Genomic DNA, 144,179 nt, shown 5'->3' with positions numbered 1-144,179 from the left:
TTCTTAGTATGCTCAGTAGGTTCTTACCTAGATTATAGTAGGCTCTAACTCTAGTTATCAGCCTAGCAGCCAGGAGAAGTGGGGGTGTCTCCCACTTGTTGCCTCATGGGAAAGAAGACTGCAGTATCTTGGAACAGAATGGAAGAACTAGATCTTACTGGGAAAGCATGGGTTCTGCCAATTCAGGGGCATTTGTAGAGTCCTCATCTATATGGACATCCTTCTAGATATCCCCAATCCATGTTTCAGGGCCCCAGAAAAAGTCTTGTCTTTGATCTTAGAACAATCGATTGACCTTAAAGGAATTTTCAGATGTCTTGGGAGTTTTGCAACTATAATTATCAAATCTTCAATTTGCTGCTGTATCTGGTCTTCTACTCTAGGAGATAAGGGTCTCCTTTTAAGTTACCAAAGAGACCCTCTGAAGCTCATATTTAGCCATTAACTGCTTGTTTACATCCCTCAGCTTCTCATTATCCCTCTGCAGGGCATCAATATAATGTAGAAGCCTATTGCCTTTTTATCATTGATGCTTCCCTTTATCCTCAAATTTTTTTAAATGGCTGAATCATTGCACTTAAAAAAGCATTTCCTTCCACAGGGACATAGTTCCAGTGGTGAAATCATTAGCAATTAGCCTACTCTCTTGTAATATACTCTCCATATCTCACCTACCACTTAGGATAGCATTTTTTTTTTCACTAGTGAGGCAGTGATTGATCCTGTCTCCAATACCAATCTTGCCACATGTGTGGTTCCCCCCCCCCTTTGGACCACTCTCAGTAAAATTTATGTTAGTTCAGATCCTCAGAGAAAAGATGCTAAGATGGGATTATTTGTGCAAGACATTTATCAGGGAAACACATGTAAAGGAAAAAAGGAAGGCGTCAGAGAAGGCATGATGAAGATCCGACTCCTGGGAGGGAGAGTAGGAAAGAAGTGGCACAGTGTAGGAACAGTTTCAGACTGCAGCACATCTCAAAGGAAGATGTGGCCACACCAACAGAAAGTCCATGAACCAAAGTCATTTGTCATAGAAATCGTAGATTTTGCAGGAATGAATCAACCATCATACCCATGCCAGGAGCAGCCCATGAGAAGCATGGCCTTATAATTTGCATTGTAGTAAAAATAGCAGAGCCACTCATCAGTGCTTCTTGTAGCAGGAGATCTCTATGGTATATTGTCACAGCTGCCATAGAAAGTATGAAAATTTATGCTGTGTTTTCAGAAGCTGTATTAGATGAAAGGTAGGATGAAAAACTGTTAAAGAGAAGGGCTAATATTTGCAATACATGGATGTGTGAAGCTGGGTATTAACTTGGAAAATACAAGTACAGCAAGTATTATTGGAAAGTAACTTTTGATGGGGGTGGAAAGTAGAGGAGAATAAGCCAGAGGCTTAGCTAGAGGCCAAATCATCACAGAGAATGGGAATACAATATGAAATAAGCACTTGAGTAAAACCTGTACCCAAAACTTGCTCCTGGAGAAAAATCTTTGTGCAAGTTGTCTTGTCACATTCATCAAGAAATTATCTTTAAACTGTCACAGGTGCTTAAATCATCAGGCTTCCAACATTTGTATAGCTTTTAAACTGAGCATATTTGTCTAGCTGAGACAGAAAAACTGAAATTTAGTCCACACCCTGCTGTCCATGGCACTGGGTTATATTAATTTGGAAGGAGGGGTGCACAAAAATACCATCCATTTACCAAAGCACCATGCTTACTCAGAGAGTGTGATGTTTTTTCCTCACTGGAAGCAAAACATTAGGCTAATTATGGATTGTTATATCCCTTATTAAAGTTATTTCCATAGAAAATTAACTCGTTTAGAACTCTTTATTTCTTTTTTCTTCTTTTTTATCTTAATTCTAAGACTTTCAAGTATTTGTAATGTATAGATGATTGACCAGAATGACTTCAGATAGATTCCTACAGGATATAAAAGTTTTTAAGTAAAAAAAAAAAAATAAAAGTAATGGGGGAGTGTATCATCTAGTGCTACCAGTTTAGGTGTCAAATCAACGCTCCTGGGGTTCGGCTCAGAAGATAAGTAACAATGATGTATAGTTTAGTTTTTTCAATGTCAAAATAAGATTTTCAAGACTTCCTGATGCTAATACATCTATACAGAGCACTTTTTTCCACCTTTACAAATATAACTGTTACTATGGTATTTTATTTTATAAAAATATACTTTTTTAGCAATAGTCAGTGGATTTGCTAAGATGGCACATGGTACTGATTACAAAGTCAAGCATTTTTTTTTTTTTTTGTCTTCTACACTAGCATCATCACCAGCATCAAAACTTCTCTGTTCATCACTGATATTTAAATGCTCAGGACTGTTAGAAACTAAGATTGACTATAAAATAGCACATGGCGTTATGATTTTTAATTTCTAACGTTTACCACCAAGCTAGAAATAAATATTATGCATCAAATAGTGTAGTTTCCTTTCCCCTGATTCTCTTCTCTGTGGGAAGGTTATATATCCCCACCCTGCCGAAGTCAGTCTTGGCTATCAGGCTTGGTGTGTGCCGGTTCCAAGCAGAATATTTTTAAATGCCAGATTTTCGTTTGAAATATCTCTGTCCTGTGAAACATTGATTGGCAATATTCCAGGTGTAAACTGCTTCATTAGACTGAGTCCCAGAGTACAAATGTTGTGAAACAGGTTCTCAATTAGCATATGGCATGAGAAAAAAATATGTAGAGAGAGGATTTATCTCATACTTTTTAAAAATTACCTATTTTCAGCATGGGTATAATCACCGAAAGAAATGCCCTAACTTTTTTTGTGAAAAATGACCAAAAAGTGTTGATCAAGATTCCATTTTGATGGAACTGGACCCAACCAATGAAAGTATATCTTGACTATAAAGGATTTTACCTCAAAATAATGGGAAGTGCTTCTAAATCCAATTCACACTTCAGATTCTAAAATAATAGTTCTGTTTCAGTTATTTGCAACACATAGGTAGCTGACAAGTATTGGTTTTGACAAAGGATTTACATTTACTCCAGCAGCATTTAAAGAATTTGAGAGCACAAAACCTATCAGAACTGTCACAGTTATACCTATCACCTTCCAGCAAAACGCTAGCCCAAAAGGATGGTGCTGACTACTAAGGATACCCTGAAGGTGATGGTTGGAGAAGATTGCTAACAAGGTTTCTTGTTGCCGAACATGTTATCTCATATTCAAAAGCATGAGTGGATTATATTGACTAATTAATGAGTTGATGTCTCAAAAAGTGTCAGAATGACCTTCACGAGACTTAAGGGAAAAGGAGTGTTTATTTGTATATTGATTTTTCTCTATCAACACTGTTGGTTCGTATTTCTTTGGTCTTGAGAAGAAATCCTAGAGTGAAAGAAAGCAGGTTCAGAAACACTAAATTAATAATCTTGATCCAGAGTGTTAATAGGCTGGAGTTGCCTTCCCATGCTGCTCACCCATCAGTTCTGACAGAGAAATACAAATACTCATATGTAGAGTAGAAGATAAACTGCATAAGCAACATTTCCCCATAGGTAAAGAAATTCATAAAATCATTCTTATTGTGAGAACCTAGAATATCTGTTGGCAAAATAAATGCTTAACAAGTGGTTTTCAAATAAGGAAAAGGAATTAATATTTTGGAGGAATAATTTTACTTCTTTCTTGAGATGGACATCCTTTTCCACTGCATGCAGGCTATTAAGTAATGAGAAAGACACTTCTTCAAGCAAGAAAGGCCTACAGACCAACCTGGCAATCACTGGAAGTACTGATATGAAAACAGATTGCTTCTGGTTAAGATGAATTATAGGTCTGAGAGCCCTACACTACAGAGTCTGGCTAGAAGTCAACTGTAAGTTTCAGGTAAAGATGGTATATTAGGGTATAAGTTAAGGTGCTGTATAAAAGGACCCCTAAATACAATGGCTTAAATAAAATAGAAGTTTATTTCCCTTTCAAAAAGAGAGAAAAAAAAAAAGAAAATAGATAGCTTTGCATTTCAATTATAAAGATATTTTAGCCCTGTTTAATTTTTCCCTCAACATAAAGTCCATTAACAGTTTCTCCTTTAATACCATCTTCTGATTATTCACATTACCTTCTGCATTCTCTTCAGTACCATAAATTGAAGAGTGCAGTAACATTTCCCAGGCCACTGTAATTGTCAAAGTATAATCAGCTATATTTTCTCACCTAAATATTTGAAACAGAGACGAAGTCACCCAGGTGAATTCACTTATTAATTAAAATATTCCTGAAAGTGTATTTGTGTGATCCTTTCTGAGAGTCACTGTTCAGTACTGGTGATTTGGATCTCTCAGTTTCCTTTAATTGCATGTGAGATTTTAATAAAAGGAAGGTAGTTTAGTTTTGAAAGCCAAATGTTACCTTTCAGTAGAACCTTGCTTTTCCTTGTATGTGTTCTAAAAATTTATTTATATACTCATTTTTCTTCTATCGCGACTTAAAATATGGACTGTACTCACCTTTACTATATGAAAGGGAGAGCTTAGAATTAGTGGCCTTTGGATGCAATTTTAAGTGACCTCTGTCTTTTCTAATACTGAACTCTCACATGAGATCTTTCTATAAATGAATGACAAGTTAAGCTTACCAATTTAGTCGTAAATTCAGACAAAGTAATTCTTCCATAAATTTCATTATGCTGTGGCACCAAACCAATAAATACAGCCCATACAAGACATTTTAAGTCACTTTCTAAAAACTAGACTTTTCAACTCTATGGCTTTAAAATTGATGGACTCAATTCTCCACTTGCCTTGTAACCCTGATGGAGCTGATACAAGCATGATGCTCCTTGAAAGTAGAAGTGCTATGCTTAAATTAAGCCCCGTGATGGTGCAGAACAAGTCATATATTTAGGCGAAACTGTTTCTCGGGTGAATAAGATATCTTGACATGTCAATGGAATATGAAACTCAATTTCACAAGATTTTTCTAGTGCCAAAAGAGATTTAAGTAGAGCTATCATTTTTAGTCTTAACAGAAGGGATAAGTCTTCCTCTATAGACCTCTACATTCCTTGCCTCTAAAATTTAATTTTATCAATTCTTCATAAAGCTATCATTCTTTAAGCCTTCATGAAACTAAAATTACATTTCATCGTTGGCCCATTTTCTGTTTTCACTTTTAGAAACTTCCTCGCATTTCCAATTATTCCATTGTTCTTCCTTCCACCCCACTTAAGAATCTCTGTATGAACCAGACAGTTTTCACAGAAATGTTTATTAGAATAGGGGCTTAAAACTTTTTTAAAACTCTAAACTATAAAATCGAATAGGGAAAAATAGGGACTTAAAACTTTCTTTAAACTATAGTAAGAGAGATAATAAATAATTACACAATCAGTGAAATTGAAATATATGAGCACACCCAGACAAGTTAAAATTAAGACCATTTTCCTCCAAAGCAGCATCAAAACCCAAAAGGGTTCTAAAAACCAAGAGGGAGAGAGAGAGAGAGAGAGAGAGAGGGAAAAAAACCAAAACAAAACAACAAAACAAAACAATAACAACCAAAAAGTAGCTAAAAAAAAAGTCCTAAGTTGGAAAGCTAAGAGTTATTCAGAAATAAGAATTTTAAAATGAATTATATTTATTGTAATTATTATGGAATCATTGTTTTATTCTAGAATCATTAGTTATTTCCTAAATGTGTTTTCATGAGGTTTCAGATGGTATTTCACATTTTTAAGTAACTTTTTCCCCTAATCTTCTGCAACAACTCTGAAGTATCTTTAGCTAAATCTCATCCTTCCACTCATTACACCCAGACATTGGCTCAGTTCCCCAAGCCAAACCTCAGATGTTCTCTACATATTTTTAATCAGAACAGGAATCAAACATACCTTCCCCAAAAGTGCTCACTAATGAACTTGCTGGTAATCAAATAAACATGTATGCCAGCTATTCGATATTCCTTAAGTAGGAACAAACTAACTAAATGTTACTTGAAGGAAGTCCTTTTAAAAGTCTGCAATCAACAGAAAAGGTAGATACCCACTAAAAAAGAGTAGAACTAACATATTATTTTAAGAAAAAACAGGAGTCCATTCATAAATCAGCAGAGACTAAAGAACTTCACATCACTTTAGAACACTGACATTTTGGGCAAGCAAGTTATGGGATAATTTCAAGTCACTGTGCATCAATGCATTTCGTTTTCTTTTGCATTCCTTTGGAAAATACGTTCCTACAGATTCACAACATTTTAATTATGGGTTGTGAATACTGATAATGTGATAATGAGAAAGAATCATAAAGGTTCCAGGGAAATGAAGGCAAGAAAACTTGATGGAGGTGATCCCAGTGGTGGTGTAGCAAAGCATCAAGTAGAGGAGGTCGTACCCCTTCCTAGAGTTCAACTAAAGTTTGCTCTCTCATTGTTTTAGATTGCTGTTGCCCCTTCTAGTGTGTTTATGCAGGGAATCTTTTGAGAGAGAAGAACACATTGAATACTATTCCTCTGGAACCCTATGACTTTTCATTGCCTGCTTTTGCGTTGTATCACCAAAGCCAGCACTACCTTTAGATCAGATTGCCAGGATACCCTCCAGCAGATGACATCTGGTGTTCAGTTCGATATTCAAATTTCACTACTATTTGGGACACATGTTGAGAAAGTAGAGGCATACGGAAGAAACTCAGGTTGACTGCACTACTTATTTATACCCTAGTTTTCTGATAACATGTTCTTTCACAGCAGATCTGAGGTCTACTGCACCCCTTTCAGCCTAGGGAGCCCTTGATGTGCTGCATTTAGTTGCATGTCATTGCTAATAGTGTAGACTGAGGAACGTGCTCTGAGAATGTATCTTCTGTGAGCACAACACCATGTGATTTTGTTGTGCAGCATTCCTTACTACTGTAGGATTTCGACAGGATAATTGTAAAGCCTTGTTTCCCTGCTTTAACATTTTAAACTCCCAGCACAGTTGAGTTCCATTCTGTTGGAAGGCTCAGCACACAGAAAGAGAAAACAGATTTCACGATGACAGTGAATACTGTCTTTATGATGAGAAATGATATAATCAAATTACTACTATCAATTTACTGCTCATAGGGACTATGAACCCTTAAGTTACCCTCCAATTGTCTATTCCATTTATATGCTTTCCTTTTTATATCATTCCTCAATAGATTATTGTGTCATAAGGCTTAGCCACATTTTATGGATTATCTTTATAGCATCGAAAATGCTCAGCTTCCAAGGATAATGTCATATATCTCACAATGTGCATTTGTAAAAGTACAATGCTAAAGGCATATGCTAACATATTGGCAACTATGCATGCTCCCACAAACTGCTGGGACTAGCTTTCACTTCCCCCTTGTACTCTGTCCTGTCTCAGTTATTTATGGCTAGTTCAGCACATCTTTAGTTCTACCATCTGCTTAGTATCCCAGTTACAGAGCTCAGATTATTTTAATTAGACTTCTTATAGGTGATTCACTAGTCGCTTCAACAGTCAAAAAGTAACGCCAGAGCGAGACTGTAACAGATTTTGCCAAATGACCCTCCACAACTGTTGCTTATTTTTTTTCTGCTGCTTTTTAAAATAGAACATGTTTCTCCATTAAAGATAAATATGATCCCACTTCCATTCCTGTCAATATAGTATTCTGTCCTTTGGGTTGGATTATAATCATTATGTTATAAATATGCAAAATGACTAATGCTAAATAGTTACTCCCTGCCAATGATTTAAAGCCGTGGATATGCTGAATACAAACTGAAGCTTGCAGGTTTTTCCACAAAAAATATGCAAACTCAACATGAACTGCATTCAAATGTAAACCACAGGAGAGTTGTAATCTTCATTTTAAATTTATGTGCACTACTTCTTATTTCAAATCAATTAATTAACATGGCCATACTTTAAAACAAAAGCAGATATTTATGTTGGATAGATCTCTGAATTGCTAATTATAGTATTAGTGGAATTAATACGGACCAGGAAGATAAAAGCGGTGAGGGTACAAGCAAAAATTAGAGGACTTAAACTAGATCATGCCACCAGTTGCAACAGGGGGTCTGTAAGATAGGAACATTTCAACCCGTGGTATTTTTTTTTCCTTTCTTTTCTTTTTAATTAAGGTAAAATCCACAGAACATAAAATTAATCCCTTTAAAGTATACAATTCAGTGGCATTTAGTACATTCACAATGTTGCACCATCTTCTCCATCTAGCTCTAAAACATTTTAGTATCCACAAAGGAATGCCCATACCCTTGAAGCAAGGTATCGTGCTTCTTCCAACAGCCCCTGTCTATCATGAATCCGTTTTCTTCCTCTTTGGATTCACCTATTCTCAATATTTCATACAAATTGAATCATAGCATATGTAATCTTTGGTGTCTGGCTTTTTTGATTTAGCATGACACTTTCAAGGTCATCTTTATCCACATTGTAATATGCATCAGTATTTTATTCCATTTTTACAGCTGAATAATATTCCACTGTACAGATAGGCTTCGATTTGTTTACCTGTTCTCTGTAAAGGGACATTTGTTCTACTTTTGGCTATGAATACGTGTTGCTATGAATATATGTGCATAAGCTTGTTTGAATACCTGTTTTCAGTTCGTTTGTGTATATTTTTAGGACAGGAATTGTGTTGTATGAAAATTCTACGTTTAACCTTTTGAGGAATCAGAGCACTTCATTTTTTAAAATTCATTTATAAAACTCACATTATAATCACAAGTCATGTTCACATATTTTATCTCTCTCATCATAAAGATCAAAAGGCAAATATAGTTATCCACAACTTATAGAAACTAAGTCTCAAGTCCTAAATAATTTAAGTAACATACGTGGCATTGTTCAAAAGTTTCAGCATGATTATTTTCAATGTTGACTCTATAATTCTGTTATTTAAAAATTTTAGGTGATCCACAAGATATGTCTGGTATATCTCCTTTTAAATGTACACAGTAGCATCTCTAAATTGTCTAGTCATAGCTCCATCAGCCCATCTCTTATTGCTGTTTCCTATAATTTGGAAAAGAGGAAAAAGGGCACCTTATGTCTTCAGTAACCGATCTCTCTGGCTCACCCTTGGAGACCTTTCCACTTTGTGAGTTCTACTGACTCTTGCCATGCTTTTTAACATTTGTTTAATCTCAATCATAAATTATAAGTTATGTATGATTAAATCAGATGATGGGACAAAAGAAGGAGGTGGGCAGGGTTAGATTATCCAAACGATAAGAACTGGAAATGGATTGAATCAATGGAAAACTAAAATTTTTAAACTTCTGTTTTAAGACAAGGTTTGTGGCAAGTTACGTTTAGGCATGTGAGAATTCAAAAGGGTGAGGATATAAAATGTGTGGCACAAAACATGACTGAATGGAAAGTGTGAAGGGACACAGGTCAGATAATTTCTATAGCTGGCATGGTTTCTGCGTTTCTTTGTTTTTAACTCAAGTCATTTTCTGCTTTAACTGAATTGTTGGTCCATCTCCCTGCTAAACACTTCACATTTCAGTTCCCCTCTGAGCCTTTAGGGGAGATTGAAAGTAGCAGTTAAAGTTGGTTATGCCCAACAGTCAAGGCAAATTTTGTTTACAAGATGCTCCCTGTTACAGTGTTTGCATTGTCTAAATAACAGGTAATAAAATCTATCAGCTGGAAACCTCCCCTTGTTGTAAATGAACAGACTATTTTAATCAGAACCTACTGCTGAACAGCCTTTCAAGGGCAATCCAGTTTTAATATTAAGAAAGCTATCCAAAACCTTCAGATATAACCCATCTGTGAGTATTTACTGAATTGATGGTCATGCACTCAGGACTCTGATAGGCTGTATAATGGATAAAAAAAATTTAAAGTCCATGTTTCTGGGAAATTAAAATCTATTTGTGAGGACAAGCTAATCAAATTTTTTAGATGGGGAAATATTATTTTATGGTTTTGGGTATAAACGTAATAAGAGATCAAAGGTAGAGGAAGCCATTTGGGCCTAGATACTCAAATACAGTTTCAATGAATAGTCAGACCTTGAATTGAGCCTCTAAACGTTTTGGAAATGTGAAATTATTGAGAAGCTGGTAAAGACAATGTGGATAACAGAGAAAGAGATGGCTGAGATTCATGTGAGTTAACAACTGGAAATAAAAATGTTAGGGAATGTAGGAAACAAGTTTGAAGAAGGCTGTTCAAGCTATACAGAGTAGTCAGACTCACTGAGCAAGTCACTGTAGCTCAACGAACAGAATAAAATGAGATTGATTTTGCATATGTTAGTGATGAACACAGTTACAAAATTGTTCAGAGAGATAACCAGGAAGCACGGAGATTATACCTTGCTGTAATCTAAGGGTAAAGAGATGAGAATCTAAATGAGGCAGTGGGAATGAAATGGAATACAAAGGGAAAGAAAGATGGTTGACATTTAATATGAGTGATATTCTCCTTAGTTCTTTTCTATTCTTGACCTCATTAACTGGTTTGTATGAGGATACATATTTCCATAGTAGAAATGAGGAAATTGAGAGGTTTTACGCTTTGCAGACGTAGGAGGTAGAACCGAGATTTTTACCTTGATCTATTTTACTCCAAGTCACACACTATTTCCTTCTGGGAGACTGAAAGTAGCTTTTCTTTCTACAGCTTATAGGAAGGACAAAAACTAAAATGAGGCTTTCACACTGATGATTCCAGTGTTTGTCCTTATAAATTGTAACCTCCTATCTAACCCAGGGAGGTCACATCTGTCATGTGTGGTGTGTATCACAAACAACAGCCATAATTCAATTAACACAATTATATGTGACTTTGAAGTTGATAATGGCACTCCAAGTAATTCTACTTTCTCTCTTTACATGGAGCAATGTCCCTAACCTCCTATCATTGCCATCTTGCTTTTGTTGCCTTACAGATAGCGGCCCCATTTTTTCATCAAGTGGAATATATATCATTGCTCACAGCACCCTCGGCCGTTCTCCTGAGTTCTATGGTCCTACAGTGATCAACTTTTAAATGTGTTCAGTTAGTTCTCAAAATTCAAAGATAATATGCTAAATCTTCCTCAGTTTTGACATAACAAGAGTTTTTTATTTCTTTGGTATCATCGTCTTCTTTCTCCCCTGTACCAAACCTTTCCTTTTTTTTTGTTGCATTTGTGCATCATAAAAATGCACAAGAATACTTTCATATTTTTAGTGTTCAATAATTTATCAATTGCATATAATACCCAGTGCTCATCATATCACGTGCCCTCCTTAATGCCCACTACCCAAGTACCCTGTTCCCCACCCACCTCCCCTACAGCAACCCACAGGTTTTTTTTCCTACCGTTAAGAGTCTCTTATGGTTTTTCTCCCTCTCTGATGAGTTCCCATTTAGTTTTCCCTCCCTTCCCCAATGGCCCTCTGCCCTGTTTCTTATATTCCACATATGAGTGTAACTATATAATTGTCTCTCTGATTGACTTATTTCGCTCAGCATAATACCCTCCAGTTCGATCCATGTCAATGTAAATGTAAGTATTCATCCAAATCTTTCATTTCTATCCAGAGTCACCTCTCCTTCATTTCAGTATTTCTTCTTCCCATTCAGTCTTCTAAAAATATTTTCTCCAAGTCAGCCTGACTCCCAGTGCATATTATTGTCCTATATAACAGTGTTAGTGATTTTTTTAAGGCCTCTGTTCTTAGAATACCCATATACACTTGCTTTTTTCTTGTAAAAACTTAAAATATCTCTTTGAGGGAAAGACAGTACGCAAATGTCAAATGCTTTATGTAGTAATTTGAGATTAAATGAGGAAAAAAAAGCCTCTAGCAGTATTGAACATCATTTAAAAAAAAACAACACATGTTTAACTAGCTCAAGCAATTTCAGTTTTAATTTTTTTTCTTCGAGATCTTTTCTCCTCATTTTAAACTATTCTGATAGACTCCAGCAATGAGAAGAAAAGAAAGATGTTAAGTGCTATAGCCAATAGGATCTCCCCATTGTGGAAATGATTTTTGCTTTCAAGAATCAATACTAAAAATGTTCTTGTGAAAACCCTATGTTTTAGCTGTCACAAAGATGGTTTTCTCCATTTTGCATTCTGTTCAGATTTTTTCAATGCTGTTCTAGTTGAAAGCTTGATAGTCTAATAGAGTTGCTTGTCATATAAAATTTGAGTGTAGAGCTAGAGAAAAACTAATTTTGTAGAAAAGCATCCTGAAAAGGTATACATTACTTAAATGAATATAGAAACTCTGTAAGAAATTATGCCTATTTATCGGATATTTAAATCATATCCTACATATTTTAAAGTTCAGAGGTCATTATCTAAAGTATTACCACTACTTTCTTTCAGATTATAATATCATTGGAATAAATTATAGTCACAGAATCTCAAGATCCAGAAACCCATTAAAAGTGTGATATGGAAGAATTTTTTTCAGAATTGAATTTCAGTGCTATCTTGTGAGACACCGTTAGAGTGATGCCATTTGAGATCCTTATTAGCTTCACAAAAATTAACAGAAAAAAAAAAAGGATCATGCCAAATAGAAGTGAATACAAGATTTACATACATTATTTTGGGTGCTATTGTTGTTTTTAGGACTTAAGAGCATTCTTAGTCATTTTTCTCCCTTGTACAGCCCCACCTATTGCCTTCCAGCCAAAAAGCTTCATACACACTATTTCTTCTGCAAGAAATGCTTTTAGTTTGACTTTTAATATTGTTTCAGGTATTTGCTACTTCCTCCTTAGAGATGCGCTCACTCATTCTCCAGATTAATTATTATTTGTCAATAGTTTTGTGCTCTGCTAAGCTATTAAACCAGTGAGGACCAAGAGACTAAAAGTCCACTGTTAGTGCCATACCCAACACACAGTACATTTTCAATAACTACTTGTTGAGTGAATTTAGCGTATACCCAGCTTCTCACTGCCATCACCGCCATCATCACTAGTAGCAGCAGCATTATTGGGCTTCGTCTTGTCCCTCTAATTATTCATGAATGGAAGCCCGTGGCTATCAATGCCCCATTCTTAATTTACATTAAGAATAGAGATCTTTCTGTATTTGGCATGAAGTGGGTCANTCATCACTAGTAGCAGCAGCATTATTGGGCTTCGTCTTGTCCCTCTAATTATTCATGAATGGAAGCCCGTGGCTATCAATGCCCCATTCTTAATTTACATTAAGAATAGAGATCTTTCTGTATTTGGCATCAAAGGAGGTGTCTTCATAGGTACCTTTCCCATGACCATCTTACCATTCTTAACTTTTACAAGCACAATAAAATGTGTTATGTCTTTAAAGATAGTGCAAGCATTGAATGTTGAATCTTGTAAGGGACACTGTTTCTAGATTGTCTGATCGATTTAATTTGTTTTATTACATTTTCCTATACAACAACCCTGCATTTTTCCCTTCCCAGTATATATCTTTCTCATCAGAATATGAGTCCAATGGGGTGCCTGGCTGGCTCAGTCAGTAGTGCATGAAACTCCTGATATCAGGGTCCTGAGTTCAAGGCTCCATGCTGGGCATTGAGCTTATTTAAAAAAAAAAAAGAAGGAAGGAAGGAAGGAAGGAAGGAAGGAAGGAAGGAAGGAAGGGAGGGGAAAAGGAAAGGAAAGGAAGGGAGAGAGAGAGAGGAAAGGAAGGGAGAAGAAGAAAGAAAGAAAGAAAGAAAGAAAGAAAGAAAGAAAGAAAGAAAGAAAGAAAATATGAGATGGTGAGATTTTCAACCCATGTTGGTCATTCTTATCAGGGCCTACCATGAGCCTTGAGAAAAGCAGGGACTAGATAACTGCTGAAACAATGAATAGGTTTTCTTTCATGCCAAACAGAGGGAATTGGGTCAAAAAGATCTGCTGGGAAAAATTTTTAAATATGCAGAGGATGCAATTTAGATCAGTCATCAGACATTTCTGCAAGAGGAAAGGCCAAGGACATATTGAAGCGATTATATCATGGAAGAAACAGCATTAGGTTGAAAGAGTTTGGGACCTGAGAGTCCAGGACCCCTTCTTAGCACAGGTTCAGTGTAGAGGAGATTATTCCTTCGTTCTATCATTCAGCAACTCTTTACTGACCATCTGTCATTAGTCAGGTGTGGTTCTATTTGTGGCATACAACTAATCATTACTGCTATAATGATATAGGTTGATCAAATATTCAATGCACAAAGCCACTAAATACTACAAATTATAGTCACGAGCAACCCACTCACCTTCCAAAAAATGTACTGATGCTGTTCTGGCTTGAATTCCTCATTTGGCCCACCCTACATGTTCTATTGAAGATGACATGGAAGCTACACCTTGAGGGTCAGGGGCTTCCCCTTATATAGCTTTCTTTTCTCAGAGCTGAACACAAAGCATGGTCCACCAAGGGAGCTCAGGAAATGGAACACCATAAGAAATGAATTTTTTAGCCCAGTTCAGTTAGTTTCTGTGTGGTCTTGGAGAAATCACATCACTTGGAGAAATCACATCACTCAGTTTCTCCATCTAGCAGGTAGGAGTATACCTATTTCATAGTGTATAGTGTATAGTATACTATACTATTTCATAGTGTTTTGTTTTGTTTTGTTTTTTTTCCTTTTGAGGAATAAATAAATAAATAAATAAATAAATAAAGGAAATCACTTAGTACAATTCTTGGAGGACACTAAGCACACAGAAAATTAACTACTATTTTATTAGAAATAATTTTATTGCTACTTTCCTAATTATTAATAGTTCTTATGTCAAAGGATGACTTCAAAGATTAAACTGTGAAAGTGATTCTTTTTTAACTCTAAATAATGATTGATTAAGAGGCAGGTTGACTCATGAATCACTGTTTAAGAACCTTTGTTTTGAAACATGTTCTTGGTACTTTAAAGGATATCATTCAATTGAATTCTTCCCATGGAATTTAAAACATCACTAGTAGTAAGTGAGGCCACTGAGCAGGCTCATTAATTCTGTCAGATGACTAAGGAACCATCTGATGCCTGCCACCTATAATTGACATGGCAGCAAATATAATCCACCTTGATAATGGCCTCACAGTTTGATATATATTGTCTAATTTTAACTTGTATAGTAAAAAAAAAAAATAATCTCACCTTTTATCAATAGGTTTTTACAACTGTGGAAAAAAAAGATGGACCAGATATAACAGATGGCACCTTTTATCATCTGTAAAGAGAGGAGAAATAATGTTGGCTATGTTCTGTTTATAATTACTTGTAGACCCTTTATGTAAATTTTGTCAGGATGGAAGCTGAGTCAATAAAAATTTCATAAAATGTACAAAAATAGTAGTAACTAAATTTTATATACTACTTAATGTGTGCCAGGCACACTATAAATCATTTAAACTATATTATATTGTTTAACTGTTTAGGCAACATTAGTCACCACAAATTATCATCTATATTTCACAGATAAACTTAGAACTGGAAGTTTGGGAAGGGGACTCCTCAAGGTCAAACACATGGTTAGTAAATGGTGGATAAGATATCAGAAAAGTCAGGTATCACAATAGCCAAATCATGGAAGGAGCCGAGATGCCCTTCAACAGATGACTGGATTAAGAAGCTGTGGTCCATATATACAATGGAATATTACTCAGCTATCAGAAAGAACGAATTCTCAACATTTGCTGCAACATGGACGGCACTGGAGGAGATAATGCTAAGTGAAATAAGTCAAGCAGAGAAAGACAATTATCATATGATTTCTCTCATCTATGGAACATAAGAACTAGGATGATCGGTAGGGGAAGAAAGGGATAAAGAAAAGGGGGGTAATCAGAAGGGGGAATGAAACATGAGAGACTATGGACTATGAGAAACAAACTGAAGACTTCAGAGGGGAGGGGGTGGGGGAATGGGATAGACTGGTGATGGGTAGTAAGGAGGGCACGTATTGCATGGTGCACTGGGTGTTATACGCAACTAATGAAGCATCAAACTTTACATCGGAATCTGGGGATGTACTGTATGGTGATTAACATAATATAATTAAAAAAAAAGTCAGGTATCAGTGATGTTCAAATCTCAGATCTTAATTATGTCCCTGCATTAGCTCAAAATAGTAACTATACCTAAATATATGTTATTAAAAGACTACTTATAAGTAATCATTGAATTTTTTTTCTTTTTAAGAAACAACATTCCTAAAAATCTTGAGATATATTAACCTGCTTAATGGCTATTTAATCAACATATACGCTCTTTAATTTGTGACTTCACTGATTTGTCAGATTTATCTGGTTTTCAACATATTTCAGTCTTTTATTGTCAAACTTTCTAACAAGATCAAACTCGTGAAAACAACACGACAGTTCTGACAGGCATATGTTTACTTCTCAGTTTGATTCCTAGTTCTGATTCACTGGTCTGAAGAATTCTGGATTTAAGTAGCAAAGAGGGCAAATGTGAACAGCACACTAAAGTCTCCATCTTATTATAACTCTTAACATTACGTACCGTAAGTGGCAATTTCTGGATGTAAATTAAATTATTCCAGAATCATTATCTTTTAAGACTCATAATGGGGGAGGATGATTGTTACTGCATGTTGAATACACCCAAGGGTAGATGAGCAATCAATGAGTTATCATCAGTGCACAATACTATCTCATTCATTAGTCCAATGAAACAGAAACAAAACAAAACATAGATAGCGATAGAGAAAAGAGAGCAATGTCAATTATGAAAACTTATGTAAGAGTCAAAATACTGACTTTTATCAATTTTTCAGAAGCATCTGAAAAATAAGTTCATATTTTCTACCATCACTATTTTTTCACATATTCCCAACACAGTGATACACTTTGCTTAAAACAATAAAAATAATTGGATTTAATGTTAAATCATTTTCATTCAACTTTTAAGAAGAAAACGGCATCAATATTGACTGGTACCATGGACTCTTATATAAAGAATGTTGGTGAGATGTTCCAGAATTAGATCCCATCCACCATCACCTGCATTTCATATAACTAAGTGGGTTCTATATCATGAAAGCTGATGCTTAGAAAGAGTAAGACTAAATTTATTTTGCTCTACTATATTTATGGAAATTAAAAGCTAGATAAGTCCTTGGAAATTCTCCTTCTACGTACAGATCAGGAAACCAAGGCTCCCTAAGGTAAGATGACTTGCTTAAGTTAATAGAGGCAATACCTCTTCTTAAATTCAGGTATTCCACTTCCTATGCTACCATTTCCCAAAGGGTGACCCACAAAAAATTACCACAGCAAGGGCTCTGAGAAGAAATGGTTCTAAGGAAATATAAATAACTTCATGACTCACATTTGAAATTACCATGCACTATATATATTAACTACATATTTATTGACTATATAGATTATCAATTTTTAATAGGTAAAATGATTCCATAGTGTATCAAAAATATATAAAATCATATAATCATAAACATTTCTCTTTTATTCTTAACTCCATATTCTTAGTTACTGACTTTTCCCTCTATGTCCACCCATAAGTAGTAATACTGTTAGCTTCTTATATATTCTCTCAGAATTCCTTTATATAAAAACAAATATGGACAAATACTTTTATTACAACCTTTTACACAATTGGTGGCACACAATTCAGATATTCTGTACTTTTCCATTTTTTACTAAACAATACGTGTGACAGATTATTCTATATCAGTGTACAAAGAGATTTCTCATTCTTTTGTATAGCTATGTTACTTTTTCTATCATGGAAGCACTGGGTAATTATGCTATTTCCAATCTTTTGCTAGTACATACAATTTACCATAAATAACTTTATACACATCATCATTTGGTACGTGTGTATGCCTACAATGAACATCTAGAAGTATTATCTGGATTAAATGTATATGCATTTGTGATTCTTATTATCCACAGAGGTTGTACTAATAATGTGTAAGTATCTGTCTTTACACAGGTACAGAATTGACACAATTTAGAAACTTATAATCATGTCATTTTTTAAAATAAGATTTTTTTCATTTTTTTGAGAGAAAGAGAGAAAGAGGCAGAGATAACGATAGGGCGCATGAGCTGGGAGGAGAGCTAGAAGCAGGCTACATGCTGAGCAGGCAGGCCGATGTGGGGNGATTATCTGGATTAAATGTATATGCATTTGTGATTCTTATTATCCACAGAGGTTGTACTAATAATGTGTGAAAGTATCTGTCTTTACACAGGTACAGAATTGACACAATTTAGAAACTTATAATCATGTCATTTTTTAAAAAAAGATTTTTTTCATTTTTTTGAGAGAAAGAGAGAAAGAGGCAGAGATAACGATAGGGCGCATGAGCTGGGAGGAGAGCTAGAAGCAGGCTACATGCTGAGCAGGCAGGCCGATGTGGGGCTCAATCCCAGGACCCCAGGATCCCAGGATCTTGACTGGAGCCAAAGGCAGATGCCTAACTGACTGAGGTACCCAGGTGCCCATAATCATGTCATTTTTAAAAAGAGTAGTTGAGCATTATTCCAATACGCTTTTCTCTTATTAGAGTTAAGTTTAAGCAACTTGCCATATGTTTAAGAGTCCTTTTCCTTTCCTTTTCTGTAGTCACATGTTACACTATTTCCAATTATTTTGTTATATATTTGTAGTAGCTCTTTACATGTTAGAGAGAATGGTACTTTGTATTTGATAGTAAATGAAATACTTTTCGTAGTTTGTTATGTTTCGAATTTGTTTATACATTTTTGTTATATGAACTTTTAAACTGTGGTCATACTTAACATTTTTTAAATGGATGTGGGATTTAGAAACATAGCAAGAACTTCCTTATTAGACTAAATCCTTGATCCATTTGTAATTTGCCTTGGCCTATAGTGTGAACCATATATTTATCTTTGTTATTTTTTTTGTCCAGATGTCTATTCTCATTTTTTTTTGGTCCAGATTTCTATCCTCAATTTCTTTCATTGATCTTTCGTATAAATTTCTAATAATTAAATCAGTGTAGTACTAACACATAGGCTTACAGAGGTCAATGAAACAAAATAAAAACCATGAATAAACCCAGTCACATAAGATAATTTTGCATATGAATAACATGGCATCTCAGATCAGTAGGAAAAAATGGCCTATTTATTATATTGTGCTGTATTTGTCTGTATTTGTCAGCATATAATAAAGAGGCCATTTTTTGGTACAATCCCATTTGTCTGTTTTACTTCTGATACTCAACATCATTAATCATCAGGAAAATGTAAATCAAAACAACGAGCTATCACCTCACATCTGTTAGAATCAAAAAGATAAGAAATAACAAGTGTTGGTGAGGATGTATCGCAAAGGGAAACTTTGTACACTGTTAGGAATGTAAATTGGCCCATCCATTATGGATACAGTATGGAGAATACTCAAAAAATTAAAAATAGAACTACTATATGATCCAGCAATCCCACTTCTGGGTATATATCCAAAAGAAGTAAAATCACCTCTTCAAAGATGTATCTGTACCCCCATGTTCATCACAGCATTATTCACAATAGCCAAGATATGAAATCAACCTAATTGTCCATTGACAAATGAATGGATAAAGAACATATGGTATATATATGCAATGGAATATGTTCAGCCATGAAAAAGAAAGAGGACCGGTCATTTGTGACAACAGCAATGAACCTGGAGGACATTATGCCAAGTGGAATGAGCCAAACACACAAAATCAAATGCTGCATGATCTCACATGTATGTAGAATCTCAAAAAGTCAAACTCGTAGAAGCAGAGAGTGGAATGGTGACTGCCAGGGGCTGGGAGTGGGGGAAATGAGAAGATGTTGGTCAAAGAATACAGACTTTCAGTTATACAGGTTGAATACATTTTGGAGTGGTAAAGTGTACCATGGTAATTATAGTTAATAACACTGTATTATATAACTGAAACTTGTTAAGAGAGTACATTTTAATTATTCTCACCACACACACAAAAATGAGAACCATGTGAGATGATAGATATGTTAATTAGCTTGACTGCAGTAACCATTTTACAACGTATACATATATCACAACATCAGGCTGCACACTCTGAATATGTGTAACTTTTACTTGTCAATTATACCTCAACAAAGGTATATACCTCAGGGGCGCCTGGGTGGCACAGTCGTTAAGCGTCTGCCTTCNTTTACTTGTCAATTATACCTCAACAAAGGTATATACCTCAGAAAAAGTAAAAAAAAAAAAAAAGAGAGAAACTTAGGTTTTATTACCTGAAAAAGTGAGATTGTACACATTGTTTTTCTTTTCTTTTTTTTTTCTCTTAATTTTTTAAGGATGTCCCTAATTATTCTTTAGTTGTTTTTCCATATAAAGCTTAGAATTAGTTTGGTTAGTAAAAAAATAAATAGCTTATTGGTGTCTGGTAATTTCATTGGTACCGTATTACTTTAAGAATGAACTTAAAATAATTATATTTATTTTAATGTGTCTTCCTATTGAAGAATATATTTTCTCCTTTTTTGCAAGACTTGTTTTGTGTTGGCAATGATTGTTTAAAAGTTTGATTCCTATAAGTGCTAGAAACATTTGTTGATATTTCACATTCCTAGAAACATCATGTTGATATTTTGAATTGGATAATTCCTTCCAGTATATTGTATATGAAAATTATAAATTTACATAGGTTGTTTTTATACATCTATGACCTATAATATTCCTTTATAATTGTATTAGGTTTTTAGTTAATTATCTTTGGTTATCCAAGTATACAATTGTGTCACCTTTACCTTTGATAGATTTATCAACTAGTTTACTTTTTTCTAAGTTTTTTTTATTGTGTTGATGAATACCTAAATAAAATATTTAATAATAGCAATGAGAGTGGGCACTTGTCATTCTTTTTTTTTTTTTTTTACAGCAATAGACATGCCTCCAAATGATTCCCCACCAAGCATGATCGTGGCTTTGGGGATAGGATTTATGTACTTTATAAAGTGAAAGAAGTATCTGTAGAACCGTAGTTTGCTCATTGTTTTTATCTGAAATGTTGTTAAATTTTCAGTTACTTTAGAAATGATCTGTAATTTTTCTTATAAATATTAGTATTTAAAATTATACTAATATTGAAATATTCTTCAATTCTTGGAAAAAGTAACACCTATTCATGAAAACTACATTCTTAACAAGCTGTCAGTTTCTGTATACTATTACATTAAGAATTTTCACATAACTAACTATAAATAAAATCGCTCTATAATTTTCTTCTTCATACAGTTATCATCAGGTGTTTGTATTCAGGTTATACTCATTTTTACAGGATTTAGAAATATTTCTTCTCTGTGATAGTTTAACTGTTTTGAGTAAGCTTTCAGTTGATACAGAAACTCAATTTGCTAAAATACTGTCTTTTTTGTTTTCTAATTAATAGGTGTTTACTGTAACTTAATTGGCAATCAGAATGCTTGAGCTTTTCAAACAAAGTTCAAACCTATTTTGAAAGCACAGAATTTATCTTTCTAAGTGGTATTATGAGAATATTCATGAGAACTCATTCCCTTTTACACATACCATAAATTAATTACTAAAGAAGGGGGTGGGAGAAAAATATGTATTCACGTACTATTCATCATGATAGATAGTAAAGGAAGAGGAGGTTTAATAATTGAATGATAACATAAAAGAAAATAGCTCTGAACTTCATCTTTGAAAACACTGAGTAGATGTTTTTATCAAGTTGTCCAATCAGTGTGTTGAAAGTAAACTTATCATTTTTAAAAAAAGGTGTTTTTCCTTCAAGTTTTAACCAATCAGAGCATATATGTTATATATGTCCCCTGCAGTTTGGNCGAGTAGATGTTTTTATCAAGTTGTCCAATCAGTGTGTTGAAAGTAAACTTATCATTTTTAAAAAAAAGGTGTTTTTCCTTCAAGTTTTAACCAATCAGAGCATATATGTTATATATGTCCCCTGCAGTTTGGAGATACAGTGAATTACTGACTTCTCATGAGAAATCTATACGGTTTGTCACAGACTGGCTAGCTGCTTTCACAGAACATTTGGATCAGCCTTCCCTCTATGGTTTGGCCAAAGATTATGTTTCCTATAACACATTTAAGAAAGAGCTGGTATGGAATTTTCTTAAGAATAGAACAAGATGAGAGAAGCAGCAAACCATACTCCATTTCTCTATCTTCAGTCTTTCTGTATATGAGGGAAATGTGTGTCCTCAATTTCAAATATGTCCAGAGATTTGAGTAATAACTTACTATGTAGAAATTTTAATTTCTGGGTTGACACTCTGTTTTACCCGAGAATGATCAAAAATTTGGAAGCTTCACAAATTTTAATCCAGAAAGAGGGAAGTACTAGTTTCAATTAGCAAATTTAGAGGGCAAATGAGCTTTATGATTCTAAAAGAGACAGTGAATTATATAATTATACCCATGGATACCAATTGTTTAATTTCCTGCCTACAGTGTTTGACATCTTGCACAATTTTGTCCGTTTATCAGAAGCTGGACATTCAGAAAGAAAATAAACAAATAAACAAAGTCACCGTGTTTCATATATATGTTTTTTTTTTTTTTAACGTCACTGTTGGGAATTTATTCTCCCATTAAGGAAGGCCATCGCACTCTGAATTGTCTATTGACAAACGAACACAAAACTTTAATATAAATATATGTAAGTTTGACTTTTGGGTATTACAGGTAGTCCTTCTATAAGCAATTGACTAATATTTCCCTAAACACTAATCTCAAATTGCTCAAGTACTGGAAAACGCTACTGAATAGTGTGTTCTTTCCCTGGAATTAGATTAATTTCCTGAACATGGTGTGGCAAATACTAATTTTGGGGCTACAAGAGATTATTGGTACTCTATACAGATTTAACTTTCTTCAAATACAATCTTTATCAAGAAAGGGATGAAAAAAACTACATATTTTATAGGCTATAATGCTTATAAATCAGAATATACCTTAGCTATATCTATATAAAGCATGCTTTGGTAATGATGAATGAAAATCTCTGTTCTGTGTTATTTTATGGAGGTGCTTCTGGCCATGTAAGTATCCAAGAAGGAGAAAACACATCTAACTCACCAGGTCTTTTGGCAAGGAAGACTGACCATTTTGCAGGGGTGGGGAATAAGATAACTAGCCTAGTATAGACACAATGATCGAACACTTAGATTTTAGCAGGCAACTGATACCAGTAAAAATACTATCGTTACAATGCACAGCAAACACCTATATTGCAAATTTTGTTGGTGGGGATTTAGATGGAGCTGTTTCCCAACTTATTTCATTTTAAAAAAATCAATAGTTTTGTTTTTTTTTTTTTTAAAGATTTTATTTATTTATTTGACAGAGATAGAGGTAGCCAGCGAGAGAGGGAACACAAGCAGGGGGTGGGGAATAAGATAACTAGCCTAGTATAGACACAATGATTGAACACTTAGATTTTAGCAGGCAACTGATACCAGTAAAAATACACCTATATTGCAAATTTTGTTGGTGGGGATTTAGATGGAGCTGTTTCCCAACTTATTTCATTTTAAAAAAAATCAATAGTTTTGTTAAATCTAACACTGGATAGAGCAGGATTTATAATCCCATCTATAATCATAGATGAGATTTTTGAATATTTCAAAACAATGAAGCAAGGAACACTCTTACACATGTTGTCATAGGGCAACCCATTCCACATATTTGTAAGGCACTCTTGATATTACCAATCATCATTTCAATGGACATACTATCTGAGTCAGAAAATGTACTTAGAATATATACTGTAGGTGCAACCGCACATATTCATGAAAAAGTAAGTTTAAGAGTATCAACGCCAGCATTTTTATAAGAACAAAACATTAGAAAACCCTAGATGTCATTTAGTAAAGCTGAATAAATTATGGTAATTGATAGAAGAGAATACTAACATGTAGCCACGGTGGGGGGGAGGGAGACAGCTCGCTATGCAGTGTTACAGGATAAACTTTAAGATGTTTCATTAAACCAAAATAAGGAGGAGAAAACTGAATTTAATACAGCACCATTTGTATGAAAATGACATGGGATTGATACAGACCTATCCCTATATAAATATAAGATAGCCTCTCTCTGCAAGGAATCCCAAAGAGGTGTACTCCGGTGGGAGTAACTCAGAGACTGGGAAAGTAACCAGGAAGAAAGGGAGGGACAGGAAGCAAGAACATGAATGGAACACATTTTGGAGGGAACTTCCATTCTGGTAAGAACAGAGATGGTGGCCCTCTGGGTAAACACCCAGAGAAGAGAGTCTTCAGTCAAGCGTCTAGTTTTTGTTTAAAAAATAGACACACATTACATACAGCCTTAAATAGACATACATTCAGACTGATTACCTTCTCTTTTCAGCAGGATTAAAGTATAAATGTGAACTTCTTTTGTATTAAGAAGAAAAAGGAAAACTGTCCAGTTTTTCTTCAACAGTGTTCTTTATGTTCACTGCAATCTTGTCTTTTCTCAATCTGACAGAACACACATGTGGTTCCTGGTGTGGTGCTTATTCACCAACAGAAGTTCAGAAGAGAACTGGTTTATGGTTGGCACTGACACTGCACCCATCCTGAGGGCTCAACATGGCAATTAAAGTTAATATTCTCTGATTATTCTTTCGTCTCCTGAAAGTTGACCAGATTGATATTTAAAGAAAATCAGTTTCTCAAGGGTGATGCATTAACCATCAGGATGCTGATGACAAATGCAATTTTCTAACGTCACTGAATTTGTCACTAGAGTGAGGAGGTGGTTCTCACCCATGTTATGTGTGTGTAGTGAGAGAGCTAGTGAGGAATGAGTGAGTGTGTTGTGAGTGGGGGGTGGGGCTTGGTTCGTTGTTCTTAACTTCCCCCCTCTCCCCCGCCCCTCCCTGACATGGCTTCAGTGGCTGCTCCCTGGGCCATATGAAATGAGTGACAACAATGACATGGAGGTGGGCAGCTACGAAGTGCAACCAAGGTTTCAATCTGCAGCTGACAAACAGGCTCATCATAATGCACTGGAACGAAAACGTAGGGACTACATCAAAGACAGCTTTCCCAGTTTGTGGGACCTTGTTCCATCACTCCAAAGGACAGCAGGCACCCTGGGCCCAAATCCTAGACAAAGCCACAGACTATATCCAGTATATGTAAAGGAAAAACTACACACACCAGCAAGATATTGATGACCTCAAGCGGCAGAATGCTCTTCTGGAGCAGCAAGTCCGTGCACTGGAAAGGGCAGGATCAAGTGTCCAACTACCCCTCCTTGAACAGTAGCCTCTGCACCAACGCCAAGGGCAGCCCCATCTCTGCCTTTAAGGGAGGCTTGGACTGCAGTTTGGAGTCAGAGCCCAAAGAGCCCCAAAGAAGCAAGAAGCTCCAGATGGGGGATGCCAGCAATACAAACTGTCTGTCTCCTCAATCTTCGTACCCTACTTTTAGTTCATGCTCAGAATCCTCAGAAACATTTAAAGGGTTCTTTTTTTTTCCTCTCTCTCCCTTTTTATTTTTAATTTTATTTTCACATCAAAGCTCCTGGCCAATAGCTCTCATTTTCCTTCCCCATTTCCACCATTTTTTTAAAAAATGTTTGCCCTCAGGGATTCCCTGTTACTGCCAGGAATTTTTAAACCCAAACACCCCAAATTGCCAGCTTTCTCTGTGGAGGACAGACAACTGGCTAGACCTCTGAGCACACTGTCCTGGCCACCCGCTAGCTCCTCCAGCCATGCTGGAACAAGCCCGAGGACTCCTGCCCCTTCTGCCTTTCCTCCCAGGCCACCCTCACCTCCGTCTGATAGACTTTGTAAATCTGTGGGCTGATCGACTTTAAGAAGATGACCAGTTTGAAGTAATCAGAATCAATCCCCCTTCTTTTTAACGATTTTTTTTTTCCTGAAAAGCTATTTATCAGTCCTATTGAAGGACCAGATCCTTGAAAAAGTTTGTGGCATAAAAACAAGTGGGGACAGATTTGCAGAACAGAGACTTTGGCCTGTTTCACTTGTGCTTCTCTCAGTCAGCCTTGGGAAGGGCTGCATGACACGTGTGGTATGTGTGGGGGCCAGCGGGCAGCAGTAAAGTGGTAGCTGCCAGGTGTGGGGTGGTGAGGTGGTAGTGGGTGGGATAATAAGGAAGGATCAAGTCAGGCAGAGGTTCTGTGTTGTGAGCCAGTGAGGATGCTTTGATGTTTATTTCCTGCTACTGAATCAGAGTGAACTATCCCTTTTACTGATGACGTTGGTATTGCAAAGCCACAGATTCATAAAGTAGTGATCAAATCTTAAAAAAATTGTCACTAGGCATTGGATCCTCTGATAAGATCCAATATTGGAAAGCCCCTCTTTTTCAAAAGTTGTTTCCTTGCCACGTAAAACTGATTGCATGACTGACATAAACCTGAAGTGGTATTTGCTTCCATTTAGAGGTGGATGGATAGCTTGGATTCTTAGTGTATCACTCCTCAACATGTTCTTTATTTTCTCCATGGATAGAAGGTGAATCTTTTCATTGGCCAGTTTTCTTTTTTTTTCTAAATCTTGGGAACGGCTAAATGTAATGCCTGTTGGATTAGATGGACTGAATTTACCACCCCCATTCAGGGTAAGATGGTTTAGCACACATGGCCTGGCCTATTTTTGTGGGTTTGAGTTCTAATGACAGTTCAACTTTCAGGGTATTCCACACTGTTATTTTGGTCCCCTAGGTTTATGTGGAACTGCTGATGTTCCGCCTATTCATAGTAGGATGGAGAAAGGATTTCCCCAGTTGTAGCCACTTGGTATATCTTGGTAGTCTCTGGTTTTCATGGATAAAGAAACTTCCCTGGCTGGATGCTTATTATGGTAGGACCACTCCTGTCTTTTGGAAATGGAAACTGGTCCGCAGACTCCTTGTTGTGTTGTGTTGTGTTGTGTTGTGTTGTGATGTGATCTTCGTACAGGTTCACCCACCCATACTACCCCTTCCCCATCAGCCTCCCTGGTGTCCCTAGACCAGGTAAAGAAGTTTCAGGTCCAGGGCCAGATCAATCTCCCCTGCTGGTTCAACCAGGTCTAACTGGGTGCTTTAGGCACAGCTCCCATTCAGTCCAGGAGAGGAATGGGCCAACTAGGAATGCCTTCTGTTCCTGATTTGGGTGTTGGGAAATGCCTGGTCTTTGTCACCTTCTTTTCTTGACAAGAGGTTGTAAAACACCTTGGTACTCTGTCCCTCTCATCCCAGGATCCCAAACCAGGCTGTTGTCTTCCTAACAACTTTCAGAGCTCTCCTTTGGTTGTCCCTTTCACTATTTCCAGGATTTTTAGTTGGATTTAGCAGTGAGGATCAGGGAGAAATGGGCATCTGCCACATTGTGCCGCAACTGAGGTTTCAGAAAGTGTGAAGCCACGTATAAGTTTCATGGTTTCTTTCTACAGATGCTCCTGAGAGTCCTCCCTTGAAATGTAATTGCATGGAGCATTAAAAATAAACTTCCAAAGATATTGGATATTACAGTATTATTGACGTTCCTTGTCTATAAAAGACCATATTCTAGGAAAGTCTAGAAAATTCAAGGTGATAGCCTGGTAAAGGTGAACAGAGATGTGTGGAGCACCTCTCTGATGACTATCCAGAGAATGGCTATTGGGTTTCTTAACTCTCATAAATTAAAATATACCTGTTTATCCTGAACCCCTGAGACAGTTTCCTGATCAGGTGAATAGTACTGGCTTGAATATTTACATCACTGTACTAATGACAGATACAGCATATTTATCTTTTATCTTTTAATCCTTCAAAAATCATAACTTACTTCTTACTATTTAACTCAAGTTCTCAATCCCTTAATGAAAGGATAGTTCTCCTATCCCGACATTTTTTCAATCAAGTAGAACAATCAACTAGGTAGTCAATTAATTAACAAAACTGTTAATTTTATCATGAGCCCTGTTCACAGATCTCAAAGGAAATTATCCAGTATAAAAAATAAGTGAAAGGTATGCTTTGTTTCAAAAGGTTTATCTTTGAGGCAGCTGAAAATATTTTGCTATTTTACAAATAAGCCAGGATTCTTATTTTTTTTCTTTTCATAGTCAGCTTTTCATCCTGTCATTTTTACCTCCTTTGAGCAGAAGGTGCTAGTATTGCTTTACATAACACACCAGAAAGTTTAATATAAATGTGATAGAGAGATGCAGAGAAGGCTGACATAGATAGTTTCCAAAAGAAGAAACTATAAAGAGACTGGCTTCCGTGTGGAGTTACTGAAATAATGAAAGATACTAGGTGTGATAATAAAAAATACTGCAAACGTGTCAAGAAAATTTTAGTACTTTGTTTTTTTACACCTGAAACTAGACAATTATAAAATTGAATTTAGGAAACACCAATATTTAAAAAGAATTTTAAAGTAGCCCTGTAAAATGGCCTAAATCAAAATTGGCAAATTTCACCTTATTCTCTTCATAATTAAATAACTGAATGCCTACCTAGTCTTTTTCCTTTAACTTCCCTATTTCTAGATAGCCTTACCCTGGCATGTTCCATCATCATGACTAATTCTGTTGAAATGTTGAGTTCACAAGACTCCAGAAAAGGGGAAGTGAATTCATATTTAATGATCATCTACTATGTACCAGGGATTGAACTAACCACTTTATATCTCCTCCTCCTTTATTATTATTGTTCACATTTTACAGATGACAACAATGAGTCTCAGAGAGGTTAAATACTCTTTGACCTCACAACTCAAAATAAAGAATTTCAGATGAAAATCTAGTTCTCTTTCGAAGACCATGCTTTTTCCATTACACCATTCTACTTTCTATTATATCTGATCCTCAAATAACATCATTTACTTTCTTGGTCTTCAAAATTATTTTCTGGCCCTATTAACTGTTAAGTAATAAGCAATTTAATATTTGTGGAATTCCCTCATTTATAAGCATTGTATAGTCATGATAAAGTCTAAGATTAGTACATAGTTGTTTATTTCCATTTACTTATTCACTTAACGAACATTTATCAAACACCTTTTAAACCACAACATCATGCTGGGGAAATTATAGGAAATCATATTAGCTCTATCCTACCATATTTCATTATGTACTTTCAAAGGTAAATTTATCAACAAATAATGATATTATTGAAGAAAAGCTCTAATTAAGAGATATAAGAAATATTGAGCACCACAAAAAGAAAAAAATAATTATTAATTTTCAGTATATAGATAAAAGGTCATGGAGAAGGTCACATGGGTTGAACTTTGAAAGATGAATATGCATGGAATATAGAGAAAGGGTGATCCAGGCAGATGGGGAAACACAAGCAAAGTCACCAGAAACTAAATTACATGATGTATTCCAGATACAGCAAGTGACTTTTTGCTCCTAGGGCTGGAAAATCATGAGAGAATGTGAAAGGGAAGAGACTGGTGAGATAAATCATGAACAGATTATAAAGGGCGTCCTGTATCTGATGAATTATGAAAACTTTAGACGAAGATTTTGAAGGATTTTAAGCAGAAGAATTTTATAATCATATGCATAGCTCCTTACTCTTATACATAGTAGCTCACAACCTAAATGTTATGCTATTTGGATCATCACATTCCATGTTTTTATGCTTACAGTGAGTCAGCAAATGTTTTCCTTTACAAAATAAATCAGCGACGTGGTAAGGTTATCCCTTTAGGTCTTTCTCTCTCATTCACACACTCAGATATGCTTTCTTTTTTTAAAAAAAAGATTTTATTTATTTGAGAGAGAGAGAGAGGGAGAGAGAGATAGCAACAGAGATAGTGAGAGAGAGCACAAGTGGGGAGGAGAGGGAGAAGCAGGCTCCCGCTGAGCACGGAGCCCAGTGTGGGGTTGATCCCAGGGCCCTGTGATCATGACCTGAGCTGAAAGCAGATGCTTTACCAATTGAGGCACCCAGGTGCCCCTCAGATATTCTTTCTTATGTAGGAGAAAAAGAGATTAGAGTTAGCTAGGTGTTGCACATGACTAGCAGTGTATTTGATCAAATACACATTACAATTTGGAATCCTGAACAATGTGTCTCATATGTACATAACCAAAACATTACTGCAGAGAAAAAAAAAAAAGAACCATTCCAGTAGAATAGTAAAGACAGGAAACAGTGAATCAGAGGGGACCAACGATTTTCATTAATAAATATGATTTCCTGTTCTCTATGTTTATATGTACCCTACTTTTGAAGTCCTTCTCCCTCTCCAAGGCAACAAGTGGATCCAGTTCTTCAGAGCTGGAGCAGGAAACAAAGTTGCCAAGTCCTTGGTTATTGCTACAGGCCTAGCAAGTACCATTTGACGCTAGTGTCATGGAGCAACTTGGCAGTCACTCAAGCTCACAGATTGTCCTGGCTCCATGTGTAGCTTTACCTTGAATATCCTACATTGCCTATGTCCAGAATATGTATAAATTGCCCTTCCCATTAATTCATTGTAAGACAATCCTCTCTACTGTCAGTGGACAGCCATATGGATCTGAGACATTGCTCAGTTCCCCCATTTAACCACTTCAGACGAACTGTGTGCCCCCATCTTCTCTGCCTCCATTTTGGAATAACGATAGAATCTTGGACTCCTATCAATGAACTTGTGATGTGAGAAGTGTCAGTTGGACCTGTGGACTCCTATCAATGAACTTGTGATGTGAGAAGTGCAGTTGGACCTGACTGAGGTGATGCAAGCAAAATAAATTCAAAATCTGAGACGAGACAAAGTGAAACACCCCCTTATCACCCTTCCTCCCAAACTGTACAACTATTTAAAATTACTGTTTATACAACCGGGAGGTCCTTCTTGCCTCTGAGCTTTCAAGTCCATAGCATGCATAATACAACTGTTCTGACTGTCATGGCCTGGATCCATTTTACAGTAGAGAGAATGAACCATGGTAGTACTTAAAGGGGTATTTTACTCCATTTTTAAATCCATGTATATTTTAGTAGCATTTTTACAAGTAAATAGATAGTAATTAGCACATAAAACTTCAGAGAGAAACCACAAGGGCCATTGGATATATTACAGAAATCAATTTCTGATATAGCAAGTGATTGGCTGGTTATGGCACATTGATCTCCAGAAAGTTTCTCAAAAAAATGTGAACGTTATTTACATTAGTGCTGTTTTAATGATGCTGTGAAAATAAAGGCATTCATTTGGAGCAAAGAGGTGGAATTAACTTTTAAAGGGTAAACCCTTTTGTACCTTGATAAATAGAACTACATCGTGGATGATTAGAGTTGACCATTAGAGGAACCATGGTGATCACATGGGGCAGGCTTTCAGCTCATAGGAGTGGCCAGTGAGGTAGAGAGGATAGCAAAATGCTGAGGAGCATGAACTATGAAACCAGACAATCGGACTATTTTGATTTTATTCCAAACTAAATATCTGTATAGCATGGAACAAGTGATTTCACCTCAATTTCTTTTCTTTATAATGGGGATTATTAATAATGGTGCATAATTATTAAAGCAATTTTAGGGTTGCCAGATAAACTATAGATACCAAATTACATTTGAATTCAGATAAACAACAAATAACTCAAGAATATCTCCAATATTGCATGGGGTATACCTATAATGAAAAAAAGTTTATCTGAAATTCAGATATAATGGGCCTCCAATATTTTTATTTGCTAAACCTGACAACCTGTGAGAATTTTGTGAAATAATGCATATAAAGTCCTTAAGGAAAAGTGCTAAGAATGCAACAATAGTGAATTCAAATAATGCTATTTTCTTTCTTATCCATCTGTTAAGATGAAGAATACATTATGGTCTGGATTCATTGCTTTCCATAAGGCCATACTGCTATTCTATTAAATTTTTAATAAATTATCTCCCACTTAGATTAAAATAGAGACAAATTCCTATACAGCCAGCAACTTTGCTTGAACAGTGATCTGTACGAACCTAGGAAATATAGAGACATCTTCATATCAAACAGATTGGAACAGAGTAATTAGATAAAGTGATATAAACCAACACACCCATAAAAATTAAGTGTTTCAAATCCTGGGCATGACCATTGGTTTATTCACTTTTCAAAGTTATTATCTGAGATTATTCATGCCATAGTATTCACTTATTAGTGTGGGTAAATAAAACTTGATTACGTGAAATGGACTCCAGAAGCATTTATGTCCTATTTCCTGATTTTAGAAGATTATTCTCAATTCTCACGGTTCAGTCCTTCCAGCACCATTTCATCTAGTAGATTAATTATACAGAACTAGTACTATGTTGTAATAATAGTATTTCCTGTTTGGGCTTTAAAGGGCAATTTAGCATGTAATCTTATGTAGCAAAAATTATGAGTGATCAGGATAACATATGCAAAATACCTAGGATTGGAGATATAAATACAGATTACTAGGATAAGAAAAATGTGAGTAGAAAAGATGGTAAAAAAGACACTGTTAAGAGATGTGGAGAGAGAAAGAGGTGTGGGATCTACGCTCCACTCTCCCCAAACTTGCCTAAAAAATGGCCTGTGCAAGTCAAAAGGAAGAAGACTGACTGCTCTGTTTGGTCTCCTTGTGGCATCAACTGACGTTCTGGGAAATCTTGTCTGGGGAAAGACATGGGATTCCTGGCTAATGTGTCAATGTCATGAGATGTTGTTGGGGGAGAGGAAGAAGCTGTGCCATTTTAACTTGAGAGCTTCAGTTACCCAGGGTACTTTAAATTAGGGGAAAAAGTACTAACTTTTATGCAGAAGCTGGACTAAAAGAAGTAGTCATTATACTTTAAGTCCCTTTCCTTTTCCTTTATTTTACATTATGAAGAGGAAACAGGGAAAACACTGTCCTATTAAATTAAATTTTTATGATATTTCATCTAATATTTATTAAACATGAGTCATATTCTACACTCTTGGCTGTGTTTTTGTAGATATTATTTCTCGTAACCAAAAAATCCTTCTTACAGATACTGTTTCTCCTCTTTCCAGATGAGAAAATGAAGAATTGGCAGTATAACTAACCAGGTCACTATTACTCACCTGGTAAAGAACTGGCAAAGGCGATTCAAACTCAGGACTGCCCCACTTCCAAGTCCATTCTTTTCCACTCTACCACCCAGTACTATCTTTATTTTGGCAAAGTGTTTTTAGCTTTTAAAAATTGCTTTAGCAAACTAATATGTGACCCAGAGAGAAGGATGATTTTAATAAACTAGTAAAAGGCAAAAACCATAACCCATGGATTTCCAGTTCCACGAACATACTACTTCCCATGTGATGTGGGATGGCTTACTATGTGGGTTGGCCTCACAGAGGCCATTGCAATAACTTATTATATAGAATTAAGCACCTAAGTTACATGTTAAAATAAGCAATATATACATACCACAAATTTCATACTGACTCATTATGTATTTCTAAATAAAATCTAGCTACAAATACAAAAATAGGAAGAAAAAAGCAAGTGTTTTTATTGGACCATCTATTTGAAGTCCTGGAATTTACACGTAAAAATTGCTAGTAATTTTTTTGCCCTTTTATAGGTTTAATGATTCAAAAACTAGTGATTGTGTTATAATACAAAATATGTGGGTGTTTATTTTAGCAACACTGATAATCGAATTTAATTTAAATTCATCAACTTAAATTTCTGCATTCATCATTATCATTCATACAATGAATATAAAAATTTAATTAGAACTCAAAATATTTAAAAGATAATGCCATCAAGTAAATTTAAGTGTACAGATAGACATATATGAGACTATTTCTGTAGAAACTACTGACATACTCTTTAGAGTTGAATAATAATACCAAATGGCTAGTTTTACTGATAATTTCTTTTCTATAAAATTAACTGTTTTATTGTCCTCAAATAATGGCATAAGTGTTATGGTGCAGGTATAATCTTATCTCACTCAGCTCTAAAATTGCAGAGAATAAGGATAATAAAAGATTTGTTATGAGCTAGGAGATACTAATGTGATTTGATTAATTTACTGTTATTAATTTACTTATTTAAGTCTCATATTTAAGGAGAGTAATGCTGATATAATATTTGTTCTACTTTTACACTGAAAGTGTTTTTCAAATTACAACTTGGTTTCACCAAATAAAAATGATCATATCCTGGTCCTTGAAAGGTTTTACTGAATGAAATTTTCTGCAACACCAATTGGATGGTTAAGTATTTTAAGAGGACCTGGGCATTTCCCGCTATACCAATGAACTTAGTCCTTCCATCACTGTCGCAACTACCTTATTCCTTCAAATCTGTGAGTGTCAAATCTGACTGTCTCTTCTGGGGGAAATTTTTCCACTGAAAGCTGCATCACTTTAAAAGAAGGCATGGGAGTAATCTTCCATAGGGGTTATCTTTATACTTTCAAAACTAGAAAGAGAGACTTCACGGTGGAAATGTTAACAAGCAAAACGAAGAGGTTATAAATATGATCACAAATCAATAACCCCTCACAATAAAAGGAACAAGCGTGGAACATCAAATACAGATGCAAGTTATAAAGTATTTTATTTAAAGATGAAAGATACACCAATCTTAATATGTTCATAAGATTTCTGTCCACTACACGGAATAGAGCATGCAGGCCTTTAGGTGGCTGTCCCCATCCAACTGAGCTGGTACATGCAGTAGGAGAGCACTTCATTCGTTTCTCCACACTATTTAACCTACCATGAGCTTTCCTGATTTAGTTTCCCTATAGCTTTAAGTAATTTTAACTTTAAGGGAGTTGTAGGAAATGATTTAGGGGATGGCACAGAATATGTCTGTCCTTCATTTCATTGTTAATATTATATTTGGCATATGTCAATGAGAAAAAAGAGCTAAGAGCCTATTTAGCCGTGAATAATTCCACTACTGAGGTATTAAAATTGTCTGACTCCTTCCCTTCCCTTCTCTTTTCATCCTCTAAACCTTTGGTATTTTTGGAAAATTTCTTTCAAGAATGAAATTACCCAAAGAAGATTAAAGCTGGGAACAACTTAAGGTATAAAATATTCTTTATGACTTGATGTCATCTTATTATTTCTTCCAAAAACTAAACAATATTAATGCTATTCCCTTTTGTGTAGCAATTCAATGATAAAATGAGATAACACTGTATAAATAAGTATAAGGGAGAACATATTATTTGTATATTTTTTAAATTTATTTATTATGAGAGAGAGAGAGCACGAGTGGGGTTAGGGGCAGAAGAAGAAGCAAACTCCCCGCTGAGCAGAGAGCTGGATGCAGGGTTCGATCCTGGGACTCAGGAATCATGATCTGAGCTGAAAGCAGACGCTTAACTAACTGAGCCACCCAGGCACCCCTATTATCTATACTTTTATTAAACACTTTTTAAAACGTTCATTCTGGGGATGCCTGGCTAGCTCAGTCAGAGGAGCATGCGACTCATGATCTAGGGGTCATGGGTTTAGCCCACATTGGGTGTAGAGATCATTTAAATAAATAAACTTAAAACAAATAAATAAACCCTTTATTTTGCTTTTAATTGTCAAATAAAATCTAATAAGATTTGCATGTAAAATAATGCAAGTGGTTTGGGCACGTTTATTTTGTGAACTCAATGTAGCCTAATGGTGCCCTGCTCTATCACCAGAGCTACAGATTTAAACATCCTTCCATGACTGTAAGAGGTTACTGGAGATTAGTGAGCCTCCATACTTCCTGTCATCACCAGCCTCCACTCACCTCCATCAACACTTAAGAGATCTCTTATCTTTACCCTTTTCCTTTCTAAGGTACTTCTGTGTCCTGTCACCATAGAAATAGAAAAGGAGTGGGTGTTAATAGTGCTGTTTCTATAGAGACAGGAGGTACTGAATAGACTCCCTGGCTTTGTCCCTTGTCTCATGTTGTGAATTATTGGAAAGCCAAATGGATGTGCCTTCCACTGAGTGTTCTTTTATATAAAATTTTATAAAATGCTTTATACTTTTAATTCTAAAAGCATTGTTATATATATTTTTTGCTTTTGTTTTTATTAGAGATCACCTGTCAAATTCAATGTTCTCCGGTGCGTTCTGCACTAATTTCAAAGAAGACGTATTTCTCTGAATGTATAATGAAATTATGAAAACGTGGCGAACTAATAATAAAATGTGTGTAAATGACAATGGTTTCCATACCAGCAAATCCCCTTATTCAGTTGCCACTTGCAACTACTTGCTGCCCTATAACTTGTCCAAATAAGCTAACATCTGGGTTTTGCTTTTCTAGAAGTTGTGTTTTAGCTGCAAGCAGCACATTTAACCCTGGTCAGTGACTGGGTTCAAAGATTTCACTCAGGTTTCAAAGCACAATTTGATCTACACTTGGAGGAATAACTTCAAGCTACAGATGTATCGATTAATAAGCAAGAAGGAAAGTGATGATAGCCACACCCATATAAGTGCTGTTTATACGCAGGGTTGTATTACATCTTCCTTCCTTCCCTCCCTCCCTCCATCCCTTCCTTTCCTTCTTCCTTTCTCATTCCTTCCTTTAATCTCTCTCTCTCTTTCTCTCTCTCTCTCTCTCTATATATATATGCAGTTGACCCTTGAATAAAATAGGCTTGAACTGCATGGATTCAATTATATGTGGATTTTTTTAGTACAGTACAGTACTGTAAATCTATTTTCTCTTCTTTATGATTTTCTTTTCCTTAGAAATTAACACATATTTTGTATGTGATAATTGACTGTTCATGTTACCAGTAAGGCTCCAGTCAACAGCAGGCTGTTAGTAGTTAAGTTTTTAGGGAGTCAAAAGGTGGGCAGACTTTTGACTGTGTGGGGGGTTGGCACCCCTAACCTCCATGTTGTTCAAGGGTCAACTGTATAATATAAATACGTACATTAAAAAAAATTAAACCCTATGGAGTAAGAATTCTTTTTTTTTTTTAAATATTTTATTTATTTATTTGACAGAGAGAGAGAGACAGCCAGCAAGAGAGGGGACACAAGCAGGGGCAGAGGGAGAGGAAGAAGCAGGACCCTGGGATCACACCTTGAGCCGAAGGCAGACACTTAACGACTGAGACACCCAGGTGCCCCTGGAGTGGGAATTATTGAGCTGATTTACACATAATTAAGACTCAAGGGGATTAAGCATATCCAACAAACACACAGTTAGTGATAGTGCTAACAGGTGTTCATTTATTTATTAATTATTCAATATTTATTTAGCATTTATTATGTGTCACTCCACTTCACATTTCGAAAGTATCAATGAACAAAAGAGACAAGATGTCCTCAAGGAGCATAAATTCTCACAGAGGGACACAGTAACAAGCAAAAAACATAATAAATAAGTTACAAAGTATATTAGAAGAAGATAAATACAAAGAAAGAACAGAGTAAAAGGGGCTTGGGTCCAAGGATGTAGGAGAGCAAGGAGCAGAATGAAATGGAAAGTCAAGGTAGTAGCCATAGAGAAACTGAGATCTGAGCCCACTTGAAAGAGACCTAGCTGGTTCCAGACCCACCTGCTTTCTTTCATTACAGCCACTTCCCTAATGGGCATTGGTTGTTTCCAAAGTTTGATATTCTTCATCTGAGGTCAGATTGATAATAATAGATAATGAAACAATTTAGAATCATAGACTGGTTAATACTTTTCTAATGAAATGTTTAAAAACTATTGGGGGGCACCTGAGTGGTTCAGTCAGTGAAGCATCTCCCTTCGGCTCAGGTCATGATCCCAGGGTCCTGGGATCAAGCCCCACATCAGTCTCCCTGCTCAGTGGGGAGTCTGCTTCTCCCTCTGCCTGCCGCTCACCCTGCTTATGCTCTTTCTCTCTATATATAAAATAAATAAATAAAATCTTTAAAAAATCAAAATAAAAAATAGAAACTATTGGAGGACAAAAACTTATCTGTAAACTTTATAGACACATGGCAGGATTTTCTAAATTTTCTCAAATTCTGACATCAAAATTGAGTGTGACAACATAATCTTGAAAAATTAGTTTCTCCTTGGGAATTTTGGTAAGAATCCATTTTTCCCCAAGGCATTATGTAGCCTGGTCTCCAAAAACTCACTGCTTTTACCTTCCTGCTGCGTTTTGGTATTTCTTTGCACAGACAATGGTGGCAAACTTTCAATTCCAACTTAGGGATTCTCGCTGTCCTCCCCACCTCCTGAGGTTGAATACTATTCTGTATTCCAGTATCACTGTGTGTGTTTTATTTTTTCTTGGCACTAGGTGTGTCGTGACTGAAATTGTGTATACTTGTCTCTCTTCTACTTGTCTCAGATTGTCAGCTACTTAAAATTAAGGCCCATGCCCAAATATTTATGATGTATAATGTATCTATGCCAGTACTTGTATACAGTAAAGGCTCAGTAAAACTTAATTATGAAAACATAAGATAAAATTTAAAAAGGAGCAAGTGAGAATTATCCAAAGTGTAACATTTGACCTAAATTTTGATATTATTCACATCGATTCTTTTATCCTGATACCCCTAGCCTTATTCAGACATTCTTTTCATGTTTGGTTAATCTCAGAGTCAAGATTTCATTATGACTTCCCTAAGGTTGTAATTTTATAACTCATATGTATACAATTGCATAATATTGATTTGTCCATATCTACTGAAGGAAATAGCACTTAAGTAAAGGTTAAAATATAATTGAAATAACATTAATGACAAAATCACTTCCACATACTTCTGAATATATTGTGTATGAAAGCCAAGCGTTCAGATTTTTGAATCACACTGTAGAGGAGTAAACCAATTTCTTATAGTACTGCAATTATGGAAATACTGTTTGTTTTGTTTTGTTTTGTTTTAGCTTCTCTAATTTTTAAATATACATATAGTTTTGTATTATTGAGAAAGAACAGGTCTTAAAATTTTTAAATTAAGCACAATACCCATTTTCAGAACAAAACTTCATACAGTAATCATAGATTTAAACTAACTGATACTTTTATAATTTGTACTTTAACAGAAGTCATCTAATCCAATGTGATTGGAACTTGTGTAGTTGCTTGGGTAATTAAAAAAGAACAACAAACAACAAACCACCAAAACAAGCATCAGTTAAAACAAGAAACATTTTTTTTAAATACACAATACTATGTATTAAATAAGGAATATAAAAGAACACTTATTAACTATTTTTTTAGAAAGGATAGAGGCACAGAGGCTTACTGGAAAGCATCTACTAGAAGCCAGTATTTCAGGCAGAATAGATGGATCTGCCAATATGTTTTTAAATAAGAGAGAGATTTCTATGACACGTCAGTAAATCTTGGAACAGAGAGCAGATACTGTATTATGTTAATGACTAACTACATTTTAAAAGTAGGTAATTTTGAATTTTTAACTGTATTATTTCTGGTATGAAATGTTTCAACTTTAAAACCCTGACATGCTAGAGCCAAGGAACTTACTGGCACGACATGTCTTCTTCATTGGTTTTGCCCAATGGATGGTACATTTTTGGCTCAGACTTCTTCTGAGATGTACTTTGCCCGCAATTTTCCTGATAATTACAGCAGGAAGAGAGTGTGCAGGAGGACGAAATAAAACCTGCTCAGTGCTTTACAATACCCAGAGATAGCAAAATTCTGTAGCAGATATTGTTGACTGTATTGGACACAGAGGATTTATACAACTTCTGGGAAATTAAGAATAGAAACAGAAAAACAAAACAATAGATTTTTTTTTTTTACTTGAAGTGTGAACTTTTTGCAAACATGAACCTACTTCTCTGCAAAGCAAAAACCTACCTCCAGATAAAACATAGCAGGCCCAAAACGGCATGCAACACAGAAAATAGTAAACAAAACCTACATCAGGAAAAGAGGAATTTAGATGGAACAAGAACAAAAACAATTTCCTTAAAATAAAAACAATCAACTAGCTACATATTTCTCCACTCCCTGGGAATAGGAAAGTTACTTAGTAGAACAATGAAAGGTTAACAGCGGAACCCTATTGCACTATATTTGTAGCTTCCCAACACACATTTTTATGTTTAAGTTTATGGCTTGTGAACTCTATGTAATTCTCATTATTTAAAATGTGCTTGGTTACTTTCAATTAATCCCCTTGTAGCTTTACAAAGCCTTAAGCTAGAGCAGTTTTCACTGATCACAAATGAGGTTCTTGTCAGCACCCCAACATCCAGAATGGGGCCCAGAGGGGCTTGAAGGTTACAGAAAGGTTTTGGGAAACAAGCATTCCAAAAAGCTTATCAAAATATGGGTGGGACACACATATTTTTAATGACTTCTATTTATTTTCTTCTAAGATATCTCATATAGAGTCAAGCTTTACCAATAAATAAACTTTAGTTTCCTTCTCCATAACATGGGTACAGTAATAGATACTCCAATACATGACTGAGGGGCCTATCCTCTATAGCCTTTTTTTCTGAACAAAACTGTCCTAATTTGGATAATAAATTATATGGTAACTCCGTAATTACAAGGGGAAAAAAACTTGCAAATGGCTTTAGTGTTTAAATATCTTCTCTCCATGGGAATTAAATAAATATGTATTGGTTATTTCCCTTTTCTACACTGAAATACTGCTAAGATCCAAACACAAATAACATTTCCTTATATATGTGTTCCCTAAGTAGTGTTTAAATGTTTAATAGGACCTAATATGTGTACAAGGTGAACTATTATATAACCTATCCACAAGAACCTCTGTACCCTAATAGGTAGTTTGCTATTTGTCACTGTCATTTGGTAGGCAAGGTTTCCACAACTAGGAAGAGAAACAACACTTAGACAACTGGTCTGTTCTATTCAAACTGTACTACAAACACTTTTGACTATATTCACAACAGCAATAATAGATAGAGTTATATAGCACTTGTCTTGAGGATAAATTGCTTCAATTATTTTATTCTCAGAAACAATAAGAGTCACTCTGATGATATTAGGCAGTTATGAAAAACAACATCATTTTCACTCTTCAGATTATTTCACCAATCATAGAGGACTTCTCACAATGCAATTTTACAAAGGTAGTCCTAAAGACTTAATGTTTTTCTCTTTGTAGAATATCTGGGCACTTTTGTTTGTACCTCATTTATGAGATACACATCCTATAATGAGATGTATGTCCTAGCATTTCTCCCAAAAGGAAACCGTATGAGTGTATAGCAAATTGTTTTATACTAAGATTTTTTTTAAAAGATTTTATTTATTTATTCGACAGAGATAGAGACAGCCAGCGAGAGAGGGAACACAGCAGGGGGAGTGGGAGAGGAAGAAGCAGGCTCATAGCGGAGGAGCCTGATGTGGGGCTCGATCCCATAACGCTTAACCACTGTGCCACCCAGGCGCCCCTATACTAAGATTTTGAGTGGGTTAGTGTTCTCTAACTTGCTCTATAACCAAAAAATGTTTTGTGGAGATTCTTATCTTAAACATTTCCTACAATAATGCTAAACATCAACATAGGCTACAATAGATGTATTCCTGTATGTTTGTTTCATCAAAAAACAGAGCGTAGACTTTAAAAAGTAAATGAATGGCAAGTGTTCTCAGTGGATTCCATAGGCCCAGGCTACAGCACTATACTGACCTGAAACACCATAATATGCTGAATAATTATGGAGACTTTACTCATATATGCAATACAAACTTTAGTTCATTTTAATATCCACTCCTATGACAAGAAAAAATGACACTTGCAGGTCTCTATTGCTCACAGAGATGAATAGATACTCGAAAGTAAATCAAAATGAACAAACACATGGTTTGACCACAGATTCTTTAGCTAAGATTGTCCATGCAATTTGCATTAATCATTTGAATTCAATCTAGAGTTAATTTTTATTTTCTCTGCACTGACCAAGATGACATTAATGTTCTCTTTAGTTGGAACTGGTCTTTATACAGGTTTCTTCCTGACCCTAGGCCCTGACCTCCCTTTTCTTAGCGAATTTACCTTAGTAACTTGTAAATTCTCCTGCCCCTTTGAAATGTAATCTCAAAAATATTTTTAAAAGCTACCTGCCAGTGTTCTTTGAGTAAGTACAATTAGCAAACACAGGCGGCCTACCTTCCCCCACTCCAGCTCTTAAAAATTCTCCGGTCTTTTTTTCAGTAAAGTTGAGCTTAGAATGAGTTCTAGCCTGTCTCCCTCTTGTAATATTCTTGAATAAAGTCTTCCTTGTCTAATTTTACTATCCGGGTTAATGTTCTTCACCTAATAATCCACATATCTAAAAATACAGGTCATTTATCTTTTAAGGTTTCAGCAAGTTAGCCACCTTACTGTGCCTATCTCAAAGCAGACCTTCAAAACCAATTGTTGACAGGACGACTAAGCACTTCTAGGCAGGGCCAGTTTTGTAATGTAATGACCAAGGTGAAGTCTGTCAAATGAATTCTTCAAGTGTGTTCAATTAATAGCAGTATTTAGGACGACTTACTCTTTGGCTGGAACTTAAGATTTTGTATTAAATAGAAGACTGATTTTGCAACAACTGTATTTATAACTTAGTATAAATTGAAAAGTGTTTAATGAATTTGATTCTATGACTAAACACTTTATTCACTGAATTAAAAATAAAGCAACTCAATTCCTTGCTGTTCTTTCTTATGATTTCCAGTCAGTACAATGTTTATGCTTTATCTGGTGTGGTATTTGCTTTCATCTGAAGACTGTTAAGGGCCCCTGTCCATTTCTCTTCATAAGCACAGAATTTGAAAACAAATTGTTAGACAACACCACCTTGAGTAGGTTGAAAACAAAGCACTTCTGTGCGTGCATTCAACAGACTTCCAGCTCAGAACAAAAAAAATAGGTCTCAGTAGCTGCTTTGTAAAAGACTTCTATTTCAGTGGTTTCTTTGTATTCTGCTCTTTACCACAGAATGAATCCACTTGGAATACTTCATAACAAATGGAGTCAGGAGAAGGAAGGAGAGCAAGGATTCCTTTTATTCCAATGAAATAAGACATTCATAATCCTTTTAAAGAAAATTTTTGTAAATATGCCTATTCCTCATAGTAGCACTGCTTTCCTTATATATTTATTTGATTATAAATTAATTAATGAATATGATCATGATTATTTCTGGCTCCGAAATTTCTCTGATTGGGCTGGAACAGCGTTTTACCTCATGTTGAGAAATAATTGGGTCCAAAAATGAAACAAAAAGAGAAAATGCTTTTTAGGTTAATATATCCACTTGGTAAACATTTTCTGAAGGGAGATGAGAAGTCACTGAAATATTTCCAATTACCTTCTTTCAAAGTAGATATTTGGTGAGACCTCGTGACATCACGTTTATTTACTTTAATGACAAAGGCCTCTTAACCTTCATTTTATGGTAGTATTATGACTTGATGTCTTTTAAATTTGAATGAATCTTCATTTACACTGACAGACACTAGAGTAGTAGTGACAAAATGCATTTCAACAAAGGCAGTATTCCCCTTTGAGAATGCTATTGTTTGGGGAACGCACTTTACTAGACACATGCTTATACAAAATACAATCCTATGTTCCCTTCTGAAAAGCAGAGTTTGAGTGAGATTGGGGTATGAGTCTCCATAATATGTAAAAGTATTTCAACTTCCAGGTTGAAGATTATTACGTCTAATGATTTTTCCTCCTCAGACTGGGTTTCCCATGTGCGAAAGACGCCTGTGCTACAGACAAAGTGGCTAATAAGGAGCACTTGTGGAATACTAGGGTGGCTGATCTAAAGCAATGATCTACTATTATTTCTACCTTTTTTCTTCAGGTGAAGTTTTCTTCAACACCATATTCTGGCATTTAGGGAAATAAACGAGGAACGGTTTACGATTGGGCTGAGCAATTGAGACGGAACAGTAGCATGCTACTTGAGGTCAGTATGGCTCAGAGGTAAAGGTGCTAAGCCAGATCAGGATAGATTTTGAACAGGAAACTTATTTCATGGAGATTTGGGCCACTAATAAGTGGCTACTAGATGGAGTGGCAGCCCTGACTCAAAGCCAGAAAGAATGAGAGCACATGGAAGATCATAGAATTCAAAAAGGTGTGTTTGTGTGTAAATATGTTAATTAAAAGGGCTTTCATTTTGTCCTCAACTTATATAAGGCAAGTGGTATTATAATCACCCGTTTGTCAACCAGAATTTATGAAAACTGAAGCACTAACAGAGAAAGGTAGATGAGGGGGAAAAAAATCACAAGTAATAGGGCTGGATTGGGGACTGCATGAAAACCAATTATCCAGAAGTCTAAAAAATCGAGATCTAAAAATTCCATCCTTGAAAGGAGGAAAAATTCATCAAATCTAGACAATGCTATTAATTTGTCCTAGCCCCAAGACTGTGCATTACAACTGATCTCAACTATTCTTCCTCAATGATTTAGCAAGGCTTAAAGATTAACCTGTCTTTCACCCACAAGATTTTGACTGATCTTTTGGTTGGATTTTGTCTGTTGAGCATCTTGAAATCTTGAAATCCACAGATATGGAAAGTCCTTGAGACTGATCAGTACAAACCAGTACCAACTTATTAATTATTGAAAGTTGTTTTGCAGTTTGGAGTTTTGGCAAAGAGACATTCAATAAAGCTGTAAAAGTTTTGTCAATATAAATAAAGAATGTCCCCAAAAGGGTGCTGGGATTCCTACCAAAGTCTTGGACAATTTTTCCTAATTGGATTATAGTAAAGATAGTACAAATAAGAGCCTATACTTAATTCAACATATTTATATTCTAATTAGGTCCCTTGAGCCTAAAGATATTCATCTTTAGGTGGTGTGATATCATGATTATCAACATGAGGAGTCAAGGTATTTTAATATTCCAATATAGAATTTCTTAGGCAGTCCTGGTTTGACACTGGAAGAATACATATTTATTTTATCTAACTTTTCAAACCCTGAATCCATATAAATAAAAGTTAGAATCATACCGTTGCTTTCATGTATGCTGCAACAGTGTTGCTTTGAGTTGCCCTGGAGAGAATGAGAAAATAGTAAGTACCCATTATTACACAAATATTTGTAATTAGCATCAATAATTTTCTGCACATCAGTGGATCCCTCTGAAGTGCTTTAAAGTTTTATTTATTGTTGTTTTTGTTTTTTTATTTGTTATTGTTTATCTATTTATTTACTGTTATTTTTTATTTTATTTATTGTTGTTTTTAATTTAGTCAACTGTATTCCTTTTTATCTTTTCCAGACTATTTACATGAATAGCAGGTTTTAACTATAGGCACCTAGCAAAAATATTTCTGAAAGAGGAAAGACAAAGAAAGAAGACATTTTAAAATTGTCTATCTGGACCAGAGTGATCATATTTCCCTGTGATGCTCTAGCCTACCTTTAAAAGATCATCAGTGGAGGATTCATATATTCAAAAAATAATTTGTTCTAGTATTACAAACTCTCACACACGACTATCAACACAAATGGAATTATTACAAAAATGATGACTCTTTGATCCATGAAATATCTCTTTATTGACACATTAACAAATATTTATTGAGCTGCTTCTACCAGGTATTATATCCCTGTTGACTTTATATTTTAGTAGAGAATACAGAACAATAAAAAAAAACAAGGCCTAGGGGATTAGTGCAAACTATCTCACCTACATGAGATAAAAATGATTGGGTGAAAAAAAACAAAAAACCAAAAAACAACAAAAAAAATGGGTGAAAAGCTCTCAGTTTTTCCCTATTGAGAATGATATTCACTGTGGGTTTTTCATAGACGGCTTTTATGATATTGAGTTATGTACCCTCTATCCCTACACTGTGGAGAGTTTTAATCAAGAAAGGATGCTGTACTTTGTCAAATGTTTTTTTCTGCATCTATTGAGAGGATCATATGATTCTTTTTTTTTTTTTTAAGATTTTATTTATTCATTTGGGAGAGAGAGAGACAGAGAGAGGGAACACAAGCAGGGGGAGTGGGAGAGGAAGAAGCAGGCTCCCAGCAGAGGAGCCTGATGCGGGGCTCGATCCCAGAACGCCGGGATCACGCCCTGAGCCGAAGGCAGACGCTTAATGACTGAGCCACCCAGATGCCCCGGATCATATGATTCTTGTCCTCTCTTTTATTTACATAGTGTATCACATTGATTGATTTGCAGATATTGAACCAACCCAGCAGCCCTGGAGTAAATACCACTTAGTCGTGAATAATAATCCTTTCAATGTACTGTTGGATCCTATTGGCTAGTATTTTGGTGAGAATTTTTGCATCCATGTTCACCGGGGATATTGGTCTGTAATTCTCCTTTTAGTGGGGTCTTTGTCTGGTTTTGGGGATCAAGGTAATGCTGGCTTCATAAAAAGTTTGGAAGTTTTCCTTCCATTTCAATTTTTTTGAAACAGCTTCAGAAGAATAGGTATAATTCTTCTTTAAAAGTTCGGTAGAATTCCCCTGGGAAGCCATCTGGCCCTGGGCTCTTGTTTGTTGGGAGATTTTTGATGACTGCTTCAATTTCCTTGTTGGTTATGGGTCTATTCAGGCTTTCTATTTCTTCCTGTTTCAGTTTTGGTAGTTTATATGTCTCCAGGAATGCATCCATTTCTTCCAGATCGTCTAATTTGTTGGCATATAGTTGCTCATAATATGTTCTTACAATTGTTTGTATTTCTTCGGTGTTGGTTGTGATCTCTTTCATTCATGATTTTATTTATATGGGTCCTTTCTCTTTTCTTTTTGATAAGTCTGGCCAGAGGTTTATCAATCTTATTCTTTCAAAGAACCAACTCCTAGTTTCGTTGATCTGTTCTACTGTTCTTCTGGTGTGTATTTTATTGATTTCTGCTCTAATCTTTATTATTTTTCTTCTCCTGCTGGGTTTAGGCTTTATTCGCTGCTCTCTCTCCAGCTCCTTTAGGTGTAGGGTTAGGTTGTGTATTTGAGACCTTTCTTGTTTCTTGAGAAAGGCTTGTAGTCCTATATACTTTGCTCTTAGGACTGTCTTTGCTGCATTCCAAAGGTTTTGAACAGTAGTGTTTTCATTTTCATTTGTTTCCATGATTTTTAAAAATTCTTCTTTAATTTCCTGGTTGACCCATTCATTATTTAGTAGGATGCTCTTTAGCCTCTATGTATTTGAGTTCTTTCCAACTTTCCTCTTGTGATTGAGTTCCAGTTTCAAAGCACTGAGTTCCAGTTTCAAAGCACTGTAGTCCAAAAATCCCAATCTTTTGGTACCATTTGAGACCTGATTTGTGACACAGGATGTGATCTATTCTGGAGAATGTTCCATGTGCACTTGAGAAGAATGTGTATTCTGTTGCTTTGGGATGGAATGCTCGGAATATATCTGTGAAGCCTATTTAGTCCAGTGTGTCATTCAAAGCCCTTATTTCCTTGTTCTTCTGCTTAGATGATCTGTCCATTGCGGTGAGGGGGGTGTTAAAGTCCCCTACTATTACTGTATTATTGTTTCTTTGATTTTATTATTAATTGGCTTATATAATTGGCTACTCCCATGTTAGGGGCATAAATATTTATAATTATTAGATCTTCTTTTTTGGAGCTTTTCTCCTAAGGTCAGGAACATGGCAGTGATGTCTACTATCACCACTGCTATTCAACATAGTACCAGCAGCCCTAGCCTTAGCAATCAGACAACAAAAAGAAATAAAAGGCATCCAAATCAGCAAAGAAGAAGTCAAACTCTCACTCTTAGCAGATGACAGGATACTTTTTGTGGAAAACCCCAAAGACTCCACCCCAAAATTGCTAGAACTCACACAGGAATTCAGTATAGTGCCAGGATACAAAAAATGCACAGAAATCAGTTGCATTTCTATACACCAACGAGACAGAAAAAAGAGAAATTAAGGAGTCAATCCCATTTACAACTGCACCTAAATCCATAAGATACCTAGGAATAAGCCTAACCAAAGAGGCAAATGAACTGTACTCAGAAAACTATAAAGCACTCATTAAAGAAATTGAGGAAGACAGAAGGAAATGGAAAAATGTTCCATGCTCATTGGAAGAACAAATATTGTTAAAATGTCAATGTTACCTAGAGTAATCTACATATTCAATGAAATCCCTAACAAAATACCATCACCTTTTTTTCACAGAACTAGACAAATAATCCTAAAATTTGTATGGAACCAGAAAAGACCCGAATAGCCAAAGGAATGTTGAAAAAGAAAGCCAAAGCTGGTGGCATCACAATTCCAGACTTTAATCTCTATTACAAAGCTGTAATCATCAAGAGAGGATGGTACTGGCACAAAAACAGACACACAGATCAATGGAACAGAATACAGAACCCAGAAACAGACCCTCAGCTCTACGGTCAACTCATCTTTGACAAAGCAGGAAAGAATATCCAATGGAAAAAAGACAGTCTCTTCAACAGATGGTGCTGGGAAAATTGGACGGCCACATGCAGAAGAATGAAACTGAACCATTTCCTTTCATCATACACAAAAATAAACTCAAAATGGATGAAAGACCTAAATGTCAAAATGTCAGATTAAGAAGAACACAGGCAGCAACCTCTGCGACCTCAGCCGCAGCAACTTCTTGCTAGACATGTCTCCAAAGGCAAGTGAAACAAAGTCAAAAATGAGCTACTGGGAGTATATCAAGATAAAAAGCTTTTGCACTGCAAAGGAAATAGTCAACAAACCCAAAAGACAACCTATGGAATGGGAGAAGATATTTGCAAATGACATATCAGATAAAGGGCTAGTATCAAAAATCTATAAAGAACTTATCAAACTCAATACCCAAAGAACAAATAATGCAATCAAAAAGTGGGCAGAAGGCATGAACAGACATTTCTCCAAAGAAGACATCCAAATGGCCAACAGACACATGAAAAAGTGTTCAGCATCAGGGAAATACAAATCAAAACCATAATGAGATACCACCTCACACCAGTCAGAATGGCTAAAATTAACAAGTCAGGAAATGACGGATGTTGGCGAGGATGTGGGAAAAGGGGAAGGAACCCTCCTACACTTTTGGTGGGAATGCAAGCTGGTGCAGCCTCTCTGGAAAACAGTATGGAGGTTCCTCAAAAAGTTGAAAATAGAGCCACCTTATGACCCAGCAATTACACTACTGGGTATTTAACCCAAAGATACAAATGTAGTGATCCAAAGAGGCACTTGCACCCCAATGTTTATAGCAGTAATGTCCACAATAGCCAAACTATGGAAAGAGCCCAAATGTCCATCGACAGATGAATGGATAAAGAAGATGTGGTATATATATATAATGGAATATTAATCGGCCTTAAAAAAAATGAAATCTTGCCATTTGCAACAATGTGGATGGAACTAGAGGGTACTATGCTAAGCGAAATAAGTCAATCAGAGAAAGACAATTATCATATGATCTCAGTGATATGGGGAATTTAAGAAACAAAGCAGAGGATCATAGGAGAAGAGAGGAAGAAATGAAACAAGATGAAACCAGAAAGGGAGATAAACCATATGAAGCTTTTAATCTCAGGAAACAAATTGAGGGTTGCTGGAAGGGAGAGGGGGATTAAGGGATGGGATGGCCCCGTGATGGACATTGGGGAGAGTATGCGTTGTGGTGAGTGCTGAGTGTTGTGTAAGACTGATGAATCACAGACCTGTACCACTGAAACAAATAATATGTTATATGTTAAATTTAAAAATTAAAAAAAAACAACAACAACATTGGGTGATAGAGACAGAGAGGAGTAAAGGGATTCATTTACTTTTCTTATTCAGAATGTGTTAAAAAAAATTCAACTGAGCAAATGTTAAATATCTTTTTTTGGGTTTATTTAATGATTCACAAATTCAGCAGTATTCTGTGGAGCACATATAAAGAAAGCAGCCATGAGGAACTGTACAAAAGGAAAGACTTTTATAGGCAGAAGGGAGTGGGACAAGGAAGTTATATTAGTGAAAAGTGGATTAGTTGTGGCTAGGTCACTTTCCTTTAGGGAACTACAGAGCTCCATCAAGCAGATTACCTCGCTACAGCTAACCAGGTGATTCTTGATTGACTGGTTTAAGATTCTATTTCTGAGAGACAAAAACTATAATTAAGTTAGGGCCCAGTTTGGTGATGTGGGGCTTAACATAAGTGACTCCATTTTGGGCCTGTTATCTTGTTTTTAAGAGATGAGATGAGCCAGAAATAATTTGAATCGAAATTGGTGCCCAATCAGATATTTGGACAACTTTCATTTCATCAAATGCTGCATAACTGAACAGAGTATAAATATGATATGATTTTCACTGTATCATTCATGGAAGTGGGGTCTCAGGGATCATCACATTCTCCCTTTGTCTCTTTGCATGTATCATTGTAAAATTATTAAGTGACTTAGGGCATCACCAAATCACAAAGTAATCCATATAATGTTATCTTTCAAATTATTATTTATTGTTAAGTTCAACAATGGGAAATTGGTCAGGCTGGTAGGATGATTTGAAGGTAACAGTCTCGAGCTAGGGTCTGTAACTTTCTAGTTACACAGCTTGGAGCAATTCATTTCACTTCTTGTATCTCTCCTTAAAATAAAAAATGGTACAAATGCCTACTTTAATGACATGGTTTATTTGAAAGCACTGTATAAAATGTAAAGTGATGAATAGATCTTAATTATGATTATTGTCAAATTTATATAATGGATATCATTTGGGTACCCTTTCTCAACTGAATATGAAAATAAATATTTTGGGATTGTGTAACATTTCGTGGAGGAGCATATGGAGAGAGTTTTTAAGAAGAAATCAATGCTATGGAATTCAAAGACCCATGGAGTATTAGATTATTCATATTTTTTTTCAAGGATACTCTTTGGTATGCTTATAAAGGAGACAGAAGAAACTCATTTTTAAATACTTAAGAATATTGGCAATGTATAAAAGATGTATTGGAAATAAAATCCTGCTTAAAGACTTTAAGATGAAAATGCTGTCTTAGATAGTTAAAAAATGCTAGGACATGCGAAGGACAAGAATAGACTGAATATATTAGCATATTAACACTTTGTAGAGTATGAAAAAGTATTTGAAATTTATTGACTGGTGGCAAACATCTGAAAATATTGAAAAGTCACAAGAGGCTGCTGATATTATTCAAGTTTAATATAGTTTGCAACTTTGAGACAGGTTGTGCAATACACAGAAAGCAAGGAACATCATACTGAGATCAAAGCGAATTATGTTTATTCTAATTTAATTCTTGACACAGTGTTTAAGTATAATTGTTTGAGAACAAAAGTAGACATAGCACAATATTTTAACGGACAGTTGAATTAAAAAATTTGCTATCCTCGTGTAAGTTTTGACTGTAGTTCTTAAAGAAATTAGAAAATCTAAAAGGTCTGGAAAGAACCTAGACAACTTTTTTACCTTAGACAAAATTAGGCAGTCATCCAGAAAAATAGTTGCTCATACATACACAGATGTAAGCTTTGCACTTTAATTTCTCAGCAACTAGTGCTATTAAATAATTTAGACTAGCTTAGCAGAGTTCGTAATAGGACATTATCTTCAAGAGTTGCATCATCTTTAAACACGCTAAAATTAAGACAGATCTGGGTTGATCCACCGAGCTCAAGGAGAAGAGCTGTAGGGTACATATTGTGATCTGAGGGTAGATTTGGGAAATCCTAAATGAGTCAGAAATGGTGCCAGGGACAAAGTAAGCAGAGGAGCCAAGACTACATAATAAATTAGATAGAAACTCATGGGACATGCACTGGGAAAAAAAAAACAAAAAACAAAAAACAACTTTTTTTTAAAAGCCTGGAAACAAGAATTGCTGCTTTGTTTTGCTTTTGATCAGTCAGCTCCTGGCTGTCTAAATGTCATCACCCCAAGGATCAATTTGCCCGAGAAATATGAACATAAACTTGTACCCATGTCTCCATGCTTTCTGTCAAGTGACCCTGACTTTTCTGGTCACTACTGACTGGACGAGGAATTTGCAACTGACACAAAGTCAGCCACTTAGAGGCTAGAATTCAGCACCCTGTGATGAACTTAAATATTTACTAACTCCTAGGAGTTCATGAAAAAAGGGACACGGACTTTAGTATAAGCCATTCAAAAGTTTGGCTTAGGGGGTTGGTGCCTTCTCTCAATGAAGTCACGATTTTGACCTCACTGGTGACATAAACAAAACATAGCAAAGAAAATGAAAACCATCAAGTAATAAACGCTCAGCCACCTAAGACTGATGAGACGATGTGAATCCTATTATCAACAATGACAAGTTCCCCCCCGCCAAAAAAAAACCCCCAAAATAATAATAATAAAAATAAACAGAGAAGTTTAGCTTTGATTTTTAACTCTAAAGCTTTGTGTAATGTTCCACAGTGTTTCCTTTAATATGATAATATCCTGAGTAATTACAAATTCAAACAGAAAATGAGGAGGTTTATAAAAAGAAAGGAAGAATAACAGTTTAAGTATAATTGTTCTCTATTCAAAGGAGATTCAAGAAAATCATCTTTAAGTAAACATTTGACTATTTAACTGTGCATTTCCCTAATCCTTGTTTTGTTTGGAATAAAGCATACACTTGATAAATTTTTAATTGTTAAATATATTGAGCAAAAATGGTTGGAAAAATGTTTCATAATTTGGATTCATTGTTTACTATAATTCTGTACCATGAATTAAAAAAAAATCTAAAATTGTCATATTTCCTTTGCTAACTGTATCAAGGGACCTACAGATCATTTCTAAGGGATAGTAAAAAAAAAAAAAAAAAAAACATAAAGACTGCTTGATTGCATCTTAAAATTGGTCAATACACAGACACAGTACGGACAAAAACACATCTACAATCACATCCTCCTATCTGGTTTTCAGATGACCCAAACAAATATAACAATGTTTTGATTCTCCCAGTTTTAACATTTTCAACTTTCAGAAGTATGTCTTAAGACATACACTTTGCTTTCAAATCTACAGGCTGAAATATATATCACATCCAGTGTCAGATTTGGTCTAAGATTCTCTATTTATTTTTGAAGAAATTTTCTATTAATTTTAAATGTATTTACTCAAAGCCTATCATTTTTAAAATTACTCAACATACCTAGTAATTTATACAGTTATAGATAAAACGGAAATAATATAAATAAGAAATATCTAAAAGGAATTCTTAAATCTTGTTACAGAACTCAGAGGAACAAAAAAGACACAAATTACTTTTACACGTTTATCACACTTCCCATAATACAAATCTATTCCAGGGATCATTAGGAATACAGTCTCCCCATTGGACTCTTAACAGCAAGAGTATGAAAAATCATCCATGTGAAAGCTCACAGTTTTTCACTGGGCCATTTCTTACTTGAGGATCCTGGCAGTCCCTAAGCTCACACAATATACAACTATAGTTATCATCACTTCTGTGACCCACCTTCTTTGATATAAGACAGCTCAGGTTCAAATGTCTCTTCCTTCAGTAGTACTATTACTTCCTGTTTACTGTTGAGGCATACACATGCCTCTCAATCCAATTTCCCCTCTGCACTGTCCTGAGATCTTCAGCTCACCCATCGTAAGACTTAATGTCTTATTCATTTTCGTATTATCTATTATCTACCATTTCCTCACCTCTCACTGATGCAGTTCCCTTGTATATGTGGAATAAATATTCCTTATTCAGTGACTTTTCAATATTTGGTTAGTTAATATTGCTTGTTTGTTTTTGGCATATATAAGAGATAATATATCACATAAAGTTTAAGGGCATGAGCTTTATAATTTAAAAAATTCTGCACTTGAAATTGTTTCTGTCACTTGCTACCTGTACAATATTGGTGGAATGTAAACCTCTGTTTCCTTTGTAAGCTTTGTTTCTTCTGATGTAAAAATGAGTATGAACATTGGGGTGCATATGGCCCTTCTCTTCATACAATGGAATATTAGCCATCAGAAAGAACGATTACACAACATTTGCAGCAACATGGACAGGACTGGAGGAGATTATGCTAAGTGAAATAAGTCAAGCAGAGAAAGACAATTATCATATGGTTTTACTCATTTATGGAACATAAGAAATAGGAAGATTGGGAGGAGAAGGATGGGAAGAATGAAGGGGGGGTAAACAGAAGGGGGAATGAACCATGAGAGACTGTGGACTCTGGGAAACAAACTGAGGGCTTCAGAGGGGAGGGGAGTGGGGGATTGGGATAGGCCAGTGATGGGCATTAAGGAGGACACATATTGCACGGTGCACTGGGTGTTATACGCAAATAATGAATCATGGAACATTGCATCAAAACCTGGGGATATACTCTATGGTGACTAATATAACAAAATAAAAATTATAAAAAAACGAGTATGAAGTATTAAATATTTCTTAAAGTCATTGTGAGAATTAAATCTGATACATGCAGAGAATTTAACATGTGAGACAAGATAAGAATTTCAAAAAGAAAAAAATCATTATATACAATTATAACACTCCTGTTATGGTTAAGCTAAAATAGAGTTTACCTCCATCACTACTAGTTTAATATTTTAATTTTTGCTTCACTCAGGATATGCTAAAGTTACCCTGCAGTATTAAGTAACTTCAAAAAGCTCAAGGAATTAAAATCAATTAAAAAGATTAATTTTTCAGACATGTTCATGTCCATTTCAGACAAGCTACAGGGCTCTGCTTTATGTCCTCATGTTCTAAGTCTGGTTCTAATGCTGATACAGTAGTCACTATCCAGAATACACAGCTTACTACTACAGGAAGAAAGAACAGGATACATTGTAAGTACCCAGGCACTTCAAACTTACTGTTTAAGCATGGTATGCTTCACTTCTCACATATCATTGGCCATAGCAATTCACATTTAAAGGCAGCAGGGAAGTTGAATCCTTCCATTTACCTAAGAAGAGAGAGAAAAGGAAATAGTTGATGGATAATGCTACTACCTACAACATTTACTGTTTCATTTCTCCCAGTAACTGCATTAAGAAACAAGTTTCAAAAATTCATGATTTATAAGGTATTGGAAGATCACAAGGAGCCCTCTTTTCTCATGGAGGGAAACACTTTATTAGTTTTACTTTTGAAACATTCCTGAAAAGCATTCTTACTACACAGTAAGATCGGATAGGATTCCCAAAGCCTTACAGAATCGCACCTTCCAGAAGATAGCAAGAAGGACTTGTTTCAGCTCACAATTTTTTTCAAGAATCTTCTTAGTTGTGGCATGTACCAGAGTCACTTGTGAAGTTCTATTTTGTTTTGTTTCATTTTGATATACATACTTAGGTAGGCTTTACAGCAGAGCTAATAAATAAGAGTGTCAGGAATTGCGCTGGGTTGTCAAGGTAAAAGTACTGGCTTATTCAAAGGCATGAATCAATTAATTTTATTTTATTTTTAATTCATTTTTATTTGATTATCAGACATATGCAAATGAAACATGAATGAAAAATGAGACAATTTTCCTGAAATCACAAATACATCTCATGCATGCACACACACGTACACAAATACATACATATATACTCTCACATGTATATAAAATACATGTCAAGTTTAAATTCCAATAAAAATGTTTGTATATTTCTTTAGATATTCATAATATACTTTATGCCACTTATAAAACTTGGAGAAGACAATATTACTTATTATTGTAGGATAGAAGATATTACTAAAATATTTCTTATTTTTTAATCATCTTTATCATAAAAGGTACATATTTTTCTATAATAGCATTTTGGAGGCATTTAGCATGTGCTGATTGAATATGTTTTATGATAATTTTTTTCATTGATTTTCATTAATTTTATCATTATTTACATGATTTAGGATGAATCAATCATGATCTAGGAAGGTCATCCCAGGACTTATTACCTTATTATATGATCATATAACAATTTTTTTAAAAATTTGTGCTCCAAACATTGTTAATGTCTTATCAGGTTTGGGGTGTCAGATTATCTCAACCAGGAATAATGTGTGGTCATCCTTATCGGATTTAGGCAAAGGCATAATCAGGCAGATAAAGATCAGGATGAGTCTACATATTGGTAGTGGTCAAACAGTAGTAGCCAAAATATTAGATAGGATTTGTTGATTAACATTAATTGTCAGAGATTGCTTTAAGCAGCATATGTAGTTTCAGTCAGGTAACTGTGTAACACCTCTAAGGGAATTAATAAATTCCTAATACTTTATGTAAAGTCCAAAGAGGCATACCTGAATCAATAAAGGCCAGCTCTAATTTCTATTAATAATAGTAATATACAACCTGTATCAGGAGCATTTGGCTTGAAAATAGAAGTAAAACAGTGGCAGTGCCATGCATTACAAACATTAAAATTAAAGACAATATGAAATTTTATAGATACCACCAGAATTCTTCAAAATAATCTTGCAAGGTGTGCTATTTCATAAAGCTAAAAAATGAACAAATTCAGTCTCATCATATTACTTAACTTTCGTCCAGTTTCCTGGCAAACAGAGGCCAGGATCTGATCCCAGGTTTGTCTGTCATCAAAGACAAATTTCTTCCTCTTACTCTAAGGCTAACCAAGGAGACACTAGCCCCATACTTATGCCCAGTTATTTATCACTTGCATGCCAAAACATGGTCCAGTGACTTGCTGATAGTAAGCGGAATGTTTATTGTGGTGATGTTAAAATTGAAAGAAGACATGTCATTGCTTTCTAATCCTTCACCCCATTCAAAAAACTACCAAGTTCTACTTAGGGCAGAATTAACAATGTAGCCAAAAGATACTCATTTCTGATAACACTACACAGTTTTTTGTTTGTTTGTTTGTTTTTTTTTTTTTTTTAACTCTGTTCCCTGAATGTTTACGTATCTAAAGAGATACTTCTTGGGCTACCTGTTTAGGACTGGAGAGTAGAACACAGGTAAGGGAGAGTAAGTTGGTGAACCCCAAGACCCATTTCAAAAAGAACAGTTTTAGTTTTCTCTCTCATAATAGGGTTCTCTGTTAACTCCTTTTAACAAGAAATAACAGGAAAAAAGGTAGAAAACCACTGAAATTACATATTACAACTTCATATAGTCCAATGAGATATATATTATTGTTAGTACAATTTTATACATTATACACTTGAGGCCCATAGAGATGAAATATTTTGCTCCAGTTCACAGATCTGGCAAAAATCAGACCCCAGAGCCTGTGGTCTTAAACATGGAACACTTAGAATATTTCCTGGCATAATAGAAGTACTGCATGAACATTTTATTGCTGCCCTGTTATTCCTCAACTATGCCATACAGAGGATGTTTTCTACTTCAATGAAGACATGAAAGGTAAAAATGATTTCAATTAAAAATCTGTGAAGTGAATAACTACCCAAGATAGGTCCATCTGCCCTTTCTGTTGGAAAATGAGGATGAGGAGAACAAGACAGATTCTTTTCATAATTTATTGTAAAATAAATTTTTTTATTTGATAAAATGAACACATTTGCCTAAACTAGAGCAAAAATATAGAGAAACTAATAGATTAGTAGGTAGTAAATGAATTAAAAAATAAAACAAAAAAAATAAAACAAGCACAAATAATGTACAGCAAAATCATACCAAAATTTTAAGGAACAATTAATTCACGTCTTATAAATAAAATAAAGAAAATAAAAAGAAGCATAAGCTACTCAGCTTATTTTATGTTACTGTACATTAAATTCAAAATCAAATGAATTAGTTTCTACAGGTTACATTACACTTTGGCGTAAAAGAAAAAAAATCAAAGCAATTGGTTTACACAATAAAGGTTCATGTCCGGAGTTTGCTAGATGCCACTAAAGATTAGCTGAACATTCAATCATAAGGACAGTATGAGACAAATGTATGAAAGGATGTATCTTACTAATTATTTAGAAAAAAACAAAGATCATATTTGCATAAGGAAACAGATTTATCTTAAAAAGAGCACAATGTTCAAAAGGTAGAGTAATGTGACCTAACATCTAGTTGATGATTCATGTGCCTTTTGGGCTAAAAAAAAATTAAACTTGGTTCCTCCCTCTAGATTCTACATGCTCCTTTGACCACTCTCCCTCAGGTACCCAGCCCATACCTGGGCTTCAGTTTTTTGCATGGTTATTCACATATAGATCATTGCAAAGTTGTTAGGGATTTTTGGGGGGAGGGGGTGTTTGTTTTGGAAAGGACAAGAAAACAGTTCAATTGCCACATCATGAACATACAAAGTCAGAATAAAGAAAACAACACTGGATAAAGGTGATGGTGATGAAACATTTAGTACTTCATCATCCAATGTCTTAAAATGTCACATCACTTTTTTTCATTTTATGATAGAGTACATATTATTGTAACATGGGTCCTGAATAGTTATAACCTGTTAGTGTAACTGTCATGTTACTTTTACTTGATGCAAGACATTTTAAAGACTTTTTGAAGGACATTTAAGGCTATGCATTTTCCTTAGTCTTCTATGAGCTCTTCACATTTCCACAAATGCTTTATGTCAGCTATTGAATTTTATGTTAATGTTTGCAAATTTCATTTTATTCTCCTTTATTTAGATGAAATTGGTTTAACAATTTCATTTACTTCTATGATGCAAATATGAGATTGCCTTATTTTGGAATACATCTGGTCAATTAGCTGCTATATGGATAACTAAGCCAACTTTATTTGATTTTGGATTTCTATGTAAATATATAATTGCTTGTCAGTGCCTTCAATTGACTCTCAGAAACTATTTTTGAACTTGATATATTTGTTGTCAAGCCTCTAACTGGCCCTTCACAAGATCTACTGTAATTGAACTATTATTGAATCTCATCATGGCATATATTTTTCCTTTTAGGTACATAAGCTAATTCAAGTGTGGCTATGATAATTTTTTTTTAAGTTACTTCTGTACATCTGCCTAATCTCTAAGGTTTTTCTCTTTTATCCCCTCTATTAACATGAAAATAAAATGACTCTATTCCACTAACACACATATAATGCATTTATTAGGTAAACAAAATTTTAAAACAGCTTCTAGAAACATTATTATTTTAAATTATGTGAAAATGCATCTGTGTTTTTAGTTTATTTGAAAAACATTTGATGGCACCTATTATTTGAATTTGTAGACTCCATTGGCATTCGGCAGTACTGTTATTTGAGAAAAGGTAAATGTACTTACTCATCTCTCTTTTTATTTCCTTCCTCATCTGATTCCAAGTTCCTTCTTACCTGTAAATTTTATATTCTTACTAATTTGAGAAATTACCTCAAACTCAAGGCTTTGCAAACAGTATCACTTTTAATACAAAAAATAGCTCCCCAAAGCCTAACTCCTCTATAATACTTTTCTTATGCTTTGGATCCCAATTCCTCCTACCATTAGGACCTTATTCAATTATTTACACTGATTCCTGCATATTTAATTTCTCCGTCTCTAGTAGCTCTTTGCTCAGTTATTATCAACCTTTAAAGAACAACAACAACAAAAGCAAAACAGTGCAATTTCCCCTTGATCTTATTAACAACTTGACCTACTATGCTTTTTGTCATCTTTTCACCCTAAATTTCAAAATAAAAGCTGAAACTCAGGGTCTTCTTTCCATCAAGTTTTCTTTCACACTAAAAGCTTTAATAAGACTCCTCTCTCCAAAGTTGGCACTTAGGTGTTAAATATGACTATAATATCTGCACTTTAAGAAAAGACCTTGACTTCCTGTATTTTTACTTCAGCTGTGACATTTACTTGCCTCTATGTTATTTATAAAACAGACATAATACAGTACTAACATCATAAGACCCTTGTGAGGTTTCAAGTGGGTTAATGTGTAAATAAAGCACTTAGAATAGTGCCAAAGGTCTGGCTGAAAATGTGAAATCATTAGCTATAATGATTATGAAAAATTTCTTCATCTTCCTCTCTCTACAGTCATCTCCCCTGGACTGTTCACATGCTTGGCTTCTTCTTCCAAACTCAGCTCTACCACCTTGTGCTTAGTAAGGCCTTCTTCCCAAGTCACTCCGCTACAGTGTTCTCGCCTGCTGCTGAGCCATGCTCTTTATACCACCATATCATTATGCTCTTTTATACTGGTAATTTTTTATTGCTTCTTATTATTCATTTTCTACATATACTAGCTATTTATTTTATTATTCAATGTCCATTTTAAGAGCAATAATCCCAATAGAAACACGATCCATGAAAGCAACCACGAGATTAACGACTCTACCTCCACCACACAGTCAGTTTGCCAGGTTAGCTCTTGAATTTGTAAATATCACCATCCCTATTATATGAAATATCAGCTGTATTCAAATTGTTCCCAACTTTCATAATGGCACAATGAGAAGCCAAAACCACTCTCCAGCAAACTGTACTGGTGAAAGTGAAAATTTAAAAAATAAATTACCATTTAAAGTAGCTGGAAGTAAAAAAAAAAAAAAAAAAAAAAAAAAAAAAAAAAAAAANAAACAGAAAGCAAACAAAGATCTAAAAGTTATCCTAAGGACAAACAAATGAAAAAAAAATGCTGAAAATCTACTACATCTTTATAAAACCCTGGGGGCTGTGGCACTTGAGCCTTGACCATCTCTCTCCTTGCCTCATCCTCCCACTCAGAAGGTCAGAAGCTCTGCTCCAGACAGGTGTACATACAGCCTGGAGCTTCCTTTCCTCTTAGGTCCCAGTCAAGGAACACTGTATTTCATCATCTGCGCCTCCAACTTTTAAATTGCAAAGGCAAAAATACTGACTTATGTGGCCATGAGGTCTGAGGCTCACTTTGCTCACTTCTCCACCCAGCCCCCACTCACAGTGCAAAGAACTTACTCCAGGAGTAATAGGCCAAAAATACTGGGGATCTGATTGCCCTTTCCCCGTCTTGCTTACAGAGCGGAAGTTCCACTGAGTAGATACAACTGAGAACACCAGAGGCTACCATCCTCACCCAGCACCTGATTTGCTATAAGAAGCCGGCTACTGCACCCTTATACAACTCTGGAGCAGTAGCGTAGAGATTCTGACCTGGAGGCAATCTGCAAGAAGAAAGAGGTCTAAAGCTTTCCTGAAAGTAACTGACTTTATATGAAACAGTGTGAGGAGTTGAAGCCTCAGTAGTTATGATTGAAAACAGCAGAGATTTTGAAGGTAAGCAGTGAAGAGGAGGCGGCTGGCAGCTCATCGAGAAGAAGCTAGATCATATGCCAGCTGGTTTAACAGAGTACACCAAGGAAAAAGAAAGCTAAAGAGATCACTCTTGGGGTCAGAATAAATCTCAAAGACTGGCTTATAAACTATTCCTGCAAAGAAAGCTATCTTTTTTAAAGATTTTATTTATTTATTTATTTATTTGAGAGAGAGAGAGAAAGAGAAGTGCACGCACCAGGGGCACACAAGCAGGGGAGAGAGGAAGAGGGGGAGGGGTAGTGGGGGAGGGAGAGGGACAAGCAGAGTCCATTGAGTTCAGGACCCCAGCGCAGGGCTTGATATCATGATCTGAGCTGAAATCAAGAGTAGGAGGCTCAACCAACTGAGCCACTCAGGTGCCCCAAGAAAGCTAAACTCCACAAACTTAGTGGAGATGGAGTTTGAGATGATGCTAAAAAAGGCAAGCACCTTAACAGAGAAATCAGAGAATAAGACAGCGTCCTGCTAAGACCACTGTCATTTTAGAATGACTGTATAGATAGACATTCAAAACTGGCCTTTTGAGAAACATCAGAGGCTTCATACAGCACAGGAAATAGACATGACGGAAATAGTCTAAGTCATTAAACAAGCAAATAAAAACAAAAACAAAACAAAACAAAAACCCTGGAGGATGAGAGGAATCAGTATCCAGACCTTCTTTAAATACCTAAAAAAGTGCAGTTTTCACAAAAAATTACAAGACATACAAAGAAACAGGAAAGTGTGAAACATATACAGAAAAAAAAATGCAAGCCAGACAAATTTCCTGTGAGAGGGTCTAGATGTCAGATTTAACAAAGATTTCAAAGAAGCCATTATTAAGATGTTCAATGTTCAAAAAACTAAAGAAACAATACTAAAGAATTAAGTGTAGCTGTGTTAACTGTACCTTATCAAATAGAGAATATCAATAAGGAAACAAATTATAAAAATCAACAAAATGGAACTTGTGGGATTGAAACATTCAGTGATTGAGGTTAAAAAAAATCTCTAGGGAGGATCAACAGAAGATGTCGATAGAAGAAAGAATCAGTAAAGTTGAAGGCAAATTGAAAAATAGCAAGAAAAAGAATGAAGGAAATCAACATAACCTTAGAGAAATGTGGGGCAACATTAAAGCACAGGAACATACACGATTAGAGTACTAAAAGGAGAAGGAGAAGAACCAGAAAGTTCCAGAAAATAGCTGAAAACTTCACAATCTGATTAAAAAACATTGATCTACACATCTATGAAGCTCAACAAATTCCAAGTAGGATAGATATAGAGATCCACACACAGACATATCTCAGTAAGAATGAAATGCAAAGACAAAGAGAAAAATTTTAAAGGAAGAGAAAAATGACTACTGGTTTACAAAAAATCCTAATAAGACTAAAAGCTGACATCTTCATAGAAACAATGGAGGCTTAAAAGCAGTGAAATGACATTATAAGTGCCAAAAAAAAAAAAAATCAACAAAATTCCCCTTTCCCCAGCTTTATGGAGATACAATTGACATATAACATTGTATAAGTATAAAGGGTACAAAGTGATGGTTTGATATACATATATATTGCAAAATGTTTACCACAATAAAGTTAGTTAGCCCATCTATCACCTCACACAGTTACCATTCTATTGTACATGTGAGGTGCGAACATTTAAGAGTTAGTATTGGCAACTTTGAAGTAAACAATACAACACCAAAAGCTCTAATCACCATGTTGCATATTAGATCCCCAGAACTTATTAATCATATTACTGGGAGTTTGACCCCTTTGACCAACATTTTCCTATTCCACCCAACTCTAAGACTCAGTCAACCACTAATCTCTCTCTTTTTCTAGTAATTCAGCTTTTTTAGATTCCACATATGAGATCAGACAGAATTTGCCTTTCCCTGCCTGACTTTTCACTCAGCAGAATGCCTTCAAAATTCCCTCAAGTTGTCACAAATTGCAGGATTTTCTTCTTTCTTTATGGCTGGATGATATTCCAATATATTAGATATTTTATATTTAATTTTATATTATATAGTGTATATCACCTTTCTTTATTCACATATCCCTTGTGAACACTTAGGTTGTTTCCTTATCTTCACTCTTTTAAATATGTTGCAATGAGTAAGGGAGTGCAGATTTCTCTTATCTCTTCAAGATCCCATTATCATTGCTTTGGATATATACCCAGAAGTGTGGTTGCTGAATCATGTGATACTTCTATTTCTAATCCTTTTAGGAAGTTCCATACTGTTTTCCATAATCGTTATTCCAGTTTTTCATAATGGTTATTCCACCAACAGTACACAAGTGTTCCCTTTTCTCCACATCCTCATCAACACTTGTTATCTTTTGCCCTTTGGATAACAGCTGTTCTAACAATGCAGTATAACTCCTAGGGGTTTTGATTTGCATTTCCCTGATGACTAGTGATCTGGAGCATCTTTTTATGTACATGTTGAGCATTTGTGTGTCTCCTTTGGAAAGTATCTATTCAGGTCCTTGGTCTATTTTTAAATTGGATTAATAGTTGTTTTTTGATATGGAGTTATATGAGTTGCTCATATATTTGGGCTATTAACCCCTTATCAGATATATGGTTTAGAAATATTTACAAATACAGATACATCCCATTCCATAGTCTGCCTTTTCATTTTGTTTCTTTTGCTATTCAGAAGTTATTTAATGTGATGTAGTCCCACTTGTTTATTTTTGTTTTTGTTGCTTGTGCCTTTGGTGTCAAACAAGGATCTTCTATCCAGAAAAGCTATCTTTAAAAATGAAGGCAAAATTAGCTTTCCCAGAATACACAGAAATAAAGAAAGAAACTGGAAAAAACTATTGCTAGCAAACTAACCTATCTTATAAGAAATACAAAGGAAATTCTTCAGGCTAAAAGCAAGTGACTCCAGGCAGCAATTTAAGTATGTGTATGCCCACATGTGTGCACCTACACACAGACACGCACACACACAGTGGCAGTGAAAGTTTTTATATAATAAAAGAAAGCAAAGCATCAATATTTTCCTTTTTTTCTTACCATATTTAAAAACATTTACATAAATGTTTATGCATATAGTTTATGGATTGTTGGGCCTATAATATATAGAGATGCAACATATGTGATGATAAAAACACAAAGGATGTGTGTAGAAACAAATATGTACTGAAATGAGGATATGGCAGATGGTAACTTGAGTCAAGAGAAACAAATGAAGAGAACCAAAAATGGAACAAAAGGCGATTAATACACAATCACCATAAATACATACTTGCTCTCCTTTCTTCTCTCAGTTCTTCAATAGACGTGAAATTACATAAAGTGATAATTAAAACAATTTATTGTTGTAGCTATATCTTTGGGTGTTTGTATGGAATATAGAAGATAGAATAGAGCTAATTTGGAGGATTTGCTAACATATCTCACTGGAATAAACTAGTTACGTATCTGAAAAGAATTTCTTATAAGTGAAGATATACACTGTAATCCCGAGAGCAATCAATAAGTAACTCAAAATAGGTAATGAAAATAGCATTAAAGGGACTAAAATTTTATTCTATAAAATATTTACTTTATGAAAAAGAAAATACAAAGGAGGGAAAAGAAAGAAAAGCAGCATGAAACATACAGAAAACAAAAAGTAAAATGGCAGAAGTAAATTAAACTGTCTCAATATAACACTAAATGGAATCAACAAAATTGATAAATCTTTTGCCTTACCAACAAAGCAAACGAGAGGAGACTCAAATTAGTAAAATGAGAAATGAAAGAGGGGCCATTTCTATTGACCTTATAGAAATAAAAAGGATTTTAAGGAAATAATATAAACAAATGAAGACCAAAAATCAGATAACTCATAGAAAATGCATAAATTCCTAAAAGACACAAACCACTGAAGAAGAAACAGACAATCTGAATACACTTTTAAGAATTGCAGATTTTGAATTTTTTTTTTTTAATTTTATTTATTTATTCAACAGAGATAGAGACAGCCAGCGAGAGAGGGAACACAAGCAGGGGGAGAGGGAGAGGAAGAAGCAGGCTCATAGCAGAGGAGCCTGACGTGGGGCTCGATCCCACAACGCCGGGATCACGCCCTGAGCGGAAGGCAGACGCTTAACCGCTGTGCCACCCAGGCGCCCCATCAGATTTTGAATTTTTAATCAAAAACTCCCACAAAGAAAAGCCCAAGTTTCATATGGCTTCCCTGGTGAATTCTACCAAATATTTAAAGAAGAACTGATAACCAATTCTTCAGAAAATCTTCCAAAATACAGAAGAGGAAGAAACACTTACTTGTTCAGTGAGGCCGGTATGAAACTGACACTCATATGAGAAAAAGACATCAAAAAAAGAGAAAGTAATAAAACATTATCTCAAAAATGTAGAACCAAAAATCTTTAATAAAATATTAGTTACCTAAACCTAGCACCACACACAACCTGCCAGAGGATATTTTTTAAAACCTAAACTAACATTATACTTAATGGTAAAAGAATGAATCTTAAACCCTAAGATCAGCAACAAGACCAAATGTCTGCTCTCACTACTTCCATTCAACATTGTACTAGAGATTCTAGCCTGGACAATTAGGTTTCAAGTGAAATAATATATATCCAGATTAGACAAGAGGTAAAACTACCTCTATCTGCAGATGGCATGATCTTATATATAGAAAATCTTAAATATTCCATTAAAAAATTATTAGAATTAATAAATGAGTTCAGTACGGTTGCACGACACAAGATCAATATACAAAAATCAATTATATTTCTCTGACCTTGCAGTGAACAATCTGAAAATGAAATTTACAATTCCCTTTGTAATAGCATAACAAATAAAATACTGAAGAGTACATTTAACTAAAAAAATGGCAAAAATAATACTATGAAATCTACAAAACACTGCTGAAAGAAATTAGAGATATAAATATATGTAAAGTTATTCCATCTTCGTGGACTATAAGACTTACTTTGTGAAATGCCAATACTTCCAAATCGATCTTCAAATTTAACACAATCTCTATGAAAATCCCAGCCGGTTTCTTTGCAGAAACTGACAAAACCTTAAATTCATATCAAAATTCAGGGGACCAAAATGCCTAAATCACTTTGAAAAAAACAAAGTTGTAGGACTTGCTGTCCCAATTTCAAAACTTACTACCATGCCACAGTTACTATGTTTGGTACTGGCATAAAAATAGTTACACAGATCAATGGAATAGAAATAAGCCCTCCCACTTACGGTCAGTTGACTTTCAACAAGGATACCAAAATAATTAAGTTAGTGGATGCCTGGGTGGCTCAGTCAATTAAGTGGCTAATTCTTGATTTCAGCTCAGGTCATGATCTCAGGGCCGTGAGATGGAGCCCCGCGTCAGGCTATGAGCAGGGCAGTGAAGGTTGCTTAATATTCTCTCTCTCGGGCATCTGGGTAGCGCAGTCGTTAAGCGTCTGCCTTCGGCTCAGGGCGTGATCCCGGTGTTCCGTGTTCCGAGATCGGGTCCCACATCAGGCTCCTCGGCTGGGAGCCTGCTTCTTCCTCTCCCACTCCCCTGCTGTGTTCCCTTTCTCACTGGCTGTCTCTCTGTCACATAAATAAATAAAATCTTTAATAAAAAAAAAAAAAGATTCTCTCTCTCTTTCTGCCTCTTTGTCCCTCTGCCCCTTCCCCCCAACCCCACTTGCATTCTCTCTTTAAAACAATAATAATAATAACAGTAACAATAATAATTGATTTTATCAATAATTAAGTGAGGACATAATTAATGCTCCAACAAATAGTGCTAGGATCCTGGATATTCACATGCAGAAGTTTACACTGAATGGGTAAAAACCTAAATATAAGTCCTGAAGTCATAAACTTCTAGAAGGGTGAACTCTTAGAGATAAACCTTCATGACTTTAGATTTGGCAAATCATTCTTAGAAGTGACACTAAAACACAAGCAACAAAAGAAAAAAAACTGATAAACTGTACTTCATCAAAATTTAAAACGTATGTGCTCCAAAGAACACTTACAAAAAAATGAAAAGACAAACCACAGAATGAGAGAAAATATAAAAATCATACATCTGATAAGAGACTTGTACCTAGTATGTATAAAGAATACTTAACAACTCAACAATAAAAAGACAACCCAATTTAAAATCAGCAAAATATTTAAATAGAGATTTATTCAAAACAGGTATAAAAACATGCCAATAAGGACTTTAAAGATAGTACCATTATTCATAAGAAAAATGGAAATTAAAATTACCATGGGATAACACCTCACATCCACTAGATGTCTATAATTTCATACACTGTGGTGGAAATAAAAAGTGATACAACTACTGTGGGGGTGGGGGGAACTGTTTGGAAAACTCTGGCAGTTCTTCCAAACGTTAAACATAGAGCTACCATATGACTCAGAAATTCCACTGATAGGGATATATCCAGGAGAAATGAAAATATATCCACAGAAGAACTTCTTCACCAAATGCTCATGGCAGATTATTTCAGGTTAGCCAAAAAAATTGAAATAATTCAAATGTACATCAATTGAAGAATAGATAAATAATTTGTAGTATATCCATACAATGAGATATTACTTAGGAATAAAAATTAATGAAGTACTGACCTGTGCCACAACACAAATAAACCTTGAAAACATTATGTTAAGTGAAAGGAATCATTCATAAAAGACCACATGCTGAATGATTCCATCATATGAAATGACCAGAATGGGCAAATCTGTAGTGTCAGTGAGTAGATTAATGGTTACCTATGACTGAGGTGTTTGGGAAAATGGACAGCAACTGCTAATACATGAAGAGTTTGCCTCTTCAAACTTACCCATATGAGTGTTACCATCTATTCTCTGAACACGTATGGATATTTTTACCACTCCAGTATATGTATCTTTCTCTTTGATACTAACCAGCAATGACTATAAAGCATCATTTAATTTGTTAAGCACTTATAAAAATGTCTTCCCCTAAAAAACACATTCAGTTACTAGCAATTATTCATAGACCAAAATAAATGTAATTTCAGGGTGATTTGATGTGGTGTTTAATGAAAAGGCTTTATCAAATAAAAAGTGTCAGGAAAGCCTACTCTAAGTCTTGTTTCAAACTAGCTCTGTTACATTGACAAGTTATTTCCCATCTCTTGCTATTTCATTTTGTTATCTATAAAATGAAGTTGGACAATATCATTTCTAAGGTTCCCTTCCAGCTCTAAAATTGTGTGTGCTTGTTTTTATGATTTTTAATTAATTTATAAATTGAATGCAAGGTACTGCAGTAAACTATCAGTATAATAAATTGTGGCATATGATTTCAGAATGGCTAAACATTTGAACATTTGGAATTTATCCTATTGATGTAATACAACTCTATTCATTTGCTGCTAAAACTCAATATAAAAGAATATAAATATACAAGGAATAGGTTAACTAATCACCTGGTGTGATATAATGGGTAGACATTGTAAATTCATTATATGTTCAAAGGCTTCACTTGCCAGCCTGTTAGCAAATATATGAACTATGATAAATCAGCCTAAGGGTAAGCCTTGATCTTATCTCCCATTGTAAATTAGCTTATCAACAACTCACACTAATACGATAATGTCAGCGAAAATTAAATAACAGTCTATGCATTAAGTTTTGTTAGGAAACAAAATGTGATGCTTTCTAATGTTGACATCATGCTTGATTTTTAATGACAGACAAAATAAACTGAAGGAATGTGTAATGAATGGGTGAAAATATAATGGTTTATACATTTATATTTTGGGTTTCAGTTAGCTTTATCACTGTACATAAATCCACTTTAATCTCAAAATTTCAGATTTCAAAACACCTTTCATGAAGTGATAGTCAAATAAAAGCAACTGAAAAGAAACATGGGAGAGAGCACAAAAGCACCAGAAAGAATGGAATAAGAGAAAAAGTCAAAAGTGAGCAATAGGTTGAAAAAAAATGCTGGCATGTTTGTAGAAATGAAGTGTGTATATCTTTAATTTACATGTTTATATTAAATTAGAATAACTATGTTGGCACAATTAGGTAATTAAAGCAGTCTCTGGTAGGTTGTGCAGAAAAGACACCCAGAACTAGAATTCACTGAGGGGGTTATTGTAAGAGTCATAACCAGAGACAGAAAAGCAAGAGCAACTCTCTGAGTACATATGCATTCAGCGTGAATCCCACTGGTTCACAGAGTAGGATGTATTCATAACCCCATGGATAACTAGAGGAATATCTCAGCATTGTTCAGAATAAAACCTAAACTTAAGTGATCCACCATTACCGTGGCCACCTGCTATTCACATTTCTCAAGAGACAATGCCATCTTCTCTACTTTAAAAAGAAACAATAACAGGTAGCCAATACTTTTATAGGACTTATTGTAGTTTACTAGATAACATGTACGGTTCTAAGAATTTTACATTAATATGTTCATTTAATCACAGCACCAGTTGTATGAGGTAGATACTGTAATTATTCTACCACACGAATGAAGAAACTGGCTGATTAAGTTGCTCAAGGTCACAGACGGGAAGCCAGAATGTAAATTCAGACATGTGGCTCCAGAATCTATGCCCTCAACTTCTATGCTCTATTGACACTTTATTCTTAGTCTATACAGGCAGTGTCTTTTCCTATGCAACACAGCATGGTGGTTAAGAGGGCAGGCTCTGTATTTGTACTCACTGTCCTTAGCTCTCAGGTCCTCTATTCATTTGCTGTGTGTACACAGATGTTGTAACATCTCTATGTGCTTCAGTTTTCTAGTCTTTAAAAATGAGAAATGATAATACTTTACAGAGCTTGAGGAAGAATTGAATGCAATAGTGCTTACAAAGAACTTGTATGCCCCACTCCTTCAATAAATGTTAGTCTATGCCTGGGATATAGCATTGCTTTTGCTTAACCTATCTTTTATGCATGAGATAAAGCAACTTCATGAAAAGACCTGCTGGTTGCTGCTTTCCTTAGAAGTGAACTATGAACAGATCAGGTGTTTAGAGCTCCATGAGTGCCTTTTCAGGGATGTACTGCTGATAATCCAATCCAACATGCCTAGGTGACAAGTCCAGGAATTTTGAATGACTTATTTAGCTTACAAGGCAGAACCAGGACTACTGTCTTTTGACCCTCTTCCCATCCCCATCTTCTTTCCTTTGAGTTCTATTTGTAACTTAAATGTAGGCTATATTATTTTAAAACTTGAAAAGGAGAAAAAATAAAACAGTATTCACAGATCTTAGCAAGTATCTTCAAAAAAGGTGGAAGGGTGATGTGTATCACTTCCAGAATTGGAAGGGAGATGATGGAGTAAGAGGGAACCAGTCTCAGATTCATTTTTGGCTTTGGTTTTCATCATCCCTTAATGGTTATAGGACTTCAAAGCCTGGAGAATGAAGAATGGTTGAGAAGTACACGATAATAGGTAGGCCTATAAGCAGTCAGAAAATCTTCAAGTCCCAAGCTTACCTAAGAAATAAAATCAAGCTCCTAGGTCCAAGGAGTCTAACTAGACAATGTAATGCAGTGAGGGGGAAGCCAAATATGTGCTTAGACTTTCAACTCATCTAAAAAATCAACTGCTCCAAGGACAAGTCAAATATCCTGTGCTCCGGAACATTTGCTCAATGTCTCATTCTAAGGGGCCTTGGGAATAGACTGGGATCTTCAGTAGGGAATTCCCTGACCAGAATTAGTCATTTATTTGTCTATTTATGTCTATTTATTAGTTATTTATTTGAGTGGTGGGTTTTATCTATCCAACTGCAGTATTTATTTGTTGTAGTAATTTCATTCTTCCAAAATATATTTTTTATTTAAATTCAATTATCCAACTTACAGTACATCATTAGTTTCAGATGTGGTGTTCAATAATTCATCAGGTGCATATAACACCCAGTGTTCATCCCATCACGTGCCCTTCTTAATGCCCATCTTTCAAAATATCTTTATGGCATCTAACAGATTATATTTTCCAAAGATGGCCACAGTGCTATACCTTGTGTCTTCTATGATGTGATCTTGTCAACCTTCTTCCCACCCTACAAAGAACTGAAGACTGTTTCTCCACCCCCTTGAGTCTGGGAAGGCCCTAAGACTTCTATGATTGATAGAACAATCAGAAGCGATGCTGGGCCCAATTTCTGCTTCCTGTCTCTTGGAAACCACTTAACCTGCGAGAATTATGTTTTCTCTGGGAACCCATATTGTGAGAATACCAGAAAAGCTCTGGAATATAAGATGTTATGGAAAGAGAGAGAAGAAGAGAATGAAAAAGAACAATGGACCAAAGAGAACTAAAGTGCCAGATATGGGTGTTGGGAAATAATGTTAGTATTTTCGTAGTTCTGCTCAGTCAGGGCTACAGGAGCAAAGACTACTGTGGGCGGAGGAGTGGGATAACAATCCTAAAGGAAAAGACCTTCAGAGAGATTTAGAGATTTATTTCCCCAGGGTCATTTCTTTACATTACAAATGGTAAGGGACTGAGAGACAAACCTGAGACCTCTCCTTCTCTCCCCAGGGAGAATTTTGTCTCTCTCGCTGTCTCTGACTGCAAAGGGGAAGGGGGGTTGGTATGCCAGCTGTTTATATTACCTCCAATAATTCATACTTTCAGTTTCCTCTCCTTTAGTACAATCCCCTTTACAGCCAGATTACATCGCGCCCTCACTGTTTCACTTGGTAGGGGACTGGGAAATGGTGAGTTAGTGCCAGGATCATCGTGTGAGTGAATAATCAGTCTCTTCTCTGGTCTGGAAACCTTATGGTTGCCTATAAGGATCAATAAATGAAGATATAAAAACCTAACAATGTGAAGTCATTTTGGATATGGTTCCTCCAGCCCCAGCTGCCCCAGCTGCCACAACCGGGATCAGAGACAAACTGCCCAGGCGAGCCGTTCCCCACTTTCTGACCCACAAAATCATGAACAAAACAAAATGGTTATTTTAAACCACCGTATTTTAGAGTAGTGTTATACACAGGAATAAATAATTAGAAAACAGTGGGTGGTTTGTCTAAATGTTATCTTTTATATATGGACTTATTGTCAAAACATTCCTTTTCACCACTTATTTAAAAATATTGCATATTTTTGTATATGCGTGACCAGGTTTACATATAAGAGAAATTTTGTATCGCAATGGACTATTCCACTCTGATTCGTGTATTTTATTTTTTAATTATATTCCAATTTTTCTTCCAACAGGTACTTTTTGATATTTACGTAAAGTTGCCCTTCTCCTCTCTCTTTAAATTTCATACCTTTCTTTTATGTTATACATGCATGTGCGAATGTTTATATGTATGAATGTATAAAAGTTTATATTCATTTATTCACGTTTATTTATGAGTATGTCTATTTGTTTATTAATAGAGTAACACCCATGTTTGCCATTCCCAAGTGAACGTGATACATCGTGCAAAGAGGTTACATATAGTATTTTGACATATGTTTATGAGTTCAGGATGGAAATAAGGCCATCTCTGACTAATGGAACCAGATGCACACATATTTACACAAAATATAATTGGGCATGTGAATCTACTAATAGAACCCAGAAAATAATTGGAACAACATAAATGTCAGTTGCCATCTTTTCCACATATGACATCTATATTATCCTGGTTACCTGACCAATATGCCATTATTACAGTGCTATTTCACTACTAAATCATTCACATAGATTAAAAATAAAAATGAGGGGCGCCTGGGTGGCACAGCAGTTAAACGTTTGCCTTCGGCTCAGGGCGTGATCTTCTTCCTCTCCCACTCCCCCTGGCTTGTGTTCCCTCTCTCGCTGGCTGTCTCTATCTCTGTCAAATAAATAAATAAAATCTTTAAAAAAAAATAAAAATAAAAATAAAAATGAAAAATTATAAGCCTCATCAGGGAGTTTAGCAATGTTGGATCTTTTCCTGACTCTGCTTGCCTATCCTAGAGACTTTGAGCAGACCATAAGAAAGTCATTTCAAAGTTTCTTCACCCAAAAACTAGGAGAAAGATTTATGCAGGAATAAAGTTCTAGCATTCAAGAAATTACTTCCTGAGGCGGATTGATAGAAAAACAGAATGAACAAGAGCTGTAAGCAGAAGGAGATTCCTGAGAAAGTGACAGAGAAGAACCGAGTAGGGAAAGACCGGAAAGGTGTGATATTTCATATTTCAAACTAGAGCCGACCTTGGGAAAGATTCATTCTCAAAATAGATAATCCCCTTGACAGAAATCCAACATTCTGCCTCAGTGAGTGAAAATGTTATAAAACGCGTGATGATTATGGGGGTTTTAAAGGATAATTTTAAATAAAGAAAGATATTTTGAAAAGGGATAGTAATAAATTCTAAATGGAAATGACATTATAATTTGGGAAGACCTACTTTCAGATGTTCTTAACCTTGAATTCATGAATCCATGAACTTCAGGTTGTCCATTATTTTCCTGAAACTGCATATACACTCATGTGATGTGTCATTTTTTTTTTTTTTTTTTGGAGAAGCTTTATATGTCTTTCATCAGATTCTTGAATAGTCTGAGTCAGAAATGAAGACTCTCCACAGGTTTCTTTGAAATGATTCAAAGTTGGAGAGCATAAACATGATAAGCTCGGGGGAAGCTTTATAAATGGATCACATCTCTTTTACCTCCATTTCCTAACGCTAAAGCTCAAAACAGGCAGCTCTAAAGCATAAATATACTTTAAAATATCGATTATATAAACAGGTTTTTGAACTAACCAAATGGGAGATTAGCCCAACACTAATTGCATGTCACCTTTGCCTTTCCTAGGAAGAGTCGGGGTTTTAACACAGTATCATCTCCATTGCTGTACCAGTTGAACCAGCAGTAGAGAAGAGCTCCTACTTGGTGGTGATGGTCCCCCGATGGAAGTGTTACTTTAGTATAGACAAGAAGTAAGCTGAGTAAGACTTACCTCTGTTTCTTGATACAGGAATAGGACTATTGAATTTTATTGACAAATCTGCTGTCAGATCAGTTACTGTTAAAAGAACAAAGTGAGGGGCTGCTGAAAAATTCTGATGGAAAAAATTAGTTTAAAATTTATTTTCCACAAAATATGAACACTGAACCTTGATTTCAATGAGTAGATATATAGATTTATGAATGTGAGGATGCTTTTCAAAAGGGCAAATTTCTCCAGTAAAAATTAGTACGTTATTCCCACAAAATGCTGAATAAAGTCTAATTTGAGTTACTGGTCTCTTCACAAAAATTACAAGCATGCTTGTTGCAAGGCATATAGGAGATAAATATAGTATGTGTGTACATTAAATAGTTAACACATTTTTAGTAAACACACTGATCCTACTAAGAGCCCAGCAAACTGATATTAAGTAGAGGGAATTACTTGGATATTTTAATAAGACCATGGTGTTAGGTCGAATATTTCTTGTCCAGGCTAAATGGAACAAATACCACCTGGGTACAGAGAATGGTAGACTTTTATTACTTGATTAGAATAAATAGATATTTTGCCTCATCTGTTCTTTTTTATTGTGATCAAAATTTTGCTTGCGGGAACATCTCATTTGCCTCATTTTCTTTCATAACTTCGGAACAAAACCGAAGTTGTTTTGTACGTAATGTTTTCTTGTAAAGTAATAATATTACTCCATCAGCACTCAGTGGGCAAACATATTTTTCAACATTCCTCTTTTAATTAACTTGTCTTACAAACAAAGGCTACCAGATGAACACAATTTATCCACAGCATGTATTTTCAGCTAGGAGGCAGATAATTATTGCTCACTGCAGAAATAATGTTCTCCTACTTGCTCATGTAAAACAAACTTTAAATGTCATTTTACAGCAATAAAGATTACATAGCACAGGGCTGTCTTAAGGGAGGACAATTACCCAGAGGAACTTCTCATTAACCTGAAGGTCAGGGGTGAGAGATGATCACCAGCTCTGCTAACGGGAACTTAAATTGCCCTACTCTAAATATAATGTCCTCATAATCACAAAAGTGGCGACAGTAAAGACTAAACAGTTATTGTGATACATTTCTATGTGGAATTATACATTGTGGAAAGTGACTTGGTACCTGCAACCTTCTCCCTTCTGTCTGGGAACCAGAGCCCAGCGGTGCTGCATGGAATAAAGAGGCTCTGGAAGCGAATTGCCTCCTTTAATAAACTAGTGGCAGCTCAGCAACATTTAAATGTATTGTTTCAATTAATCACAGGAATTGCAAAGTGATCCTTAAGCATTAAGAGAAAATTGTGCTTTCAGACAGAGTGCCTCCAGTCTGCCAACCATGCTCAGCTGTACTACGGCATTTCAGCGATGTATATGAGAGCAAGAAGCACTTGAGAAAATCATGCTTACTCATTTTTAAGCTGTAAATTAATTTTCTAAGCTGTGAAGTTCCTAAACCTCTTTTGTAAAGATAGATCATTTGTTTTCTTAATCTAAACATCTAGCCTTTCCCTAAAGAACAAAAGTTTACTTTTGTTGGCGTTAGGTCCTCCCCAGGTCAGTCATACCAGAAACTATGCTGCTTCTTTGATTCTGAGACTCCACAAATTGTAAGCCAAACAATATGTTTAGTAATAGTTTTCCAGGGGAATGTGAAGAGAGAAAGAAATACAGTCAAACTACACACATCAATTACTGTCCCAAAGAAAGACTAGTGCGGAACAATTAATGCTGTTTGGAAGCTTTGGAGAGCCCGGATGTGGTCTAGGAGCAGTCCAGTCAAAAGGAAGTGCAACCAAGCATGGCTAAACTATCTGGAAGGGTGTTACACATTGATATGAACAGGAGACACACAGCTCCTAATTGGCAGGTCACAGGATCTGCTGGCCAGTGTAAAGGCCTTATAGGAGGATATGGACTGGTCTAGTAACTTAAAACAGAAGCAAAGTATCTCTTGGTGCAATGAGAAACCTACAAAAGAAAATCATAAAGTGATTAGCACATCCTGGAGAAGGTTAATCTCCCTGGCTGAAGAAAGGCTGAAAAAAGAATAGAGAGATCTTTTCTGGTTAATGTGAAATTGGCAGTCACCCTGGAAAGGAAATGAGAAAAAGCCCTAAAATTGGCTTTGGGCCTTAGGATCTTTTGAATGGCAGTTCACTTATCAGGGTGGGAGTTTTTTCATTCTTTTGCTTGAAATAAAAACTAATAGGAAAACCTTTTAAAAATTAGCTTCTATGGAATATTCATTTGGTTCTATTCGTATGGGGAAAGGGTTCAGTTGGGTAAGGAACACTCTATTCAGCTGCAAACATACTTTTAAACGGTAAATACACAGATAAACAACGGGAATCTGAGAGCAGGGAGGCTTTTAGCCTCAAGAGTCCTATGAATAAAAAAGACTGAGAGCAGAAAGCAGTAACAAGCTAAAGGGGCAGCTCTACTGGTTTGTAGCTTAATCAACTGGTCCTGGTTTTAGAATATTTCTGAGTATTAAAGGCATTAAAGATACATGTCTCCCCAACCCCTTCTTTTTTAACAACAAACCATAAATTTTATAAGGTAGTAATTACGTCTTCTTTTTAAGCTCTAAGAAAGACTTTCTCTTTTCTTAAGCTCAAAAAACTGACTGCTGGAGGATGAAACGAGAAAGTAAGAAGTATAGTCTTCAAATGAGGGAAGAGGGACCGGCCCTACATACATAGGACAGAGGATTTGGCTTGAAGTTATAGTGAAATATAAAGTGACCGGTTCTTCCCTTGCAAAAAACTTTGTTGTTCTAGGCCTTCCCTTGTGATGATGGGTTGATTTTTAAACTAGTTTGCACTGGTAAGGTGAAAAGAAGTGACTAATAAGAGAATTCATCTGGTTCAAGTAACTATAACTACCCATCAGACTACCATACCTGAATAACCTGATTTATATTCATGAAAAATGGGGGGAATTCAAGCCAGGGAGATGCTGGCAGAGAGGGTTATGTCATGCTTTGGGGGATTGTGGCTGTCTGGCTTCATCATCCAGAGGCCAGGGGCACCCAGAGCACCCTAGAATAATCTGACCCTTCTCAAGAGGGAGAGGGAACATTTTACAAAGGCATTCTAGTCCCTTCTAAACATTTTAGTGGTTTACAAAATGTTGTGGATGAAAAAATCATTCCTATTTTATACAGGATTATAAAACAAATATTTTTATGCAGAAAATATGAAGTCCTCTGTGTTTTTATATAACGTTGAGTAAAATGTGTAGCAAGTTAAATATTTAGTAAAAAGTTTCAATAGGTTACTTTAACTTCTCATTGACCTGTTTTAGTCACCTTTGGAAATCATTTCAATGCCATGCAAAGTAACTCAACAGGAGGCTAAATCCTGTGGAAACATCATATTTAAATTTGAAATAAGCAACACAGAACGTGATGGAGAAATAATTATAAAATATTTCTATTTCTGTCTTCATGTCTTTACACATTACATGTTAAAATATCATTATCAATTTTAAAAACAAGGCATATAACTTGATGTGACACGAGAATGTATCCTGAAGACAGTTAAATGTAATCCAAGTACATCTTTGAGCCAGTTTTGCTTAAGCACATCTGTATATATCTAACACACATTTTTACTCATCTTTATTTAAACTTTCCAAGACCTGTTTGTATGCTATGGCATGGCTGCATCTTTTCATTCTTAAGTTAAAATACACTGAAAGAATTTCTCATTTAAACAAACTTTTTTCTCATACCTACAAAGGACAAAAAGGAAATTATTTAACTAAACGGTGGCTGAGAGATATAAAACATAAAACACGACCAGATAACACCATCCCGTGGTCATGCCCTGTAGCTCACACTCAGGATGGTTTGGGAAATTGTGTGCTTTTGTCTCTGATGATAAAGTCTACTGCTTCCGCATTTAGGGGGAAAAATGACTGAAAGCCAGCCAAGGAAAAGGGCTTGTTTGGTTTGTTTTTCAGTAGTGCTTTTTTTTTTTTTTTAAACAAAGAAGTCTTAGTTCTAACAGAATGATTTTAAAGAAACTATGACACTAAAAATAAATTAATTTGGTTAATAACACCTGATTAAGGTATCCCCATGAAAAATAAACAGTGCTTTGCTGATTATGCTAAGAATAAAATGTACTCTTGCTTCCCTTTGCTTTTTATTCCTTCTTCCTTCCTCTGTTTCCTTTCTTTTATCCATCATTTCTTCCTCTCCTACTCTCTGTCTCATCTTTCTTTTGTCTTTCTTTACTAAAATATTTCTTTTTTTTTTTTTTTAAAGATTTTATTTATTTATTTGACAGAGATAGACAGCCAGCGAGAGAGAACACAAGCAGGGGGAGTGGGAGAGGAAGAAGCAGGCTCATAGCGGAAGAGCCTGATGTGGGGCTCGATCCCAGAACGCCGGGATCACGCCCTGAGCCGAAGGCAGACGCTTAACCGCTGTGCCACCCAGGCGCCCCTGTCTTTCTTTACTAAAATATTTCTAAGATTTTTAAGAATAATACTTAATCTGTTGTAATAATTTAAAGTTAGCACACTCAGAAAGGACAGCAGCACAGTATAAACTTAGATTTAAATTAAATAGGGAAGCAGATTAATTTGCTCATGAAGTAATAGTGGAAGGCAAGAATTTTTTCTTTCCTGATTATTTAAAGATGATTTTCAAATCTCAAGAACATTTGAGATATTTTAGGTCATGGATCTGCCCATTTCATTATTGTGTTTTTGTGCACTCATTAAGAATCAATGTTTTGAAAATGATGTTGTGATTTTTGAAACTTGGAACAATAATGGAATAATAATAAAGAAATGATTAAGAAGTCATCAAGTACCAGTGCATTATGAACACTTTATCAATTGAAATTACATATTATAGCATTAAGGTTGCAAATTATCTTAGTCATTTCTGGCTGTTGTAACAAAAATACTATAGACGTGGTGGCTTAAACAGCAGACATCTATTTCTCACTGCTTTGGAGGCTGGAAAGTCTGAAATTAGGGTGCCATGGTCTGATTCAGATGAAAGCCCTCTTAGTGGTTTTCTCACATGATAGAAAGAGTGAGATCTGTCTCATCTTCTATTTATGGTCATTAATCCCATGAGGACCCCACCCTCATAACACAGTCTAACCCTAATTACCTCCCAAAGGCCCCACCTCCTAATACTATCACATTGGTGATGAGAGTTTCAACATATGAATTTTAGGGGAACGCATTCAGTCCAAAGCACAGATATTCCCAAAAAATTGATTAAAAATTTGTATTAAATAATAATAATATTATATGTAATTATTATTATTATTATTATTATTAGCTGCAGTTTCTACTTCCAGCAACAGTCTCTACTTTTGTGCATTTCTTTCCCTACAAAGTCCCGGATCATATGTTCCCGGAGAGGCTTTGCCAGCAGCTATGGGGTGGTCATGTGATATAGACCCAGATCTGTCGACATAACCTATATTCTTGGCTGCAGTCATAGAATCTGGGATGGGCATGTGCCTAATGGGGGATATGCAAGCACATATTGTTACTGCATTAGATACAAAAAGAGGTAGGATCAAGACCTCCATGTTATGATGATGTGATACCTGAGTACAGCCTGTTCAGAGAAAGGAAACAGATGGGGCTCCTGGGTGGCTCAGTCATTAAGCATCTGCCTTTGGCTCAGGGCGTGATTCTGGTGTTCTGGGATCAAGCCCCACATCAGGCTCCTCCACTGGGAGCCTGCTTCTTCCTCTCCCACTCCCCCTGCTTGTGTTCCCTCTCTCGCTGGCTGTCTCTCTGTCAAATAAATAAATAAAATCTTTAAAGAAAAAAAAAAAGAGAGAAAGGAAACAGAGACAAAGATAGAGCAACTGGGCCTGATGATCTCACTGAGCTCCTGTCTTCCTGCCCAAAGCCAACCAATCAGTAGGAGTTCATACAACTGCTTTTCCAGTAATATGACCTAATAAATTCTCTCTTGGCTAAAGCCATTTTGAATTTGATTTTCAGTCATTTGTTACTAACAGAATTCTAAAGGATAAATTCGATTATTTACTCAATCCAGACTATCATTTCTGGATTGATTCATCCTGCTTCATACCAATCAAGGATTGTTAGATATTAAAAATAGCATTTCATAGCTCTACGATGTTCTTTTCTTTGAAACACTGAAAAAATATCCTTTTGAGAATGCATATTGATAATATTTCAGTACTGTGTTTAGTACTGTGATTTTTAAACTTGTAAGGAGTTCAAGGGGAGATTGCTTTCTAAGGCTTTAGAGAAAAAAGGTTTTGAGTTTTTTGATAGGTTTTTGAGATAGGTTTTGAGTATTTTGATAGGTTTTTGCCTCTTGAAATATGGTGGTTAGCAACTACTTTTGGCCTTTTCCTCCTGTGGCCCCTTCCATATGGATGGACTTTCAATGTACGTGATGAACCATATAAGCTTTCTAAAGGTAGGAATGAATCATACATTGTCCCATATTCTTTTTTATAAGGATTTTTTACCTAGGCCTTTTTTTTTTTAAGATTTTATTTATTTATTTATTCAACAGAGACAGCCAGCGAGAGAGGGAACACAAGCAGGGGGAGTGGGAGAGGAAGAAGCAGGCTCATAGCAGAGGAGCCTGACATGGGGCTCGATCCCATAACGCCAGGATCACGCCCTGAGCCGAAGGCAGACACTTAACCGCTGTGCCACCCAGGTGCCCCTTTACCTAGGCCTTTTAATTATCAAAAATTAGAAATCTTTCTCACCAAGATCAACACAGGAAATTAAAATAAGGTATCAATAATACTTTTATCTGTCCAAGTATAGTGCCAAAGTACCGCATTTACCTTACTAATTGTTCAAGTAGGTTTTTTTAAAAATTGAATTTAATTATATGGTTGATAAGTTTTGCATTATCTAGACATAGCCATAATTTCTCTATTTGATTTTCTTCTTTGATTTTTTGAAATGTTAGAATCAAATCTCTTCAACTTTCTGTTTTTTTATTTCTGCTTAAGAAAAAGTGAGCTGGAACCTACAATGATTTATAGATGAAATTCAAATGGAGGAAACTATACTTTAAAAAAAAAGTTTGGTTTTTCTTTTTTTTAAGATTTTACTTATTTATTTGACACAGAGAGAGAGAGAGAGAGCACAAACAGGTGGAGCAGCAGGCAGAGGGAGAGGGGGAAGCAGTCTCACTGAGCAGGAAGCCCAATGAGGGGCTCGATCCCAGGACCCTGAGATCATGACCTAAGCCAAAGGCAAACACTTAACAACTGAGCCACCCAGGTGCTCCCACAGAAAAGTTTTTACTCTAAAACAATATTCTGGTTAGACTGGAATTTCTTTTTTTATTTAGGTGATAATCACATCACTGAATATAACTTGTGACTTATATTATGTTGCTTTAGTCTAGGTTTATTGAGCTAAGAGATTCAGAAAGGACTTCTCATTTACATTTTTATCAGTCTCTTTAAAAGTGTTTATTTAATAACAACTTTATAACAAATCACTAGTCTTCAGAATCTCTCTTATTTATACATTTCTCATCAAACAATATTTTTGAAGTAGCTTTATTTTCATGGACTTCTGATGCTTTTTGCTTCCTGTGAAGTCGGAGAGAACTGTTTTTCTCCCTCTTAGCTAAGGCAGAAAATTTCCTATATTTAAAAATTAGTTTTCCATGTAGAAACTTCTAAAATGACAAAAGATGTATTTTTAAATAGATAATTAAAATGTCAATTAATAAAATGTGGATTCTAAAAGACAAATGTAAAGATAACCAGGATACAGTTTCCTATATTCCAAAAATCTACATTACCAGAGGACAGGGGTCACACACCTGATTCCTCATGGAGTGAGAGCAGGGTTTATAATCAGGTTGTCAGCTTCATAACCCTGAGATTTCAGTCATAAGTAGTTATTGGGCTTCCTCTATTTTATATATTGGGCTTCTACCTGAGATTTTGTTTGTACTAAAAGGGTCCATGGAAAAGTAAATACATAAATAGATAAAATAAACATTCTTAACTTAGTCTGTTAGAAAACTTCTAAGGCCAACATTCCTAATTCAAAAATAACTGATTCTAAGACTTCTTGTCTCTCCTCAGCTAGTAACACAAAGCCATACATAGCATAAAGATAAAGATGGACAAATCCTACAGAAGATAACAAGACACAGAAACCGGACCCTCATGAGTTAGAAAATTCATGCCCCCACAGCTCAAAAGTCAGTCCCTCTACCAATACCAAGCCTCTTCCTTCCTGTCTCTAGGAGAATTAGACAATGATCCTTTCTGCCTATTGTAAGTTTGAAATGCTTCAAGTAGCTGTGTACACTGCTACATAGTACTCATAGAAAGGTTTTCTCCCCCTTCCCCTAAACATTTTGAGGCCAGCCACAATCAGTACCTTACTATCTTGCTGTGCCATATGCCTAGAAAAGGCACTCTATAAATGTCAGTGGAATAAATGGATACACTTTACTACTCCATTTTCCTTACATAGATGCACCTGTACTACTCATGCCCCCCCACAAGGAAGAGTACCTTTTTATTCCTTACCTATATGACTCTTCCCACCCATTCTACAGACCATGTTCAAATGGGGTCATCTCAGGGGAGGAGTTAAGACGGCGGAGGAGTGGGGGTCCCCTTTTTCAGTTGGTCCCATGAGTCGAGATGGATAGGTACCAGACCATCCTGAAAACCCACAGAATCAGCCTGAGATGCAGGAAAATACATCTGGATCTCTACAAATGAACATCTCCAGCGCTGAGTATTGAGGTACGATGTGGGGAGCCATGAATCCTCACACAGATATGGGAAGATAAACAGAAGGGGGAGGGAGCCACAGTGCTCGGGCACCAGGAAGCAGTAGCCACCTGCACTGGGGAGCGGGCCGGACTCACGGACCGGCACCTGCAAGAGAGCAGAGTGAGACCGTGAGCCTGGGAATGCGCTTGCGACCAAACTGAAATCCAAGCTCTGGAGCGCACACTCGAACTAGACTAAAATTGCGAGACCTGACTGAAAACCGGAGCTCTGGAGAGCTCACTGCAACTGGACTGATACTGGGAGCTCGGGAGTGCACGAGCGACCAGACTGAAATGAGTGACCAGACTGGAAACCGGCGCTCCAGAGTGTGTGCAAACTACACTGAAACAGGGAGCTTGGGAGCACCCATGGGAACCGGGAGCGGCTGGCAGTGTTAGAAGCACAAAGGACAGAGATGTGTGGGCCCTGGAAGTGAGCGTTGGGACACCGGCTGTGGGGCGCACAACCCGGGATGCTGCAAGGTTTTTAGCAGCACCAACAGTAACAGAGTTAAAGAGGCCAAGAGAGCTCAGTGGAGAGCAGAACTGCAATCTCTCTGTTCTGAGACAGAGGCTAGGATACAGCCACTGCTGCTCTGACTCTCAGAAGGGCCACAGAAAACCACCAGGGAAAGCCATCAGAGAACAAAAGTCCGGAAATACCAGTTTACATTGTGCCAATCCCCATTCCCCCTCTCAGCGGACAGGGAGACTCTACCCAAACAGGGTTGCCTGATTATCAGCGTGGCAGGCCCCTCCCCTAGAAGGCAGGATGAAAAATCTAGAAGCCCACATCCCTAAGGTCCCTATAAAACAAGTGCACACTGCCTGGGTCCTGGTCAATAATTTGGGCTCTGGGCAACCCCACAACCTCTCCTCATCAGAATGACAAGGAGAAATCCCCCCCAGCAATGAAAAGACAATAAGTCTGTGTCCTCTGACACAGAACTGATGGATATGGATAGAACCAAATTATCAGATTGGAGTTTAGGGTAACAATGGTCAAGATGATGTGTAGACATGAAAAAAATATTAATGAAAATATTAACGATAATATAGAATCTCTGGGGGCAGAAATGAGAGCAAATCTGGAAGAAATTAAAAATGCTATGAATCAAATGCAGTCAAAACTAGATGCTCTGATGGCCAGGGTAAATAAGGCAGAAGAACAATTTAGTGATTTGGAGGACGGGATGGTAGAAGAGAAACTTAAAACAGAAACTTGGCTCAAAAAAATCCAATCTCAAGAATGTAGATTACGGGAGATTACTGACTTAATGAAATGTTCCAATGTCAGAATCATCAGAATTCCCAGGGGGTGGAGAAAGAGAGAGGTCTAGAAGAGATATTTGAACAAATTGTAGCTGAAAACTTCCTTAATCTAGCAAAGGAAACAAGCATTCGTGTCCAAGAGGCAGAGAGGACCCCTCCCAAGCTCAACCACGACAAACTGATGCCACATCACGTCATAGTGCAATTCGCAAATATTAGATCCAAGGATACAGTATAGAAAGTGGCCAGGGAGAAAAAATTTCTCATGTACAGAGGCCAAAATATCAGAATTATGTCAGACCTGTCTACACTAACCTGGAATGAGAGGAAGGGTTGGCAGGGGATTTTTAAAGCTCTATCTGAGAAAAACATGCAGCCAAGGATCCTTTATCCAGCAAGGCTGTCATTCAGAATTGATGGAGAGATAAGGACCTTCCAGGATCGCCAGACACTGACCAAATTAGTAACCATGAAATCAGCCCTACAGGAGATATTAAGGGGGGTTCTATAAAAGTAAAAAGGCCCCAAGAGTGATATAGAACAGAAAGTTACAATCTATAGAAACAAAGACTTTACAGGCAACATGACATCATTAAAATCATATTTCTCAATAATCACTCTCAGTGTGAATGGCCTAAATGCTCCCATAAAATGCCACGGGGTTGCAGATTGAATAAAAAGACATGACCCATCCATTTGCTGTCTACAAGAGACTCATCTTGAACCTAAAGATACATCCAGACTGAAAGTGATGGGATGGAAAACCATTGTTCATGCCAATGGACCTCAAAAGAAAGCTGGGGTAGCAATTCTCATATCAGACAGATTAGATTTTAAACTAAAGACTGTAGTTAGAGATACAGAAGGACACTGTATTATTCTTAAAGGATGTATCCAACAAGTGGATATGACAATTATAAATATCTACGCCCCCAACAGGGGAGCAGCCAACTCTTAACCAGAATAAAGAGACATATAGATAAAAATTAATAGTACGGGTCCTCAACACTCCACTATCAGCAATAGACAGATCACCTAAGCATAAAATAAACAAAGAAACAAGAGTTTTGTATAATATACTAGACCAGATGGACCTCACAGATATATATAGAACACGACACCACAGAACAACAGAATACTCCTTCTTTTCTAATGCACATGGAACTTTCTCCAGAATAAACCATATACTGGGTCACAAAACAGGTCTCAACTGATACCAAAAGACTGAAATTATTCTCTGCATATTCTCAAACCACAATGCTTTTAAATTGGAACTCAATCACAAGGAAAAATTTGGAAGGAACTTAAACACTTGGAAACGTAGAACCATATTGCTCAAGAAAGATTGGATAATCCAGGAAATTAAAAATCAATTTAAACAATTTATGGAGACCAATGAAATGAAAACACAATGGTCCAAAACCTATGGGACACTGCAAAAGCAGCACTGAGGGGAAAATACATAGCCATCCAAGCCTCACTCAAAAGAATAGAAAAATCTAAAATGCAGTTTTTATATTCTCACCTCAAGAAGCTGGAACAGCAAGAGAGGGACAGACCTAATCCACGCACGAGGAAGCAGTTGACCAAGATTAGAGCAGAAATTAATGAATTAGAAACCAGGAGTACAGTAGGGCAGATCAACAGAACTAGAAGCTGGTTCTTTGAAAGAGTAAATAAGATCGATAGGCCACTGGCAAGGCTTATTCAAAAGAATAGAGAAAGGACCTAAATTAATAAAATTATGAATGAAAGGGGAGAGGTCACAACCAACACCAATGAAATAGGAAGGATCATTAGAAACTTTTATCAACAGCTTTATGACAATAAGTTAAACAACCTGGAAGAAATGGATGCCTTTCTGGAAACCTATAAACTACTAAGAGTGAAACAGGAAGAAACTGATTTTTTATTTTATTTTTTTTATTTTATTTTTTTTAAAGATTTTATTTATTTATTTGACAGAGATGGCCAGCGAGAGAGGGAATACAAGCAGGGAGAGTGGGAGAGGAAGAAGCAGGCTCCCAGCAGAGGAGCCTGATGTGGGGCTGTATCCCATAACGCCAAGATCACGCCCTGAGCCGAAGGCAGATGCTTAACGACTGCGCCACCCAGGTGCCCCAGAAATTGATTTTTAAAACAGACCGATTAATTATGAAGAGATTGAAGCAGTGATCAAAAACCTCCCAAAAACAGGAGTCCAGGGGTTGATGGATTCACCAGGGAATTCTACCAAACATTCAAAGAAGAAATAATTCCTATTCTCCTGAAGCTGTTTCAAAAAAGTGAAACAGAAGGAAAACTACCAAACTCATTCTATGAGGCCAGTATTACCTTGATTCCCAAACTAGGCAAAGACCCCATCAAAAAGGAGAATTACAGACCGATATCCATCATGAATACAGATGCCAAAATTCTCAACAAGATCCTAGCTAAGAGGATCCAACAGTACATTAAAAGGATTATCCATCATGACCAAGTGGGATTCATCCCTGGGATGCAAGGGTGGTTCAACATTCGCAATCGAACAGTGTGATAGATTATATCAACAAGAAAAGAGTCAAGAACCATTTGATCCTCTCAATTGATGCAGAAAAAGCATTTGACAAAATACATCATCCTTTCCTGATTAAAACACTTCAGAGTGGGGGCGCCAGGGTGGCACAGTGGTTAAGCATCTTCCTTCGGCTCAGGGCGTGATCCCGGCGTTATGGGATCGAGCCCCACATCAGGCTCCTGTGCTATAAGCCTGCTTCTTCTTCGCCCACTCCCCCTGCTTGTGTTCCCTCTCTCGCTGGCTGTCTCTATCTCTGTTGAATAAATAAATAAAATCTTTAAAAAAAAAAAAAGTTTAAAAATAAAAAAAAACACTTCAGAGTGTAGGGATAGAGGGTACATTTCTCAACTTCATAAAAACCGTCTACGAGAAGCCTACAGCAAATATCATTCTCAATGGGGAAAACCTGGAAGCCTTTCCCTTAAGATCAGGAACACGACAATGATGCCCACTCTCGCCATTATTCAACATAGTACTAGAAGTCCTTGCAACAGCAGACAACAAAAAGGGATAAAATGTATCCAAATCGGCAAAGAAGAAGTCAAAATGTCTCTCTTCGCAGATGACATGATACTCTATATGGAAAACCCAAAAGAATCCACCCCCAAACTACTAGAAGTTAACAGAGCAATTCAGTAATGTGGCGGGATACAAAATCAATGCTCAGAAATTAGTTGCATTTCTATACACGAACAATGAGGCTGAAGAAAGAGAAATTAGGGAATCCCTCCCATTTACATTACCACCAAAATCCATAAGTTATCTCGGAATTAACTTAACCAGAGACGTAAAGGATCTCTATTCTAGAAACTACAGAACACTGATGAAAGACATTGAAGAAGACACAAAAAGACGGAAAAACATTCCATGCTCATGGATCGGAGGAGTAAACATACTTAAAATGTCTATGCTATCCAGAGCAATCTACACTTTGAATGCCATCCTGATCAAAATACCAATGACATTTTTCAAAGAACTGGAACAAACAGCCCTTAAATTTGTGTGGAACCAGAAAAGGCCCCGAATCACCAAGGAATTGTTGAAAAGGAAAAACAAAGCTGGGGGCATCACGTTGCCTGATTTCAAGCATACTACAAAGCTGTGATCACAAACACAGCATGGAACTGGCACAAAAACAGACACATAGACCAATGGAACAGAATAGAGAACCCAGAAATGGACCCTCGGCTCTTTGGGCAACTAATCTTTGACAAAGCAGGAAAAAACATCCAGTGGACAAAAGACAGTCTCTTCAATAAATGGTGCTGGGAAAATTGGACAGCTATGCAAAAGAATGAAACTTGACCACTCTCTCACACCATACACAAAGATAAACTCCAAATGGATAAAAGATCTTGATGTGAGACAGGAATCCATCAAATTCCTACAGGAGAACATAGGCTGCAACCTCTTTGTCATTGGCCACAGCAACTTTTTTCATGACACATCTCCAAAGGCAAGAGAAACAAACGAAAAAATGAACTTATGGGACTTCATCAAGATAAAAAGCTTCTGCACAGCCAAGGAAACAGTCAAAAAAACTAAGAGGCAGCCCACGGAATGGGAGAAGATATTTGCAAATGACACTACAGATAAAAGACTGGTATCCAAGATCTACAAAGAACTTCTCAAACTCAATACGTGAGAAACAAATAATCAAATCAAAAGATGGGCGGAAGATATGAACAGACACTTTTCCAATGAAGACGTACAAATGGCTAACAGACACATGGAAAAATGTTCAAAATCATTAGCAATCAGGGAAATTCAAATCAAAACCACACTGAGTTACCACCTTATGCCAGTTAGAATGGCAAAAATTGACAAGGTAGGAAACAACTAATGTTGGAGAGGATGTGGAGAAAGGGGATCCCTCTTACATTGTTGGTGGGAATGCGAGTTGGTATAGCCACTTTGGAAAACAGTGTGGAGGTCCCTTAAAAAGCTAAAAATTGTGCTACCCTATGATCCAGCCATTGCACTACTGGGTATTTACCCCAAAGATACAGACCTAGTGAAGAGAAGGGCCATATGCACCCCAATGTTCACAGAAGCATTGTCCACCATAGTTAATTTGTCGGAGCTGAGATGCCCTTCAACAGATGACTGGATTAAGAAGATGTGGTCCATATATATTATGGAATATTATTCAGCCATCGAAAAGAATGATTTCTCAACATTTGCTGCAATGTGGATGGGACTGGAGGAGATAATGCTAAGTGAAATAAGTCAAGCGGAGAACGATAATTATCATATGGTTTCACTCATTTATGGAACATAAGAAGTAGGAAGATTGGTAGGAGAAGAAAGGGTAGAAGAAAGGGTGGGATAAAGAGAAGGGGGAATGAACTCTGAGAGACTATGGACTCTGGGAAACAAACTGAGGGCTTCAGAGGGGAGGGGCATGGGGGAAGGGGATAGGCTGGGTGATGGGTATTAAGGAGGGTACGTATTGCATGGTGCACTGGGTGTTGTACGTAAGTAATGAATCATGGAACTTGACATCAAAAACTAGGGATGTACTGTATGGTGACTAACATAATATAATAAAAATATTATTAAAAAAAAGCAAAACATCAAATGGGGTCATCTCTTCAATGACAGACAGCCTCTGAAATCCTATGTCTCCTATATTATTGTTTTCTTTTATGGAACCCTTGCTTTGTAGAATTATTAAAATTTGTAAAAAATATATCTAGTAGCGAATTTACTTATTTTATATTTCTCTCTTAGAAAGCAAGCTCTGTACAGAACTGGAATGTAATGTGTGTGTGTTCTCCTAGGACTTAATGCCAGCATAGAACTCAAGTTGCTCTTAGTATTAGTTCATGTATGAATTAAATTAATAAAACAAAGGTAAATGAGGACCTTTTTGATTTAAGACATATGTGCTTTAATAGCAAGCACTTCAGCACCCCTCATGAAGAAAGGCCATTAAGCATAAAAGGGGGGAAAGAAAAGCCTTTGTGCACATAGCTAATGCATCCTTTAGACCTTCACAGAAATGAAAAATCAAGGTCAAAAACAGAAGAGAATGTCTGAATGCATTATTAAAGACAGTTTTGAGGACCTTTCCTAACCTTTCTTTACAAGGAACTAGCTGCCCTAGTCAAGAATGATAATACAATTTAAATAATAAAAATGATGCCTATTCTTTTCATTACTGTCAAGGAGCACTGTGGCTCAACATCAGTGATTTTTATAAAACCCTTTTTGTGTTTCATCCAAGCGGGTTTGTAACAAAGACCAACATGTTGAAAGCCAATCTGTCCCATTCCCGTTTTATTGCTGTGGAAGGGTGTGCCCACGTGGAGCAAACAGGCAAAGGAACAAGTGTATCCTGAGAGAGGGAACCAAGTGCAAAGATCTGAAGGAGTGAAAGTCTTCAGGAGAACAGTTAATGGGAGGAACTTTACATGCTAGGCACTTTAGAGATGGTAATTTTAGCAATGATTAAAGTGTATTTGCTTTTCTTTCTCTTTTTAGAAATAGAAACTTTTTTTTTTCTTTTTCTGGGCTTACTGCAGCTTGGAACAAAAGACGTCTTATTTTCTAGCCTTCCTTGCAACTAGGTATGTAGTCATTTCTCTAAGTTCCGGCCATTGATACCTATGTGTGAAGATGTGGCACTTCCTCCAGAAAGAGGGTGTAAAGGTTTCAGATGTGAAGGGGCTCCTTTTGTTCCAGTGTATTTACTGATTCTTCAGGACTGCATATCAACCGTGGACTGATGGCTTATTTCTAGACCTCTAGACATCTTTTATGTGAGAGATAAATAAAATTCTATCTTATTTATGCATCCAAATCTAAGATTAACTCATACAATGATGGTAAAAGAAAAAAAAAAAAAAAGCAGGGCTTCTGATCTCCTGGAGCTTAAAAGATTAGTCAGGAACTATTTGTGTCTTTAGAAAGTAAATTTCAAAAATTCTGTGAAAATTGGGCTCAGTAATTAGATAAAGAGTTAAAATCTATTGAGAAAAACTGAACAGTAAATGCTCTGCTTAGCATTGCTAAGAATGATTCAGTAACTCGATCTTTTCCTCTATGAACTCAAAATCTAATGCTTTGAGGAAAATATCTCTTATCAATTTACTCTTTCTTTGAAGGCACAGAGCTCATTCCTTTTCCAACATCTCCCAGATGCTCAATTTAAACTGCACTTCAGGTCAGTGTTTGAGGAGTTATGACTGGATAAGAGTTGATGTGAAGTAAATCATCCTATCACGTTAAATATTTTCCTCAAAATTCCCAACACATTTAATGATATTTATTGGCTCAATTCATAATATATACATTGTCCCTTTCTTTTGTTATTTTGGATATATATTTTAACTTTGCCCTATATGGATTCTCATTTCCAGATGGGTTATGACATACCCTGTAAACTTCAAGAGTTTCTGAGTAAGTCGAATAAGAGAGCATGTATAAAATTCAGCTTATGTTGTGAAGGTGTATGAGATCTAGAATCATGCAGTCCTAAGTTTGTGTCCTGACTTAACCACTTAATTCTACCGGTTGAATGACTTGGAAAATTAAGTATCTGATCTTCAATTTCTTCTTCTATAAAATAGTAATATTGCACATGGCTAACAGAGTTGTTAGAATGTCTCTCTTCATCTCTTAGCTTTCTTTCCTCTCTATGGCTCCATTCTCAACAGTCTTCTGTGATATAGTAGTAATGATGACCAGTACATCTCCAGACTGTCAGCTAACATTTCTATGGAAAAGATGATTCCAGTTTTCTAGTTGTTTCAAGAAAACTCAATAACATGATTCTCATTAGGCTGGCTTCATTATGCATCTATCTCAGATCTCATCCACCTGTTTAGGGTAGAAAGAATTCTGATCGGTTAGGTCAGGAATAGAAACGAAGAAACGATCGGCATCAGCCCTAACCAAGAAATGGGAACAAATATTGAGGCAAATTCAATTTCCCAAAGGAAAGCCTAATTATGAAGGGCTGCAGATAGAAAGTCCACTTTGGTACTTTACAGAGTACTTCAAACAGTTTATCATTTATTTTCAGTTAAAGTCGTTAAGCTGAGCTTATGTCCTTTACTACCTTGCTTTAGCCTTTAACTTCTTTGAAATTTCTTTTCTGACAGATGTCAAGCAACTTTATTTTTGATTGATTTTCTACATGCTTTATCTCTCATCCATCTAGTCCCCATTTTTTCCTTTCACTGTAAGTCCAAAATGTCAAGTTTATTTCCTGATACCAAACACATATTTTTAACTGCTTAATAATATGACCAGGATTCTGATTCTACTGTACCAGAACATTTAATCAATTATTAAGAGCTAATTGATCACACTGTACAAACAGATAAATGGTTATTTCATTTATGCTGATTTGGCTTCATTAAGATCATTACTGTATTACTGTAATGTTAGCCTTTTTAATAGGAACTACTCATGAAAATGGTAAAATACTAGATAATGTTTTCAAACCCTCTCTTTAATCTGCTCTTTATTTTTCTAAGAACCGTAATTCTTATCTCTTTCTTAGTACTCAGTTAGAAGAATAACAAATTGTATGATATGAAGGTGACTCAATGGCCCTGGGAAATCATTTCCATTTTTTTTGAAATAGCTTCAACCGTATTTCCTTGAATGGGGTGCTCACATTTCATCCTCACTAAATATTTAGACAATGGGCCCCTTTCTCCGTATTTTCAATTTCTAATTCCCTGGTCAAACAGATGCTTTCCTGGCTCCTCCATACTTGATGTTATGAAGCATTTTACTCTGATGACCACCATTTTCCTTAAGTAACTCTCTCTTCCAGTGGTTTCCATAACAATTCCCTTGGTGCTTTTCTTACCTTTTGCCCTATGATATACAAAATGTTCTTCTTTTCCAAAAAGAGATGGAAGCAAGTACCTCAGTTAACACAAATATATATTATGTTATAAATACACTAGATCTCTAGCCAGAGATCCATATGCTTTTTCTCAATCCCAAAATTATCTATTAACACATTCAGTAAACATTTGAGAGGAACACGGGGCTGATACAGATTTCTGTATACACCAAGCACACACTAGGAGAAGTGAATACAAAATCAAAAGCTATCCATATTTTTACAAATAATAAGTTTGTTCAAATTCTATTCTGAACAGAAAAGGCCTTTGTGGAGTCTAGTGGAAGCACTGGGTATTGCAGCCTAAAAACAGTTTCTCCTACTTAATGGAGAAAAATACATCAATGCTGCAGACTTGTCAAGTATATTAGTGTACTTTGTGTGGCGAGAAAATACACAAACAATATTTGCAAAAATACTGTGGAGACCTGAATAAAGTTAGTGCCAAAAACATCAATATACTGTTGACCCTTGAATAACAATGAGTTTGAACTGCGTGTGCCCAATTACATGCAGAATTTTTTTTCCTGATAAATACAGTATACAACTGTAAATGTATTTTCTTTTCCTTATGATTTTCTTAATAAGATTTTCTTTTCTCTAGTTTACTTTATTGTAATAATACAGGATATAATACATATAAACATACAAAACATGTGTTAATTGACTGTTATTGGTAAGACTTCCATTCACTAGCAGGTTATTAGTAGTTAGGTTTTGGGGGAGTAGAAAGTTATACATGGATTTTCTACTGTGTGGGGGTGGGGGTGGCACTCCTAATACCCCCGTCATTCAAAGGTCAACTATAAATTAGTTTGAATAAGAAATGAGCTAAATATAAGTTGAATATATCAAGAAAAGCTTCAAGGAAGTACAGAATTGTGATTGAAATGAGTGGAATTTTGACCTGGAAAGAAGACGTAAAGAATGGAAGTGAATGGTATGAAAGAAGACAAAATCCATTAAGAATTATATTCTAGGAAATAACATAGTCGAACAGGAACACAGAAGGAACATTTTAAAACTTTGTATTGTTTTCATCTCTTACATTGTTTTCATCCATCACAATGATCTATTCAATGATTGTATTATGGTTCAAAATATTTTCTATCCCTTCCTGGGTGTAGATTATATTGCCCAATCCTGTTGGCATCCTGATTTGCCATGTGACTGATGGTACATCTCCATTCATCTGACTTCAGAGTGGGTCATATTAACTGCATTGGTCAATGACTTGAGAACAGAAATGCATGAATAACTTCCAAGTTTAAGAGCTAGTTTGAGTTTGCCATGTTTCTCTTATAACTCTTTTAAAAAGACTAGCAGATTCTCAGATATAGGCTGCTCTGTCATCTAAATGACATAGAACTGAGTTGTAGCTGACCAACAGTGGACATAAAATATGAAAAATAAGCCTTTGGAGTTGTATTTTTTGGGTTGTATGTTAACCTTGACTGATTGTTAGAAATTTATCAAGGGATTATTCAAAAAAGAAGGGGCTTGTGAGTAAGATCTTAAGGCAGATAAGATTTCTTCAAATAGAAATTCTAAGATAATGCAGATAGTATGAAAGAATAGAAACCACAAACATAGGCATTATTTTTTGAGTGCACTGAGTAACTGAGTTTGACGAAAACTTAGATTTGTTTTCTCAAATTTCTTAAATTGTTTTCATCTATTTATAAATAATGTTTTAAGCTAAAAATCCTACTTAAAAAGAGTGATCAGTATTAATAATATTCCTCCCATTCAAATTTTTGGTAACTTTAGAATTTAGTAAAAAAGTAAAGAAACCAATCATTATCAAGAATTACTCACAAGTTTATTGTTCTAAAATTTGAAAAATATAATGCAAAAGAGTTTGCAAGTTGCTTACCGAAGATGAGCCATACACTTGAGAGTAACAAGGTTTTTAGCCAGATGACTAGAACAGAAGATAATTCGTTTAGAATGGTTATGAAAGAAATTACAGTGTAAATCAGGAAAAGAATTACTCCAAGTGTTCAAAGAAAATATGATCATAATCTCAGTATTATAAAGCTTGTGGATCTCTCCAAAAAGATTTTCTTTTCTTTTTTTAAGATTTTATTTATTTATTTGAGATAGAGAGAGAGAGCAGGAGCAGGGGGAGGAGCAGAAGGAGAGGCAGGCGCCCCACTGAACAGGGAGCCCGACTCCAGGCTTGATCCCAGGCCCCTGGGATCATGATCTGAGTTGGAGGCAGATGCTTAAATGACTGAGCCACCCAGGCAACCCCAAGAAGATATTTTTAATTATAAAAATAATATATTCCATGATAAAAATTTAAAGAGGATGATAGGGTGTAGAGAAAAAAGCAAAATTTGACAAAACTGCAGCACTCCTCCACCATGACATACGTAAGACTTTCCACTGCCCTTCCTACAATGTAAACACTGTTGTGTTGTGGCCTGTGCTGATGCAGAATGAGGGAAGCATAAGAAGAAATCAGCTTTGGAGGCAAAGCTGACCCTCAGCCTTAGGCAGGCTCATGTGCCTGAGGAGAGCCACAGAAATCATAGTTATCTGGGGTCCAGACCTTGTTCCACATGAAGTTCCTTTAAGGACCCAAGTTATCAAGCAGAGGGACATTGCTGGGCGACTGCCAACAGACTTTTTTTTTTTTTTTGGGGGTACAGAATTTAAGATAGAATATATTATGTGGACCCTTATATGAGATCATTAGGAAACATAATTGCAAATGTTTTTAATTTTCTAGTTTCACTAAACATTCATTAAAAGTAGTATACATGCATTATATTATCCAGAAACATTGCTTTTTGAAGAACAGAATTATTTAAGACTAAAGTCAGGATGGAAAATAAACCAAAAGTAGCAGGGATAGTAGCTTAAGGGTTAAGTTAAAAATGTCCATGAAATCCTTCCTTCAGGAAGGTAGCCTCTCTGTCTTTTGAATTTTGTGAATGTTCTCCCTTTAGTTTTAATGATATTCATAATTTCTACATAAAATTCTGTATTCTCTAATAAAGTGTTAGCAGCATTCGGATTTCAAACACCGTATCTCATATTTGTCTTCCTCAGTATAATTAACACTGAGTTTTACCCATAGGAAATGCTCAATAAATGTTCTTATTAATAAACTTAAGGAAAGAGAAGTTAAAACTAGATAAATTTAACTTGAATTACAAAAGCTGTTAAATTAATTATAAGGCAAGAAATATAAACAAGGGTTGAGATGGGATTTGAACATGTGGAAGATCAATGAATACTTTGAATAGGAAAGCAATATAGTTGATATTATTGCAGGAGTATTTCTTTGGAAAAGAGAAATAGTGGAGAGAGAAACTGTATGGCAGCTAATACAATAATCTAGACTGGTAGCAGTGATGACGGAAAGGCAGAAATTGATACAGAAATTGAGTGAAAAGACACATAGGTCTATTGAGCCTATAAATTTCAAGAATTTTTTTTTTTCATTCCAAGAGCTTCACACAGTTCTGGGACATGATAGTTTATGAATAAATATTTGTTAACTTCATGTATGAATAATGTAGTTTCTGATGGAAAGGGTACATAAAAAAGAATAGAAAGAGGTGGTTTCAGGCTTCCTACCTGGTTACTTAGGAAATAACGCTCCACTAACAAAAATAAAGAAGTTAGAAAGAGCAGTTTTGATACAGAGGTTAGAGAATCACAAGATTACCCATGAATTACCCTTGAAACAATCCACTGGCAAAGATTAACAGGCAGGGGAAAGGCTAGACCAGAGTTAAAGGTAAAAACAAATATTGGATATATGGGTCTGAGACCTTACTCTCAAAATTAGGATTCACCACTTGTGTGATGGGAGAAAGTCATTCAGCTTCTCTGGACCTTATTTTCTTCTCCCAGTCAGGTGAAACGGTTGAGTTTATAGAGACTTTATAAAAGTTCAGCCCTATAAAGATAGTAATAAGAAGTAAGGCTTGGTTATTTTTAGGGGTTAGTGGAAAGGCATAAACATTTCACTTGGGTTATGGGTTTTAGGGTATGATCACCAAATACCTTTGAAATAATGAGTGCTTAACCCATAGTCAACCATTTTTCAATGGATTTCATCTTTAGAAATTTAGAAAATTTAGCAGAATGAGAATAACTAGGGTAATATACTAAGGGAGAAATAATTCTTAAAGGTGACCCCAAAGTTCTAGTTTTTCAGGATGTAGTAAAAATTCTAGCTATAAATTTCATGATTTCCTGGATTCCATAATTATCAACTTAGAATTAATCATTTGAGATTGAAAAATTATAATATTCCTAGTCAACTGTCAGGTAAGATCCTCTTCCCTCACCTGATAATTTTTGTTCCTCTTCTCTAAGCTTTGCTTCATTTTCCAGGATACCTTTTCTTACCTATGCAAATCCAGAATACACCTGGAAGCAAAATACACACTCTGAGGAGAAGATCATGTTGTCTAAATTTTCTCAAATACCTATCCTGATGAGGTGGTATTCACTAGGCATAATCAATCATGTGGCAAGTGATCCTTTCCTGGCTTATAATTGTTATGTCTCATCACATCATGTCAGAACAACAGGGTTAATTTTTTGCTTGGCACTTTGTTTTTGCATGCATCAAATTTTATCTATTTTTCTACAACTGAATAATAAAAACATTACAAACCTGTAGTTTCTTATAGCAGCTTAGCCTTTTACTATCCATAAAATATTAATGTAGTTACAGACTTAATATCTCATTATCTACCATGATATGAGCAATCAGAGGAGCATAGAGTTTGTTCTTAAAATGTCTTTTTTCAACACTTACTATACGCTAGGTCTTTAAATAATATTGTTGCATTCTATACAGACAGGGATGCAACATTAACTCAGAGATGGAGGTGGGGGGCAGGAAACCCATACACTAAACCACAGAACACAGCTAAATACACCCATTGAAATGGCATAAATGCAAAGCAAAAATGGTATGAGCCATTTTCTGAAAGCTTGGCTTCATCTGCTATATTCTCGGCACCATTCCCTGACAGCTCCCCGCCACCCCCCGCCCCCACTTCCAATTCCATAAATATTCTGAATGAAGTAAAAGGACAAAATGCCTTTAAGACAAATGAAAAATATTAGACTGTAAGCCAAACTATGTCTTCAAGAAAGCCCTTGGTAGCAGTTTTGAGTCAATCTGGTGACTTTTTATACTTCAAAAGTATGAAGGAGAGGAATATTTATCATGCTGTGGCAGAAATGTCATAATCACCCACATTGATTTCTCCACTACTGGAATCCAGACTGGCTTGTGAATTGTTTTGGTCAGTAAGAATGAGGCAAAAGTGATACTGATCTGGTTCTGAGGCAACCCTTCATGGTGTTCTTTCTCTTCAAATCCTTATGACCTACCATGTAAACAGGCCTGGGCTCCTCTGCCATACCAGACACAAACCACCTCAGCTGAGGCCAACCTACATCTACCAGTCTCCAGCTGATCTGGTAGATAGCTGCTGACACCTAGGGATGCCCAATATAGATCAGGAAAATTGTTAAGCTAAACCTAGAGCAAACTGCCAGCCTGTATTATGAGTTAAATAACTGGTTATTGTTTTAGACCATCACATTTTGGAGTGGGTGTTACATAGTGGAAATTAACTGATACATATAGTCATAATGCAAATATCTGGAGTTACTTCATAATCTCATTTCAATTCTCATAGAATGTTTTAACAAGAGTAAACCATTGTCCTTAAATAATAGCTAAGTCGATAAATCATAATTTTAAAAACATCTTACCAGAATTTCAAACTTTCCATAATTCCTGAATTATTTAACTTGGATGTTTTCTTAGATGAAGTAATAAAATGATTGTTAAAAGACCCTTATAATTTTAAGTTGTACAGATAAACACTGTCTCTGCAGTAAGATATGACATTCTCTTTGTCTTTCGGTAGTGGAGATACAGTCACAGTCTGAAGTCATGCCAGTCAGAAGATTTCCTACCTTTTACTTCCTTTCTCTTTTCAGTATATTTTGGATAATTCATGAGTTGTTACAGTGTTTCTCTAGTGTTTCAGTTTATAATCTTGATTTACATGATCAGTTCCCAAACAGATCAAAGTCTTTTACTGTAACACATTTATTTCTGGAAAGTTCATTACACTCAGGTACTCTGCATTTATATATGACATTTGAAAGACCTTAGAATGACTTTTCAGTAGACTTCCATGCAGTAATTAAACATTATAATGCAGTAAATAATATGGACTCTTCCAGTGGATAGAAAAGACTAAGTGAAAATGTTTAAACACCCCACATACTTTTCAGGATCCTCATCCAGTTGGTCTGACTGGTCATTATCTGTTTGGTAAAACTTCCCAAACAACTCATTAATATTTAAAAAGCTATCTGAATTATAAACTTCAAAGAGCAAAATCCAAATGTCATTTATGCATAATTCAAAAGAACCTTGCAGAAAACAATCTTTGGATCACAATTGCTCTCTAATCCACCTCTTGAATTACTACATAAGATTTCAATGCCAATGTAATTCAAATCAATTCATTCATGGTTGATGTTAAATTTCCTCTATAAAGATAGTATGGCAGAAACAAAGCTGTGAATTTAACAAAGGGGGAAACTGTGGAGGGTGGCAATTGTTTTTGGTAAGCAAGCTGTATGATTTTTACATTATTTGGTGGTTGCTGACATTATAGGTATATTTAAATTCTTAGTAAAGTTACATCTGCGAATCTTCTTAAAAGCTTTAAAATAAATTCTCTGATCAACAGTGATGCAGTTCACTATTAAAACCTAAAATGATTTTTTATTGGATTTGATATGACTTCTAAGATTAATAAGATTCTTGAGCTGTCATTGACCCCAAAATAAGTGGAAAAGAGAAAATTACCTTAGGTCAGTGTTGATGCTTCTCTCTACTTCTCTAGTTTATATATTGAATGCTAGCTGCTGTACAAATTTAAAGAATCTTGGTCACGGATTGAGGTGAATTATTTATTCACGTATAGCTAGTGTATTATCACAATAATAAATTCAACACAGGAATAAAATATATCCTTCTTATATCACCGAAATGACTTTTTGTTTGACAATCATAGTTACCATAAAGACAGATTATGAATATAGAAAAAGCATATAGTTGAATTCTTGGAATTATGAACTATATTCCATATGAATCCAAAATGGAGTCACTATGATTAATGTTACCTCGATGAATACAAAATAAATGAATAATTACCCTCCACTTATTTAAAAGTATTACCTTCATTATATAATACACATGAGTTACATTCAATTCACTGTAATGTGAAGAGCTTAGTTTAAACTGACAAAGGACAGGAAATTCAGAGTCAAAACTGAAAGTATCTTGGAGTGTTAGTCTCATAGCACATATGGTAAAAACTATCTGTAGTATGAATTCACATATGTTCGGTCTTTGAATGGGTTTCATTTCCCTGAGGAAAGGGAGGTTTCCTCTGAGATAAAAGGAAGAAGCTCCTATATTATGCTTATTTGAAAAATGGCTATGTGTGAAATTTAAATGCATAATGTGTACCATATACTTCGAAAGACTTCTGTTAACCAATGGCATGCAAGCACGAACAGAGGTTAACAATAATCTCTAACCTCAGCTGTCAGTTCAACAAAATGTGCTGTGAAAAGCAGAAAAGTATGGATGACTCAGCATAATCTGTCACCACAACTTGAAAGAGAGTACATGTTATTTAATTTCCAATACTTCAATGGGCTTAGGATATTTCCTAGTCTACGGATTTATTGTGGAGTATAAGCTTGTAAAGTTTTGAGGAAAGCTCAAAATATTGTTATACTTTAGATATTTCACATTTAATGTTATATACAAGGTACACTTTAAAGACATATAATATCAAATACTTTATGCATTATTTTCACTTATTTTAATATTTATTATTTTGATTTGTGCATGTGAAAGAAGCGTGTAAAGTTATAATACAAGAACTGAGCATAATCTGCATGTGTATGCACACGTGCAAACAATATTTTAGAAGAAAGACACGTTGGTGGATAATGAACATAGTAATTTGTAAAAGCATCATGCAATCAGAAGAATATTCGTATCCATTATAAACACTAAACTAGTAGAGTTTAGGAAAATCTAGTTCAAATCCCAACAAAGAAGTGGACCATGGATCAAAATATCCAAATGTAAGTGAGCTTGTATAAGTTTATATAATATAGCACAGTCATACAGTGGGGGGACAAAGCTGATTTTTGAAATAAGAAACACCAATTATTAACTATTCATAATGTGCATCTAGCTCTGTAAATTAGCATAAGCTTAAAGACCCATTACCTGGGGAAAAAAATGGACTAGGTCTTAAAGGAATTGAGCTGTAGGCAATTAAAAATGTTATTGACAATAAAACATGAAGCTCAGAACATGGGTAATTAATTTGTTAAGGTTATTAATGATATTTCTAATTAGATACAACAAAAATAATTGTCAAAGGGTATATATAAATTAAAAGACTAGTAAAATGTTGATGAATTTTATATTGTAATTTCAGGTTAAACAAAATTAGATAATAATAGGGAATTGGCAGTCTCTAACTACAGATGATAGTTTGTGGCCACAAATATACTGTGAGCTATTGGGAATTAATAAACTATTGTCAGGAAAACTGATTTGATAGCAAAATGAAATTCTCAGATGAGATCCAACAAAGCATCAAATCTTAGATCTGAAAAGATCTAAGCTTCATGAGTGTGGCCCAGAGAAGTTAAGCAACATACTCAAAGCCATAAAGTAGTGAGTGGCACAGCTGCATCCAGAACTGTTTTCCACTGTATCAAGTGTTTTCCACTTCACCATTTTATTAGTACAGCTTTCCCAATCACATTAATTTGGGGTAAGTAAATCCATTGTATCATTCAACAAACATTTACTGCCCACCACATTCCAGGCACTTGTGCCAGGCGCAGGACAGTACAATGAGCAAAACAAATACAGCATGTGCACACACATTTTAATGAGTGTCACTTCATCTTAATGCCCAGGCTAGCTTATATTTTTTTAGTGCCTCTGGAAGAGAATGAAGACGGATACTTTAGAATCTTAATGCAAAGAGGATACCCACATTCATTGAGAAATACACGTGAGAGTGAGGATGTGTGTGTGTGTGCTTGCGTGTGTAAAGAGAAGGATACCACAACACTACTGGAAGTTATCATAGTTATCTTGAGAATAATGTATTGCCCATGATCACTGTGGCAAGGGATCATTGTCAAAGGCATATTCAACTTACATCTCTGTAAAATGCCTATCCTGGCTGTGTCATTGCCCAGCTCTTCCAGATGTAACATTTCTTGCTTTTAGGAAAAGAAGCTCGACCTAATAAGAATTTGGTTGTTCCTTCAGAATCAACAAGTCCCCTAACACTATCCATGTAATGAACTACCTGACAAACTTTCCTATCTTTCCTTTTTAAAAATATTTTATTTATTTATTTGAGAGAGAGAGTGAGAGAGAGAGAGAGAGTGAGAGCACAGAGCCCGACATGGGGCTCGATCCAACCACAGGATCATGACCCAAACCAAAACCAAGAGCCAGACGTTTAACCAACTGAGCCACCCAGGCATCCCTCCATCTTTCTCACTTCAAACAAATGGAAACAAAAACAAAAACATAACCTCACTGTCTTAACAGAAAATACTAAAACAGGGGCTTCAGACATCCATCTCAATAGAATACTGGTTAAAAATTATTTTTATAAAAATTAAGGTTATTTGGTATAATTTTTGGTATTGTTTTGAGCTGTTTATTTTGGTGAAATAAAACAAATGTTCAATCTCCACTTGAGTTGGTGTATATATCTCTGCAGGAAATATTTGTTATATTCTCTTTTGTATTAAGTGTGGCCGACCAAAATTATCTTTAGATCAAAGGTAGTAAACTTGAATTTTAATCTACTCTCTTGTGGCCAGAATCATAGGTGGGTCACTGGGGCTAACTGGCAGTTCTTCTCTTCAGAATCAGTAGCCCCTGTTAGAGCCAAATTTGTTAGAGACTGTTATCAACGGCCATAATGACCAAAATTGACTTCATCTGGGAAGGGTACATGTTGAGCAGATGTTTTGCATGTGATTAATGAGAACCAGTTTTATATGGTCACTACACAATATATTTATCACTTCAGTCAAGAAATTATATCACATTTATACATTGTAAAACAAAAAAAAAAGGTGAAACAACATATCCTTACTAGTTTACATTTTTGCATTGCTGCAAATGTCGGAGACATTTATTTGAATGTGCTATCAAAGAACGACATAAATCTACTCAGTGCATTTATTTGATTGATTGCACATCATGCATTAAAATAAACATGTACAACATGATCTCAGATTCAGATAAACACACTGCATTTATTTAAATGTCTTCACATTCATACTAGATTTAACATTCAATTCCATTTAAGTCAGTCTCAGAAGTGACTCACTGCTGCATTGTTAAAAGGTGAACATGATGCTTACTAATACTTGTCTGTTAGTCCTGCAACCTACAAATTTACCAAGGTGGTTACAAATTCAGAGGACCATGTCTGTAGAGAGGTAAGTTTGGAAAGAACGTGCCCTGAGAGAGCTCAGTGGGACTATGTTTGAAATATGGCATAATGCAGAGCAAAATATCGTTATTTTCAAAGAAACTAGAATCAATTTTATTAAAATTCCTGCAGAGAATGTGAACTAAGTATTGTATACAAGAGTCGGGTTTTGTAAAAGCATATGCTTTCTCAAGACTTACATAACAAGCCAAGGTAACAGTACACTGAAGTTCTCCCATCTCACTTAACTCATGAGGCTTCCAACTAAATTAATACCTCCCACTCATATGAAAAGAGTATTTACGAGTGGACTACAAAACAAAACAGACTAAAATTTTTAAAAAATGTAATGACATGTTTGATTTATTACCTTAGCTTGCATACCTTTGCAAATTTTCAAAAAAGTTTTAATAACCAGATATCCTTATGGTAGATACTGAACTGCATACAGATTTTTGATAACATAAAATTTTAATTTGGCATCTTAATATATTGAAGGGAAAAATATATAAGCTATATAGTCTTCTTATTCTAAAATGATCTCCATTAGAATATATTTGGGATTGAGTTCCACCTTCCATGTAGACTGTTTTCTTGACTCTAATTCATGTGGTTTAGATGCACATTTTAGGACTCTATCCACTTGAAGGGTATGACTGAGTGGTTCTCTAAATACAGTCTCTTCCAGTGAGGAAGACTCTGCCTTCTTAGGAGGTGGTGTCAAACCATAGTTTGACAAATGCAATTCTCATACACCTGTCCCCTTACTCCTTAGGGAAAGAAGGGATTTTCCCTTTAGGTGCTAGAGATGTCAATCATTAGCATATATGTAAATAGGAAAAGGGGAGGCTCTGAGACTCCATGAAACAAGGTTAGCAAGAAGCCCCAAATGGGTAATTTTGTCATGGTATCCTTTTCCTCTCCAAAATTATACCAGTAGATTAGATATTTCAGGAGTCTCTTAGGTGACCACTTAGTCCTATTCTTGAAAATTAATCTTCCAGTACTGTGGCTCTCTCTGTAGTGTTCTCATGGCCCGATCTCTATTCAGGCTAGTATGGTTATGGTGGTGGGTAAGACCAGAGGAAGCCACAGACCCTATACCCAGTCACAAACAGGAGATTCTTCCTTGTGCTCATTGATTGTTGCCACTCTTGCCCTCACACTCCACCTCAAGGGATACTTTTTCCTGATTTTCACTGTTTGAGTCATACATATCTAGTACATTGAAGGAAAAAAATATTCTTCCTTCATCTAAGATAATAAAATGCAATCCCCCTCTACAGACATAATCAAAATAGCTGTTAACTTCCAACACCTTCTTCCTCTGGGGCTTATGGATCCTGGGGAGGGGGAAAAAAAAAGACACAATGTCCCCTTAAGTGGGGTTGCCAGATTTAGTAATGATAATATAAATACTCAGTTAAATCTGAATTTCAGATAAGACAGATTTTTTTTAGTGTGAGTATATCCCATGTAATATTTTATAAATACTTAATACTTAAAAAATGATTTATTATTGATCTGAAATTCAAATTCAAATATAACTGCACACCCTGGATTTTTATGTGGACCTTCTGCCTTCAGTGAAAAAGGATAAGAAGACTTCTTTTCTAATTATGCGTTGATAATTCTTCAGAAGTGCAAGAGAATAATTAATGTTTCAACCACTCATCTTGTTACAATGATGATGAAATTGTGTAATTTGTCTCACTTTCCCTTAGTTTTGGTGATTTCAGATGTAGTTTATGCTTCAGTTACCAATGTGCTAAATTAAATATTTATTCCCACTTTTGATTATCTTTCCTAAAATCACAATGGTTGTAAATGAAAATGACAAAGCAATGTCTGTCTGGCTTGGTGGAGCCAAACAAAAGAGAGGAAGTCATGGGCTTGGAAAGTTTGGGAGATACTATAAACCATTAAAAAATACAAAAAACAAAAAAAGCCTTTCTCTTTAGCCATGATCAAAATTAGAGGAGAAACTCAGGTCATGATGATATCTGAGAAGACTTGAGAAAACGAAGTTTGTTGACATAAATACTTTAGTACTTCAAGATACTACTCTACATTTCACTGCTTTTCAGCAAGAAGTCAAGATTATTTATTTCCTGTGATTACACTTGGATCATAAACAGAGTACTAGCCTGATAAGGTAAGGCCTTACCTAGCTAAATCATTTCATTATAAAATACAGGCCCTTTCTGAATGATTCCAGGGAAGAGGACAGCAGCTCTAGAAGATATTCCACTTGAAACTCAGTTTTAAAAATTTAATCTCAGAAATATAATCATTAATTATAAATCCTAAGAAGAAAGCATAGATTTTTCATTCAAGATAAGAATATATAAAGGAAACAGAATCACATTTATGCCACAAATGAACTCAATAGGTTTTTTATGTAATTGCTATTATGTTTGAATGTTCTCATTAGCCAGAAAATTTTATAATCTCTAGGTTCCCCAAACTTGGACAAACTGTTTAAAATAAAGAGTAGGTACTGGAATTCAGATTCAAATATAGAGAGACTTAAATTTTAATACATTGTTTTTCCATGAAATGACTTTTTTTTTTTTTTTGGATTTTATTTATTCATTTGACAGAGAGAGAGACAGCCAGCGAGAAAGGGAACACAAGCAGGGGGAGTGGGAGAGGAAGAAGCAGGCTCCCAGCAGAGGAACCTGACATGGGGCTCGATCCCACAACGCTGGGATCACGCCCTGAGCCGAAGGCAGACACTCAACGACTGAGCCACCCAGGCGCCCCCCCATGAAATGACATTTGAAAGCCCTTAGAATACTCTTAAGTATATATATATATTTTTTTTTTTTTTGGAAACTCACATACTTGTTTATGATAGAGTTAATTGTCTAAATAATTGACACCATGGCAGACATTATCTGTTCCATCACCCACCATTTATTTCCAAACTCCTTTGCCAACCAAAATGTAGAGATTGGAAAGCTAACTGGTAAATTTCTTTTTTTTAAGATTTAATTTATTTGACAGAAGAGACACAGCAAGAAAGGGAACACAAGCAGGGGGAGTGGGAAAGGGAGAAGCAGGCTTCCTCCTGAGCAGGGAGCCCAGTGCAGGGCTCGATCACAGGACCCTGGAATCATGACCTGAGCCGAAGGCAGACACTTAACTACTGAACCACCCAGGCTCCCCTAACTGGTAAATTTCTAAAACTACTTTGCAGCCAGAGACAGGGCTATAACATATCTGGCAAAAGTAAATAAATACACACATATAGAGGACAAAAAACAATGAGAGCAACAATGAGAACTCTGTGTGTGTGTGTGTGTGTGTGTGTGTGTGTGTGTGTGTGTGTGCAAGTCAGCTAGGACATTCTGAAAAATCTAACAAGAAGCCAGGATATGCTAATACTGCCCACCTCTTTGTTTTTGCTCTGAATATGAATTCCATTCCTGGAACTGCAAACAGGCATCCATTGATTCAAATGCAGAGATAGCAGATCTTTATAAACCACTGATCAAGTTTCTGAAACCTCAAGGCAAAAGTATTCCTAATACATACATCATTTATTCATGTTTTACATTTATAAACTATGGTAATATATTTTACAGTATCCTTGATCTTGTTCTCAGGTTCACTTACTGCTGACATCAAAACTGATGGTATTGTATATATCAAACCACGGTTTTCTATTTTACACTCTTAATCCAATATCATTTGTTCCTCAAAACCACTAAGACCGCCAGATTCCTCCACTTCCTCTCAGATTATCAGTCCCTCATCTCTCACTTCCTACCTAAATCAGATCCTTCTCTTTTGCTTCCTTTTCCTCCTTCCTTTATGCAACCATGATCCCACAGCCTTAGATTAATTATATGGTACACCTTTCTTCATCTACAAGGAAACTTTAAAATCTTAAGCCATGTAGATTTTGCTATATATATTTTAGTGTTTAATCTCCAAAATTTGATTAGTTAAGAGCTACTATGAAGTAGGACTCCCAGAGCAAGACTCAAAGATTTGAAAATTTACACATGTGCTGAGATTCTAACTGCTGAGGATGGGAGGAGGTCATTATTGTGGGGATGGTGACTGGACACTTGAGAGGAATAGCTGCTCCTTAAACATCCCATCCCAAGAAACCTGCACTTCAACTCTCAGACCACATACATGAACAGGAAGAAATTCATTGTAAAGGATGTGCATGTCAGCACTAATTGTTCGGGGGTGGGGGGGGGCGGCAAAAAGCAGAGAGAAATTCGATTACGGAAAATCTCTGTACTGTTCATCTTTCACATACTTCTACTGACATTCATGATTTTGGCCCATTCTCAGAAACCTATGTCAGGTTTTTAAATAAAGGAGGCTCTAATCAAGCTAGACACATCAAAGAGTTTTATCACCAGAGAAGCAATAGAAGATTAGAACATGCATTTTTCTGTGGCCTAAATACAACTCTGCAGAGGAAGATAGATGAAGTTTGCAGCTTATTTCATAATAACTCTTAAAGGAGTGTAGATTGGGTAGGGGGTGCACATAAAACTGACAGGGCATGGCAGCAGGTAAGGATGTGGATGTGCATTTAGGAATTTTATGAGGAATATCAGCTCACCTGTTTAGAGAACTGTCCAAAGACATTTCAAGTGTTAACCAAGGACTGTCAGTTTTCAAACACTTCAGAAAGTCCTGAACAAGAAAAAAAAAAAAAAAAAGCATTTGGAATTTGGAATTCTAATGACTGGTGCTGGTGGCAGAGCAGCAGGGATTAATGCTATGATCCAACTACCCTGGTGTGGTCTGGGGAAGAGAAATGCAATCTATCATCCTTATATTTATTGTGCCTCAATAAACAAGATAACCATTCTTTACACTTTAGCTCCCTCAATACTTAGAATAGTCCGATGATCGAGGCATTATATTTACCCCCATTTTAGAGATTTGGAAGCCACAGTCAAAATAATTTTGAATTTCCACATCACACAAATTAGTTCTTTTTCTCTCTAACTCAAATCTATTTGATAAACCCAAGGTATCTGTTAAATTAATTTGGGGAGCTTGGGTGATACATGTTATATACCCCACCTATCTCTTTTTTCAGATGTGCTTTGATTTTTCTTTTTCTTTTTTCCCCTCAATATTCCTCCACATTATCTTCTGAGAAGCAGGCATAAAATGGTTTTTACTTTTGTCTTTAATCTCAAAAGAATATACCCTTATTATAACTATGATCTATCTGAGAGGCTGAAATGCTCATTTAAGTCTGCCTATACTTACATAGTCTTATTTGTTGCAGAGCTCAATTGTGGATATAAAAGAATGTTTTCTATTGAACCCAGATCATTTAATGAGTTACTACTAAGTCCTTAAATCTGTTCATCATTTCCCTCATTATCACTGACATTTTTCTCAAAGATGTTTTTTACAATCACTACAATTGTATATCAAGTTTTACAATTTAAACTTCAAATAGCTTGCACATTCTTTTTATGCAGGGAAACAGACTACCACTCAGACTCATCCAGAATATATGAAGTGAATGGAAATGAAATGCACACACGATTGTATTAGTTACCAGGCAAAGCTGCTTATGCATTGGGATTTCAAAAAGGAGAACCAATTGTTCAAAACTCAGTTTCCTTCAAATATAATGTGCTAAAAATCATGGAGTACTTTGATGTTACAAGCTGATTTTTTTTCTGTTTCCGGCATGGACATAAATAGATATAGAAAAGGATTAATGATACTTTTTTAGTTATTATATGTGAAGATTCCAAACCAAAAAAGCACTGAATTTCTGATAAGCACTGAATTACAATATCTCCTCTATTTGCTCTGAAAAGGGAAATGTGGAAAACTGAATCAAAGTTACATATAATCCAGGCATTCTAAACATTTAGAACTAAAACTAAAATAACATGATTATTTCCTATTAGTGTATTTGACATGAAATTAATCTAGTTATTTATGTTTGGTATGTTCTGCTACAATACAGACTTCTGCCATTTCATCTTTATTGTTTTCTCCTCACCTCATTCCTACTTCCACATCAGAAATGACGATAATAATTTCTCTGTATGTCCAGAACATAAATGATATCAGAACAGGTTTCTCACATCAAGATATCTTTTCCAGAGTGTGTGTGTGTGTGTGTGTGTGTGTGTGTTCAGTCTGATTTTATTCTTCCTTGAAATTACCAAACTTAAAAGAAATTGGTTCAGGGTAGCTTTGGGCAAAGTGAAAACTAGTAACTAAAACATAAAATACCTGTTTATATAACCCTAAAATCAAAATCTTGTAATGATGAGGATAATAAGATTGCTCTTAAAAAGAAAGTTGGGCCACAGCATATAATGTAATTGCCTTTCTAAGAACTATAGATAGAAACTGAAAAAAGCTTCCTATCAAGCACCAACATTTACCAGAGACCAAAAGGGATTGGAGTTTATTGCAATTTGACATTATTTCATTTGCTTCCTTGTATTTATATGCTGAAACTTTCATTAATTTTGAAGCTAACAAAGTAGATGATATTATGGAACCTTGTACACTTTGACAATTTATTGTCTGCATTTGTGGCATAGAAAGATCTCTCCCTTTCCCTGCCTCACCCAAGACAAAGATCTTTTATAAACTTATGTGTTGACTGTAAACACATTTCTCACTAGCCTCATGTGTAATAGTTCAGAGATTTCAACAATGCTGAAAACACTGCTGCTTAAATTGGGGAGATGAGCCACCTGCCTGAACAATAAATTTGGGGAGATTCCGGAATACATAATTTGGGGTTGCCTTGCCTGTATAATTCACAAATAGGATTATTTAATAGCAAATGTTGATGAAAAACTGACTCTTACAATTAACCAAGTAAAGGTGTCATGCAGTAAAACTCAGATTCAGAAATTAAAGGGTAGATTCTACTTACAGTATTTATGTGTTTTAGGGTAAATATTGTGACCCCAAAATTTAAAAGTAAGATTATTTATAAAGTATCTTTAGATCAGAATAAATGTAATCTGGTTTGTGTAGCTGTTCTCCGTAGCATGTGCATATAAATAAGTGTTCTGCTTTAATTTCCAGGAATATGCAATGCACATCTACTTTTAATTTCAGGAATTTGTGNCACATCTACTTTTAATTTCAGGAATTTGTGGTTCATGTTCTGGCAGGGGAAGAAACTGTCTTGAAAACATTTTGTATAGAAGCAATTGAGAACATAGCTTAGTAAGAATTAAAATATTCCAAACGACATGACACCTTGATGTTGATAAGGCACTTTCTCTTTGCATGTATTGACTTGCTTGATCCTCAAACAACCGTATGAGGTAGGAACTCTTACTATTATTTTATAGATGGGGAAATAGAGACCCTGAAAAGGTAAACTTGCTCAAACTCACCTAGCTAGTAAGCAGCACAGTTGGGATTTGAACCACATTTATAATAGTTGAGAGATTTCAACAATGCTAAAAACGTCACTGCTTACATTGGAAAGCCAGCTGCCTGAATAATAAATTTGGGTGGATTTGGGGAAACATAATTTGGGATCATGTAAGTCTGGGATTATGTAAACCAAAAAATCTAGCTCTTGAGTCTTTGCTGTTAGCTACTAAGCTGTAAAGCACACCAAAACAATGAATCCTAGCAATTTCCAAAAGATTGAGGAATAGAAGTTTGTACAACTTGCTGTGTTTCTACCGGTACTAATGAGTGACCCTTAATTCAAGATGTACCAATTTTGTGATATGTAAGTAATCAGGAAAGCTACTTTATCATACAATTTCTCTTAAAGTTGTTTCTCAGAAGCATTCCTTAAAATGAGGAACATTACACAATTGCTACCATTGTTAGTAACTCAGAGATTGTTTACTGGAGAAAGTCTTAGATTCTGTCACCAGGGGGTGTTATGTAAGCCTCTTCCAAAGGAATTGATCACGATTTCTAACTATCATTTTGAAAGAGTGTCTTCTATAACAATACGCTTTCAAGAGCTTATGAACATGACCTTCTGAAAAGGAAAACTAGTGTACTTATGTTTGGAACAAAGCCTTGCAACAATGAACATGAAACCAAGGAATAGGAATTTACCTTAAGTTCTGAAAAGATATTATCCAAACAAATCACTTAGGCTTCCATGGAAAAAATGTGCCTACTCGCATCTCATGGGCTATATTAATTTTGCCAGTAATAAAGATTAATGGTATAAAAATCTTTGTAGAAATGAAAATATACCAATTAATAATATGAACTTTCATGAAACCGGTATGTATTGTGCACTATGTGTTAGACACTGTGCAGAGCACCTGTTGGAAAACTCATTTAAACTTCACTGAGATCATCTGATGTAAGTAGTATTACTATTCTAACTATAATGAGAAAACCAAGATAAGTGGAGTAGGGTATCTCGTCCCAGGTTAAATTGAAAGATGTAACAAAGATTGTATTAAAAATCATGTTTGGGGGCGCCTGGGTGGCACAGCGGTTAAGCGTCTGCCTTCGGCTCAGGGCGTGATCCCAGCATTCTGGGATTGAGCCCCACATCAGGCTCCTCCCCTATGAGCCTCCCGCTTCTTCCTCTCCCACTCCCCCTGCTTGTGTTCCCTCTCCCGCTGGCTGTCTCTCTCTCTGTTAAATAAATAAATAGAATCTTTAAAGAAAAAAAAATCATGTTTGACTAGGGGCGCCTGGGTGGCTCAGTCATTGAGTGTCTGCCTTCGGCTCAGGGCATGATCCCAGGGTCCTGGGATCGAGCCCCACATCGGGCTCCTCTGCTGTGAGCCTGCTTTTTCCTCTCCCACTCCCCCTGCTTGTGTTCCCTCTCTCGCCGAATGTCTCTCTCTCTGTCAAATAAATAAATAAAATCTTTTAAAAAAAATTATGTTTGACTAATTCTAGAGTCTACACTCTTAATTGTCCCAAAGTAAACAATGAATAAAGCACTTAAATAAAACCATCACAATAAAATCATTTTTTATTCTTGTTGGATGATTTTCTTGAAAATACAACCATTTGTTATTATCAGTAATGTATCACTGAGTATGCTATGTCAGATACAGTGATCACCAGTCAGTGAAGACCCATATAATGTTAAGATTTTCAATTAATAATCCTTGCCCTGGGAATTTAACAGAAGATCTAATAGAGCCAGAAAATGTATCATAACTTAATAAAACTCTAACAATAGTCTAAACATAGAAAAACCTATGGGAAATGTTCAGGAAGTGGCATATAGCCTCAATACATCAGCTTTCTCTCTCTCCCTCTTTCTCCTTCTCTCTCTCTCTCTCTCTTTTTTTTTTTAATTAGGTTCCACATCTAGCATGAAGCCCAAAGCAGGGCTTGAACTCACAACCCTGAGGTCAAGACATGAGCTGAGATCAAGAGTCATACACTTAACTGACTGAGCCACCTAAGCACCCCTATATTAGCCTTCTTAGAAGCAGGTAAGAACCAGAAAATAAAACTTGTAAGTTTGCTTTATCAAAGTTCCTAGTATTCAACCCAACAGACTGCAATGCGCAAGTCACCTGCCCAAGATACAGAAAGAAGTTGATGGCTTTCTGTTCTATTGGATTGCACTAGGGTTTTATGAAAAAGCAGCATTTGCTTAAACAAATTTAAGTCATGTTAAAAAAAAAAATAGCAGTCCTTGGAGGTGTTGTGGATGAACTTTATACACCAAGAAGTTACTGATAGTGATTTCTCAAAATAGCTTAAAGTTCTCCAAATTCCTTTTCACAGACATCCCTGACCATCATAGTTCTATGCTACTCATTTGTAGAATACAGATTGTCAGATACTATCATTCTGACAGTGGTTCTGCATTTACTTTAGTTGAGTTTGAGAAATTTGTAGACAGTAACCTTATCAAGGTTGTCATGACTACACTTTGTCACTTTAAAGCAAACTAAAAAAATAATGCAGAGTAATAAGTATGCCCTAAAACATATTTTTATCAAAGACTGGCCAAAGAGCTTGCCAAGATTTTCATCTATCTTAAATTCTTGGAGTCAGTATTGTACCGTGAGAATTGCTAATGGACTGATGTCTCAATATCTGCCCTAGTGGTATCCATTCAGATTTTTAAGCATTTCTATTATACAAATGAGACAATGGTATTCTCCGGGCAAAAGGAGAAAAGTGCCATCACCACCTTAATTAGCCCTGAAGTTGTTCCTTCTGGAGTTCCTTACATGACAAGAGTAGAATCAACAGAAGCATATGCTAACACTGATAACCATATCTTTACCTCCTGTTCCTCTTCTTCCTCCTTCTCTTGCTCCTTGTCCTCCTTCTTACTGTTATCACCACCACCACCATCATAACCATTATCATCATCATCATCATCTTTGCTATATTACACCCCCTGAGCAAATGAGAACTAAGCATTAAAACAGCAATAATCTTCTCTGGCTCTTGTATCTACTAAAGAGGAATCACTTGCTATTTCCCACTAATCAGTGTAATACAGAGAGAACACTGCAAAATACACTTTCCACACTTCTCCAAACCATACTAGGTGCTCTCACTAGCCTAGCAGTCAGTAGAGTGCATATTCCACACCATGACAAGAGCTCAAACACTGCAGCAGATACCAGCCTTCCTAAAGGAGTGACTTTCATAGCATATCAGAAGAGAAAAACCTTCACCTTCTTCTTTTCCAGGTTCTTTGGCTGGTCTAATAGTTAAATTGATATAAGAGATTAATAGGAAAAAAAAAAAAACAACAAACTTAACCCCCAAAATATGAGGCTCCCCAACAGTCAGGCAGTTGAGTTGTATATGCCCTTCTGAGCTAAGGAGAAGGGAGTAGGAGTCTGGGACTCCAAAGTGGAAGAAGAGAATTCACAGGAAGATGGGAAGAGCAAATGTTTGGTAAACAAATGTTTGCCATACCATGCCAAGGTAAAAATGTATCTCTAGCAATAGTTCATTCCTAGTATGAGCCTCCTATCTAAGTTCTTTTAGGCAGTTGAGGGGGAAGTGAGCAAAATTTGTGTTGAGTCTGTTGGGCCTTCACTGTCTTCAGCTCAAAATAATCGACATGCCAAAGTCACACATTCTGGGACAGGCTTCCCTGAACTGCACCAGCACTTAGAAACCTTAATAGCAGTGTGACATTTTTTTGATATCCAAGTATGTGAATATTTTTCTGGTAATTCATTTTTATCACATCTTACAAAAATACTGGTTTCCAAGATGAGAAGAAAGTGTTCTGTCACTATAGATGGTTTGAGAAGTGCTAAGTTTGAGCCTCAGAAACCAAGTACTGACCCATAAAGTTGGGTCCTTCACAGTTAGTAACCCCAGCACATCCTGGGGGAAGGTGAGGATAGTCAGAAAGGAGCTCTTGTCTAGTTTGTCTGTCTATGTAGTTTTCATAGGAATATGCATTGCAGGGCAGAATAGACTTGCTTTCTGAAAGCAGAGGGCTAAATTTTCTTAGCTTAGTGATTTAAGGTGAACCAATGTGATGGAGATAGGTAACAAGTAAGGGAAGATGCATAATATTAACATATAAAGGGAGAGGCAATGCAAGTTTACAGTTCTTGAACTTTAAAAGGTTCAACTGTTTGCTGATATTCTTACTGAAAATCTCTTTTAGAATTCGCGAAGTGACCAGAGCGAAAGGAAGGTACACAATACAAAAGATATTGATAGAATGAAAACAATTCTTAATCTGATTTCTGTAACTTTTTGCTCAAAGCTTATTGCAAGCTGTATGGAGAAAACAGGTATCATAGAGTTACTAAACAACACTAGGGTAACTATCAGAGAATACAGATAAACATTGCTAAGCTTAGAAAGGAATCATCATAATATGCAATACTTGCCATTTAGAACCACAATATGTCACATATCTTCAGTTTGATTTTCATAGAAATCAGTGTAAATGAAGAACAGCAACAAAACATTTATAAATTAGAGATATATATATTCATTCTCATATATATATTATATATATATCATATCTATCTATCTATCTATCTATCTATCTATATATCATACTACATATATGGTAGACATGCTAAGAATTTGACTTTCGACACCTGGAAGGACCATATTAAAGTATAGTCAATTAAAAGACAACTGCTGTAATGTGTGCCAAAAACTTTGTTTCAGTACTTTTTTTTCCCACAATAGAGTAGATAAGTTTTTCTTAGAAGCTCTTTTCCTAAGGAAAAGAATTAAAATCAATAGGTGTTTAATGTCTCATGGGAAATGCTTTTAATACTACAGGGTCAGCTCAGAGGATTAGGTCAGTCAAATATAAAAGAATATAAACTCCTGGAATCAAAGTGGAAAAAGCCCTATCAATAAAATTGTTCATTAGGTTCCCCGAGTCTAAATTAGAAAGTGGAACAGGACCCTCAGAACTGAGACTAGAAGTATGTTCTTAAAAGCAAAACTCTGGTGCTTAAGAAAGGATGATTTTAAAAGAACATTCAGTTCTCTAATTCTTGACAAGTGTGGCTCATTTTCACGTGCTTTAGATGGATGCCTTATAGGTTACAAATGATTTTACTCCTCAGAGAATTTTCAAAATACATGTGGACCCCATTATACTATGATCCTCCTCCCCATTCCATTAAAATAAAAGAAGAGAAAGAATAACTAAAACCTTAACAGTGATACACAGAAAGGTATGCTTAATTTTGAACCATTTTTGTTAAAGCCTGTCAAAACTAGCTGGTCAGCCTCAAATGGTAGGTAGCTGTTCAACCGTTCGATTTTTTTTCCCTCAGCAAGGCATCTTTGCATGCATGTCATTAATATTCAAGAACAGGCACATTAGTAAGCAGTCCTAAATCTCCATTTGAAAATCTCAGTCTGCGTTAGATTTCCAGAGGACACAATACAGTTTAAAAGACCTTACTGTTGGGTCACTAAATCTTTTAAAATGAATATAGATATCTATATATGGAGATATCTATATCTAATCCCATATATATCAAACTAAATGTATATGTATACATAGAATCAATTTTCAAAGACAATTTTAAAAATCATATCATTCGAATGTGAATTTAACTTAAAAATCCTTATTTTAAAAGCTCAGTCGAAAATTATTCCATATTAATAAGTAATCTTATGCCAGAAATGGATTTTCTGATCTTGTTTTGAACCTTATTTCTGTTAAGCTTTACACGTCCATAATCCCTTCTTTTCAATTCTACTTGTTTTGCCAGGACTTGAGGAGCTTATGACATCAAAATAAATAGCCCGCAGAATTGAATAAAACTGAATAAAAATTTCAGCCTGTTTAAAGGTAGACTACACTACGGCACAGGAAGATGATTCAATACAATTTTCACGAAGAGGAATAATTTACCACCTTTGAAAATTAGTTTGAGACGCAATACTTAAAAACAATCTAATCTAAATAAAAATCTTTTTTTTTAAACAAAAGACTTTAAAATCACGGAATACAAATGCACTGCATGCAAATCAGTTGAAGAGCTGGGGAAACACACCCCTAGGAGCTTGCTATCCTTTCTGTGGTCCCACTGCTTCGGCTTCCTTTTGTCTCACAGCTGGGTACTGCACAGACTGTTGGCCTTCAGGTCCACTCCACTACTCTCCAGAGGGGAGTAATCTGTGGGAAAATGACAGTACTCAGTAGGCTAAAAGCAACCTGACCCAGGCTAGGTAGGGATACATAGTAAGGTCTTGCTTTCCAGCAGTTTAGGAAAGGTCCAGGGCAGGATCAAGGAATAGATGAGTCACCCTAGAATCCAACTTGATGATGGGATGGGGTGTACCTATGGTGTTAAGGATGAGAGGGTTCACAGAGTAAGGGAAAAGAAACAAAGTACCAGTGAAGGGGGAGATAGATTACGCAGGGTTAGATTTAGAGCATAATTCATCCAATTAATGCAAAAGAAGTAGTGAAAACAGAATTTTTACTACTGTCTTGATTAGCTTGCAAGGTTTCTAAATGATTTCAAACATTTTGGATTATTCTAGATGGAAAAATGTGAAAGTTTTTGTTAAATCTGCTGTGATTTCTTTTAGTGTGTAGACAGTTTTCTACATGCTCGTGTTAAAGATCTATCTTGTTTAAAACAGGAAAAAAATGAACAAGAGAGGGGTAAGAAAAAAATCAATCTGATCAATGCTGAACAAAAACTACAACAACAACAAAAATTCCTATCAGATCATTTTTCTCTAAGAAAGGAGTTATTTATTTGTATTACCTTTTAAACTAGACTAGCCATCATGATTCTCAGCCAAATATGTTGCTCTTTTTTTTTAACCTCTTCTCACTGCTATTGTCAAAAGTGGCTGTAATCTCATGCAGATGAGATATTGATCTGTTGCCGATGTTCACTGAGCAGCCAAAGGGGAATCACATTACCAGCTACAAACTCCATCAATCATAGTCTCCTTAATAACCACACTTAAACGATCTCTCTTGGCATTAACTTATATTGCATCCATGGCTGGCATCCAGGCTTCAAAAAGAAAAAGGTTCATTTTGAAGGGTAGGTTTAAGGCCACTATAGATGATTTAAATAAAAGGTCTTGGGTTTTGCTCAGAACAATAGGGCTTATTAAATTAATTAACTTAATTTAATCCAATTAATATAGATCAAGTCTGGAAATAGAGCGAAATATTCTTGTACTTGTTTATGAATACAGGACTATATCCTTAGCACACAAATTAAATGCATATAAGTGACACTTGAAAGTGTGCAATGATACACATGAAGGCATGCATTTGGATGGAATCTTGCTTATTAAACATTTCTTTTTTTAAATCTTCCTTCCCCCCTCCCCCCACATGTACATATTTGAAAAGTTACCATAATGTGAAAAGAGAGGGGGGGAAATAGTTGGCAGACAAAGGATAAGGGAGTAATAAAGTAACAACAATAACTAAAAATAAACTATCATTATCACTGTTGGGGGAACTAATGAACTGTTGTTTCAAGTCATATGCCTCTGTTACAATGTCAACTCAGCTGCTCCACTTTACTACTGGCAGTCATGCAGAACAGAAAATCAGATGGAGGATGTAGCAAGCATAAAAGGACACCTCCTTCCTCCTTCTCCTGCATATTTTCTCTGGCTCTCTTACGGTCTAAAATACCACCAATTTGCAAACAAGGCCAGGAGGAACAACTATTCTTTCTGTCCCATCCCACCCATACATCCAAACTCACTTTTTTTTTTTTTAAGATATATTTATTTATTTGAGAGAGAGAGAGAGAGGGAGGGAGGGAGCGCATGCATGTGGGAGGGGCAGAAAAGACAGAATCTCAAGCAGACTCCCCGCTGAGCACAGAGTCTGACCTGGGGGTCAGGCTCATGACCTGTAAGGTCATGACCTGAGCCAAAACCACTGCTTAACCAACTGAGCCACTCAGGCGCCCCTCCAACCTAGCTTTTTTACTGAATTTGTTTCTTCACAGACTACTTAGATTCAATTTAAGTCCCTATTCTCAAACTTAAGTGGACATAAGACTTCTTTGGATAGATTTAAAAACAGGGTCTTAGGTTTCCCTCCACTCTGACTCAGAAGGTGTTAGTGAGAGTAGGGCATTTGTAACAACTCAGAAAATTGTGTGAGCAGTTTGGATCAAGAATAGGATTTGAGATGTTAGTGTGACTTGATTTATATCCAGAAGTTGTTAAATCTTGATTACTTTAGCAGTAATTGGGAAGGAAATGTTATTTGATTTTTTTCATGTAAAATCTTATGTGATAATAATTGCAACTCAGAAAAAACTAACACTAGAACCAATAAAAACTATGAATCGATGAATAAAAATGGAACAAACTGCTGATCCCAAGCTAAACCATAACCTATTTTATGTATGCGTGTGTGCGGTGGGTGGTGGTGGTATATGCATCTTGCCAAGTCAAACGATGAACAAAGCAGAACTCTGTTTATTAAACAAAACACCCTTCTTCCAAACCACACACACACAAATATTTATATATTTTTAATACAAGCACAACAGATAATCAAATACAAATTAAAACTGGGTACCCCAAATTATATTCTGCACAACATTAATCGACAAAATCTCCAACAATGAAAGTTCCTGTGTTCAAATTAGTGTGGGAAACGTTGCCTTCTACCCACTTATGCACGTTAGCATATCAGAGACCAATAAATATTTAATAGAGATTTCCTATACTGATTTATCCTATATTATTTTTTAAAGATTCTATTTATTTATTTGAGAGAAAGAGAATGAATATGAGTGGTGGGGAGGGGCAGAGGGAGAGACAGAGAGAGAAGCAGACTTCCTGCTGAGCAGGAAGCCTGATGTGGGGGCTCCATCCCAGGACACGGAGATCATGACAGAGCCTAAGGCAGACGGTTAACCAACTGAGCCACCCGGGAGCCCTGATTTATCCTATATTAAATACCACAAGAAAGTACTGCTCTGGGAGAAAGTTAAGACCTGTTTTGTTTTGCTTTTTTTTTTTTTAGTTCAATTAGCCAAGGTATAGTACATCATTGGCTTTTGATATAATGTTCAGTGATTCATCAGTTCAGTATAACACCCAGTACTCATCACGTCACGTGCCCTCCTTAATGCCCATCACCCTGTTACCTCATTCCCCTCCCCCCTTTCTGTAACTCTCAGTTTGTTTCCCGGAATCCAGAGTCTCTCATGGTTTGTCTCCCTCTCTGATTTCTTCCTATTTAGTTCCCCCCCAACTCTATTGTCCTTTGCACTATTCCTTATGTTCCACATTTGAGTGAAACCACATGATAATTGTGTTTCTCTGATTGACTTATTTTTCTAACTTGGATTGCTCGTTATTCATTTTGAAACTCTGGTTTAAAAATTGTTTCTTTAGGACAAATCCAGACATGTTTCCATGTATACAACACTGTTACACTTAAATTTAAAAATTAGTAGAGCATGTATTAATTAAATTACATAAATGGATATATCAATATCATTTATATGATAGAAAAATATTTCTAAGATTGTTATTCATCATTGTATTAATATACCAAATGCCAATATTAAGTTTTCAAAATATTAAATAAGTTAAAACCACAAAGAAGGCTAAAGGGTATGAGTTTTCCCTCTCTTCTGGCTACACAATTCATTACAGAAAATCAGAAGAGAAAAATATAACAAGGCACTTATAAATATTTGCTATATTCAGGCTCTTAATGCAACAACCGCCAACACTGGTGTAACGTGTTCTAGCATATTTGGTCACACATGTCCGTCCATACAGATGACAGTGTGCAACTGAATGTTCTTTTTCTGTAGTTGGCTCTACTACGTATCCTTCCTTATATGTGGTGTACATGTACACATAAATATGTGTATGTTTGTGTATAGATGTCTACTCTCCCATATCTAACACTGAAAGCCAGCATGATGTGTAAAATTCAAATCTCTGAAAGTTGGATTCTACTTGCTGGCACTGTTTTCCATATCAAAAATCCCTCTTGCATCTCTGTTTGAATCCTAGTAATCCTTCAAAGACATTATCAATTCTATTCTATTCTGTGAAGCTTTCCTTAAGGATTCTACATTGATCCCTGACCTCCGCCCAACTTTGCTAGCCACGTTAATACTTGATTATATTGAAAGAGTTATTTTTGTTTAAATGTGGGCTCACAATAAGATTGTTCATATTTAAGGACATAATATTGAATATTTTCCTTGAAGTACTTCATATTTACTTGGTTACATAAAGTGTATTTGCTATATGGCCATCTTTTACCACTTATAATTCAGCACTACATATTTAGTGAATGCAAATGAAATTGAAATATGCAGCATGTAATAAACTTCACAGATTAGTATTTAGTATAGCCTGGTGTTTAGAAGCATACATTCTGAAATCAGACTTTGAGTGTCCAGACTACATCTCTGTACCTGCACAATCTCAGACCAATTATTTAACTTCTCTGTGCTTTAATTTCTCATCTCGAAAATCAGATACTAATTGTATAGAGAAGAGTATATGAATTAAAACAGGTAAGACACTTAGAAAAATTACTTGCATATGTTATGAACTTAACAAATGTTAGATCTTGTTGTAGGTTAGATTTATGGGGTGTGATGCACTTTCAACCATGGCCTCAACTAAGGAACTCTCAGGGAGCTCTGAAGCTGGGAAGGCTTTCAGAGATGTTGCAGCTAGGGGACTGTGCCTTCGTACTCCTGCATCAACTAGTTAGAGTCAGGCTGCCCTGGGAAGGAAACATGTCCTTGGATTAGGCAACTCTTTCTAGCCTAAGATGGAGTGCTGCAGGGTAGCCACCCAGCATAATTCTCAGGACCTGGATAAAAATCAGTCCTTCAGCCCTGAAGAGGAATCTGTCTGGGGCCCAGTGGTATATCACAAAGGATTCACTTCCCCTCCTATTGTTATTGTTATTGGTGCTTAAAGAAAGATAAATCATGTTGTACCAGCTTTCTAAATGTAAATTCTACAAAAAGTTTAGAGGTAACCATAAATAGTAAGAACATAAAGGAGTTCCAAATTCTCCTTCCCCATTTTTATACCCCTTCCATTTAGTACTGATTTGCTTTGTATGCTCCTTTACAAATGCCATGTGTGTATAAGAAATCAGATATATTTTGGGGCACCTGGGTGGCACAGTCGTTAAGCGTCTGCCTTCAGCTCAGGGCGTGATCCCGGCGTTATGGGATCGAGCCCCACATCAGGCTCCTCCGCTGGGAGTCTGCTTCTTCCTTTCCCACTCCCCCTGCTTGTGTTCCCTCTCTCCCTGGCTGTCTCTATCTCTGTTAAATAAATAAATAAAATCTTAAAAAAAAAAGAAATCAGATATATTGTATTCTGGAGTATAGTTTCAGCATATTTATTCAGCAGGGAGCNGTGTTCCCTCTCTCGCTGGCTGTCTCTATCTCTGTTAAATAAATAAATAAAATCTTTAAAAAAAAAAAAGAAATCAGATATATTGTCTTCTGGAGTATAGTTTCAGCATATTTATTCAGCAGGGAGTGAGCTTGTATTTTAGCTATCATTTAGAATCACTTTCCAGTGATCATAAAAATTATAGTTTTGGGAACCATTTCTGAGGAATCTGTATTTTTTTTCATATGAAGACATAGCCATAATTTCTATGAGACCAAAGATAGCATTGTCACAGCAAACAAGTTTACTTTCTGTAAAGTCCAAATATACCAAAGGCTTATTGGTAAAAATTTACCAATTAATAATACAAGTGAAATAATTGAAAATACTCTACCACTCCCTAGCTTGTGACCTTGAAGAAGCTATTTCTTTTTATGCATTTGTTTCTTCATCTGTAAAAAGGGGACAATATCCAGTTTACCAATCTCATAGGGTTTATAAGAGGCTTAATGATGTCTACAAAGAACTTGACACATTTTCTGCTACAGAAATTGTAAATGGCAAAAGATTGGTGGCTTCTGTTTTGTGCATGTTGACACAGAACTTTAATACAACTTTAACCCATGGAGCTTTGTGTACTCCCTGGTTAGAAATGATATTGACAATCAATTATGTTGTGTAAACATTTTTCATTCTTAGAATCTGCCTACAAGAACAGGGGGATGGAAGGATAAAAATTTTGTGTGATAGGAAATGAGCTCTTATTTTATATTTATTTCTCATTTAAATATTATACAAGGCTGAAATACTGAAGTATAGCCAATGAAGCCTACCGGATTATAAATACAAATACATATAAGTGTCCGTTGCATAGTCATAGGCATTACGATCAAATGTATAATTATATTAGTATATAAATAAGTTATATAAGCAAATTATCTAAGTAAATTAAAATAAGTTTGCTGTCACATTTTCAAATAGACAAATGATATCTATTTTATGTTGTTTAAATACAAATGCATTTTGTGGGAAAGAGCATTCTTAGAATAATAGACAACTTAATCCAGCTTTCTACCCAGGTGAACTCCAAGTTTTATCTCTCATGAAACCACCAAATCAAAAAACCTCTTATCCTATACACTCAAAACCACTTTGAACTCTATAAAATTGAGTAACTCATTCTACTTTTTTCTTTTCTAATTTGCATACCTACACAATAGTCTCTTCCTTATTCAATGCATTGATTTTATAATGAAGTTGCCCAGTCATCATTATTTACATTTTGTGTTTCAAATATCTTCATGTCATATAACAGAAATAGTCAGGTATTGTTTGAATTCACTTTCCCCCACTTCCTTTGCTGTGAACATTTTAAGTAACATTTTCTACAACCGTTGTGCAGCAGGAAGCTTAATAGAGATGCTGTTTCCATAACAACAAATAGGATTTGAGCAAAAACACAATGCTCAGTGGTTACTGTTCCTCACAGCAGGTAAAAGCAGTTATTCAAAATTACAAGCAGCATGACATAGAAAAAAAATAAATTAAAGCAAGAGGTGCTAAGAGTTCTGTTCCATATTTAGTAAATGTTTAACTCATAAATGCTTGAGGGGGCAGCTGTAGGGTCCCACTCTATGCAGTATTTCTCCTCATATCATGACCTAAAATGAAGAGTAGGCATGGACATTCATTTTTCAGATATTAAGAGTTCTCTGAGCCAAGGAGGCACCAACAATGACAAGGTAAAATACTTTCTAAATTGGCTAACTGCTTATATTGCATAATTATTTATGTACAATTTCTAATTCTAATGGTTAAAAAACAATTTACCCATTTCCAAAATTACCTTTTAACTTTGTTGTTTTAACTTAATTTATGTAAAACTAAATATGCATCTAATAAATGGAAAAATGGAATAAATGGAAGTTCCAAGATGTTGTAGAGTAAGATAAGCAACATAATCTGACCTGAAAGGCTATAAGTGTTTTCTTAGATTACTTCAAAAAGCCCCTTCTTAACCTGTGATTCCATATCTTGGTTCCTATGGCTTAATTTTTTTAAATGAAAACACTTTGAGTACTTATAGATTGATTTGCCCAGATAGAAAAGTAGGCTTGGTCTTTTAAATTTAGAGGAGTCTTAGAATAAAATTAAAATATAATTTAAAGGTGCAGTTGAGTTAAAATAATTAAAACAGAATTTTTTTTTTCACAGTATCAAATCCACAAAACGTATGGGAAAGAACTTCATGTGTAGCAAATTGAAACACAAGTCTAGTAAGAAATCTCTTTGTTTATCATTACTGAAGAGTAGGGATTCAGCCCTACAACTAATTTTAAGAAATCAAATTTATTAGTCCTCAACGTGTCTTTCCATTTACAGACAGCTCTAATTGGCAGTTCTTTCTTACTTTAAATAAAGTAGCTAATAAAGAAACTATAATCTTCCTCCTCGTATTATTTATTCACTAGTTAAAAATGGATAGTTCATGCTTTATCTCTTGCTCTATTTAGTTATGAGAGCTTAAGGTTGCAACTGTCCATATGCAAATGGCTGTGTAATTTATGAAATGATCCACACATTGCTCATTTCGATATCACCACTCCTCCTGATGTCCATAATATTTAATTTTGATCATTGACTTTGATTTGTATTAAATTTCGAAGGGTGGTGTTTGCTCTCTCTCTCTTCTTCACTAAACTAATTTCCTTTAAGCTATGGATTGGGATCTTCTCATCTTTCTATTTCTACAGTACCCATCAGATCTTGCTTATAGAAAGCATTCAATGCTGTTGAAATCAATGGGAAAAATGATGAGTAATGATGAGAAATTAAAGTGAACAGACAAATGGCTCAACTCAAATCCCACTGTGGTAGGCAGAATCCTAAGATGGTCCCTGTGATTTCTATCCCCTGGTTCCATGCCTTTGCAGAATCTCCTGTCTTTGAAAGCAGGCAGAATCCGTGCTTTACTTCTAACCAATAGAAAATGGCAAAGGTGAAGGGATTTTGCAGATAATTAAATTTGAGCTAATCAAAAGGGAGATTATCCTGGATCAGCTTAGTCTAATCAGGTGAGTTCTTTAAAAGAGGATCCAGACATTCTCTGAAGAAGGGACTAACAGCAGCAGAGATGCTCTCCTGATGGCATTGAAGAAGCAGCAGCTATGATGTGAACCACCTGTGGAGAGAGCCCGTGCAAGAACGCTGCACGGAGCCTGTAGGGCTGACAGCCTCAGTCCTATAGCCAAGGAACCAAACTCTGCCGAAGACTAAGTGAGCTTAAATGAGGGCTCTACACTTCAGAAAGGACAACACCTTGATTGTAGCCTTGTGACACCATGAGCAAAGGACCCAGCTAAGTCAAACCCAGACTGCTGACCATGGAAAGAGTGAGATAAAAATCTGCGTTGTTTTAACTGCTGAGTTTGTGGTAATTTATTATGCAGCAAGAGAACATTAATATAGCCACTGAGGAAGTCCTCATTGTGCTGCAGGATCAGCTTAGCTATACAGTCAGAAATTTTATGCCAGCAAGTAGGTAGAGGCACACAAGTCTGAGTCCAACATAGCTCTCTATCTACTTCTACTCTCATGTACTTGGAAGTTGCAAAGGTGCAAAGTATAAATCTGGATTGAATTGATTAATAGATGTAAAGTACTTTGAAAAAAAAAAAGATATTTCAAAATTTAAAGAGGGGATTACTATCTCACATTACCATCAACCCTTGCTGCCCATTAAGAACTAGATTTTTAGTAAAAATACACGTATTCCTTTCTACCCTACTTTTTCTACTTGCTATCATATATTTAAGTCAAAATATATTTGTTAAATAGATACTACACGTGTAAAAATGTGCTGGATTTGTGGGTACTCAAAATGTGTTAAAGAAGAAACAACTCCTTTTTAGCATTAAGCTAATTAAACATTATTCACTTTTGTATGGAGGTATAATGATCCAAAGAAAGGCATCTAACCTGAAAATTCCCCCAAAATTAAGAAGACTCAGACCAAATGGATCATCACAACAGGTATGGTATCTAAGACCTCATTTTAGTCAATTACACTTTTCGAGAAATGAGAACTTTATTTTCATATCTCTAATCAGAAGGCACCTTTTATGTAGCCTGTAGTTGTGTGACCCTGAGAAATGATGCTATCAACAATATTTTTTGATAAGCTAGAGCTTTGGTAGCAATCAGCTTAGTAGAATTTGAAAATGAGGTTTAAGTGGAAGATACAGATTAAAGGGAAAATTCAGTCATTGTCTATTTGAATTCATACTGCTAAAAATCTACTTTTTAAACAATGTGTTTAAGTTTCTATTTTTACTCTTTTTTTCAAGTGTGGACAAGGTTATTCACCAATTCATTCACAGATGGATTATTCACAGAAAGTTGTGAGAAAGTTGGGGCACACTGCCAAAACTAAAGTGAGTTCAGAGGAACAAAACAAAGATGGAAATTCTCAAATTAGAAGCTAATCAATGACAAAATTTTGATTGATCATTTCTACCATTTACTCACTGTGATGGGACACACACTTTTCCCCAATACTAGAAATAATGTGGGGTCAATGGCCATTATCACAGATAAATTCTCTGTGCCTAGTTTAAGAAGCAAACGACCAATGTACATTCAAACAATATAACAGTGTGCATAGCCCTGAAAACAAGCTCAGTATGGAGGTTTCATAATTGCACCCGAGCAGATAATTAGGCAATTAGAGCTATTAAAAGTTGACAAAGCACTAAGCCTGCATGAATTATATTCCTGATTTCTAGAAGAAGCAAGGGTAAATAAGAAGGCCTCCAGTGAATCTGTTCAATAGCTCCCTGAGGAAGAAAAGTCATGTCCAGAGGGCAAAAGGTGAGAGGTTTAACTTCTCTGTCTCATCCCCAGGATTCAAGACGGGATCAGGAGAGAATTTGCAAAAGATATGGAAATTTCATATCATTTGCACAGATTATATTGAACACATTAATAAGGTGAAATTAACTTTGCAAAATATGTAATTGGGTAAAAACATGAGATGAAAATAAAACAATAGGACTAATGATTTAATTTCTGAAAAGCAGCTGATGCCTTGGCTCACATCAAACATGCATCTGAAGCGAGCTAAGAAGCATAGCAAGGAAAATGGGTTATTAAGAAAATTTCATTTTAAATGTGTGGGAAACACAACTGATTAAATTGAATTTTGGATGTGAATAATACAAACTAGGACGAGGGACAAACGTAGTAGCTCTTGGCTCCTTGATTTACTTGTTAAACTCACAATGATTACATATGACTTAAAATTATTGCAGTTTCCCAAATTGACAAATGTAATCGCTGAGACTGATGAAAGAGAATATTGGGATGCTGCTTTGGATTCTGTTGGAAAGTACTTAGGAGTTGACAGATGGTGCATACATTCAGAGGTTGAGAAGAGTAAGAAGGTAATGAGACTGGGGACCAAAAACAATTACAGTGTCTTAAGCCTCAAATGCAGCATAATTGTGTCTGTAGAGCAGGCAAAACAATTGGGTTTAATGTATTCATAATGTTTGTCAGAAGTGCAAGAAACAAAACCTGGAAGTGTAGATAGAGTCTGAAAGCATAAGTCAAACAACTACAGAACACTCTCCTCATTCAGTCACTAGAAAGTTCAGGCAACAAATATTTAGCGATGTGAAATGAACAAAAGTGGGTCACTGATGACTTTGTAGACCTGACATTAACAAACATGAGCACATACTGAACAAAAGGAAGTAGAAATCACCAACTACAGAACTGTATTTGAACATGACTATGGAAGATAATGAAATTGAAATACTACTACTAAACGTTTGGGTGATGGGATGAAGAATAAAATGGGCCTGGATATGGGTAGAGGAGATCACTTTTAAAGGACTGTGAAGAAGTCTGAGATTTATTCATTGATACTGAAAACCATCAAAAGGATATAGTAATCTCTAAAAACAATACATACGGGCAATATTGTCAGTGAAGAAATTGTAATTAGAGGTTAGCGACATAATCTGATTTTGACCCCTCACATTTCATCTGCTAGTAAGTCATTTATAGTAAAAGAATCATTCATCTCTAAGCTCCTTGAGAATGGAGAGCACATCTACTCCATCTCTGCATCACCACAAGGACTTATTAAAAGGCATGGCATATATCAGTCATTCAATACATATAGAACAAAATTAACTATTAAAATTAAATAAATATAATAAAACAGATTATATGAAGGAATTTTTAAAAAGTGAAAATATTCTTCAATTTCATTTTGCCAGAGAAAAACTACTGTGATCATTTCATATATAGGCTTTCTAGTTGTTGTTGTTGCTGTTGTTGTTATTTTTTCTCTAGGGTCATGTTTACAGCCGCCTTTATAATTTATCTTAGTTACGTGAAGTCACAACATCTTTAAATATCAACATACAAATTTTTTCACCTTATTTTTATTGACTGGCTTGTATTCAACTGCATGTCACCTGTCACCCTTTTCTGATCTACATTATTTCTCAACCCAGCAGCCAGCTAGAGTAATCCCATAAAAAAAGGCTAGGTCACATTTGTCTTCTGAACAAAACTCTCCATTTGTTCTTCATTTAACCCAGAGTAAAAGGCAAGATGCAGTGTCACAGAAGGTCCAACATAATCTTGGTGAAGCACACTCCCTCAGAGTTGTTGCCCGCAACACTTTGCCCTGTGATATTTACATGTTAATTTCTTCATTTCCTTCAGGCCATTTGTCAAATGCCTCCTTATGTAAGAGGCTTTACCCGACTGGCTATATACTTCTTACCCAGTTCTACTTATTTTCATGTGTTACCTCCTCGCATGATATAGTTTTATTATTTTTTCTTGTCCGTCCTTCACAAGAAAATAAGCTTTTCAAGGGCAGATAATGTGTCTCTTTTGTTCACTGCCTGTCCTTGCACACAAAGTGCAACCCAGTACATAAATGAAAGAATGAACAAATGAATAGGACGATAAGTTGGGCATAGCTCCTCAAGTATAGTGGGTATCTTGGAAAGAATTTGTACAGGTAGTTACTTGCATGCATTGGAGAGGTTTAGAGGTTTAGATTAAAAAAAAACAGATAATATCATGGCCACTCATTCATTCATCCAACAGATATTTATTGAGAGCTAATCCTATGCCAAACCATGTGTCTCGCACCGGGCAAATCAAAAGAAAAGGACTGGCACTGTCCTCGCTAAGACTTAAAACTTTCACTTTCATGAAGAAGCATTCGATTGTGGTTTTAGAAAGAGCACATGTGGTAGTAGAGTACATCCTGGGAATTTGAGGAACTCAATACAGGGATACCGGTCCAGAATATTTTGTAACGGGAGTCTGGGTTAGGGCAATGCCAACAAGTACAAAGGAAAAAGAGAATCAGAAGAGCCTTTCTTCTGCTTAACACCAGTTACTAACTAAAGGTGCTTACTGTGAGTAAACGAGCTCATTCTCTTGAATATGCCATAATGAGAGCATAGGGAACAATATTGATTCAGGCCTCTGACACTTTAATTCAAGACTAGTTCGTAAAAATGTCAGTAGTTTGTAGATTCCCTAAACTCTAGCTGTAAATAGATTAAAACAACAGACTCATATTCTACTGGGTTTATATGTCATTGACTAAGGAAAAAGGCAAGTCATTTCTGAGCAGCTCTGGGCAGTTGGTGGAGATGGTGATGCTGATTAATGGGATGCCTTGCCTGAAGCCTGTGTTGACCTAACTGTGGAACACAATAACGCAAGTTTGGATTATTCATTCCAAAGGTCAGCCTCTCATGTGTGTATGGGTTCTTAATCTCCCCCATTTCCTGCTGTACTCTCACATTTCTGTAATATGTACCTTACAATCATCATACACAACCCTTTATATACATTCTTCTGGTTTTAATAAAGTGAGATTCTGGCCTAAATAATCTTATCCTGTTGCCCATTTACTTAATCTTCCACATTATGGGGTACCTAAATAGGGGTTAAATTTCATTTCTGAGTTAGATGTGTTTAATATATATTGAAAGACAGTGAGTGCGGGACACTCAGGTCCTCACTTCCCTCTCTCCACACAGCACAACTATAATGTCTACACTAATTCTGGGTAAGTATGTCTGTGCTAATACTCAAATTAATCCTCAGGTTGGTTGTTTTAAGGCCGAGATCCAGGAGCTAGGAAGAACCAGTTAGAATAGTTGGTACTCCTATTAAATCTATTTTTCAATATTAACTTTATCAGTAAAGACAAAGTGAATTTAAAAAAACAAAAACAAAAACAAACAACAACTAGAGGCTCCTGGGTGACTCAGTAGGTTAAGTGTCCAACTCTTGATTTCAGCTCAGGTCATGATCTCAGGGTTCTGGAATCCAGCCCCAAATCAGGCTCCATGCTCAGCAGGGCATCTGCTTGAGATTCTCTCCCTCTCCCTCTGCCTCTCCACCTGCTCACTTTCTCTCTAAAATGGGTAAGTACATCTTAAAAAAAAAAAAAGCCTAATTCCTTTGTTCCACAAATGGAAAAGAACTCATGACCCATTTCCCCTCCAGAAAAATCAAGAACTTATTTGCTGATGGCTTCAATTTTTAACACCAGACATCCTAATAAACAGGATGCCATAGTCCTTCTGAACTAGGTTAGCAGTCATGTAGTAAAGGCTGGAGTAAAGGAGATCAAGGACATCTCCCATTTTGCATATACCTTTTATTCATGCTGGCTCACATTCTTTCTCTTGCCACATAAACAGCTTCCTACTCTCCTCTCTCCCTGCTTCACTATTTCAATACATCCTCCACACAACATGGGGGGCCAGTGTTTTATAACAAGACTGTACTGCATTAGAATTTAAGTGTCTACAAGAGGGTAGTGGCAGAGCTTGTAAGGAGGACAGTGAGTCCACACAGGTTTCATAAATGGGTATTTCAACCAAATTTATCAAAGTTCCAAGGGGAATAGAAATCCCAATGATATTAAAGTTATGTAATTGTTTGAGATGATTGAATGAATAAAAGAAATGAGACTTCCCTTTTGGCCTCAGTGGGGAACACAAGAGAAGAAGGAAGAAAAAATATTAATGGGGTCCTCATCTGAGTAAGGCACCGTGTTTAGCATTTCATATATTTTAGAAAATATAAACTATATTATGTATGTCATGAGATTTTAGTCCATTAATTTATTTAATCCTCACCTCATTCCAAATGAGGTCCAGAAGTGGCTTTTTACCAATGCATGCTATAAGACAGGAACAAAATAAATATAGTAAGGTAAAAGGGAAGATAAAAGACATGATTTAAATAGGGAAGTACTTTGGGAAAGGCTAGTGCTAAAAAAAAGCATAAGACTATTCAGAGTTTTGTAAAGTCCGGCTGAAAATTTGGCTATGAGCTGTTGAACTGTCAAACCGAAATATGGGATAAGTTTAGCTATATTACTTGGTTTCCACTTAAAAAGGAAAAAAAAAAGTTGAAAAGAAACATCACAGCTTTTCCTGGTGATAAGAAAAGGAACTGCAAGTCATATATTGTAATGAGTTTGTGAAGGTAACAGAAAGTTTGATATTATGCTGTTATCTGACTTTGATTCTAAAAGATATACAATTTCCCACTACGTCATGTATTTGGCAGGAAGTAAATCTAAATAAATAAGTGTATTTCACAGCTAAGTGCACTCGTGAAGCCAAGGCCTGGACCAACAGTATTAACAAATGATTGCATGCTGCTTACATTCCTACTGAACACTACTCTCATTCATCCAGCATACCTTAAAAAAATCAGAGAGGAAGACAAATCTTAAGAGACTCTTAATCATAGGAAACAAACTGAGGGTTGCTGGAGGGGAGGTGGGTTAACTGAGTGATGGACATTAAGGAGGGCACGAGATGCAATGAGCCCTGGGTATTATATAAGACTGATGAATCACTGAACTCTACTTCTGAAACTAATAATACATTATATGTTAATTAATTGAATTTAAATTTAAAAAAGGCCAAAAAATTTTATGATATAATTTATACTTCAATAAAGCTATTCAACAAATGAAAAAAATACATATGCCAACTAACAAAAGAAAGCCAAGCATATTAAAACTATAAGCAACCAAGAGGCACACGTCTTGTCAGAAACTGAGAAATTTAAACAAAAGAAAAAAGAAATTGCTACCATAAATAACAATAAAAGATGTCTTAATTCAAACATAGACGGCAGTACGATTATTTTTATTAAAGAAAAGTATTTTTCCTAAATACATCACTGACAAAATTAACTGTAGAGAGATATATTCAGTTTCAGTCCTAGCATTATCAGATAATCAAAGGAGTCTGGCTCCAAAACAGGGATGACGAACGGATTGGAAAACCTACCGAGGAAGAGTATAAAAGATAGAAATATGTAAAGCCCAGCAATTTCACAATGGCTAAAAGCAATGATGTATCTCTGGAAGTTTTGGAAGGCAGCAATAAACCAAAAGGGGAAGGGATGATTTCTCAAATCTGATGATGACACCAGAGGAACTTACGTGTTGAATGGGAAAAAAAAAAAGGCCTTTTAAATTTCTCTTTAACTTATTTTTGAAGGACCCCTTTGAGGTAGATTTTGAATGACCAACTAGTAGCAATCTATAAGAAAGCAAAGAGGTATTTTAAAAAAAACAAGTTTTTCAATTCATATTCATAATTTGTTAATCATTGTGAAAATATGGAGGAAAATGTTTGCTATTGTGATTACTGTTCAGATTGGTAAAATTTAACTTTGGCAGGTAAAGATTTTTAAACCAAAGAAATGAAGGTATGTTTAAAGGAATTATAATTAGATGCTGATTTTCCAGGAAAATGGAGAAAAATACATTATCTTTGAGGAAAAGAAATAATTTCTAGACAGCAAAATGTTACAGTATAGCAACACCAATTCATTTATTTTGAGAATGTCATGGTTACAATATGGCTAGAGCATGTTCTCTTTTCTGTAATCATTAGTTTTGAGACCACTGAAATTGTTCATCATATCCCTTCCTCTAAACTGTGGTTCTTTTACAGTTCATTAGGCACCCCATGAAAGGGAAGAAGTAATACCCTATCTTTGCCTTCAGTTTTCTCTTTGACCTTAAAAATAATCTGTTTCCATTATTATTCCTTTGGAAAGAGGCAAGGTTCAGGCAAAGTGAGGCAATATAAAGTAGTTCTATGCAGTCAAAATGAAAAGATAAACAAAATGGCCACGGGAAGACTAATTCCAATCACCACAGCAGAACAAAATGCTTGACTTTCTGGAAAGGCAGAAAAGGAAACCCTCAATTAAATTAAAAACCCTCACCTTTATAATGGTGAGAGATTTATCCTTTTATTAAACAAATACAAGCAAGGTATTTTACCTCCTTTCCCAGTAATGGCTCTGGTTTCCTGATTTTCAGGGCTTTAAGTGACAAGCTGTGGTTTTGTGATGCAAAATTACTGTAATTCCAGTTCCTTTTATTATCTAACACCCTGAATTATAAAGTTTCTATTAAATAATTATTAACTAAAACATTTAAAATAGATAGGCTAAGAATAAGAGGGGAAATATCCATTTTCTTTATTTCCTTATGGTTTATAAAATGGGGTCTAGATGACCTTTATTTTTAGTAATACCTACTATAAATAATTTATATGCTATTGACATTCTACAGTTATGATTAAGTTATTTCTTCTTTTCTTGGTATTCACGCACTAGCCTAGAAGTTGGTTTATGTGACCTGCAATTCATGCACAACACAACTGAAGTCTAACTGACCTTCTAAGAGTAATTGATGAACTTAGGACAAACGCTTCAACAAATATTAAGAGTTCCAGTTTTTTTTTCAGATAGTCTAAAAAATCGCTAAAAATACATTTAAGGAAGGTTCTTGTCTATTCCCTTGGATTAACTTTCTTTTTTTTTAAAGATTTTATTTGTTTGAGAGAGAGACAGATAGTGACAGAGATAGTGAGAGAGCACAAGAGGGGAGGAGAGGGAGAAGCAGGCTCCTGCTGAGCAGGAGCTCCACACGGGGCTTGATCCCTGGACTCTGGGATCATAACCTGAGCCTAAGGCAGACACTTAACCAACTGAGCCACCCAGGTGCCCCTGGATTAACTTTTTTGATGTAATATATATGGGCTGCCTCAGTTACTCTCACTCCTCAAGCACATAGCAGCAGGGCTTCAGCTCTCAGCAGTGTGGGGCAGCTGCTGCCTGCAAAATCACCCATTATTTCTGAATCACTAAGTCCAATGGTCTCATCCTCCTTTAGTGTATTTATTCATATATTCTTATGCCAAATATTGTGGAGTATTTAAAATATGCCAGGCCCTCTGTAACTAAATTTTTAATGTAACTTTTAATAGCCGTATGTGGACAGTGACTAATTTATTGGCCAGCACAGGTCTATACGATCTCCCCACCACAACTATACCCTCTTCCAGTCCCTGGCACAAATAAATAGAAACCTCTGAAACACAACTGTCTTTCTTTGCTAATAAATGCTACATGTGAACAAAAAAATGCTAAATGCAAAACAAAACAAAACAAAAAACAATCAAACCCCAAACCTGTCACTTACTCAAGAATATTCAACTTTTATATATCTATGCTACAAAAATTGTCAGAAATATCTGATGAGAATTTAGGCATTTGTAGGTTGTCTACAATATACTTTTTAATATGAAAATGTGTTAAAAAATTAAATGTCTTACTATATATCTGATCCGTCCATATTTAAGCAGATTTAAGCAGATTTTAAAATTGATAATTTTGAAAATAAAAGGAATACATTGTTAATCAATTTTATTTCCTGCTTTACGTATGCATATATTCAAAAGACTAAGTGATAACACTGAAGGCAATCATTTCTTACTTTACTATTTTCCACATACTATTATTTTTTATAATCAGGAAAAGGGTAAATTATATTTCATACACTTTTCTCCATGTATCTATGGTAAAGAATTTGGGAGTTTGAAAATGCCCAGTAAACAGCAGCTATACCTGTGCCCAAGGAAAAAAAAGCATCAAATAAAAATATCACCTTTAACTGAAAAAGGTTAATTTGGAGGGCATGTCATAATGTGAGATCTAAATGGATCTGTTTAGTTTCCAAGGAACAACCCACCAAAGGAAAATTTTAGTCTGCCATGCAGAAAAACTTATGACTTTATAGCTGGTAAGTCTGGAAAGGAAAAAGACTAAAATTCTCAACTAATTTTCCAATCATGGCATGCAGACCAAAAGCTATCGCCCTCCAGGTAACTCTACTCTATCTCCACTGAAAGGAGATCAGGTTATTGGAAATATTGGAAAAAAAAATAGCCATTATGCAACCTGTGGATATACTTCCATCCTAACATACTCCAGCTTTTTCATCTCTATCNCTCTATCTCCACTGAAAGGAGATCAGGTTATTGGAAATATTGGGAAAAAAAATAGCCATTATGCAACCTGTGGATATACTTCCATCCTAACATACTCCAGCTTTTTCATCTCTATCATTGATTTTAATGATTCAGCCTACTTGCTCTCTAAATGCTACACAATACCTATTTGTGGTCAAATTTGCAAAATTGTTCTATGAATTGCACTAACCCAGCAGTTACGGACAACACTGAATAATCATAGTCCCTTGGCACCTCTGCAGCAGCTGCCTCTAAACACCACGGAACAATGATCTAGAGCACATGCTTCCTGCGGACATCCCTCATGAGAGAAGAGAGGAGGACACTGACCCACATGTACGCTCTGTCTCCTTCATGTTTAGTTAGCAGGTAATCTACTTCCATTTCATGGAGAAGAGCAAATAAAATCCATCTCCATTGAAATCTGAGGAATTATTTCCTTCAACAATATATAACAAAGACTTTTTTTTTTTTTATGTAAACTCCACACCCAGTGTGGAGCTCGAATTCATGACCCTGAAATCAAGAGTTGTACGCTCTAATGACTGAGCCAGCCAGGCACCCTATCATAGACTTATTTTTAAATGAAACAATTTGCATATGACCATCTGCTAGAGAAAATTTGAGTAAAATAGAAGAAAAGGTGAAAACAGAATCACAAGACCTGGTTTGGTCCAGGTTCAGCACCAAGATGTTGGGCATTGTGCTAGTGACTGGCTCTCAGAACCACAGTTTCTTAGTCAGTAAAATAAAAGATCTAAATTCCAGAGAACTTCTGAGAATCTTTACAATCTTTACAATATGTCTATGTTTATATTCCCAAACATACAATGAACTTCTCAATGATAAGAACATTGCAGCATGTTCGCAACCTCAGATACCAGAATACTTTTCTTTACACATTTAAACTCAATGTGTATTATGTCTTCTTGATATTAAACAAGAATAAATTTGACAAAATCCAAAAAAAAAACAAAAATAACTAGGCAAATTCTCATCAACCCTTCATTTCCTGATTCTGTGATATGCTACTGAAAATAGGAGTTGTGTGATCTGCACCACATAAAGGGAAATAATAAATTCATTTGTCTCATCCTGGCTTTACCACTTGGCTTGACCTCAAATATCTTCTCTATGGACTTTTCTAATGATAGAATATGGACTGAAATACACTTTGCCTAAATGGATTAAATTTTCATTAAAAGATAACGATACGTATCATCCTTTCTCTCCTGAACAGCTACAATGATACACCTTCCAAAACCCTATTGCCAAATTGACCTTTCTAATAACAGCAAATATTTATATTACTTAGTGCTTACTCTGTGTCAGATATTGTTCTGAGTTATTTAAAATACATTATCTCATTCTTCTTTTCAAAATTCCTTAGTGGCTTACCATAATCTTAAGGAGAAAAATAATTAAGTTACTTTCCCATGGTATACTCTGCCTTCATACTAAATATGAGTAATACATTTATCAATAAAACTGAGTCCATACTTATTTCTCCAAATCTATTTCATTGTCATATGGATTGTCTTCGATTTCTCTTCTCACTTTATCTGCAAGCTCCCACTCCAAAAGAGGGAAACTTGGCTTCCCTACCTCCATTTATTTATTTAATTATATAATTACAGTGTACCTATACAGTAGTTTCAGCCTTTTTTAAACATTATATCCATTAGAAGTAATTGTATCAACCAAAATCCAATATTGATGTACAATTACTTTTATCATTAGTCTTACGGACTCCACTCATTTCCCAAGATACTTAGGTTAGTGCCCTTTCCCTAGTGTCCTTTGATGAGTCTATAACTACATTTATAATACAGTTAGACTCCGTGGTCACATTCTGCATTCCACGCTGGATCCTCTGGTTTCTATGTGATTTATTTTTAATTTGCGTATAATAATACTCCTTTTCCTGTTGTAAAGAAACAAATGGGTTAAGACAAATTCATAGTTTCATATATTCAACATTACATTATCATACAGAGTAGTTTCCTCAGCCTATAAAATCCTGTACTTGACCTACACAAACCCCCTACCTGAATTCCTGGCAACCATTGATCCATTTATCATCTGTATATCTATCTCTGCCTTTTCCAGAAGGTGATATAAATGGCCTTACACAGTATGCATCCTTTTAAGACTTTTTTTTCTGAACATAAAATATACACATAAGATTCATCAAAGTCTTTCCATGGCTTAAGAGCTCATTTCTTGTTAATGTTGATAAGTTTCAATGTTATGGTTATAACAGAGTTGTTTATCCATCCACCTATTGAAGTACATCTTATTACTTTCAGTTTATGGGGATTATGAATAAAGCTGCTATAAACATTTGTATGCAGGTTTACGTTTGGACGTAAAATTTCAAATCAATACTTAGGAGTACAACTGTGGAATGATATGGTTAAGAAAACATGTTCAGTTTTGTAAGAAAGTACCAACCTCCTTCCAAAGTGGCTCTTCTATTTTTCATTCCCATCAACAATAAAGGAAAGTTAGGGTTGCTCTGCATCATCACCAAAAGTCGGTATTGTCAGTGTTTTAGATTTTAACCATCCTAATTGGTGTGTATTATTAACTCATTGTTTGAATTGGCATTTTTCCAATAACAAATGTTATTGAGTATCTTCTTGTATGCTTATTTACCATCTGTTTATCTTTGGTGAGGTATCTCTTCAGATATTTTGCTCATTTTAAAATTGGGTTGTTATTTTCTCATTGTTGAGTTTTAATATTTCTTTATACACATTGGATAAAAGTTCTTTATCAGATATGTGTTTTGCAAATATTTTTCTCCTAGTATATGGCTTGTCTTATACTCCTAATGATATCTCAAGTAGGCTACTAGGTTTTAATTTTAATAAAGTCAATTTATCAATTTTTTTCTTTAATAAAAAATTATGTCATAAACTTTTCATTAAAGGCAAAGTCACACAGATTCTTTTCTTCTGTATTTTCTTCAGAAAGTGCTATAGTTTTTCATTTTACATTTATGTCTATGAACCATTTTATCCCAGGACTCTGGGATCATGCCCTGAGCCGAAGGCAGATGCTTAATGACTGAGCCACCCAGGTGCCCCTGCAAGACTATTTCTTGAAATGCTTCATAGATTATCTGCATGCTATGGAGTTCAAACTGAATTACTACTATTTTGCAAGTACCAATTATTATTAAAATAGAACTTAAGAAATACTGAAGCTTGTTAAAACTAAATCTGAGCTATATATCATATAGGATTATGTTGTAATTAAAAAATTTCTAAGTATACTCTCTCAATAACAGGTACTAGTTACTTTCCTTTATAAATATGTTTCTTGTGTAATTCAAAGGTGTCTTTGATCATTTATTCTTTAATGTAAATTATTGCACAGGTTAATCTCAGCATTCAAGCATTCATGAAGTCAAGCATATCCTTGTTTACTGTGAAACTTTATCAATGTTCTTCACTAATCCAAAAAAATTTTCTTTAAAGTTCAACTGAAATCTAATTTCTAGTCTTTATGAATCTATGCTCCCTGCCATTCCCCAATCAGCACTGAATTCTAGCAGTTGACTAGAATTGTGATCAATTGAAGCCATTTTTTAATGTAAAATTAATTGTTTGTGGAGCTAATATTAATTGGACTCATTGGTCTCTCATTTAAAAAAATAAAGAAAAGAAAGCAGCTTGCAAATGATCACGCTGAACTGCAGCAACCCGAGCACCACCATTTCTTAATTGAGTGAATATTAGTGAAATACCCTAAGAAAATTAGATTAGTTAAGCAGTTCCAGATGTTGTTCCTGCACACTACTCTGTTTTTAATAGAATATCAAGATTTTAAAATGTTTGAAAATAAGAAACAAATGAGAAAAGAAGTTAAGATTTTTCATTCATGAGCTACTTAAGACATAATTGGGAGTGACTGGAATCAGTCTTAAGACTTGATAGAGAGTGCCTGTGAATATTTATTTCCAGGATTTATGAATATTTCTGATGCATCTTTTGGAAGAGTCAAAGGTCAAAGTAGTGTTGAATAACACCCTTTTTGACCCAAGCCTCCAGTAAGAGATATCACATGGAAATAATTTCCTACAATTTAACAAGGAGAAAAAAAAAATCTTTCCCATTAATGAATTATCTGGAACTGAGTAAAAATTATGTTACTTGATTGACTGTTGAAAGTAAACATGTTAAGTGCTAAGGGAAGACAATATAGAGTTAAGGAGGATGCTTTGGAAGATTCTTACAGATTTTCAATAGCTTACTAACACTTTATAAGTTCAATAAATTACATAACCTTGGCTAAAAACAAAATGAAGTGAGCCCTCTGTTTGGTTTTTAAATAAATATGGGTCTATAAGCTGCTTTCTATACACAGTGTTTAGCATTATCAGTTTATAAAAGTATACAAAATATAGTCATCAGGCAGTGTTGCTTTTGTGTAAAAAGTTATCCTCATGATAGGATCTAGTGTTCATTCATTAATTTGTTAACTTTTTCTTAAACTACTGACTACCTTCTCTTATACTCTGTAGTGAGCATTGAGTACATAATAGTGGGAGAAAAAATATCTGCTTTTTACCACAGCTATATTGAAGTATAATTGACATATACCACTGTGTAAGTGTAGGGTATACAATATGATTTGATATATATCAAATGATATATAATTTACTGATACTATCATGAGTGTATATATATTTGTGTGTGTATATATATATAATACACACATACACACACATATATACACATCTGTTACCTCACATAGTTATAACTTTTTGTGGTGAGGACTTTTAAAATCTACTCTCTTAGCTACTGTCAAATATGTAATACAATATTGTTAGCTAAGTATCGCTTTCAGTGCTTATAGTTTTAAGTGGAACAAGTCTGGTGAGAAAGAAAAGAAACGGTCAATTGTTGCATAAGCACCTCATTACACTGTAACTTTGGCTTAAAGAATTGGGTACCTTGAACACTCTATGAAAACAGATTTACAAATAATATCACAGCCATAGTCACTGGGATCTTAGTAAAGCTTGTAAGATGAGAAAGGAATATGCAGAATATTTCTAGAGAAACTAGGTGGTGAGTATATACGGTCCTATGGATGGACAAGGACCATCATCAGGGTGCTGAATCCCAGGGAGAGGAAGGTAGGTACAGAGGGAGGAGTGCTCAGGAATAGATAATTCCTGGCATAATTCAAGAATTCTTCGTTATCTGTTTTGCTTAGAGCTGCCCCCACATATCTATGACACAAATATTCAAATCTAAAGGTTTTTCTCTACAAAATGATAAGTACGAATTGCATATTACTTTTAACTATTGAAATAGTAAGTTAATTTCTCTTGCCTCCTACTGTTGAAAAAATTATAATTTGGGTTATTAATATAATGAAATACCCCAAAGTGCTAAGTTTCAAGTTCTTAAAATCTTAATTATATAACTTCAATCAATTTGACTCAGTTGAAGCTCAACATGACTGGGCCCTTAAGGGGATTTTGGTTAGAGTCCCATAGTGAATACTTAGCAAATGCAGACAAAAAAGGAGCAAGTTGTAGTTCAGAGGGAGGATTAGTAATAACACACATGTGTGTGTGGCAGGGGGACAGCAGGGCTCAGAGAGGTTGAAGTGGTGGGGGCAGGGTAAGTACTGCCGTCCTACAGAACATTTTCTAAACTCTGGAAAATATGGAAACAGCATAGGTCATGGAGGGAAAAAAGTAGAAAGACCCTCATGGAATATAAACTCCTATAAAGTTGAGATGAAATAAGTTTTTTTTTAAATCATGTGCCTGATAAGTCTTTTTTTTTTAATCATGTGCCTGATAACAGAGTGAGACCACGAGCCATTATACCTAAGAGTGTATGAAATTAAGAGCACTGTGGAAGACAGGTGGGCAGCACAGGGACTGTAGTGCTGAGACATCCTGAGCTCCAGGAAAGGGTAGCATGGTCTTTTCCTGAGTAGAATCCTATGTGGTTTCCACATTTGTGCATTGCAAGAATTTAATGAATGAACACTTAAATTCAATGAGTAGAGTGTATAGCTATAGAAAAGTAGAATATATATTTAGGGCCTGGAAGATAAACCAGATGACACCATGGACTTAGACTTACATAATATTAGAATTTTCTAATATTCACAATATTCATGCAACTAATGCTTGGAATATGTGAGTGGCTGGGGTGAACCAACTTGGGGTACATAGGCAGGTTATAGGAGATCATTGGATGTGCAAACTAGAGTCCAGGCAGATTTTGGAAACCAGAGGTCCCCATCTCCCTACAGTATGTATTTGTTCTTGATCCGTGAAGAAACAACAAGGACAGGACTGTAGGAGCTGCGGTTTTCTTGAGCCTGGGAAGTCCAGAAGTGGTTGTAATTATAATGTTATGGAATTTTGGGGTTCAAAACTGCTTTTTAAGTTACTTCTTACCCCTGCTCCTATTGTGATTCTCTCTCACTATAACACTAACATAAATAATATATGCAACATAATTTCAAATATAATGGGACAATCAAGCAAATTACCAGGAAAAATGCCTCTGCGTTTATCTGCAGCAGAGCAAATGCTTTCATTGGTTGAATACCTACTGCCAATGCATATAACTTAGACCAAGAATTTTTCAGCTTCTCGTGGTCACTGCCTTAGTTACTATTAAATTGGGAACCAAAAACCATGTGATTGTTTCCACAAAATTATTTTAACGCACTGTGTATCTATAAGATGGATACTAATGCATCACAGGTGTAAAGACTGCATTGGTTATGTTGAATGAGTTCCTGATTTTATTTATAGTTTTCCTATAAGTGACTATTAATTATATTTCTTTATTTCCACTACAAATAGGAAATAAAACATTTTGAACTAGTAATATGGTTTTGAATATACGTGAACCTTTCTTTGAAAATTCTAAGATGTTTAGAGTCTTGTCATTCCTTTCAAAGAATTCTCTATTATTATTATTGTTGTTGTTATTATTATTATTACCATTATACTTTACTCTGGATGGCCCTGATTCTCTGAACAAAACTTTCTTTGTAAAACAAACTATTTGATTAGCCTTCTTAAATTAGCATTTTTGGGTTTACTTTCAATGTTGTTGGACTACATTCTTCACTTAGGAATTGACTTATGAACCAATTAAACTTTTATGAGTGCCAAGTAAAATTTTGTTTTCAAGCTGACTATAACTAAAGTGCACACATCTTTTGAGTTTTATGAAATTTGAACATTTCCATTTTCCCCTTTAATTAAAATCTTATTTCACTGCTCTATTTTCCCTATTTTCCTCTGAGTAGTTGAAACAAGTGTAAATGGGAAATTTCAAAAGAACAGGAACACTTGCCCGTATTTCTGGCTGATCAAGAAGCAGAAAATGCAGGAAATCTAATGAGAAAGCTTATTATTATGATTTGCACAGCTCAGCTTTTGCATAATCAAGCATGTCAATGCACTCGCACATTTGCGAATGCTGCTTAGAACCACACATCTGAATCTTTTTAATGTTTCTCCATTACCACTGCTTTTGCTGCCCCACTCAGGAAGCCATCATCCATGACCCCAATTTTCAAAATGGGCCAGCTAAAAACAAAGACTGGATGTGTTTCCTAATCTCATCAAACCTTTTTTTTTTTTTTAAAGCAGAATGAAAACAGGTGGTGTTCTCAATTTTTAAAGGAGATGAATTATGAACTGTAATCTGAATATGGCTGTGATTATCCAGGTACAATTGCTCACATGAAAGTTGGCAGAACGGTAGAAGAAGCTATGTAATATTCAGGTGATCTTTGTTAGCATCTGTGGTGCTTTTGATTCCTTAATATCATGCAGCACTTCAGTTAATGTTATAGGAACATATGTTGCTATTTGTCAATATGATAGTATAATACATATGCATGAAGGAGGGTGTCATGCCAAGGAAATGGCATCTACATCCTCCCAAAAGAATTGATGTGAGTAGTAAGTACCCTTCACTTCCTTTCTCACCTTTCCCTCATCCTTATACTTAAGACTCACATTAAAACATGATGAAATGGTGACACATTGTAAGAGTTTGCCATTATAGTTTGGCGATATTTTAAAATTGTGGGCCAGCGGATAAAGATAGCTACTATATGGCTATCCATTTTATGACTATTTATTATTAGTATGGCTATTTTATTGTATTTATGATTATTAAATAAATGACTAGACCAATGATCTTGACTAGGAGAGAAAGGAATTTCAAAATCCTATTTTTCATATGTTATTATGTATAAAGGGGCAAAATAAAATTTGAGCATCAATAATTAGTTTCTCCTAAAAGACTTTATGAATAAGACAGAAAACACAGATGATGGTAAAATTCAGTTCATTTGTAGCTGACTAAAGAATTCCTTACAAAAGCTGCTATTTCATGGATTCCTGATCACCTGTAAAGGCTGCAGGTGGTGAGGTGACATGGGAGCAGGATCTAAAAGTAATATTTAGAAGAGGATATTAAGGTCTTTTTCATCACATATTTGGATGGCACATAAGGTGTGAGAGCTAACCAATATTTTAAAGAACAGAGTCAGGATACAAAATGATGTCAATAAAATGAAAAGACGAGCAGCAAATAATGAGATGGCATTTTAAAACACTGAATGGAAAGGATTGATCTTAGCCTGGAAAACATTTTTTCCCACAAATATAGCATGGGAAATATAAGGCATAACAAAAACACATGTTAAGGATTCTAAATTATGGAAAGAAAAAGTGGCAGGATGAGTAAAAGTCCTGAGAACATTTAGAATGTGTCACCCTTTGGAAAGAACTGTATTCCAACACAGATTCTAATGCACCTTTCCACAAGCTTATGTTTCTAGGCCTAATTTTGTAACTGAATTAGTATATTGGAATATAAAGTCCTTTTAGTATCCTGACAGAAAGAAAAATCAAAGCTCGTTGACCATCTGCCTCCTAAGATATGATCAAGAACTATACTTAATATAT

The 144,179-nt window shown here is 35.6% G+C and overlaps 1 pseudogene; it reads left to right on the top strand.

Annotated features, from left to right (window-relative positions):
* Positions 1 to 24,892: 24,892 nt before the first annotated feature.
* LOC100482390 lies at positions 24,893 to 83,155 on the top strand (annotated as a pseudogene).
* Positions 83,156 to 144,179: the final 61,024 nt, after the last annotated feature.

The sequence above is a fragment of the Ailuropoda melanoleuca genome, chromosome 3 (genome assembly GCF_002007445.2).
Source record: "Ailuropoda melanoleuca isolate Jingjing chromosome 3, ASM200744v2, whole genome shotgun sequence".
Taxonomy (NCBI): Eukaryota; Metazoa; Chordata; class Mammalia; order Carnivora; family Ursidae; genus Ailuropoda; species Ailuropoda melanoleuca.
This window is presented reverse-complemented; position numbering and strand designations above follow the sequence as displayed.